Raw genomic sequence first — 144179 nt, forward strand, 5'->3', positions numbered from 1 at the left:
GCCAGAGGTTGACATGGGGGCCACAGAAAGGGCCAGAAACACAGGGCGAGTGAGAGCAAAGCCCATTTAGCAGAACAGAGTTTGAATGAGTGATGTGAGAGATGTTTGGATAGACATCTGACTGGAGGGGATGCAGGAAAGAGCTGGGGCTAAAGGGCACACTCCAGTGCAGGAATGAAGAGAGAGAGAGATTGGACAGTGGCTGGTCAGAAGGAGAGGGACCAGGGATGCCTTCTGCATGGGGGGGAGAACATAGGACAGGGTGTGCATGTTGACTTCACAAGTCCCCTTGACCCAGCAGGCCATAAGATGTTGCTGACCTGTCTGTGGGAGCTGGAAGGAGGGGGAAGGTCTGGTCAAGTGATTCCTTGGTTCAATTCCTTCCCCTGTGAGAACTCTCAGAGGGCTCTGTTGGGTGGCCGCACATCCCCCCCGAAGTGACTCACAAGCAAGATCAGATGGCGGTGAGGATCCTTCCCTCTGGTTCAGTGTGTTTAGAGATGTTGGGACTGGACTGCCAGTGGTTCGCTGAGGACATTCAGCCGTATGCCTCCTTCTCATCAGGGACAGGTGGCATAGTTCCCATCGTCCTCCCCACACCCAGTGAGATCAGGATCTGAATGAAAGCGAACTGACTGACTTTGTGTGTGGAAAACTCTGAGGTTGGTGAGGGAAGCAACTAGAGTAACTCACAGCAGCTGCTGTTACCGTGACAGCTCCATCTGTTATAAAGTATGCCCACCCCTGCCACAGATGTTCACAGTCTTGGGTTGCTTTAGAACCACGGACTCTGGGATTCCCATGTGACACATGCTGCAGTTCATCTGCTAACAACTAGGAGTTTACAGCATTTCCTGGCTCATTTGGATTTTGCCCGGAGTTATCCATGCCTGTCACCTACAGCTTGACCTGATGTAATACAAGCTACTTGGGCCATCCTCATAGACCACTCAGAAGCTTCATCTTGGTGCATGAGGTGGCAACCCACTTGCCTAGTAGAATGGGCCTGTGTGAGCACACCCTGCCTCTGCTCCATGAACAGCCCTGGCTCAAGGGCGAGTTCTAATCTCTAAAGCTCTACGTGGTCTTTTCTCCTATGCCCTCGAAGCCAGCTGAGATCACCAGTTCATTGTGTGCTTACAGGCCCAAGCTATGCACTCGGAGTCAGGCGGTTTCCAGTTGAAAGTCCCCAGCTATGAGACATGCTGCCACTTGCAGTCACCCTTAGAGCTCAGGTTAACTGACCTTCAAGGCACAGTGTAAAGCACAGCTTTTAAATCAGTTGCTTTCTTGACTATGGACAATCAGTAGTTCATGTCACAATCCAGTTCAAGTTGCTAAGTGACAACAAGTGTTGCCTGTCACTTCCTTTCCAACAGCCAAACACTTGAGAGCAAGGCAGTGATAATTAAGGACATCATAAATCCTACACTGCTCACATAATTGACACATACATGTGCTTGTAGTCAAGGTGCTGCACTATGCACTAGGAGCTCTGGATTCGGCTTGTGGCTCTGCAAGTCACTTGAGCGCTCCGTACCCATCTGTAAAATAAGGACAATACACCTTTCTTACGGGGGCCAGGGGTGGGGGATAGATCCACAAGAACTTGGAAGGTGCTCAGCTAGGATGACGATGTGGTGAGGAAGCAGACTGATTTGTTGCAGAGACACAAGGGGATATTTGAATGGACTTGTTGCTACATAGGATCCTGAATTGATTTGTGGCCAAATACACCTCCGTCCCCGTCCCCCATACACACACAAACCTAAAAATCACACATCAGAGCACATAAATGGGGTGTATAGAAAATCTGACAGCCATCAAGGGGATATGCGCTCTACTTAGAATATAGCAGCCACACAGCTCTTGCTATTTCTACCACAGGAGAAATACCACTGCTTCAGCTGGGGTGGTTGAAGGTGGAGGTTTGGCTGGATACAAGAGGCCAAAAATCTAGTATTTTTATAGGACACTCTCTCCCTCCTCACTGTGAATTCTGCCAGCTCTTGCAGGACACCAGGGGTCTGACACAAAGTCCATATACAGTCTCTCATTGGCTTCAGTGAGCTTTGACTCAAGCCCCAGTGGACTCATTTTAGGTTTATCTCTCCTTTGCTTCAGATCTTGATGCTTCTAGGGCTCTTTGGTAAGCTCTGTAATTATGGAATCTCATAACAGTTTCTCTGGCGTCTCTCATTCATCCACAGGGGTGCTGGCTCGATTCTGTGTTTTCCCACGTCCAATTTAAAGGCAGCAGCAATCCATTGCTGGAAGCAGGACACTGTTCCAGGCCTTACGACAGCCCACTCGCTGCTAGACTTCTCTTTCTCCTGGCTCTCAACAGCTTCCTTTTGGTCAGCGGTGGCGTTATTTGCAGCCTATTGATTAGTCTTCTGTGTTGATCTAATTTCCAGGACAGTGATCTGTTCTTCAGACAGAGATGAGCTTCTTATACTTCTCCTACTGTACTGCTCATCTTTTCTAGTATTCCCATAAGAACAGCCATACTGGGTCAGACCAAAGGTCCATCTAGCCCAGTATCTTGTCTTCTGACAGTGGCCAATGCCAGGTGTTTCAGAGGAAATGAACAGAACAGGTAATCATCAACTGATCCATCCCCTGTCAGACTCTGGCAGTGAGAAGCTTAGGGACATCCAGAGCATGACGTTCCATCTCTGACCATTACAGATTTTTAAGGCTGGCCTCCTGCATAGCACAGGCCAGAGAATTTCACCCAGCAATTCCTACATCAAGACTACATCTTGTGGTTAAACAAGACTGTGTATTTACTAAAGAGACATCCAATCCTGATTTAACTTACCTCCCAATCCTGCAACTAGATTCCCCCAAGGTGAACCCCTGCGCTGTCTATTTCAGTTCCCAGTTTAGCAAACTTTGAGTTCCCAATAATTATAAGGTTAATGGTCACTCCTGCAACAAGTTTTCCTTGGCATCTGTGACTATCTCAGTACTGGGGAAATGCAATAGAAGACTCCCCCAATCTGGTGTAAGAATTGCTGAAAACAGACAGATAATGAGAGAACAGGCTCAGCACTTCTGTTCACACTGCTGCTGTGCCAGGGGCAATTGTGGGTAACCTCACCCAAACAACATGCAAGGGGGACAAGCATCAGAGAACTACTAGTAGCTCTCACAGTGTAAATGGACACAGAGGGGTGAACAGTGCTGGGTGGCCTGAAGTGACAGACAGTACAAGTATCACTGCCCACAGTTTCCAGCACAAGGAAGAGCCCTGGCTAGATGAATCAGTATTTGGCTGTGATTCGCACAGAGTTGTGCATCTTGGCATAGCCCGTGGGCATCTCTCTCCCTAACACCACACGTTGATCTAGCCAGGCACATTGAGGGAGCAGCCCCCTGACAATGGGAACCAGATTTTGGGAGGCTGCTGACAGAGCAAGACAACATGTGGCCTCCTGTGCCTAGTACTTCGATGGGGAAAACACCCTATGTGTCCGGAAGGCATTTGAGAGGGACTGTAACAAAACTCTTTCCTAGCTAGGACTGGGGCGAGAGTTCAAAGGCAGGAGCAGATCTAGGCAGCACAGCAGGCCTCACCACCCTCAGCCAACGTCTGCAAAATCCAAGTTTCTAGCCCATTTTCTTGCAGAAACAGCATTTGCAAAGTGCACCCCTTTAGCTAACATTCACCAGCCGGCCTGCAGACCCCTGCAGTGACCACTGGCCTAGCAGACACCAGTCTCACCTAGAGAGCTGCCTCTTGAAAAGCTTTTCTAAATGTTGGACATGCTAAATTGTTGACAGCAAGGGTATTTAACCATTAGAACACACTACCACGGGAAGTAAGAGAATCTCCATCCCCTGGGGTCTTCCAACCCAGACTGGTTGCCCTTCCGGAAGATTTGCTTTAGTCAGACTAGTTCCTGGGCTCAACAACAGAGGTGACAGTATGAAGTTATCTGGCCTGTACTGTTCAGGAAGTCAGACTAAGTGATCTCACGGTCCGCTCTGTCTTAAACTCTATGCCTAAGCCTCAGCACAAACTGCACAGCTGGTCTCCACTTGCCTCCAGCCTAGAGAGAGCATGGAGATTTCCCATGTATGATCACTTTGAGAATACATCAAAGAAGAGCTCCCTGGCCCTTTCTCAAACTCCTCTCTTAACTATATGGTTTGCCATCATAGGTTCCACTAAAAGAGGTAAATCCTTTGTTGCCAGAACATTTTTCCTCAATTGAAAATTTGGTTGATCCTAAGCTAGGTGCTTGTATAACACTGACAGACCCCACTCATCAGTGGGCAGGATCCAACCGGAGACCTCTGCAGCTTCGTGCATGAGCCTGTACTGCATGAACTAAAAGCCACATGGCTTGGCTATGGCTGTAAAGCAGACTCATTAATCTCTCTCTAAGTGGCCTCGGTGCCACTAGATGGGACAGAGCACCACACCCAGGTGGTGTGTGGGTTACACTTGCTTGTTTTGCAAATGGCAATCTGATACCATGTGGGTCAGTCTTTCATAAAGAAGCAATTAATTTGTACAAGTTTGCATACAATTCTGCATGATTCCACCTCCCCTTTGCAATTCTTGCCTCAGCAGCTGCTGCTAAATGTTGACAACACTGAAGGAGTGTTAGTACACAACCAGTATTGCCAACTCCAAGTGTTGAAAATCATGAGATTAAAAAAAATAATAATCCAGTGACCTCACATTTATTATCTACCTTTTGAGCTTCTAGAGATCATATTGTCCAGTTTCTCCTCCCCTGCCCCCAGCCATTAGGGCTGAAAACTTACTTTTGTTCTAAAATGAAAGCTGAGTGTCTAAGACACATGATTCCTGGAGCTGGGGCTTTCACATAAATGTTGTACATTGCAGGAGCTGACAATGCTGCAACTGATCTATTAATTGAGAGTCACTGACAAGCCCAGACATTCAAAGCCATTTTCTGAGTACAGCCCATGTTAGCAGCAACTAGGATTACTTGTATTCTCTAGTGCCTGGGAGGCCTAGTCATTGACCAGGACTCTCAGTGCTAAGGTGCTGTGCAAACACACAGTAAGGAAAGATTTTGCAGCTCACTTCCAGACCTGTAGACCACGCACGACTAGGCCTCACTTACTCTTGCTCTCCCCTCCCCCAGTATTGGATTTTCAGATTCATTCCATCGAACTCTGTTAATTTCTAACAAACGTGGCTGGCTGGCTCTAATTACAAAGGAAACCGAGTTCCAGAAAAACATTCAAGTCTCATGATAAATGGAGGTAAAGGGAGAGGTTTGTAACAGTAACACATCCTAGGAGGGCTGTGGCAGGCATGTAGCATTGGCTAGCAGTGACTGATGCAGAAGCAAGGCATGAGGAGGCCCATGAATCAGTACAGGAGTCAGATTAACTCCTGGCAGAAAGTCAGGTACAGGGGCCTGAGGGTGGAAACTCTGCCCAGGAAGGTGGAGGGGATGTAGCAGCCCCTGGCACATATAACCCCTCTCTGCTACAGGGCTCAGCGCTGATCAGTGCTGCTCCAGAAGTGGGCATCAGTGTATGGATTGGGGGCATGACCAGGGCACTTGGGACATATGTTGATTCAGTACTTCCCCCAGGCAACCTCCTCCAGCAGGTCTCCTATGAAGCCCCCGCTAAAGCCATCCTCCCTGGGGTCAAAGCAAACACCACTGCTTTCCTCTGGACCACAGCTGCCCCTGCTGGGTTAGGGCTGTACTAACTGCACCCCTTGTGCAACGGGTGAAGGGTTGGCTTAGAGGACTCTTGTAGCCCAGCATCCAGGACAGCTGGGATCTTCCCTGGTGGTTCATATTGTGAAAAACAAGTCAGATGAGTAAAAGCCACTGCGAAGTTCAGCAGTTTCACATTGTGCAAGGGAAATTTCCACACAGACTGAGCATCTTCTAGTTGCCAGTAACAGAACCAGACAAACTGGGGGCCAACACTAGCTGCTAACTCATAGTCCCCAGCTACCTACCAATGCACAGATGTGCTCCTGTTGGGGATTCAACACAGACCAGTATGGGGCTGTGTCACCACCTGCCCTGCAACTCTGTCTCCCTTAAATGCTATGCTGCTGCGGCTCACAGCCCTGACACCAACAGCCAGTGGGTCACCCCTGGCTTCAACCACCCAGTCACCGTTTGCAGAGTGACCTGCCCCCCCAACTCTTCCTCCCGTCCAGTCCCAAACTTCCCCCAAATGGTCTCCCTGCAGAGCCCAGCCCAGCCCAGCCCTCTCCTGGGACACTCATTGAAGTAGTTACATTTGCTGCCCCTTTAAGAGACAGAAATTGCAGCTTGGTGTCTTGAATGGAGCGAACAATCATTTAAATCCAATCAAAGCACTAGGCTGGTTTAGATACAAAGTCAAACAAGTTTATTTGATTAAAAAGTCATTGGCTTAAGTTATACCACATACAGGGAGTAAGGACAGAAAGGGTTACAAGCAAACCAAAGTAAGAAAGACTAAAACTTAACTTCAGCAAGTTGCAATCTTTGCCTCAGCCGGTTTCACGCCTATATTCAGATACCAGAGACTTCACCTCCCCTTAGCTGAAGGATCCTTTTTTCTCTAGCCTCTTGCATCTCCCCAATAACAGATGCCAAAATGGCTTTCTGTCCTCATTATCTTCCAAAGTTCAGTGACGTCTCTTCAGCAGTCAGGAAGCCCTCCTGAGGCCCGGCTTGATAGCTCCACCAGGGAGATTCATTTTGGCAGTCTCCCCCTCATACACTATGTTGATGGCTTTGTTTCCTTTTACGTAATTGTGCCTTCATTGTCTCTGCCAGGCTGGTCAGACAAGCAACTGCCCATTCCTTTGTCTAGGGCAGTCTAGGCTGTAAGAAGGTAACTCTAGCACATTCACATGCCATACAGTGATTTTCAGGACCAGCATGTTAGTGTAACCCACACACGATCTGGGTGCGGTGTTCTGTCCCATCTAATGGCACCGAGACCACTTAGAGAGAGGTCACTGACTCTGCTCTGCAGCCTTAGCCAACAGCCATATGGCTTTTAGCTCATGCAGTACAGGCTCATGCACTCAGCTCCAGAAGCCCCAGGTTCAATCCTACCCACTGACAGCCAGAGTCTGTCAGTGTTACATTAGCAGTTTGTATATGATCCCTTACAGAACCCCTTTTAGACATAGATCATGACAACGGTGTCAAGTGCAGGGGGCACACCAGACCTGACAAGAGACGAGAGGAACAGAAGGGGACAAGAGTTGCCAACACAGAGAACGGAACTTCTGTGTCACAGCTCCCCAAAGTGTTTTCTGGTCCTGTTAATGACATAAGCAATACAGCTTCCCCAGTGCCGGGCTGAGACCAGGACTCCCCCTTTCTTGGCTGGTTTATTAACTCTGGTAGCAGTACAAATGCAGTAGCTCCTCAACTCCACCCTTCTTCTGGGAGCTGATCACGGGTGTCCTACATTCCAGAGTCCCACAGCCTCCCCCTGCGCCAGGGTAATAATTCAGGTAGGCTTACGCTCCTTGTATTCCTGAGTAGCACAGCTCTCATCCTGGGTCTGATTGGTGAACAGCCAGGCTCTTCCTTGGACCAGGAGTCCCCAGCTCTCCTCCTGGAGGGTGTCTGTAACTCAGGCCAGCTGCAGGCTTCAGCTAGCTTCTCGCCAGCAGGCCCCTTGTCCCTAGGCAATCCTCTATCCCCTCCGCCCATGTTTGGAGAGATTATCAGAGCCAGGTGCTTATTACTAACTTAGCTGCTCACCAGTCACTTAAATACTCACTTACACAGGGCTGAGATGGGCTTCTTCTCCTTACAGAAGTCTGTTTTGGGTAAACAGGACCCCGACTCCTCTTAAAGGGACCCCTGACAAACCCACTCCCTTTTTGATATTGACACCCCTTATCTTAGCTTCTCTTTGGGCCTGAGCCAAAGCCCAATGAAGTCAATGTGAGTCTTTCCATTGATTTCAGTGGATTTTGGATCTGGTTCTTAAGCCATCCCTGAGCCAAGCTATACCTATTTTGCTTTTTGAATAGTTTATCCTAAATCAAATCCTCCAGCTCTTGAGTCATTTTGGCTCCTATTGGCTGACTTTCCAGCACTGGGTCTGTATCTTTCTTGTACAGGTGCCCAGAACTGGAGGCAGCACCAGAGCTGTACTGCAGGAATAACAGCCACTGTTCTGTGCTTTGTCTAACAGGGCCAATATCAGCTTGGCAGTCTGCTATCACCCCTCTCCCACGCTCTGCACTACTGCTTCCAGAGAATGCCTTCCCGTTGGGCAGCTGTGATTAGATTATCTTTTCCCCACACAAATTAGCTCATACGTGCCCAGGAGGAATCTCCTTTTGGTGTTTCCTGCCCACATGTCTAATCACTCCATGTTCACGCAGTGTCTTCCGTCCTCTGCACAGGTACTCTCCATCCAGTATCATTTGTGAATGTCATGAATATGCTGTTTGCTCTCTGCTCCTGGTCGTTAATGAAGATGTTAAGAGAAACCAGACCAAATCCCACTGCATATGCTGGCTAGGCTGCCATTGGAACATCTCCCTCCCTCTACTTCAGTTTCACCCACTCGAGGCAGGCCAGATCAGTCGGCTGTATGCATGGCTCCATCAATCAGTAGCCATGCCCCATCCCTTTGAAGGGGGCTGCTATCCCCCAGGTGTGTTGATTAAGGGCCTGAGGCGAAGCAGAGGGTGGGAAATGTGCCATGGCACTGGTTATTTACATGGAGTAGGATGTCTCTGGGCCACACTTTGCAGCAACATGCTCATGCATCATCCTCTGCCATCCCAGCATGAACACTGGTCAAGGCAGCACTGTCCATAGAATGATACAGAACCAGGCTTATGTTTCTTGTGGCATCTGCGGGTGTTGGTGGAGAGGGCCTTGGGGTTTGTGTGCACACACACTCCATTCCCTCATCAGCTGGAGCTGAGAGTCCAGCAATGGAGAAAGGCAGAAACCAAGCGAATCTGTGACTGAAGGGGCCTGAGGAGCTGAATGCTCCAGGGGAGGTAGAATACAAATCACCCCTATGAAACACCAGGAGCTTAATATTCTGCAAGCTGGCTCATTTGGAGCAGGGGGTAGTTAGGAGACCCAGTAAAGAGGGCTCACTGCAGGCAGGAAGAGAAGAGGTATGCTGCATCTATAGTGATTAGCTGGGAGACCCAGTGGGGGTATGGGGACGTACAAACAGGCCCTAGGACAAGTGACTCAAGCCCTCAGGGCATGCCTAAATCCCTAAGATTTAAAGGTCTGCTGTCAGGTCATGTTAGCTGGCTCTGTCTGACACTTTCTAACACTACAGTCTGGACAAGACAAGTTGTACTTTAGCATCCGCTAAACAGGCTGAGTTACACCTAGAGGGAGGTCACACTTCACTTGGCCACTTGAGCAGGAGTCAATCCGTAATCTGTTGTGTCTACACAGAGTCCTATGTGTAGTCTAGGCACAGCAAAGGAGCAGGGGTCAGGACAGGCTCAGCTACCAGCGACCTGCTAACCCTGCTCTCTTTCCTAGTCTGGACAAAGCCTTAGAAGGTGTTAGTTCAGCTGAACCCTTAAATCCTAGTCAAGACAAGGGCAGCTTCACTGCACTAGGGTCTGACTCGGGGACAGAGCAATTCAGGGATTAAACAGGCATCAGAGAGGCACAGGCAAACAGTACAGCTCTCTTCAGCTCCTGGCATGGCATTCGTGAAGCACTGTCCCTCGAGAGAGACTCTCACAGCAGCACAGCCACTCCCAGCGCTGGAAGGAAAGAGTCAGTTTGTCTCTTTCCAGGGAATAATTTGGTTCCCAAGTGAAATGCTCCCTCAGACCCGCCTTGCTCTGGCAATGTGTGGGATAACACAGCCTCTTCCCTTGCCGAGCCCAGCTGCATGTTAGCTGGAGCTGGCAGGTCAATGAGTCCCAGCTGCATCTGCTCCATTAGTCCCTTCCTGCCTGGTTCCAAGTCTGCGTGCCTGAAAGGAAAAGGAGGTCTGGGGCCTTGTCTCTAGCTGCAGTCACAGCTTAACTGTCCCGGGCCACCCTTGCTCTAAAACCATTATCCTTGTGATGGGGCATGCTACCCTCCAAGCAGAGGGCGAGGAGGGTGGTGGTCATGCCTCCTGCCAAGGGCCCTGCAGGGAGCAGGCCATGCTGTCTGTAGCTATGGATTGTGGAGACTGCATGTGTGTGCTGCTGTCTTGTGTTCTCACGTGGATTCTAGCATGGGGTGGGGCGAACTGGAGTCTGGTTTGGAGGGTGCCCTAGAGCTGTGCACACACCTCACATAGGAGACGCAGCTCCCAGACAAGGTCAAGCAGCTTGTGGTGGGGGGACAAAACTGAACTGGGACTTATTAAGTGTTATGGTTATTTAGATAGCTGGACTGTTGTTTTGGCAGAGGCTAGGGCAGATTAGGATGACATGTAACAGAACTGCCACGTTGGCAGAAATATTGACATTGCAGCTGGGGCCCCGAGTGTGAGAGACAGCTGCTACTGGATAAATGACAATTATTTGGGGGCCGTTTGCTTTTGATCACCGGTCACAGTGCATTTCCCTAGGCAATGTCAAATTCAAAACCTCTGCAGCTGGCACAGTGCATGAAGTGATGCCTCACTTGTGAAACAGGCACTGAATGGGAGGGATTTCTGCCCTTCTTATTGCACCATTGGATGGCACTGGGACTCACCCCACTGAAAACCTTATACCCTTGGAAGTATTTAGGCACCTAACTCCCATTGACTTCATTGGAAGCTCAGAGCCTAAATACCTCTGAGGATCTGGGTCTTAGTGTCCTTCCTTCCTACCCAGGTCCCTGTAGGTGAGCTACCCTGTCCCTCTGCAGCCCCCCAACCCACATGGCAACACTCGGGTTTTCCTAACCTAACAGGTTGCTAAAGCTTCTCTTTGGACGTTGGCACTGACCAGGAGTGTAAGTGGCATTAGAGAGCCCTTGGGCAAAGCAGTGTTCATGGGAAGCCCAGTACAGCCCAGCCACCATTCATCCCAGTCTCACGGCTTCACGCTGATCCACTGACATCTGGGTATCACTCGCTTTGCCTTTGTGGCCCATGTCACTCCGTTAAGGGGCCATGACCCTCCTCGGATTGAACCCACCTTAAAAGATACCCATACGTCAGAGCCAGCGCAATACAAATCAGTGATGGTTTTGATGATAAATAAATAAATAAGTGGGTTTTTTAGAAAATAATCGTAAGTTTTTCTTTTTAAAAATAGCCTTGTTCAAATGAAAGCTGAATTTAATACAAAATATGTTAAGGCGTAAACTTATTATAATCTTGCAAGATTTAAATAAAAAATAAATACACCCAATCCATAAGCCTCATCAAAAACTTTAGAAAGGCTGCTTTTTATATAAAGGAAATCAGGGGGGAACATCTAACTTTGAAGATCAAGCATTATAAATATGGCACAACAGGTCATGCGCTGTATTAAGGACTTGATCCTGTGGGGACCCAGGAGCTGTGCTACTGGGTGCAAGAGAGTTGCAAAGTTGTCATGGGTATTGGGACCCAGCCTCTGACTCCAGGAGATACCGTCATCCATTGAGCCCACCTGGGTGGTCTATACTCCTATTTTATAGCTTCTCCCTACCAGAGCGCTGATTGGCTCAGTTCTCAAATTATGAATATCTATAACTTCACCCATCAGTCACCATTTTCTAACATACTAAAAATAAACAAATAAAAGAAATCTGTAAATACTAAGCTATATAATTGCTTAAATATCATTATGCCATACCCTCCTAGGTAGCAAAAAGATGTACCAAATTGAGTGTCCGGGCTCCATTTAGTTCTAAATCAACATATTTTCATGTTCACATCTACACTGAGAATGCACCGTTCTTTAGAAACTAAATGAAGTACAAATGGAAAAGTCAATTAAAATCCATGATTTAAATCAAGGATTTCTACTTGGCATTTTAAATTATGATGTAAATCACTGCTTTAAATTGCTTTGATTTAACTCAATCTGCCCTGCTCAGAACAAGCCTGGCTACTGGAAGAAAACCCCTCCAGCCTTTGAAGTTTTGGCTGCAGTGCCTAGTGAGCATTGCAGAGCCTCACCCTAGACATGACTGTGGATGTGCACACACAGTCTAGCATATTCTACCCTCAACTGTGCTCCTGGGAGATGGTTGCCCCCATCTTGCTAACCCTGGGCCCCTTCAGTCTTCAGGCTGGCACTTTTCCATTTGTACTTCATTTAGTTTCTGAAGAACGGTACATTCTGTGGTGGGCTGAAAGTGACTGTAGCATGGAGGGGAACACAGCTTACTACTAAGAGACAGAGCCAGCTCCCATCCTGGCCATGTTTCTGTTACAGAAACAAGATGGCAGCTGATTCCTGGGACCGTCTGAGCACGGCACTGATTTGATCTATTTTTGTTTTACAGTTTCTCCCCAATAAAACTGTCAATGGAAAAAGTAAAAAAACCCAGTATCTGAAAGTCTCCATCTGGGAGTAATCAGCCAGCCTGAGCCGGGGGAGGCTCCTTTTTCCACTTTCTTAAGTGCTGTTTAACTTTAACCAGAGCTGGCATGCATCTGTGCCAACTAGCAGCTGGGGCTACCGCCCAGGATGGCAGATAAACATTGACAGGAGGAGGGCTTAGTGTGTTTGCACTTTCCGGTCACCGTAGCAACATAACACAAGAGTTCGGGCAAGGTGTGGCACTGCAGATGGCAGTAACAGAGCCTGCACTTCCAGGGCAGGCCAAGCCCTGTGCAAGAGGCCCAGCATGGACCAACTGGGGCCTGCAGAAATTGGCTGAAGACAGCACAAGACGCTTTCCATGGGGCTTTGATCCTCACTACAAAATGGCTCAACACCCCCAATGGGCAGGAGGCCATGCTCTGCCAATACTCCTGCCTCAGGATGGGCTGATCTAGGATTTGGGTCTTTTCCTCTGCTCCCTGTAGCCATCTTAATTTCCTGCCACTCAGTGAACTCCCCCAGCCCCAGTACCTGCTCAAGCTCACTCCACAGCCGCAGCAAAGAATCAGGCCCCGCTGCAGAGTGTGTGCCTCGCTCTGTGGAACAGCTGGTGCCTGGCTCCCAGCTTCGAGAAGTCACAGCTGGGCTGCCTCAGCGAGGGGTTCTGTAGCTCTCCTCACGCTACCCTCAGGCCTGGAGAGATGCGGGAGGCTGGGAAGAAATAGGAGAGAAGAAACGAAGAGGGAGTGCCAGCCTTAGAGATCAGAGAAGGAAAGGAGCCAAGACCCCACAGCAATCCCCCTCAGGCCTCTGACTGACAGCTTTGTATTTCATCTGGACTCCACCCTCCTGCTGCAGCGCCACTGGCCACTTTCTCTCTACACTGGGCCCCCTCCTCTTGCTTACTCTGAACGGGTCAGCGGTCCCTGCAGTCTGCCCCTGACAGTGGACAATGGCAGGGATATCAGAGGAAGGTGAATATCCCCCCTCTCCCGCACAATACACCTAGCTGCACACTATTTGCCATGCAGAGGCACGTACTCTTGACTCCACCTGTGATCAGCTGAAGTCCTGAACCCTGGAGCTGGAAGCCCTTGTCATTTCACCCTGGCCTTGCACATCTCACCTCTTGTGCAATGCCAGAGCTGTTACCAGCACCATCTATTGGTGGAAAGGAAAGTTGCAGGCTTTACAGTGCTATGACAATGTTAGTAACCATTATACTTGGTGACTATTTAGTATGGGATGCAGGCCACTTAACACTAGCCAATTGGGCAGTGCCCTGGCCCCCCTCACTGGGAATTAGACCTAGCCTCATATATGTCTCTCAGGGCTGGTCTATGAACACTTCTTTCACTGCAAGCTGGGGTGTAAATCTTACCCACCCTAGCGTGCCGGGGATCCTGCTGCTGCACACTTAAAGCTCCATAGTGCACTTTGATCAACCTCGCTTTGAAAGGGGAGCAGATTAAAGCGCACTAGAGAGATTATAGTGTACAGTAGATATATACTCCAGCATGCCAAGAACTACATGTTCGGACAGACAAGCCCTCAATCATCAGTACAAGCAGGGTGCTGGGACACAGCTGAGAATCTGAATGCAAGGAGAGATCCACTAGAGGGGACCCTCCTGCGGACAGGCGCCTAATCCCCTTCCCTGACCTTGAGCAGTAGTTGGGACCTTGGAGCCTATAGGCTGCACAGGTCAGTCACACACTGCACACCTGTGTGACTTCACTCCACTCCAAGCATGTGTAAAATATCTTGGTAAGAGTGTGTGCTTGGGTCAGGCCCACATAGTATTGTGCTCTGGCAGAGAACATGCTGCTTTTCTGATGCAGCTCTCCAGTGCTGTTCACACATATCATAAGTGCCGCTCATAATAGTTACCTCTGCTCCCTCCAGTCGTCAGAGCCAGGGACGGCTCCAACTTTTTTGCTGCCCCAAGCAGCGGGGGAAAAACAAAAAAAGAGAGGAAAAAGAAAAACCGATTGAGCTGCCACCGAAAGCGGAGCAACTGACCTGCCGACGAAGTGCCACCGAGGACTAGAAATGGAGCGATTGAGTTGCTGCCACAGTGCCGTCAAAGAAGAGAGGGACCAAAGGATCTGCCACTGAATTGCCACCGCATACCGGGATGTGCCACCCCAGCAATGTACGGAGTGCCACCCCTTTCTATTGGCCGCCCCAGGAACCTGCTTCCTTCACTGGTGCCTGGAGCAGGCCCTGATCAGAACTGATCAGGGCCAATTTAGTTCTTTGCCTTTCTCCTCTCAAGTCGTCCCTCCAGCCCCTTCATAATTTGTGTTGCTTTTCCCTGGCCCATCTTTGTGCTATGGGGCTGCCCAGAGTCATACAGAAAGAGGCTGTAACCATGCATGGCTGCACCCAGAAATGTGTGGTATACAGGAGCTCAGACAAGCTGATCTAATGGTTCCTTCTGGCCTTAAACTCTGCAGAATCACATGGGCTTTTTTCCTGTCTTACGGGCCATACTGGGTCAGATAACGCACTCAGCGTCTGACTGAGCCTTGAAGGAGAGATGGTTGAGGCTCACTCTGCATAAGATGGAAGCGATGAAGAAGGGATAGAGGAAAGCAAACAGAAGGCATGGCAGAAAATAGATTACCCTCTTTGCTGATGCAGTGCCCGTGAATCACTATTTAGCACCAAGGAGCATAGTTTAGAGCAGAGGTCTCCAATGTGGTGCCCGCGGGTGCCGTGGTGCCCGCGAGGGCATCTAAATACGCCCCCATCCTGGCTGGCAGTGGAGCATCTGCCGAAATGCCACAGAATTTCTGCAGCATTTCGGTGGCGACACCTCTCGATGACATCACTTGTCAGCGACAAGTGACATCATTGAGAGGTGTCACCACCGAAACGCTGCAGAAATTTGGCGGCGACGCTTCTCAATGATGTCACTTGCTGCCTACAAGCGACATCATTGAGAGGCGTCGCCGCAGAAATGCCACAGAAATTCGTCAGCATTTCGGCGGGTGCTCCACCGCCGCCACGGTCGTTTGTCTGGCACCCGCGAGACAAAAAGGTTGGGGATCACTGGTTTAGAGAGTGCCATAGGGTTTTGGTCACAGCTGTAGCCAAGACTGATGCTTTCCCTTCCCCTTGGCATGAGAAGGGAGCAATCTGTTCTGCTAGGTGCTGACCTCACCCCAATTAGTCACACCTCTGTCACCTCGAGACTTCGCAGCTGGGTGTGCTCCAGGTATTTCACTACAAACACCCCTGAATTTCCTCAACCCTCCCCGACCCCCAGTGGTTAACCAGTTGCATGCAGTGTGGCCAATTTAGTCATTGGTTGGAAATTAGAAATTGAAACAATACACGTTAAAAGCATATACAGTATATGAGAAAATACTTGTACCTGAGAAAGCATAATGGGTTTGAAACATGTGAACAAAGACTAGCTTCATCATACAGCTGTTATTTATGACAATGACGATACATTTGTTTCGACTACATTGACCAGCCTAATAATTTCAAATTATGATTTGAAGACAAGATATGAATGAGCTCTCTCCTGACAGCTAGTGATGAGCCAGGGTGGAGGGAAGGCTTCAGAACCAGACTGTATTTATATGAACACACCTACTCTGCCAGCAGACAGAACTGTGCTGCCCAAGTGATCAATTTTGGCTGGTGGTGTGTTACAAATCACTTTAGTAGAATGTGGGGGTCATGGAACGTTATTTTTATTATATGAATAAAGGGCAGCAGAACTGTGCTTGACCTGTCTGAATGAGGAGGTCTCCCTCAGTGCTTAATTTGTGCTAGGGCTTGCCAGGGCTGAGCCCCAGCACCTCTAGGCTTGGCAGTTCCTAGCCCTGGGACCTCTGGGCTTGCCACATCAGTTATGAAAGTAACAAATTTGCTTCAGCACTGGTCACTCTCAACTGAACTGCACTCCCTACACAGGAGGTTTGATGCCATATCCTAGTGAAAAGAGAGAGAGAGAAGGGCACAAGTGTTTTGCTTGGTGGTGTGGGCTCTGCCTAAGAGGCATAGGCACTGTTTGACCTGCCCCTCTCTCCTGTTTAGAGATAAAGGTGATTAGGCTTCACAGAGAGTCTTTCGGTTTGCTAGGTAACCACTAGAGCTGAAATCACTGATAAGCAGGTCTAAGTGATAGACCTGCTGTGGGACAGTGTTTCTGTGGAAGAGACAGCCCAGCCTGCACTACCAGCAAGATCCCCCCCACTGAGAGCTGAAATCATTGAGAGCTGAGCGGAACCTCAAGAGCCCAACTCTCAGAGGTTACTGTGGCAGGTGATAGCAGAATGTGACTGTGCAGGGCCAATGGGGACGGAGCAGTGGAGTGACACTGGCATGACGAACAACAGCAGCCGGAGAATTTGTTTGTTGGGCTATGTTTTAGTGACTGCTCCAGAATGCTAGATTTGTGACTGGGAAACATATATAAATGTATGTTTCCTAGTAGGCCACGACTTTTAAAATGCATTATTTGCCTAGGTTGTTATTTCACATCATCGCTATCTCAAGGCGTTTCTGTACTAAACCTTTTTATTATTGTAATTAATTTTTATGTAAGAACAGCCATACTGGGTCAGCCCAATGGTCCATCTACCCCAGTATCCTGTCTTCCGACAGTGGCCAATGCCAGGTACTTCAAAGGGAATGAACAGAACAGGGAATCAGCGGGTGATCCATCCCCTGTCATCCACGCCCAGCTTCTGGCAAACAGAGGCTAGGGACACTCAGAGTATGGTGTTGCATCCCTGTCCCTCCTGGCTAATAGCCATTGCTGGACCTAACCTCTATGAACTTATCTAGTTCTTTTTTGACCCCTGTTATAATTTTGGCCTTCACAGCATCCTCTGGCAAAAAGTTCCATAGATAGGTTGACCAGCCATCCCATTTTTAATGGGACATTACCGTATTTACAACCTCTTGCAGGTGTCCCACCTTTTTTTTTAAAACGGGCAAATTGTCGAGTATTTTCCATTCCCCTGCTGGCCAGTCAGTGCAGCCCCAGCTGCATCTTTTTTGTGGCTGGTGGGTGAGTGTGGGCAGGCGGTGGCCAGTCAGTGAGAGCACATGGTGGCCTCAGGCTGGGTGGAGAGACAGGAAGAGGTGATGTCAGGTAGGAGAAGAGGCAGCCCTGTGTGTGAGGAGGTCACTCTTCCCCATGTGAAACCTAAAGCAGGGGTTCTCAAGCGAAGTCCACAAGCCCTTTCAGTGGGGCCACTGGGCGCCAATGCTGAAAGCCAGAGCTTCAGCCCCAGTGCTCTCCATGGAGCTGAAAACTCAATCCCTGGCATCCTCTGCAGGGCTGAAGCTGGGAGCCCTGATGTGCCCTGCTCCCCCAGCTGAAGCTAGGAGCTGTGGGGCTGAATGCCCAGGCCCTGGTGACCCCTGCGGGGCTGAAGGCAGGAGCTGCAGGGCTGAAGCCTCAATCCTCAGTGCACCCGCCCACCCCTCCCTGAGGCTGAAACTGGACCCATGGGGCTGAAGGCCTGATCACCAGTGCTCCTCCACTGGGTTGAAGCCCCAATCCCCGGCACCATCCCCCGCCCTGGGTCTGAAGCCCCAATCTCTGGTGTCCCCATTCCCCACTGCCCCCACTGAAACCAGGAGTGGCAGGGCTGAGTCCCGGATCCCCGGTGCTCCCCATGGGCAGCATTGGGGGGCATCAAAGATGTTGCCCCTCTAAACTGCAGTGGAAGTTCAGGGCAGTCCAGGGACAGCTCCACATACCCCGACACCTTCTCTCCCCACCCCCTGGCCAGTTCAGATGGGAATCTGGAGCCAGACAGTGCGGAGCTGGTGACATGGAGGAGACAGCTGTGATGTTCTCTCCTCTCCTGCTGGGCCAAGGGGTTGAAACTACTTTTCAGTTCCCAACCCCATTTTTTCATGCAGCCAGTAAGAGCAATGGCTGGCAGAGCCCTCAAGGAACAGGGACCATCCTGACCACACACAGACCCTAGCGACCCCTTCCCTGCACCCTGACCTACCCCCCCTGACCTCATACAGCCCCTAGCTACCCCTTCCCTGCACCCTGACCTAACACCCCTGCCCGCACACAGCCCCTAGCTACCCCTTCCCTTCCCTGCCCCCTGAACTACCACTCCTGCCCACACACTTCCCCTAGGTAACCCTTCCCTTACCCGCCCCCTGAGCTACCCCATCTGCCCGCACACAACATCTAGCTACCTCTCTTTCTGCACCCGGAGCTGTTTTCAAACTTTTTGAGCTGAACCCCCCACCTTTGTGTTATAATTTTTGGTTGTGTCTCCCCCCAGCCACAACCAAGACAGGTTGAGTGCCCTGCTGAGAAGAATCCTTCCCTGGCCCCTCCATATGGAGCTGGCTTGAGACCCGCTGGCCCCTGCCCCCCAAATAGAAGGCATATGCTTATGCCCGAAGCCCTCCTTGCCCCCTTGGCTTGGAGTTTTTATAGCATGTTGGGGTGGGGTGAGGGGGCTACTGCATAGGTCTCATTGATTGCCATTGATCTCACTTGAATTTGAACAATTTTACCAACGTTCCCGTATTCAGCTAGGGAAATATGATCACCCTATCCATAGGTGACTGTGCATTGTATAAAAAGCACTTCCCTTTGTTAATTTTAAACTTGCTGCCTATTAATTTCATTGGGTGACCCCTGGTCCTTGTGTTAAGTGAAGAGGTAAATAACACTTCCTTATTCATTTTCTCTACACCATTCACACTTTTATAGGCCTCTGTCATATACCATCTCAGTCATCTCTTTTCCAAGCTGAAAAGTCCCAGTCTTTTTAATATCGTCTCTTATGGCAGCTGTTCCATACCCCCAAGCATTTTTGTTGCCTTTCTCTGAACCTTTAACATTTCCAATCTATCTTTTTTTGAGATGGGGGGTGACTAGAACTGCACGCAGTATTCAAGCTGTGGGCATAGCATGGATTTATATAGTAAAAGTGGAAGAGCTTGGTTTGCCAGGCTGATTACATGGCTAGTGAATGCACCAGTGCAAATAGGCATCAAGCATTAAGTCACTGTGTACATTATCGTGATGTCCATGGTAGGCCAGTGGATTCATTCCAGCTGTTCAGGTTATAGAAGACACATCAGCTGCATCTGTGACATCTTAGAAGAGTTAAATGCCTGTAAAGTGAACCCCAGACAGATGGCTGTTTGTGCATTTGATGGAGCTACAAACTTCTCTGGAAGACATAGTGGAGTACAAGCTTTGTTCAGAGAAAAGTCTAACCCTAATTTCTCCTATACACACTGCAAAGGCCATCTACTTCAGCGAGTGCTAGTATAAACTGCAGAATCTTCAAAAGACAGTTAAAAGCCATACATTTAATGGCTTTGTTATATTCTTTTTTCAGCAAGAGTCCAAAAGAAATGAATGTCTTGGAAACTAATAGAAGATACACTGGGACTGAATAGAATTCTGTGTTCTGAAAGAAGTCACCTTCTGCCTGATCGTGAGCATATCATGAAGGACTGGAAGCAACAGACACACAAAAAGACACCAAAGACTTGTGCAAAATTACAAGAAGAAACCAAGAAGGATGTAGATATCGTCCTTCATAGTAGGCATGAGGAGCCAACTTTAATTTCTGTGATGATTTTAAAACATGAGTTAAATCTAATAAAATAATTGTGAAATGTTTTTCAGTTTTTACTATGGTACCATATAGCCCATCACAGTCTCAACCCTTGTCAGCCCTCACCACCCGTATATTCAAACACCCCTCTAATTTCAATTCCTGGGAAAACACTGTGCTCTGAACTGGTTACACCTGAAAATCACAAGGAGACTTCAGTTAGTGCAGAACTTGCCTGCACATAGATTATTTCACAGACCCAAGATCAGAAAGGAATATTGTGATCATACAGTCTGACCGCCTGTATGATTATCAAGGCTGATTCCCCACTCTGGCACTTTCCTTTCTGCCTCTGTTGGAACTTGGCCTGAGCTAAGGACATCCCTCCATCCTGGAACCGGGATCTCAGTTGGGGGAGGGCTGACCCTTCCCTCCTGGGAAGTCCCCATTCCCCTATCCACTCCCTTCATTTCCATCATGGAGCTGGATATCTGCGCTTGCTCTGGGTCAGTCTTCTCTGTGGCGTACTGCTGCAGGAAGACTTGTTTTTCTAAGGTTTCGGTGCCTGACCTCAACCTCATGCGCAGGTTGCCCTTCGCTAGCCTAAATATTTCATTGCCATGAAGCTAGAAAAAACTAAATAAACTGCTTTTTGGACTCCCTGGCTTTGCAGGCTCAACCCTTTGTGTGCCTGATGTCTCTCAGGCAAAAAAGAAAAGAAAAGAAAAGAAAAGAAAAGAAAAGAAAAGGAACAAAACCCTCCCCGGCTTGTAGGCTGCCAAAAGGAAAAATGTGTCCTTTTAAAATCCTGAAGTTTGTGCTTCTGGTTCAAAATGATCCCACCTCTCTGCCATCATGTCAAGGCTGATTCCCCACTCTGGCACTTCGATTGCAGAAGGTGGAGGCCCACAAGGATTCTAAAGATTAACGCTGGCCACTCCAGGCTGGTATTAAACTCCCAAGGTCACAGCTTCTCTCTGACCTTGGATGGGTAGATGCTGCCACCACCCAAGTGCAAAACCCCTTTGAGAACCCAGGAAGGAGCACTTGGGAATTCCTTCCTGTGGGGTACCCTCAAGCCCTTTCACGCCCCCCTCCGGGAAAGAGCTGAGAAAGGAACAAAGGAAATCAGCTGTTGCCACCAGCTAATTAAACAACACGTACACAAAACCTCTTAGGGACATAAATAGCTAATCCTGATCTTAAAAAAGGTAAATTTTATTAACCCCCCCCCAAAAAAAAAAAGGAAATACATTTGGAACTTGGGCTTTTTGCTAGATCTTAAAAGAACAATTGCAAAAATCTTAAGCGTCAAGATAGCTTTCTTGAGGTTCAGCTTAACAGTTACAGGCAAAACAAAAGCATCTGAGGTTAGCACAGAGGAGTCCACAAACCAATAAAAAATTAAAGAAATAACCCTATGTGCGTCTTCCTAGACATTCCCTAGTTTACTTACATTTCTGGGGTTTCAGATAATCAATCTTTGGGTATGATCTGATTTTTTTTCATACCTGGCTTAAAGCTTCTCACAGCATAACTGTTCCCTGTTCCCCTCTTTCCCAGAGACCACCACCACACAAAGGGAAGTTGGGGGTTGGTACTGCTTTGAGCAGCGGGTTGGACTAGATGACCTCCTGGGGTACCTTCCAACCCTAATATTCTATGATTCTATGAGTCTAAGTTTTTTCCCCAATTGGCTCTTTTGATCAGGTGCCCACTTGTTTCCTTTTACCTATGGGCTTGTTAACCCATTACAGGCAGGGTGGGTGCAAGGATGTTTTGCTCCCTACGCGAAACTTCCACCTTGCACCCACCCACCCCCGGCCCCGAGACCTGTGACAGCTCTCCGTCCCCCGCTCTACCCTGAGGTGCCCCCCACGGCAGCTCCCCACTTCCACCCTGAGCCCCCCCCACCCCACCCCGCGGCAGCTCTCCCTGGCCCGGGAAGCTGTGCGGTAGCTCCCCAGCTCACCTCTGCTCCTCCTCCTCCCCGAGCATGCCATCGCCGCTCCACTTCTCCTGCCTCCCAGGCTTGCAGAGCCAATCAGCTGTTCGACGCCGCAAGCCTGGGAGGGAGAGAAGCAGAGCGGGGCAGCGTGCTCAGGGGAGAAGGCGGAGCAGAGGTGAGCTGGGGTGGGGAGCGGTTCCCCTGCGTGCCGCATCCCCCCTTACTTGCTGCAGGCGGCCCTTCCCTCGCCCCCCTGCCCCAGGTCCCTCTGCCTAAATGCCAACGACGACTGGGACAGCCGAAGATCCAGCTGCCATGGTCACTGCCGAAGGACCCGAAATGCCGCTCCCCAAATGCTAGTGGTCTAGGCAACCGCCTAGGTCTCCTAATGTGTTGCACCGGCCCTGGTTGCAGGTAAAGCAAGTAGAGAACAACCACCAAGAAGGATTCCATAGCCAACTGGCTGACTGGGTGTCCACAAAAGGAAGCTTCCCACCCTCTCATTTATCACAATGACAGGTCAGAGAACTGCCCAAAATAATTCCTAGAGCAGAGCTTTTAGTAAAACATCCAGTCTTGATGGAGAATCCACCATGACCCTTAGTAAATTGTTCCAATGATTAGTTACTCTCACTGTTAAAAATGTCCATCTTATTTCCAGTCTGAATGTGTTTAGCTTCAACTTCCAGACAATGGATCATGTTAGACCTCTCTCTGCTAGATTGAAAAGCCCATTATTAAATATTTATTTATTCTGCACATAGTTGTTAATATTAAGCATTGTTCCATACCAAGAGCCTGGCACAGTCTGCTCTGGCTTTGTTAGTTCTGAGCTGGAATTTAAGCTGTTGGTTTTGACCTATGAAGGCCTCAACAGTTTGGCATTTGGCTACCCATGGACCAGTTCTCTCCTGGGATACAGCTGCAGTTGTGGTCTGTGGAGCCAAGTAAACAGCCTGTTGGTTTAAAAGGGAGGGAGCTGATGGCAGAGCATCACCACTCTGGAACTAGATCCACACAACCTAGGTTTCTAGACCTTCAGAGGATGCTGTGGGACTGGTTTTCTCCTGCAGGAGGTGGGTGAGGGTTATGGGATAGCATGGCTGCAGGCTGGTATTATTTTAGGATGAGTCAACCACATGGGTGGTCTGAATTTCAGAGGTGAGTGGGTTGGAGGGAGGATTGGTTCAGTCTTTGTAGACATTGATCCTTGTGTTGGAGCCTAATCCAAACACCATGGAAACACAAGCCCCTAGTGGCTAGAAAAATCTCCACCCCTTCCTCACAAGGATTGGGACTACAGCTAGGTTGGGTGTCAATATTCACTAGCCTTGTGTGAGGAGCAAGAGTAGCTGCTCAGCTGAGATAGTTCAGTAATACTAAAACAGGCCATATACCATCCATCAGCCTGGGCAAGTAGGTCTCATTTCATAGTGTGGAGCCGCTCACAGGCTGAGCCTTATGAATCTAGAGGAGACAGGGCTCATTAGTGCCTGGAACGCTGCCTTGGATGACAAACTCAATCAGTTACCTTCCTTGAGTGACAGTCACTCTGCACTGAAACACTTGCACTCTCGGAACAATGAGTTTATACAGACAGTACAACCTAATCCAGGAGTGCAGGAGAATCATTTCAGAGACCCAGCGCTGGCTAATGACCACATCAGTGCAAGTAAAGGCCACACTGGTGTGACATCTGCACAGAGCTTGTGGCTGGAATGTATTTACTCAATATGGCAGACTTTGCTTTCTGGCTTGACTGGGACTCCTGCATGATATAATGAAGCCAACTGGAATGTGTGTGATTTCTCATTCTCTATAGCACATGGTGGGCTAGAAACTGGACTCGCCTGCTGCTGGTGCCCAACAGATCCATCTTGGAGACTGGAAACTGTGTCACTTACCCCTGTATTCCCTCTGCCTCACCGCTAAACTGGGGGTATTTTCTTACTTCCAAGTACATACAGTGGGGAAAATGTATATATATCTAACTCCACAAAGACATGTAGGAATGGATGGTCCAGTGGTTTAGGCAATAGCCTAGGATTTGGGAGATCATGGGTCAAATCCCTGCTCTACTACAGACTTCCTATATGACCCTTGGCAAGTCACTTAGTGTCTCTATGCCTCAGTTTCCCATCTGTACAATAAGGGTAATAGCACAACCCTGCCTGGCAGGGGGGTTGTGAGGATAAATACTTTACAGACTCTGAGGTGTTCAGAGATGGTGATAGGAGCTATATAATAATACCTAAGACAGACAGTGGATCAGACTCAAGGTCCATCCGGTCTGGCGTCTCATCCCTGACAGGGGTCAGTAAGAGTTGCTTCAGAGAAGGGTATAAAACTCTCCAGAGCAAACAGGTATGGGGCTAAGTTCCCGCTGAGCTGGCCACTCAGGTGAGGAAAGGCGCCTTTCCCCTGACCCCAGAGCTGCTATGGCAACAGAGGGCATGGGGAGGAGGCCTCTCTTCCCTCTGCAGCCTTGGGACAGCCTAAGCCCCCTTGGCCCCACCCCACCACACATCACTTCCATATTGGTGCACACAACAAAATTCATTCCGCACATGGACATAAAAAATTAGAGGGAACATTGGCTATAGTGTAACCTGCCACGGGCCAAATCCATCCTGCCAGCCATTTTAAGCTGGCCCCTGAGCTCTCACTAGGGAGTGGGGTCTGGGGCTTGCCCCGCTCCGGTGCTCCAGCCAGGGAGTAGGGTCGGGGGCTGCTCCGCGTGGCTCCCAGAAGCAGCAGCATGGGAACCACAGCCAATGGGAGCTGCAGGGGCAGTGCCTACAGATGGGGCAGCATGCAGCAGGGACATGCCTCTGCTTCCGGGAGCCGCTTGAGGTAAGCACCACCTGGAGCCTACACCCCTGACCCTCCCCCCAGTGCCCCAACCGCCCACTCCAGCCTTGATCCCCCTCCCTGCAAACCCCTCAATCCCAGCCCAGAGCACTCTCCTGCACCCCAAACCTCTCATCCCCAGCCCTACCCCAGAGCCTGCACCCCCAGCTGGAGCCCTCACCCCTACCCCAGTGCCCCAACCCCCTGCCCCAGCCCTAATACCCCTCCCACCCTCCAAACCCCTCAGTCCCAGCCCAGAGGATCTTCCTGCACCCCAAACCTCTCATCCCCAGCCCCACCCCAGAGCCTGCACCCCCAGCTGGAGCCCTCACCCCCACCCCAGTGCCCCAACCTCCTGCCTCAGCCCTAATACCCCTCCCACCCTCCAAACCCCTCAGTCCCAGCCCAGAGGATCTTCCTGCACCCCAAACCTCTCATCCCCAGCCCCACTCTAGTGTCGGCACCCCCAGCCAGACCCCACACTCTCAATCCTCCTGCCACAGCCCAGAGCCCCCTCCCACACCCTGAACTCCTCATTTCTGGCCCCACCTCGGAGCCCGCATCCCCAACCAGAGGCCTCACCCCCTCCCACACCCCAATCCCAATTTCATGAGCGTTCATGGCCCATCATACAATTTTTATACCCAGATATGGCCCTCGGGCCAAAAAGTTTGCCCACACCTGGTTTAGCTAGTCTGGCTTCAGGCCCTGACACTGACTCAGTTTCCCTTCCTCTCAGATGGTTCTTCTGCCGCTTGCAGCATGGGTAGGTCACTGAGGTGACAGCCTGCAGCTGAGCTATGAAAGCCCCCACTTCCAGCACTAATCAAAGCCAACACAAAGCCTCCTGCCCTATGCTCTTGCCAGACTCTGCCCTTCAGTTCAGGGGCTGGCCTCAGGCCCTCGGGGCAGTGTGGGCTCTTTTGCTCCATGCCGGGGCTACACACCAGCTCAGGCTCCAGAGAGCTGTCATACTTTGGCCTAATTCTGTTGTTTGGCTTGGCATGTGGGTGGGCTGTGATACTCAGGTCATCAAAGTAGATGATCTGGTGCTGCCTTCTGCCCTTAATCTCTCTGACCTCCTGCACACAACAGTCTGCATCCCTTCTGCCAGGCTGCACTTAAGTCCTTTCATTCCCCCTTTGTTGGCTGTCAAACCTCACAAGGTGGCACTATAGGGGGGAAATCTCAGCCCTGGGACTCTAAGCAATTAGACTAGCCACCCCATAACCCTACCTAGCCTGGCTTTCCTTCCCAGGGCCTCCTTCTGTAGGCCCAGTCCAAGCTCCTCACTGGCCTTTTCCTGGATGCTCACCTGCCTTTCAATGCAGCATCCCCTTCCTACATTTCCTGAATGAAAGCAGGCTGTGCTTTTATTTCCCAGCAGGCCTGGGTCACATGCTCCTCCTTGGCACACGACCCTTGTACTCTCATTCCCTTCACCTGGGGAAGTGGGCTAAACATGGCAAAGGTGAGGCTAAGTCCCTCCTCACCCCAAAGGGTCAGCTTGCCCTATGATAGAATCCTACTAAGCTCTTTTCTTTCAAGCATATCTTGTGGCAGTGAGTTCCACAGATCAATTGTGTGTTGAGTAGAAAAACATTTCCTTTGATCATTTTTAAATTTCTTGTCTTTTATATTTACTGAAGACCCTGGAGAAGGGAAATGAGTCTAGTTAGATGCCCAGATGGGGATGGTTTATTTGGAGAGACTACAAATGCTAGGATTGTTTAATCCTGGAAAGAATAGTGAGGGCTCAGTGGAATTAATCAAAATTATGAAGGGTATAGTGACAATTGAGCAATCTCTTCAATTACTCCACCCCATAATCTGAGACCAAGGTAAAATACTGTGAAGTTGATGGGTGGTATATTTGGGACCAATAAAAGGAAACAGCATACCGTCAGTCTGTGAAATTCACTGCCCTCCTGGGTCCTCAAAGACTCCGGTTGGAATATGAGCAGGGTTTGCTGAGTTAACTGTTGTAAATAAAATTTGTAGTAAGACAAGTCACAGCTCACAGCTCAGGGCATCACCTAATCGGTACAGGCAAGGTCAAGAGGAAATTCAACCCCCTCTCCTCCTCTCCATGCACAGCACTGCACAACGGGCCAGCTGCACCAATGTGAGTTCTCAAATGCCCCAAGTTTTTGTAGAATCAGGGCTTTGCAACTAGAACTGCCGCTAAATGGAACGTTGATCTGACCCAGTTCATCCTCCTCTCCATATCTCTCTGCCCCTTCAGAGCGCAGTTTCAGATCATTCTCTACAGTACATTCTCCATGTCTGTGTCCACGCAGTGTGGATGACACACACTGGGCTGTACCCCACTTCCCTGGGAGCCCGTGACATGTATAGCATAGCTCTTGCTATGGGGATCTTTGCCTTGGTTTCATTTCATCCCCTTGGTCCTACAGTCATTACTGGTGCTGCACCCTGGGGGTTGCACACACCCTTCAGCTACTCGCAGCCTTTGCTAACATCCCCTCCTACCCATCACACACCCTAGCTGTGCACATTCAACGCCTTCAATCATACCGCCACCACCTGCTCATCCTACCTGCTCCTCCACGGGCCCAGACCCATTCCTATTGCTGTCAATGGCAAATCTCCAACTGCTTTCTGTTACAGCAGGATTTCCAATGGCCCGATTCCCTCCTCGGTATGATCATTGCAGTGAGCATCTGAAGCATGGCCCCAGGCTGCTGTCTTCACCATGTCAGTCACAGAGGGGGATTCCATTGCACATGGCAAGGGGAAGCCGCTCAAGGCTGCTACAGACTAAGATACACTAATACCATGCTGAGCTGCTTGGGAGATGATCATGATCATACTATCAGAGCCAGAAGTTAATGGCCTTGAGCTGCTGGCTCACAGCAACATAAGGTCTCAAACAGCAGCCAGAGCCAGTGCACCATAGAGGCACCGGTGCCATTTTCTGCAGCCTGCCCCTGCAGCGAACCTCCTAGGGCACAGGGGTCCTTGGGGACCTCTTTGCACTGTGGCAATGGGTGAGCATCCCAGTGCCAGTTCCATTGGGTTTATGGAAAGGATCCACCAGTAGCGTGGCACAGCACAAATCAGGAACGCCACGCTAGCGGGGCTGGCACATCATTTCCTGGCACCACTGGATGATCTACACAGCAGCTGGGCTGTTCTGACCCATTTTCAAAATACCTGCAATCTGGCTGAGTCCAGGCAACTTTGCACATACAGTCACATGCACACAGCTGTAGGGCATTCAGCTGCACATAGAAATGTTTGCATCTCCACGCACAGAGCCATTTGTGCATGTGTGTGAGCAAATGGCATTTACACACGTCCATCCAATACATGTGTGCACAAGTGACAGTAACCACAACATTGCATCATCACAAAGACTGAGCACGTGCCAGGAGAGCCCAGCTGCTGCAAATTCAGCCCAGCGTGAGCCACCTGGTAGAGGAGGATAATTTAATAGGGAGGCTGGCCCTGGAGCACCAGTCCTGAGTTCTGACGCATCGGGAACAGAGAGTGGCTGTGACATGCAGCTGGAAGATGTGCGCAGAGAAAGCTTGTATGCCTGCTGCTGGGGGTAGCTTGTGGGCAGCCATCTCCAACACATCACCTTTCACTAGCAAGTCAGGGTAGGTTTACAAAGCAATTAGCCACCCACTGCTGGCCCATGCCAGCCAACTTGGGCACACAGGGGTTGCAGGGCTGTTTCTTTGCTGCGAAGGCTTCCAGGCTCGGACCTGAGTCCAGGTTCTGGGACCTTGTGGAGTGGGAGGGTCCCAGAGCTCAGGCTGCAGCCCGAGCCACAACCACAAGTAAACAACCCCACAGCCCAAGCTCTGCGAGCCCAAGTCGGCGGTGGGTGTCTACTTGCTGTGCAGACATACCCCAAATGGGAAGCACAGGATGGAACACAGAACTTGTTCGATGTCCCCTCTCATTCTCATAGTATGTACGAGAAGGGAACGTGTCTGGGCTGTGTTTGCGCAGTGATGGGATTTCGTCTCAGCATCATGGTAACGTTTTCCTCTTTGGTCCATCACAGCAGCTGCCCAGGTGTGGCTCTGATTAGCTTTAGAAGAAAGGCCAGAGCTCCCTATTCCATGCTGCAGCTACCGTTCACTCTGCCCATCTCCCCATTGCCCTGGGAAGAATGAAAGTGCCCGGGCCAGGCTGGAGGTGACTGGTGTGCCCCGGTCAGTTACCACATTATGGTCAGGAGAAAAGTAGCGGGGTTGGGGCGAGCCGGGTCAGGATACCAGCAAGGCAGAGTCAGACAGGCAGGAGGCAAGTAGCAGAGTCGGGGACAAACCAGGGTCAGAAGCCAGACTGGTCCCCAGCAAGGCAAGGTCTGAAGCAGCAGCAGGCAGGCTATATCAAAGTTCAGACAGCTCCCTAGAATGGCTTCCTGGTTTATATACTGGCATGAGCCAAGCACTCAGCTGCAGGGATCCGCAACTCAGGACCTCCAGCGATGTACTTTTTGCAATACCTAGCTTCACAGGACCCTCCAGTCTAAGCTTCCAGGGGTGATGCAGAAGCGTCAGTAGCCCCAAACTGCCCGTTGTCCCAAGTTCTAGTCCTGCGGGCTCTTACAGAAACAAAGGCAGGATTTGGGAAGCCGCAGCATGACAGCCAGTGTGTCTAAATCCTAGAGGATTAGATTGGAGTCCAGCGTCAATGACTCGCTAGGCTGAGCATGAGAGATCCTGACTGACAGCATCCCATTGTCTGACTCTTCGCTGGGGAAAACAATTATCTCACTCAGCTCTGCGCTCAGTGAGAGCCTTTGCCGGGAAGCTGTCTGGCCAGCACTGATGCAGTCTGACAAGCTTTACAGGAAAACACTGGTATCCCAAATGGGGATCAGTATGAAAATTGAAAGGTGGATATGGAACTGGTTAAAAGGGAGCCTACAATGGGTTGTACTGAAAGGTGAATGGTCAGACTGGAAGGAGGTTACTAGTGGAGTTCCTCAGGGATCGGTTTTGGGACCAATCTTATTTAATCTTTTTATTACTGACCTTGGCACAAAAAGTGGGAATGTGCTAATAAAGTTTGCGGATGACACAAAGCTGGGAGGTATTGCTAATACAGAGAAGGACGGGGATATCCTGCAGGAAGATCTGGATGACCTTGTAAACTGGAATAATAGTAAAGGGCACTTTCATTCTTCCCAGGGCAATGGGGAGATGGGCAGAGTGAACGGTAGCTGGAGCATGGAATAGGGAGCTCTGGTCTTTCTTCTAAAGCTAATCAGGCCAGGGCTTTATAAAGCTGCGCACAAGCGACAAAGGAGCTTAGCGACCAGGAGCTGCTAACAGGGAGTTTTGCAAGGGGAGTAAGAAGGGATTGGGGGTCCCTTGTCGGTCTTATCTGTGACCCATTGGTCCCCTGAACCTATAAACCAAGCCACATCCTAAGCCCTTCTGTTTAAAGCAGAGCGGACAGGGAGCTGCAGACGGGAATTTGAGCGAGTTTGACAGAGGGAGGCTTACCATGGTGAGGAGGACCCACAACACCTGTGGCAGCACTGCTTCTGTCTCCTCCACCTGAGCCTGTAGCCAGACAGAGCACCAAAGCATGGATGCTTTGTCATAAACAGATAGCTAAGGGTTAATGTCTCTTTCACCTGAAGCACCTGACCAGAGGACCAATCAGGAAACCGGATTTTTTCAACTCTGGGTGGAGGGAAGTTTGTGTCTGAGTCTTTGTTTTCTGTCTGCCTGCTTTCTCTGAGCTTTGGAGAAGTAGTTTCTGCTTTCTAATCTTCTGTTTCTAAGTGTAAGGACAAAGAGATCAGATAGTAAGTTATATGGTTTCTTTTCTTTGGTATTTGCATGAATATAAGTGCTGGAGTGCTTTGATTTGTATTCTTTTTGAATAAGGCTATTTGTTCAATATTCTTTTAAGCAATTGACCCTGTATTTTGTCACCTTAATACAGAGAGACCATTTGTATGTATTTTTCTTTCTTTTTTATATAAAGCTTTCTTTTAAGACCTGTTGGAGTTTTTCTTTACTTCAGGAAAATTGAGTCTGTACTCACCAGGGAATTGGTGGGAGGAAGAAATCAGGGGGAGATCTGTGTGTGTTGGATTTGCTAGCCTGATTTTGCATTCCCTCTGGGTGAAGAGGAAAGTGCTTTTGTTTCCAGGACTGGGAACGGAGAGGAGGAGTCACTCTGTTTGGATTCACAGAGCTTGTGTCTGTGGATCTCTCCAGGAGCACCTGGAGGGGGGAAGGGAAAAAGGATTATTTCCCTTTGTTGTGAGACTCAAGGGATTTGGGTCTTGGGGTCCACAGGGAAGGTTTTTCAGGGGGACCAGAGTGCCCCAAAACACTCTAATTTTTTGGGTGGTGGCAGCAAGTACCAGGTCCAAGCTGGTAACCAAGCTTGGAGGTTTTCATGCTAACCCCCATAGTTTGGACGCTAAGGTCCAAATCTGGGATAAGGTTTATGATATGCTTCTACCCAGATTCTGGTGTGGGCTTGCAAAGATTGTAACTTGCAATTTCCACTTACTGATATCCAGGCTGGGGGTGGCATCCAATGTGAAAGGTGCCTACTGGTGGAATCTCTCAGGCAGCAGGTGGGAGAGCTACAGGAGCAGGTGGCTAGGCTGAGGAACATCCTTATCCATGAGCAATTCCTGGACAGTATCCATGTGGAGACAGCTGACGTAGCTATCCCAGATCACAGGACTACTGACACACCAGTGGAGGAGGAGATGGCTCAGGGTGGACACTGGCAGCTGGTTACTTCTGGCAGAAGGCAGTGCTCCACCCCTGCTGCAAACCCTCCTGCTGTGGAAATAGATAACCGTTATGCTCTTCTTGATACAGGAGAGAAGGAATCACCCCCAACAGTTAAGGAGGCAAAGCCTCGTATCCCTAAGGCTGGGAGGTCTGCTGCCACCACTGATAATAAGAAACGTAGGGTAGTGGTGGTTGGAGACTCTGTGCTGAGGGGGACGGAGACACCCATCTGTCGCCCTGACCGTTCATCCCGGGAGGTATGCTGCCTGCCAGGGGCCCGTATCCGAGATGTTACAGAGGCATTGTTGAGGATTATCCGGCCTTCTGACTACTACCCCATGCTACTCATCCATGTGGGCACAAATGATACTGTGAGGTGTGACACTGAGCAGATCAAGAGTGACTACAGGGCTCTGGGAGTACGGGTTAAGGAGTTTGGAGCACAGGTGGTATTCTCTTTGATTCTTCCTGTCAAAGGTAGGGGCCCGGGCAGAGACAGATGCATCGTGGAGGTGAATGCCTGGCTGCGAAGATGATGTCACCAGGAGGGCTTTGGCTTCCTCGACCACGGGATGCTATTCGAGGAAGGACTGCTAGGCACAGATGGAGTTCACCTTTTGAGGAGGGGAAAGGCCTTATTTGCGCACAGACTGGCTAACCTAGTAAGGAGGGCTTTAAACTAGGTTCGACGGGGACAGGTGAGCAAACCTCACAGGGTAGTGGGGAACAAGACCTGGGAGATGGGTTGGAAACAGGAGGGAGCACGGGCTATAATGGCAGAGAGAAAGGAGGGTCAGGGCAAAGCTGGGAGGCAAGATCAAACCAGTATCTTAGATGCCTATATACAAATGCAAGAAGTATGGGTAATAAGCAGGAAGAACTGGAAGTGCTAATAAATAAATACAACTATGACATTGTTGGCATTACTGAAACTTGGTGGGATAATACATACGACTGGAATGTTGGTGTGGATGGGTATAGTTTGCTCAGGAAGGATAGACGGGGAAAAAGGGAGGAGGTGTTGCCTTATATATTAAAAATGTACACACGTGGACTGAGGTGGAGATGGACATAGGAGATGGAAGTGTTGAGAGTCTCTGGGTTAGGCTAAAAGGGCTACAAAACACGGGTGATGTCGTGCTCGGAGTCTACTACTGGCCACCTAATCAGGTGGAAGAGGTGGATGAGGCTTTTTTCAAACAACTAACAAAATCATCCAAAGCCCAAGATTTGGTGGTGATGGGGGACTTCAACTATCCAGATATATGTTGGGAAAATAACACCGCGGGGCACAGACTATCCAATAAGTTCCTGGACTGCATTGCAAACAACTTTTTATTTCAGAGAATTGAAAAAGCTACTGGGGGGAAGCTGTTCTAGACTTGATTTTAACAAATAGGGAGGAACTTGTTGAGAATTTGAAAGTAGAAGGAAGCTTGGGTGAAAGTGATCATGAAATCAGAGTTTGCAATTCTAAGGAAGGGTAGAAGGGAGTACAGCAAAATAGAGACAATGGATTTCAGGAAGGCGGATTTTGGTAAGCTCAGAGAGCTGATAGGTAAGGTCTCATGGGAATCAAGACTGAGGGGAAAAACAACTGAGGAGAGTTGGCAGTTTTTCAAAGGGACGCTATTAAGGGCCCAAAAGCAAGCTATTCCGATGGTTAGGAAAGATAGAAAATGTGGCAAAAGACCACCTTGGCTTAACCACGAGATCCTGCGTGACCTACAAAATAAAAAGGCGTCATATAAAAAATGGAAACTAGGTCAGATTACAAAGGACGAATATAGGCAAATAACACAGGAATGCAGAGGCAAGATTAGAAAGGCAAAGGCACAAAATGAGCTCAAACTAGCTATGGGAATAAAGGGAAACAAGAAGACTTTTTATCAATACATTAGAAGCAAGAGGAAGACCAAGGACAGGGTAGGCCCACTGCTCAGTGAGGAGGGGGAAACAGTAACGGGAGACTTGGAAATGGCAGAGATGCTTAATGACTTCTTTGTTTCGGTCTTCACTGAGAAGTCTGAAGGAATGCTTACGGGAAGAGGGTAGGTTTAGAAGATAAAATAAAAAAAGAGCAAGTAAAAAATCACTTAGAAAAGTTAGATGCCTGCAAGTCACCAGGGCCTGATGAAATGCATCCTAGAATACTCAAGGAGTTAATAGAGGAGGTATCTGAGCCTCTAGCTATTATCTTTGGGAAATCATGGGAGACGGGGGAGATTCCAGAAGACTGGAAGGGGGCAAATATAGTGCCCATCTATAAAAAGGGAAATAAAAACAACCCAGGAAACTACAGACCAGTTAGTTTAACTTCTATGCCAGGGAAGATAATGGAGCAGGTAATTAAAGAAATCATCTGTAAACACTTGGACTGTGGTAAGGTGATAGGGAATAGCCAGCATGGATTTGTAAAGAACAAATCATGTCAAACTAATCTGATAGCATTCTTTGATAGGATAACGAGCCTTGTGGATAAAGGAGAAGCGGTGGATGTGATATACCTAGACTTTAGTAAGGCATTTGATAAGGTCTCGCATGATATTCTTATAGATAAACTAGGAAAGTACAATTTAGATGGGGCTACTATAAGGTGGGTGCACAACTGGCTGGATAACCGTACTCAGAGAGTAGTTATTAATGGCTCCCAATCCTGCTGGAAAGGTATAACAAGTGGGGTTCCGCAGGGGTCTGTTTTGGGACTGGCTCTGTTCAATATCTTCATCAACGATTTAGATGTTGGCATAGAAAGTACACTTATTAAGTTTGCAGACGATACCAAACTGGGAGGGATTGCAACTGCTTTGGAGGACAGGGTCAAAATTCAAAATGATCTGGACAAATTGGAGAAATGGTCTGAGGTAAACAGGATGAAGTTCAATAAAGATAAATGCAAAGTGCTCCACTTAGGAAGGAACAATCAGTTTCACACATACAGAATGGGAAGAGACTGTTTAGGAAGGAGTATGGCAGAAAGAGATCTAGGGGTCATAGTAGACCACAAACTTAATATGAGTCAACAGTGTGATACTGTTGCAAAAAAAGCAAACGTGATTCTGGGATTCATTAACAGGTGTGTTGTAAACAAGACACGAGAAGTCATTCTTCCGCTTTACTCTGCGCTGGTTAGGCCTCAGCTGGAGTATTGTGTCCAGTTCTGGGCACCGCATTTCAAGAAAGATGTGGAGAAATTGGAGAGGGTCCAGAGAAGAGCAACAAGAATGATTAAAGGTCTTGAGAACATGACCTATGAAGGAAGGCTGAAGGAATTGGGTTTGTTTAGTTTGGAAAGGAGAAGACTGAGAGGGGACATGATAGCAGTTTTCAGGTATCTAAAAGGGTGTCATCAGGAGGAGGGAGAAAAGTTGTTCACCTTAGCCTCCAATGATAGAACAAGAAGCAATGGGCTTAAACTGCAGCAAGGGAGATTTAGGTTGGACATTAGGAAAAAGTTCCTAACTGTCAGGGTAGTTAAACACTGGAATAGATTGCCTAGGGAAGTTGTGGAATCTCCATCTCTGGAGATATTTAAGAGTAGGTTAGATAAATGTCTATTAGGGATGGTCTAGACAGTATTTGGTCCTGCCATGAGGGCAGGGGACTGAACTCGATGACCTTTCGAGGTCCCTTCCAGTCCTAGAGTCTATGAGTCTATAATGAGATGAAATTTAATAGTGAAAAGTGCAAGGTCATGCACTTAGGGATTAATAATAAGAATTTTAGTTATAAATTGGGGACACATCAGTTGGAAGTAACAGAGGAGAAGAAGGACCTCGGTGTATTGGTTGATCACAGGATGACTATGAGCTGCCAATGTGATATGGCGGTTAAAAAAGCTAATGTGGTTTTAGGATGCATCAGGCGAGATAGTTCCAGCAAAGATAAGGAGGTGTTAGTACCTTTATACAAGGCACTAGTGAGACCTCATCTGGAATATTGTGTGCAGTTCTGGTCTCCCATGTTTAAGAAGGATGAAGTCAAACTGAAACAGGTACAGAGAAGGGCTACTAGGATGATCTGAAGAATGGAAAACCTATCTTATGAAAGGAAACTCAAAGAGCTTGGCTTGTTTAGCCTAACCAAAAGAAGGCTGAGGGGAGATATGATTGTTCTTTATAAATATATCAGAGGGATTAATATTAGGGAGGGAGAGGAATTATTTAAGCTTAGTACCAGTGTGGACACAAGAACAAATGAATATAAACTGGACACTAGGAACAGGTCCGGCTTTAGGAAATGCAGGGCCCAATTTGAACAGTTTTGACAGGGCCCCAGCAGGGATGACTTAAAAAAAAAAAGAAACACGTGGGGCTTGTCATCCAGGTCTTCGGCGGCACTGAAGGACCCGCCGCTGAAGTGCCACCGAAGACCCAGAGCAAGCAAAGGACCCGCCGCGTAAGTGTCACCAAAGACCCAGAGGGAGCAAAGGACCTGCCGCTGAAGTGCCACCGAAGACCCAGAGCAAGCAAAGGACCCGCCACGTAAGTGTCACCAAAGACCCAGAGCGAGCAAAGGACCTGCCGCCAAAGTGCCGCTGAAGACCCAGAGTGCTGCCAGGTGAGTAAAAATTAAAAAGGCGCCTCTAGCCAGGGAAAGGATTCTCACTGGGCGCGGGACCCGATTCGGGGGAATTGGTGGAATAGGCCTAAAGCCAGCCCTGACTAGGAAGTTTAGACTTGAAATTAGAGGAAGGTTTCTAACCATTAGAGGAGTGAAGTTCTGGAACAGCCTTCCAAGGGGAGTAGTGGGGGCAAAAGACATATCTGGCTTTAAGACTAAGCTTCATAAGTTTATGGAGGGGATGGTATGATGAGATAGCCTAATTTTGGCAATTAATTTGGCAATTGATCTTTGATTATCAAGAGGTAAGTATGCCCAGTGGTCTGTGATGGGATGTTAGATGGGGTGTGATCTGAGTTACTATAGAGAATTCTTTCCTGGGTGCTGGCTGGTGAGTCTTGCCCACATGCTCAGGGTTTAACTGATCGCCATATTTGGGGTTGGGAAGGATTTTCTTCCAGGGCCGATTGGCAGAGGCCCTGGAGGTTTTTCGCCTTCCTCTGCAGCATGGGGCACAGGTCACTTGCTGGAGGATTCTCTGCAGCTTGAGGTCTTCAAACCACAATTTGAGGACTTCAATAACTCAAACATAGGTTAGGGGTTTGTTACAGGAGTGGGTGGGTGAGATTGTGTGGCCTGCATTGTGCAGGAGGTCAGACTAGATAATCATAATAGTCCCTTCTGACCTTAAAGTCTATGAGTCTATGCTCAGCTTACTTTGCTCCTTTTCAGACTCCCATGAGGGAGCGCTCAGAAGAATCACATGAGAGACAATCTCATGGGAAATGCTGCCAGGATTTTCAAAAGTGACTGGTGATGCTAGGTGCCCAACTTGACACAGCTTTGCGGGCCTGGATTGCCAGTGCAGGGTTGCCTGGTGCTGTCTGGCAAACTGTAAGTTGAGCACCCAAAAACAGAGGTGCTTGAGTCACTAGTCACTTCTGAAACTCCTGGCCGTGAGTCTTCAAAGGGTGTCATTTGATAATGAGGTGTGCGGGGCAGTCCATGCATTGGAGCATCAGCCTTTTTGTTAAATTAACATTATCACCCATAATGCACTGCCCTTTTTAGCATTAGTATCCCAGAATCCACCTTTCTGAGTGCTGAATGCTGCCGGCCATGTCCCTGACAATTCTTGCTCAAGCAAGCCACACTAGAAACGCAGCTGCTCTCTTTTCTGGGTTTGCCATGGCTGTGGTGCCCACAGGCCCATTGTGCCAATGGGGGGTCATTGTGCCATGGGGGTCATTGTGCCGTGCTAAACATGACAGGGCCGCAGCTTTGCAGGACCTCATGAGGAAACTTGCACAGCTCCGGGCTCTTGGGAACCCATCAGCCTCACCTAAGCGATGCTTTTAGATGCAATTCCAGTAACCTGCGGAATCAGCATGATGGGGATTAATGCAAAGCAGCGCATTGTTCTGCTGATGCCTGGAGCTGCTAGTTCTGGCAGGCTATTAATTCAGAGAACCCTCAGATGACTCATAACATCAAGGATGTCTACACAGCTTCACTGGCTTTGACTGAGGAGCTCAGACCACCCAAAGGAAATGTCTGTAGAGTCCCCTGTATGGCTTTGCAACTGCCTTGGGCTTGTTATGTGAGACTTTAGGGGAAATTTTCCTGAGAGTGAAGCAAAATTGATGCTGCTGTGAGAGTCCAACTAAAAGCAGGATTAAGTGGAAATTAGAACCAGCCTTCAGAAGACCACTAGTCACCCAAAGTCCTGAGGCGGGAGGGATAGCTCAGTGGTTTGAGCATTGACCTGCTAAACCCAGGGCTGTGAGTTCAATCGTTGAGAGGACCATTTAGGGAACAGGGGTAAAAATCTGTCTGGGGATTGGTTCTGCTTTGAACAGGAGGTTGGACTAGATGAGGTCCCTTCCAACCCTGATATTCTATGACTCTTGCTAACCATCAGCTCAGATTTCGCACATGCTTTCACCACGTTGTGCCAAGTTATCACTCCAGTCACAGGCTGGAGCCACAGCCCTGTCATCTGTGCTCACCCTCCCTTCTAAAGGGCGTTCCTGGGGCTAGATTGAGGCCTAGCGAGGAGCAAGCCTGTCAAAGATGGTTCATATTGCATGCATAGTCATAAATTAACAACAGGATATTACAGCTACAGAGCCAGCTTCTCCATAAAGCCACTGAAATCACTCTGGATTAACAATTGTGGTGGCAGTGAGTGCAGACTTTGGCATGAAGAAAAATGTAACAACTGTGTCTCTAAACTGCAGTGCTAGACAGATAGTGCAGTGGGCATTACTACTCAGAAGGATGTTGTTAATACACAGCAGTGGCTTTATTGAAAGCAAACACAATGTGCCCTGGGGACCTGTGTCTGAGAGCATGGCATTTTGGTTTCTCCCTGTCTGTCGTAGCCCACAGTCTGCCACAGGTTATGCTCCCTGCAGGTGGTTTAGTAAGGTCACACCTCATCTCGTGGGATGGAGACTGCCATGTGGGCACCTCCAACATCAGTCTCAGCTGAGACAGCCCCATCCCTAGGCTGAAGAGTAAAGGAGACCGGAGACTGCGCTTGCTGAAGAAGCTGTGCATGCACACACATACAAACACCCCCATCACTGGGTGCTAGTCTCCATGGAGACCCCTTTGAAACATAAACACATCCATCAGATTTCCCCTGGCAAAAGAAACGGCTTTTTGATGAGATTTCATAGTGTCTGGGAAGTTGGCCCAGACTCAGGAAATCTGTTTGTTATTTCAATCCCTCCAACCAGCTGCTGGGAAAAAACAGCTTTTGTGCCTGTTATTTTGTCACTGAATTCCTCCTAGTTCCCTTTATGACCATTACATATCGCTTAAGCCCTGCAGATTTAGATTTCACGGCTATGGACTTTGCTGCAAATGCAACAGCTTGAGTTCTGCACTCCAGCATGTTCTTTTCATTAAGAAATGGCTTCTGAATGGCCTCCTTGAGAAAAAAAAAAAAGCTTTAGAAAGGAGAGGCTAGTGGAAGCAGTGCAAAGTTGATCAAGAAAGGAAACACCACTTTCACAACAAGTTTCAAAATAGTTTCCAGGGTGCAGGTTGGAAAATGGATAATTGGAGCAGATTACAAAATATCCACTCAATGTTCAGCGGCAGTCAAAAAAGCGAACAGAATGTTGGGAGTCATTAAGGAAGGGATAGACAGACAGAAAATATCATATTGCTTCTATATAAATCCATGATACGCCCACATCTTGAATACTGCTTGCAGATGTGGTCAGCCCATCTCAAAAAAGATATATTGGAATTGGAAAAAATTCAGAAAAGGGCAACAAAAATTATTAGGGCTATGGAACAGCTTCCATATGAGGAGCAATTAATAAGACTGGGACTTTTCAGCTTGGAAAAGAAATGACTAAGGGGGATAGGATAGAGGTCTATAAAATCATGATTGGTGTGGAGAAAGTAAATAAGGAAGTGTTGTTTACTCTTTCTCATAACACAAGAACTAGGGATCACCAAAAGAAATTAATAGGCAACAGATTTAAAATAAAGAAAAGGAAGTATTTCTTCACACCACGCAGAGTCAACCTGTGGAACTCCTTGCCAGAGGATGTTGTGAAGGCCAAGACTATAACAGGTTTCAAAAAAGAGCTAGATACATTCATGGCTATTAGCAGGATGGGCAGGGATGGTGCCCCTAGCCCCTAGAAGCTGGGAATGGATGACAGGGATCACTTGATGATTACCTGTTCTGTTCATTCCCCCTGGGGCATGTGGCATTGGCCACTGTTGGAAGACAGGATACTGGGCTAGATGGACCTTTGGTCTGACCCAGTATGGCTGCTTTTATGTTCTTATGAGGTTGGGGAAGAGGGACCTTATGCTGCTGGGAAGCCCAGAGGGGTGGAGCCTTTTTCCCCACCCCCAGCACCCCCAACTGACAATAGCTACTGAGCAATAGCCATGTTCCTAGGGTCTCACCCATCCTGTTGCACCAATGTCGAATAGAGGGGAACGATCACATCCCTTGATCTGTTGGCAATGCCCCTACTTATACAGCCCAAAATGCCATTAGCCATCTTGGCAACAAGGGCACACTGTCAATCATATCCAGCTTCTCGTCCACTGTAACTCCTAGGCCCTTTTCTGCAGAACTGCTTCCTAGCCATTTGGTCCCTAGTCTGTAGCAATGCATGAGATTCTTCCTTCCTAAGTGCAGTACTCTGCGCTTGTCTTTGTTGAACCTCATCAGATTTCTTTTGGCCCAATCCTCTAATTTATTTAGGTTCCTCTGTATCCTATCCCTACCATCCAGCATATCTACCACTCCTCCCAGATTAGTGTCATCTGCAAACTTGCTGAGAGTGCAGTCCACGCCATTCTCCAGATCATTAATGCAGATATTGAACAAAACCAGCCCCAGGACTGACACTTGGGGCACTCGGCTTGATGTTGGCTCCCAACTAGACATCGACCCATTGATCACTACCCATTGAGCCCAATGATCTAGCCAGCTTTCTATCCACCTTATAGTCCATTCATCCAGCCCATACTTCTTTAACTTGCCGGCAAGAATACTGTGGGAGACTGTATCAAAAGCTTTGCTAAAGTCAAGGAGTAACATATCCACTGCTTTCCCCTAATCCACAGGGCCAGTTATCTCATCATAGAAGGCAATTAGGTTAGTCAAGCATGACTTGCCCTTGGTGAATCCATGCTGACTGTTCCTGATCACTTTCCTCTCCTCTATGTGCTTCAAAATTGATTCCTTGAGGACCTGCTTCATGATTTTTCCAGGGACTGAGGTGAGGATGACTGGCGTATAGTTCCCTGGATCCTCCTCCTTCCCTTTTTTCCCTTTTGGATAGGCCCAACAGAGGTAAGATAAGACAATTCATCTGCTCCTTGATGCCCACAGAGGGCAGAGGTGGCCTTCAGCTCTGGTAAATGCTAAGCAAACGCCTGCCGTACAGAGGATGTAACATGCACTGGTGCTTTAGCTGGTCCAGAGGTTCCCCCTAGCTGAGGTGAGCTCCCTCCAGTCTAAGCCACACCATGCCCAACTCTCTCCTGCCGTGCTGCTTGGGTGACCATTTGCCCCTGGGCAAAGTGCTGTGGCACCCTGCCACACCACGATGGCAGAGTTTCACACCCACTTGGCACTGGGGCAGACAACAAACATACTGTGGGGCAGAGACGTTGGGGGCCCATGCATGAAAGTGGCGCTATGGGTCCCTAGTGTGGGCTGAAGATGAAGTGGCAGCAGTTGCGCAGAGGTGCAGTCCCACATGCTGCAGTCTGTCTGGCCAATTCTCCTCATCACACCATTTGATGCTGATGTTAAGCCATTGATCACAGTGAATGCTAATGGCCCTGGGAGCACAGGCATGGCAAATATCAGGTGCTCGGTGTGCAGAACAGCCGCAGAGTCCTCCGCTGCATGACCAGTCCACTACATATCTTTGGATCTCTCCATAGCGTGGATAAATAAGGTATGATTGGTGGTACTGACACACGCTCACTTCACTGAACCCGCTGGGCCAATCCAAGCATGAGCACAGTCTCTTCCAAGAAGCAGCAGGTGCGACTGACCCTAGCAGAAGTTCCCATAGTCACTGCTCGGCTTGGCAGCATTAGAGTTTGCTAATTAGCAGCACCGCATAGTTCCCAGAGTCCAAGCTCCTCCGGGGAATAGTGTTGATGTCTCAAGCTGGGTATTGGCAGTAGCTGTTGTATCTCAGCAGTAAAAATGCAGCTGCGAGGGGTTAGCAGCTGGCCAGCAAGCTCTGCTCCTCCTGCACTTCACTCTAGCACTGCTGTGTCCAGTCTCCATTTCATGCCGGATTCTAGAACAGCAGTTTCTATTTGGTCTGCCTGTGCAACTGTCCTCTAAGGAGGACTTGTTTTTGTGTTGCGGCTAATAGAACAGAAAAAAGTGGGAATACATGAATTTGCTGTACATGCAGGTAGGGCCTCACCATTCCAGCGTCCCATTGCCAGAGAGCGGGCTGCTGCTGGAGTGCCTGAGCCATCACGTTACCACATTCACTAAGCAGTGGCCCTTGCTAATGTGATGTCATCCACCATGCACAGGTCAGTGTCCCACAGGAGCCGAACAACCACACCACAGCGCTCCAAGTCTTGCTCAGGAGGCTGATGTAGTAGTGGGGAATCTGTGCCTTTAAGGGCTGAGCGGCCCCGCCAGAGCGGCTGGATGAAGCAGCGTTAAAGCTCTTGTTGAGCACAACCAGTTAGACCCAAACACAGAGTAAAACAAAGCTCTGGCAAGCAAGGAGTGAGCTCTGAACACCATAGCCCAGACCGTGCTGGCACTGGCCTAGGAACTTCACAGAGCAGAGTGGCTGAGCCAGGAACCCTCATTGCCTGCCTGGCCCCAGTCTAAAGAGATGGTGCCAGGGAGAGGAGCAATGGGGCGAAAACTCAGACCTGAGAGGGAACGACGGGGAGGTGCAGCCACCAGGAACTTGTCCAGCAGCAGCAGAGACTTTTAGCTGAAACAAAGCAATGGGCCCCGGCAGTCCCTTCCCACTGAAAAGCCCCAGGGGATGATGGGAAGCATGGATTCCTACCACAGCAGCAGCCACAGCCATTCTCCCTTTATTGTATTTGTTTAAGCTGCACTCAGTCCACAATTATTGGAGCACAGGGACTACTCCTTGTGCTCCAGTAAAGCCCTTCAGCTAAGAATTCAGCCTGGAATGGCCCTGGCACGCCCTTGGCCATTCCTGACCCTCCTGAGGAGGCCCAGGCTGCTGTAACATTGGGCTCATCCTTGCAGCAGTTCCAAGGGGAGGCTGGACCCCAGAGCCAGCCATGTCCTCTTAGGTTTGCCCCAGCTCATGTCCCAGTTCCTGGGCATCCAGCAGAGGTGCTCTCACAGCCAGCTCTGCAGCTTCATGGTGGGCTACACCAAAGCTAGGCTATCTTCATCCACACTCATGCGGGCTGGGGGAAACAGCAGCAATGAAAGGCAGGTGCAGGGCATCCAAAGAGACTGGAGCCACCCCTGAGCCAGATGCTGAGGCCTGTCCCATTGCAGGAACCCACTCATCACACACCATTTGGCAGCAGTAAGCTGGTTCCCAGAGCCAGGCATAGCCAGAAGCAGCGACTGGGACTTAGTAGCTCTACACAGGGCAAGAACATGATTGCCAAGAGTTACAGGTGCAATATGTCCCAGAGCATGCCCAAGCAGGCACACAGCCATCGCCATAACACAGACACAGCCAGTGCCGGAGGGCTCTCCCCTGACATCCATCAGGCTCCAGCACTGCCCTCGGCACTCACCGCCCACCACCATGAATCCAGTGGGCCCTGGAGAGTGCCCTTCCGTTCCAGCTTCTCCAATACAGCAATGCTATACCATCCAGCTGTGTAGTGCCCTGATCCCCTAGCTGGCTACCTGGCCAATAGCATGGAGAGAACTACAGGACAGAGAAGGGCTATGAGGACGACTGGAGGAATGGAGAACCTACCTTACGAGAGGCCGAGGGGACTCAGAGCTTGGCTAATCAAATGAAGGCTGAGGGGAGATAGGCTTGCTCTCTATAACTACAGCAGAGGGATAAATAACTTCTCTCCCTCCCTGATGTTACGTTAAGGGCCAGTGTTGGCACAAGAACAGATGGCCATAACCTGGCCCTCAAGAAGTGTTGGTTTGAAATTAGATGACAGTTTCTAATCATCAGAGGAGTGAAGTTCTGGAACAGCCTCCTAAGGGGAGTAGTGGGGGCAAAACTAACTTGTTTTAAGACTCAGCTTGATAAGTTTATGGAGAGGATGGTGTGATGAGATTGCCAACAATGGCATGTGGCCCACCTATGTCTGCTAAAGGCAACTATCTCCATTGGCTGGGGCGGGACACTAGATGGGGAGGGCTTTGAGCTACTACACAGAATTCTAGTGTCGGGCTCGTGGGTGTTGCCCACATGCTCAGGGTCTAACTGATCGCTATATTTGGGGTGAGGAAGGAATTTTCCCAAGGTCAGACTGGCAGAGACCTTGGGGGGGGTTCACCTTCCTCTGCAGCATGAGGCATAGGTCACTTGCTGATTTGAACTCAAGTATAATGGTTGAGTGTCATCAACTTGAAGTCTTTAAATCAAAATTTGAGGCCATCACTAACTCAGCCAGAGGCTCGGGGCCTAATACAGGAGGGGGTGGACAAGGTTCTGTGGCCTGGAATGTGCAGGTCAGACTAGATGATCACGATGGTCCCTTCTGGCCTATGAGCCATGGGTGCTGGGTGACTGCTGGTTCATGTTCAAGGAGCTGTCTTCAGGCCCGCACACCAACAGCAAACCCACTGCTCGCTCCGCCGGTGCTACTTAGCGCCCATTTCCACACACATTCTGTTGCTGGGCACTCCATTCGGGGGCAGGAGGGGGCGGTTTTGGCTCAGCCCACATTGCCCTTTCAGCCGTGAGTTGACTGAGTGGCCTGTGGTGGCGAAGCTCTAGGTCAGCTAGCTAGAGTCTGGCCTACTCAGCACTTTTCCATTAACTCCTGCACCTCCAAGGACTTGACTGCCCAGAGTAGTGCAGGGACAGAGAGGTGAGCAAGAAGCTCTCTCACCCCAGCTGCACAGGGGTCGCTTGCCAAGTCCCTACCTGCACCTGCCTCTCCCCAGGAATCCTGGCTCCACAGAGTGAGACAGCGGCTGGGCCATGAGCAAAGCATGTCCCACCCTCCGTACCAGACACAAGCAGCAATGCTAGGCCACTCCACATCACCCTCAGCTGCAGGGCTGAGGCTTAGCCACCATACTCCAGCCCCAAGCCCCAGCCAGGCTATTTGGGCCAGGGGGTTAACGTTGGGGTGTGGCTCGGTTCTGGGTCCAGTTTTCTTTACAAAGCTATGTCAGGCCAGTAACGTTAGCTCTGCTCATACTCCCTGGAGCCAACTCTCAGCACTTTTTCCATTCACGCTGGGCTCCATGCTCCTTACACCGAGAGCTTACAGAAGGCTGGGGAAGTTCTTCTCAGCAAGAGACTGCTTCCATTGCAGAGCTGCCACCCCCATCCCCACAATGCCCCCCGGGGCATTTATGTGCGCCCGCCTAGTGCCCAGCAGGGGAGAGAAGCCGCGGCCATGCACCTGACAGGGACAGAGAACTCAGGCTGTGGGCACGGTGTTCTCTGTTCCCAGCAGGCACAGGGCCCACCTAATGCCAAACAGGGGAGAGAAGCCGCGGCCCTGCTGCAGGAGCCAACGTTCTCTGTCCTCATGGCTTCTCTCCAGCTTCTCCCTGCGCTGCCCAGAACTGCTGCCAAAAAACAAAAACAAAAAAACGCTCTGACTCTGCCGTCCCAAGAATGGAGGGAATGTCACCCCATAGCACGTGCTGCCCCAGGCCTGTGCTTGCTCCACTGGTGCCTGGAGCTGGCTCTGTACGTGAGTATTCTTCCACTGCACTGATACTGCTGTTTTCTTGTGCTTTGTGATTTATTATTTTTTTAACATTTTGCCCCAAAATGAGTGGTTCAAATAAAAGACAACGTACGTATTATTTCAATGCCGAGTGGGAAGAATCCTATTGTTTTATTAAAAATAAAGGGAAATGTGTTTGCTTATTGTGTGGGGGTGCTGTTGCAGTGCCAAAAAGACAACGTTGAATGCCATTTCCAAACTAATGACGGCTCTTTTGACATTAGCCATCCACTTAAATCTGAGTTGAGAGAGAAGAAAATCAATCAACTCAAATCAAACCTATCTGCCCAGCAATCTGTTTTCACTAGACAAGTGGTAAAGTCTAAAGGTGCTACTATTGCTTCCTTTAAAATTGCTCATCTGCTCGCAAAGAAGAAAAAAACTTTTCAAGATGGTGAATTGTTGAAGGAAGCATTTTTGACTGGTGCTGATTGCCTGTTTCAAGGATTTCCTAACAAGGGTGAGATTTTGTCGGCAATACAAGACTTGCCATTATCAGACAACACAGTTACGAGGAGGATACATGCAATTGCAAGCGACATGCAAACTCAGCTAAAGGATGACTGGGAAATACTTGACTGGTTTTCACTGCAATTCAATGAGTCGACAGATATATCGGATACAGTGCAGTTGGCAGTTATGGCGAGGATGGTATTTAGTGACTTCACTGTAAAAGAAGAGTTATTAAAAAGTATTGCCTATGAAAGGGCAAACAAAGGGTGAGGACATCTAAAATTTATTCAAATCATACGCAACATCAATTAGTATGCCACTACACAAGCTGTCTGCGATCACCACTGATGGGGCACCAGCAATGATGGGCAGCACCAATAGATTCATTCCACTCTGCAAGAAGAATGAATCCTTTCCGAACTGTCTTATCATTGCATTGTCCACCAAGAAGCTTTGTGCATCAAAGTTCTTTTTTTTTCAACACATCATGAATGTCGTTTTTAAAATAATTAACTCTATTCGAGCAAAACCTTTGCAACACTGACTTTTTAAGGCCTTGTTGGAAGATGTGGATGATAAACAATCTGATCTTATCTTGCACACAGAAGTACGATGGCTGAGCAAAGGTAAAGTTCTTGCACGTTTTTTAAGCCTAATTGAAGAGATCAAAGAATTTCTGAAGTCCACAAATCAGAACTTCGAGCAACTAGAAGACTCCAGCTGGTTAATGGACTTGGCTTTTCTTGCCGACATCACTGACAAATTGAACATTTTAAATCTTGAGCTGCAGGGAAAAGACAAACGTGGCTCAAATGATAGGATCTGTAAAATCATTCAAAGCAAACTGATCTTGTGGATGTCACATATGAAGACAAAGTCTCTCGCACATTTCCCAAGTATGAAGGAAATGGTATGTGACAGTGATTTTAACCCATCACCATTTGTTATCCACATTCAAACACTTCTGGAACAATTTGAAAAGAGATTTCAACAGTTCACCATCATTGAGCCTGTAGTTGCCTTTCTCGTGAATCCTTTTACTTGCCAAATAGAGGTAACAGAAATGGCTACATCAATTGCAAGTCTCATTCAAATAAGAACAGAAGACGTGGAACTGGAGATTTTGGACCTTCAAAATGATATTGTTCTAAAATCCTGCACAACAGATGAAAACTTTTGTAATCTGGCTGACTGAAAACAGTTTCCTGCCTTAAAAAATGTAGCACACAAAATAAAATCTTATTTTGGTTTCACTTATCTATGCAAAGTTCTGTTTTCAACAATGAACATCATAAAATCAAAATACACATCTCAGCTTACAGATGCCCATCTTGACGATTTCTTATGAACAGGAATATCATCCTACTCTCCCAACTATGAAAAATTGGCTGAAGAAATGCAGTGCCAAAAGATCACAGTGACTTTATTAGAAAAAACATGTGAATTAATTATACCTGTTTTCCATTAAGTGCTGATAAGCGCGTATGATTAACTTGTGTTTAACTTTTTTTCATATTTGTTTGTTTGTTTGTTGAAATCCAGATACAAATAACAATACAAAGAATATTTTTAATTAACCATAACTGGCTATCTATGTTAAAGTAAGAAAAAAAAATATTTGGACCAGCAGTTCAACAATGTTTTACTTTTTAAAAATAAATAAGATGAAAACTGTTTATGATATTTATTTTGCAAAAACTCCTTAATTTTTCTTACAGGTAGATAAAAAAGAGCAAATTCACATGGTAAGTAATTGCCGAATAATTTAATTAATACCTTTCACATGTAAAATTACCTTTTTTATCTTATGGATTCATATATTATGCAATATTAAATATGATGTTTTTTCGTACAAAATAAGCCTTGAAAAATTGTTGACACCCACCACAGTCTTCTGAAAACATGAGTGTGCTACTGGCCACAAAAAGGTTGAGGACCACTGCTGTAGAGAGAGAACTTTATGGGACTGCTTCTCTGCATCCATGGCAAACAAGGGAAGGACAATGAAGCTGCCACAGTGAAATCTGCAGGCTCGTGAACAGGCAAGGCTCCCGCAGGCCCTAGGGAGAAGAGCATGTCTATGCCCTGGCCTGCCAGATCCACTCAGGGGAATGAATTTCAAAGGGCCTCCGTAGAGGATTTGGGATGCCCCTTTGGAGAGCTCAGGAAATAAGTGAAGGCAACTTAGCAGCGTGTGGGCAGGGCATTTGCTCCAGGGAGCCTCTCCCTGACCAGGATACAGAAGGGGGAAATGCCCATAGCCAGGTGCTGGGCACTCAGGCAGGGGGGTTTCAGACCTCACTGCTTAGCTGGTACAGCGCCTGGCACTGCTCTGCTCCAGGTGTCAGTCACACTGCATCCATTCCCTAGCATCTCCCAGGATGCTTCTTTGATCTGAAGCCCCATGTACCCTACTGGGGCAGCATCTGAGTAGACAGTAAAGCCTCACAGCGACAGAAATGCGGGGGCTGGAGGTAGACAGGCCAGCATGACAGAGTAATTTTAAGACTGTTTCCCATGTACTGAGCTGAAATGTTGCAGAAAATGAGAAGCAGCTAAAGGGACGATTCTTGCATATTCCACCTCCAAATGGACACTTCCAGCAGAAACCCCACTGTACAACACGAGCCCTTCATGTATCACCCCCATCCAGACAGCAGTGTGCTGAGACAGCCGGCTCCACTGAGCTTCTGCTGACGGCCAGATACCAAGGAGAGCAGGATCTATGAAGGGGATAGAACTCCAGTACTCCAGATTTTAAAAAAATCACACCCCCTGACCTGTGTGATGCCAGAAACTCTCCAGAACCCAGGGTAGAGCAGGCCAGGCTCTCTCACGTAACTTGTCAGGCCTCCTTTGCATTATGCTAGCATCATGGGTCCAACTGAAATCAACAACCCATTGTGCTAGGCGTTGCACAGACACCGTGTGACAGTCCCTGTCCTCAAGAGCATTTCTAAACAGACATGAGAAAGGGTGGGAACGGGAAACTGAGGCACGAGGTCTTGCACAAGGTCACCCAGCTGGGAAGTGGCAGAGCCAGGAATAACCCCCCAGTCCGACATGCTGCCTCTCCATCACAAAGCAGCTGAGACAGGTACAGTGCCACTACTTGTCTGCTTTTCCAGGTCACCTCAGAGGAGCAAAGGGTTCTAACTCAGAGCTGAATATGTGATAAACCTAGGTGACAGACAGCAAGGACCACATACCCCACATAATCAGACCACGCCGCTTGTTGTTCAAAACTTTTATTGTCAGCAATAACAACAGGACATCAGTTTTGCTGGCTTGCTTCAGGTGCGTTCTGGTTGGCCTGTACCTGGTGGGAGCATGGCAGCTAGCCCTGCAGGTTACGTTAGTCTAGGGCGACAGGCCAGGCTGGAGGCAGAGCACAAGCTCTGTAGATTTGCTCCCAATTCCGTCTTAGTGGGTCAGCGTGAATGGCCAGTGCGGTGATCTGGGGGGTGACCTGGGGAGTGCACACCATTCTCCGAAGCAGAAAGCACATTTCTATCCACTTATAAATAGACTAAAAAACACACACACACCACAAACAGAATCCTCCGAGAGGGCGAAGGTGGGAACCCTGCACACTTCACACCACTCAGCCGACTTCCAGCCATTGTCCCAACACCCCTGACTCTCCCACCAGCCCCTCCCAACCTATTCCCTTACCAGGGCCATAGTGTGCTGTATGGCACAGACATGGGACCTACGCTCCCTCCTCCTACACAGGCTAGGGCCATGGACTCAGACCCTAGCATTTATTTCCCTCCTCTGCAGGGCCCATGTCACAGGGACCCTCCTATGGTCCTGGATGCAGCACACTGCGAAGTTCAGTGTTACTGGGGGAGCAGGCTGGGGTACATGTGCACCCACAGCAGCACCCTCAGCTCCCAGGCCAAACTCAGCGCCACAGTGAACACATTTGGGATCACACGGATTGACCGTTCCTTGCAGCACAGTGCAGAGAAGCAGCTGTTTAGACAGCTCCGAGAGTGCACTAAGTTGCTCCCAGCTGTTGGGAATGGGCATGCAGTCTACATACCAGGGGCTGGCATCACACATGTACATCTCAGCTGTTCCCAGAGTCCAAGCTCCCAATTCTGCCACCTGCTGCAGAGAACAAGGCGGGCAGGTGGGATTCAGGGCCATGGAGATGCTAGCCCTGAACAACACAGCAGAGCACGCGGATGCCAGAAATGAGAGGCCCATGCCCATCAGCACCAGGCTGGCATGGTCACCTACAGCAGGACTGAAAGGAACATAGGCCATATGGCCTTGTAACCCACCAGTAGCTAGGACGCTGCACCCGGGCTCTGCCCATTGCTCCAGGCAAGGACACGAGCAGGCGAGCAACTACATGGTGCGAGCACAGAGCTCACAGACTGAGGACACAATGGAGCCCAAAGCAATCTCCCTGGGCTTGAAGAGAACACCTGCTTAAGGAATGACTCCCACACTTAACACAACCGTTTCTGAGGTGCAAGACTGCCATCCTACACAGCCAGTGGGCCATCTGTTCCTGACTGGCCTCCCCAGAATGCCAGCAGCCACTGGGCAGACCCAGCGGGAGGGCTGGAAGCCCACGGGACCATTTATTTGCTCAAGGCTGGGCGACTCATGGGAGGGACACAAAGGGGAGCACCAGCAGAAGGGGGCACTTGATCTCCCCATGTGACATCCCCCCACGTGGTTCCTGCTCGCCTCCACCCCATCCCATGTTACCGAGGGGAGTGGGCTCTGTCCTCCTGATTGTGACTGGAACTGCAGCAGTGAAAGGAGCTGCTGTTAGATACGGATGATCTGGGACAGAGCTTGCCCCAGCCTGCAGTGCAGCATGAGCCTGTACTGGCTGCACACCATCCAGGGCTGGCCAACAGGCTCGCTTGGAGAGGCTACCATGAACTGCGATGCCAGGTGCATACCACTCATGCCCAGGAAGCCTCCATCCCATGGCTGGCAGGGGGCTGAGGGCCTGAGGGACAAGGAACTCCATGGGAGAGCTCAGGAGAGTCAGGTACATTGGGAGCAACCAGAGACACTTTCTACTTCTGTCTTTAACATCAAAGCTTATATTATATTATAAAATCCCGAGGGCGGGACAGCCCCGCCCAGAATACAAACAGCAGGGAGCACAGCTCTGTGGCCAGCCAGGCTCAGGGCTGCTCCAGTGCACGGCATGGCCGTCCTGGAGCTAAGCTATTTCTACAGAAGGGAGCTGAGGAAAGAGGGAGCAGTGTGAGTGGCCTGTGTTGGGCGGGCGGGCAGGAGGGAGGCAGCAAGGTCTTTAGGGCTGGTCCTTTGCTTCGGGGTCTTTATCGTAGATGTAACTTCCAACAGCTCCAGTGTTCACTCCTGCAACAGAGAAAGAGCCCCATGTAAGGGCAGGGCCAGGATAGCCAGGCAGGGTGCTGATTGCAGATACCTCCCCTTAGCCTGGGGGCTGCGCAGAGCCCCAGCCAAAACAGCCGTGGAGGCTGGGGACAAATGGATGGGAAAGGTCAGAAAAGGGAAAGAGGGTGAGTGGAAGGCCAAGAACCTGGCCATCCCTGCCTGGGATCCAGTAGTGCAAGCAGCCTGTCCTCCCACGTTAGGGAACCATGCCCCATTGCCGAGGTCTCACCGCTCCACAGGCTGGGAGCGTAGGGGAGCAGATAGTCAGGAAGGGCCAATGGAAAAGTGGGGGCTGAGCAGTAGGGGAAATATTTGCATAAGGGCCCTCACCAAGGAGCCAGAGGATCCTTGCCCAGCTGAGCCCCATGCACCCCCTGGCCCTGGCCCCTAGAAGGAGGAAGGGGACTGTGCTCAATCTGTGTTCTGCTGGCTGGGTTCCAAAACACAGCAAGCCTCGGGTTTCATCCGTGGACCCCCCAACACTTCCCCTGTCCTGGGCAAAGGCTGTAGTGCAGTTAGCAAAGGGCTGCCCTCCCTCCTAGAGCCTCTGGGTGTACTGGATGTGCCAGGGCACCCTGATGTACCCCCCCTGGGCTATCTGCTCCGGGGCCCTACAAACCAAAACGCGGCACAGCCAGACGGGGGGATGGGAGAATATCCTGCAGAGGCAGTGTGCCCAGTCATTGCTGACAGGTGCCTCATGCCCCCGTCCCTCTCCCCACACTCCCACCTACCCCTCTCCTTAGGGATTCATTGAGGAAAACCCATTCCCCCACCCTCCATTTAGCCTCTGCACACTTCCTGCCCTTCCTCCAGCAGCTCCGGTTCCGTGCAGCATACTCACCCTTTGGCCCAAAGAGGATCCCATAGCAGGGCTTGTGGCAGTACGGCTGCTCATCGTGCTGTGAGGGGGCAAAGCAAGACACACGTCAGTGCCACCCAACCCAAGAGGTGCAGAAGAACATGATGCAGATGGCCACTCACCCTGCCCTTTCCCAGGGCACAGCCCTGCCATGGCAGTACATTGGAGGGGGGCTCCTCAGCATCCCACCCCAACTGCACGAGGCTCCTGGAGAGACATCACTCAATTTGCATTGCCCTGAAGCTCCCCATGGGGCTGGTTTGCTACTACAACCCTGGCCCCCTGACAGCTCCGCCAATGCCTCCAGGCCTGGGCTGCTGTCTCCCTGCTAGCACTACACTTGCTCTGCCCGCCTGCCCCTGGAACCCGCCCTCCATGGCAGACAGTCCCTCATGCCTGGAGCACCGAGCACAGACTCCATCTCACTGATGTCCTGCGTCACTTGGCTCCACAGAGCCCTTTGTCCTGCGAGCGGTCCAGCAGCGCTGAGCAATGGGAACCTCCCCCGCGTGTCCGCATTCACTTTCCATCAGCCAGGGCTGCCCCTAGCCAACAGCCCCAGCTTTCTATTTAAATCCAGTCTGTCCTCTGGTGGGCACGCCTGGAATCGCTGGAGCACGCAATGGCAGGAGAGGTGCTCAGCTCACAAATGTGGAGAGTGCTCCCCAGCCCTGGGATGAGATTACGGGGTGCAGCTATTCCTGTGAGACCATCCCTGGTGGGGATCAGAATGTCACAGGGCTGTGTCTTGCCCCTGCTGCAGCCACTGCCACATGGCCATGCAGGCCATGAGCACTGTCTACCCACTGCACACAGGTGTCTGTCCAACATAGGCCATGCCCTTTGTGCAGCCCTCCCCTCCAATGCTGCAGGGCCAGAAGAGAGGCCAAGGCCCTGGACCTGTCAGAGCAGGAGCAGTCAGGGGTGGAAGGGGCCTGCAGCGGTGGCTGGAGTCTGGATGCAGGCAGTGATTGGAGTCTGAAGATCCCCATCTTGTCCAGCAACAATGGGGAGGCAGAGGTAAAAGCCTTCCAGCCACCAGAGGCCCAGGACTGCTCCCAGTAGCCCTGCACTCCACTATCAACACACCCAGCGCATGGGACACACCGTGACAGATCAGCTTTGGGGGAACGGACCCACTACAGTACAGCTTTTATCCCTTTACATTGCACGAGCTCAGGCCTGGCTGCTAGCATACAGGATTCTGGCTACTGGCCTGGGTCTGCCACCTGGAATCCCCAAACCACCAGACAATTAGACAGCCAGCATGCGTTCAGATGACTGACTCTGTCTTAGGGGTCCGTGGCCACTGCAGTCCCTGGGGATACCCAGGAACGGGCAGTGAGCACCAAGGACTGGGGAGAAGTCACAGGCGGAAAAGCCATTGGCCAAGCTGGGAGAGAAGCAGGGGGCTGTGCCCAGCTGAGGTGGGAGGGTCAGATGGGATGCTAGCCAGGGGCGCAAGGATTCTGCTCCAGAGCTGAGACCAGCTCCCGCAACATATCCCTTCCTCTTGTCTGGGTGATCAGCTTTATCATGTGGGTCACACCAGGATCACAGCTGGGTGCAGCCCAACTCCAGACACTGCCCCTGTCATAAACAGATAGCTAAGGGTTAATGTCTCTTTCACCTGAACCACCTGACCAGAGGACCAATCAGGAAACAGGATTTTTTTCAACTCTGGGTGGAGGGAATTTTGTGTCTGAGGTCTTTGTCTGCCTGCCTGCTTTTCTCTCAGCTTTGAGAAGTGATTTCTGTTTTCTAATCTTCTGTTTCCAAGTGTAAGTACCAAACATGGTTTTGTTGTTTTAGTATTTACATGTCTATAGTGGCTGGAGTGCTTTGATTTGTATTCTTTTTGAATAAGGCTGTTTATTCAATATTCTTTTAAGCAATTGACCCTGTATTTGTCACCTTAATACAGAGAGACCATTTTTTATGTATTTTTCTTTCTTTTTTATATAAAGCTTTCTTTTAAGACCTGTTGGAGTTTTTCTTTACTTCAGGGAAATTGAGTCTGTACTCACCAGGGAATTGGTGGGAGGAAGAAATCAGGGGGAGATCTGGGTGTGTTGGATTTGCTAGCCTGATTTTGCATTCCCTCTGGGTGAAGAGGAAAGTGCTTTTGTTTCCAGGACTGGAATTACAGAGGGTGGACTCCCTCTGTTTAGATTCACAGAGCTTGTGTCTCTGTATCTCTCCAGGAGCCCCTGGAGGGGGTAGGGAAAAAGGATTATTTCCCTTTGTTGTGAGACTCAAGGGATTTGGGTCTTGGGGTCCCCAGGGAAGGTTTTTCAGGGGGACCAGAGTGCCCCAAAACACTCTAATTTTTTGGGTGGTGGCAGCATTACCAGGTCCAAGCTGGTAACGAAGCTTGGAGGTTTTCATGCTAACCCCCATATTTTGGACGCTAAGGTCCAAATCTGGGACTAATGTTATAACAGCCCCCCAGGGTATGGGCCATCACTGCTGCAAAGGCAGCAATCGGGAGAGGGGCAGGAGAATGAAATATTCAGTCCAGAGGTCTAACCTCATCCCTCGCTAGCCTGAACGTGCACATGCACCAGTAAGAGTCTCCTGAGCAGGTGTGAGGGGAGGGAGGTGGTGGCAGCGAAAGCCTGCACCAGAGCACACATGGGGCAAACAGATCACAGCATGTGCTCAGTCCTTACCTCTGCGTGGCCGCCAGGGGTCAAAGTCTTGCCGCAGCGCTCACAGCGCAGGCAGGGGCGGTGCCAGTCCTTCCCCAGTGAAGTCACCTTCTCAGCTGGAGCAGAGACAAGAAGGGACATATTCCAGTGGGAGCTCTTCGTTCCCTGCCTTGGCATGAACATGTCCGAGCCAGGGCTTCCACAGCATGAGCTCGCCCCCTGGCAGCAACCCAGACAGCTACAGGCAGGCTGAGACCACCCCGATGTGGCGCCCAAGGGATTGTGGGTAATCTTGCAGATGTCCCAGTTGGCCACACTAGGGGAGCATTCACCTGAGAACTGCCCCCTTCTTAGCCATGGTGCAAGAGAGCCTCAGTGCTCACACACAGCTCCCACAGCTGCCAGGCTCTTACCCCCTAGCCCTGCTGCCCAAATAGCCCGTGTCTAGGTCAAGCCAAGAGCACAGGCACCAACTTTTTTCGGTGCCAGTGGGTGCTTGTGCCCCTGCCCTCTCGGGCCAACCCCCACCCCGACTCCACTCCTGCCCCAAAGTCTCCCCCCAACTCCGCCTCCTCCCTCAAGCGCACCACGTTCCCCCTCCTCCCCGTTCCCTCCAGGCTTGCTGTGCAAAACAGCTATTCCGTGGCGCAAGTGCTGGGAGGGAGGGGGGAGAAGCAGGACCCAGCGGTGCACTCAAGGGAGGAGGCGGAGGCGAGTTGGGGAGGGGCAGGGCAAGGAGCTTCCGGGGGGTGCAGAGCACCCACCAATTTTTCCCCCGTGGATGCTCCAGCCCCAGAGCACCCACGGAGTCGGCGCCTATGGCCAAGAGGGAAACCTGCTGGCAGTCGTGTGACGGCTGGGCCAGACTGCTCCTGAACCAGGCCTCCAGCAGCAAGAGGCTGCACAACACCCACTCCATGGGCAGGCTTTGCTCTTGGAGAGCTGAGGTGTTGCCAGCATCCCATGAAACCTTTGCAAAGAACAGCTTAGGCCTTTACTGAAGAGTCTTTTCCTTCTCCCTTGAAAGAGTCAGCTGCACCTATACCCTGACATGCTGCTGAGCATGTTACTGAGCCTTAATGAAAGCTGCCTCCTACTCAACCACAGGAGCAGCAAAGGAGTAAAATCAGCCTCCCCCAGTACTCTGTTCAGCCCTCGGAGGTGACAGCTCCCGCGCCTCCCAGGGACCATGTAAATATTCACCTAGGTAACAAAAGAGCCAAATTCCCTGTTGGCAGAATGTCACTGACTTCAGAGAATGTGGCCCAAACCTTTGTAACATTAGTGGGAGTCATGAGATGACACTGTTACAAACAGCCTTACTAATTCTGCATGGGTGACTGTATGAGCACGTGTGTTGGAGACATGCCTATTGTTAGTTGTGGTGCAATTCCATTTAGAAGGTAAACATGTTACTACCTGTACAGTCTGTTCCTCTACCTAGAGCGCTGCATCGATTTAGCTAAAAATGTGATTTTAAACCAATTTAGACTCACCCACACCTAGCCTCCCAGATACCTTCTCCCCAAAGGCCCCCTCCACTGAAGCAGTCACATCCTCCAGGCCCCCCATATCAGCAGCTGAAACCCTCCTGCAGAGGAAGGACTGCCTTATGGTTAAGGATCCCAAGTCTCAGTCCAGTGACCTGGGTTCTACTGCTGGAATGCGACCTTGGGCAGGTCACACAATCTCTCTGGACCTCAGCTTCCCAGCAGTAAAACAGGGCTAGTAATCCTTTGTCAGCTATTTCCACAGACTCTAAGTGCTGTGGAGCAAGGCCTCTCTCTTCCTATGTGTATGTGCAGCACCTAGCCCTGATCTCTGATAGGAATGTCTCACAGTACAAACAAGTGACCCTGGGACATAAGCAGGGAACACTAAGGGAGCCGGCCTGCCCCAGTCCTTACCGAAGTAGACTTTTTTGCCACAGCGCGGGCACATGTTGGGCTCCCCGGTGAAGGTGGTGACACTGGAGGCTGAAAGACAAGAGAAGAGTTTCTTTAGCATCCTAAAGAAATCTGCTATGTGGACCCCCTACACATCCGAGTGCTACTGCACCATTCATGGGCCCTCTCTCCAGCTAAATTCAGAGCTCATCATCTCCAGCTGGCAATCAACAATGAACCATGCCTTTGAAAGGAGGCTTTCATTCGCTGCAGAATCAACAGGCTAAAGCTACCATTAAAGATCAGAGCCAGACCAGATCTACACTATAAATGTACACAGGTGTAACTACGTCGCTCAGAGTTGTGAAAAATCCATACTCCAGGAGTGCTGCAATTATACCGACCTAACACCTGGTGTAGACAGTGCTATGTCAACTGCAGAGTTTCTCCCGTTGACAGAGCTATCGCCTCTGACGGAGGTGGATTAACTACGCTGATGGAAGACGTGCTCCCAATGTTGTAATAGCACCTTCACTGCAGTGTTTTAAGTGTAGATCTGTCCCCAGTCTCTTTAATGAGTGTAGGGCCTGCATTAAACAGTGCCCTCCCTTCTGCCCTGCATCCTCCACCAGAGGAGATCACAGCCCACTGGCACATGTCATTATTTGCTTTTGAAGGGGGGCTGGGAGAGGTAGCTCATCGATGACTGAGGGCTTGGCTACACTCGAAACTCCAAAGCGCTGCCGCAGGAGCGCTCCCGCAGGAGCGCTCCCGCAGCAGTGCTTTGGAGTGCAAGTGTGGTCGCAGCGCCAGCGCTGGGAGAGAGCTCTCCCAGAGCTGCAGATACTCCACCTTCCCGTGGAGATTAGCTTGCAGCCCTGAGAGCCGTCTCCCAGCGCTGGGGCAGTGTTTACACTGGCGTTTTGCAGCACTGTAATTTGCTGCGCTCAGGGGTGTGTTTTTTCACACCTCTGAGCGAGAAAGTTGCAGCGCTGTAAAGCGCCAGTGTAGCCAAGGCCTGAGTGATGGCTCTGTTGCAAAGAAAATAGCATACGGTCATGGTCATTTCTGTTAAGCAGATTAGGTTGGGTGGAAGATGAATATGGAGATAACACCCTCAGGGCTAACAAGGCGGGGTTGCAGCATGGGAGATACACAGCTAGCCTCTGTGTCTCTCCCCAGCATCCCTAGCTGTGCATCTCAGCAGCAGCCAGAGCAGACGAGCTCTCACCAGGTCTATGAGCCAGCTCACTCTAAGGGGTTTCACTCTGAACTGGTTTGATGCCAGTCTGGACCTGGACAAGCTGATATAGTTCTGACAGCCCTGCTGTTACTATCCCATAGCGCCTTCTGAGCTACCCCTGAACACACTGCTTTTGGGAGCTTTGCCAGGAACTGTGGGGTAGGTACCTAAAGGGCACCGCTTCGGAAACAGCTTCCAACAGGGCAAGCACGGATGCAGGGCAGTCCTGCAAGGGCTCTTTCAGCAGCTCAGCAAGGCAGCGAGGACACACATGCTCCATGGGCTCAAGCCTGCTCAACCCCCTGCTATAGCACTGACCCAACCCTGGGGGTTGTGTCAGCGGGAACATATGGGCTAGTCTTTGGAAAGACCACCACCAGAGAGCAATCAGGCCCACCGTACTATTATCCAGGCCATGGTGTGGACCCACATCTACCTGAATGCAGGCTGTAGCAGCTCCTATCTGGAGTAACACGGTCCTTCTGGAGAGTCCCACAGTGACATGTGTACTGTGTGCTATGGACGCCCCCTAGTGGTCATTCCAATCAATACACGCAAAGCAGAGGGAGCACCCAGAATCACTTCAGTACCTTCATTCCACTCACAGCCGAGCTTCGCTGCCACTGCACTAAGTCCCTGGCCATGCAGCAGCTAGTGACACCAAGCGCAGGTCTGAACAAGGGCCATGAAGTCTTAACTACCGCCCCTAACCAGCCCTCCCTTGCCTCATCTGTCCCCCTTGCCGGAGTTCCCCGGTCAGCTGGCAGGGTTCTCACAGCAGAGCGCAGAGCCATGCTGGCTTTCCAGCCTCTTGCCCCCTTCGGCACTCACCTCTGCTGGGCCCTTTCGGTGGGCCACTCACTTTCTTTTCTTCTACCTTCGAAATATGCTCAATGGGCCCAGGAGCCGGCTGCTCTTCCATCTGAGGCTTCTCATAGATATAAGAGCCAGCTCCACCAATATTCACACCTGCAACAGGAGCATCAGCATTTGTGGCTGTTGGATCCAAGACGTCCTTCTGGGCTTTCCTCCTCTCCCAGGACACACCGGTCTCTCCAGCTCTCCTGCTCTGGTGGCCCAGAGACACGTCCTCTCATTGCACCTTCCCGAGATGTGCAGCTGGGAAGGGGGCATGTCTGCAGCACACTACAAATGGCTTCCTGGCCCCTCTCCCATCCAGTAGTTGGAGCTAGTCACCCACCACAGCTCTGCCCCACGTGGCTCTCTCCTGGGACTATTCTACCTCCTGGGAGGCAATGCTGACTGAGTGACCAGCCCTTCCTGTGGTTTGCAGGGGAGCTGTCATGACTTCTCCCCTGAAACATCTAACCTCCAGTTCTGTGAAGAGCAAGTTCCACTGAACTCACTGCCAATCTGGAGCCGCTCAGTGTGGGGTTTGGTGCTGTGAAGTGCTGAGATGGTGGCTCTTTGGATTCCCCTGGAAGAATCCCTCACACAGCTTTGGCCTGTGCTGCTCTGAGTCTGGGGCAGTTATCAGGGCCCGAAACTCTCCTGTTAAAACCTAGGATAGGACAAGTGCTCTGAATAGCTGCGTGAATCACTGCAGCCCTGAAAATAGGCAGCATTCATCTTTCTGCCTCTGGGCGTTCATTTCTCATATGAAGGGGAGGCTGGTCAGGAGGAATACGTACCTTTTGGTCCGAACAATGTTGCATAGCATGGCTTGTGGCAGAAGGGCTTCCCGTCATGCTGAGGGAGAGAGAGAAGGAGCATTAGGAATGGAGGTTAGCAGGGGCTTTTCCCCTGGCATCTCTAGTGCCAGACACCAAACCCTGGGACATACTAGCTGCCATACCAGGCATTACTGAGAGGAAGGAGCTTACATTCTTTAAGTGTCTGTAAAATATGCACGAAGAGACAAAAAGGGAATGAATTTGTAGACCAACATTGAGGAAGTCCTGTTGCACATTGTGACGAACTGGGAAAGTTCTTAATGTTTTCTCTGAGTACTGTGTTGGTGCCTCAGTGTCCCCATGGCAGTTCTTAAGTATCTGGCAGAGCAAAGGGCCAGTGCACCTAAATGCCTGACACTCTGTCTCCTAGCAACTGATGGCCTGGGCCCCTCCTCTGCAAAGGTGCCAACTGAAGGTGTTGGAGACAAAGGGATCAGGTGACCTCCTGGCCCGGGAAAGGGGCTGAGGAGAGAGGAGGGGCTGGGAGGGGTTGCAAGTCTGGAGCTGGCTGAGGGCAGACGTGGGGGTCTGGCTCACTGACCCCCAGAATGGACCCGGCTGAGGGGTCCGGTTCTCTGTACCTACAAGCTCTGTTTTAGACCCTGTTCCTGTCATCGAATAAACCTCTGTGTTACTGGCTGGCTGAGAGTCATGTCTGACTGTGATGTGGGGGTGCAGGACCCGGTGGCTTCCCCAGGACCCCGCTGGGGTGGACTCGCTGTGAGAAGCGCACGGAGAGGCAGAGGATGCTGAATGCTCCAAGGAGAGACCCAGGAGGTGAAGCTGTGTGAACTTCTTGCCCTGAACAAGTCTGCTCCAAGGGAGAGGAGGCTCCCCAAAGTCCTGACTGGCTTTGTGGGGAGCTGTTCCGGAGCATCGCCCGGTGACTCCGTGACACACATACTAGTCAAACAGTTTATAGAGGGAGGAAGAGCATTCTGGGTAAGGGGAGGGAACTTCACAGCAAGAGTATTGCACTCTCTCTCTTATGTACAACGTTCCTCACAAAAGACCCCCAGCCCTGCCCAAGAACGCCTCCCATTGCCCACCATTAGCTTCAGCTAGAGCAGGGGTGGGCAAACTACGGCCCATGGGCCACATCCTGCCTGCCAGTTGATTTAATCCAGCCCTCGAGCTCCTGCTGGGGAGCAGGGTCTGGGGCTCCTCCCGTGCACCAGCCGAGGAGCGGGGTTGGCAGCCACTCCACCCATGCCTGCCTCAGCTCTGCACAGCTCCCAGAAACAGTGGCATGTCCATTCCCCAGCTCCTATGTTCAGAGGCAGCCAGGGGAGCTCCAAGTGCTGCCCCCACCCAAAGTGCTGCCCCCCACAATCCACTGACCGGGAACTGTGGCCAATGGGAGCTGCAGGGGCGGCACCTGTGGATAGGGCAGTGCGCCGAGTCACCGGGCCGCACCTCCATGTAGGACCTGGAGGAGGGACATGCCACTGCTTCCAGGAGCTGCTTAAGGTAAGCGCCAAGAGGAGCCTGCACTCGAGTGCCCCCTCCAATGTCCCAACCTACTGCCCCAGCCCTGATCCCCCTCCCACCCTCCGAACCCTTTGATCTCAGACTGGAGCACCCTCCTGCACCCCAAACTGCTCAGCCCCACTGCAGAGCCTGCACCCCCAGCCAGAGCCCTCACCCCCTGCACCCCAGCACCTTGCCCTAGCCCAGAGCCCCCTCCTGCACCCTGAACTCCTCATTTCTGGCCCCACCCCAGAGTCCGCATCACCAGCCAGAGCCCTCACTCCCTCCTGCACCCCAAACCCAACTTCGTGAGCATTCATGGGCCGCCATACTGTAACTCCTCACTTAACATTGTAGTTCTGTTCCTGAAAAATGTGACTTTAAGCGAAACGATGTTAAGCAAATGCAATTTCCCCATAAGAATTAATGTAAATGAGGGGGTTAGGTTCCAGGAAAAAAATTTTCACCAGACAAAAGATTACATATATTCACACACACACACACACACACACACAGAGTATAAGTTTTAAACAATTTAATACTAGTACACAATGATGATGATTGTGAAGCTTGGTTGAGGTGGAGGAGTCAGAGGGTGGGATATTTCCTTTACTGCTAAATGATGAACTAGCAATTGTCTGAGCCCTCAAGGGTTAAATCTCTCACTCTACAAGACAGCAGGAATGGAGGGAGGGGAGACATCACAGACAGACACACTGCTGCAAGCTTCCTCCAGCCTGAGCCCTGGTGTGTCCCCCCTGCTCTATGGAAGATTGGATAAGCAGGGTGCACAAGCAGGGGGGAGGAGACACCCTGACATTAGCCCCCCTCTTCTTCACCCCTACCCCCCACAGCAATCAGGAGTCTCAGGGAGCAGCTCCAAGGCAGAGGACAAGAGCAGCACATCGCAGTAGGGGAGGGACAGCTGCAATTGCTAGCCTCCTAGGCAGCTGCTGCACAGGGAACTTAGGGGAGCAGGGAGATGATAGGGGGGCTGCCGGTCCACCCTGGTTCCAAGCCCCCACCAGCTAGCTGCAATGGGCTGCTTTTCCTGCAAGCAACAGACAAAGCAGGCGGCTGCCAAACGACATTAGAAGGGAGCATTGCACAACTTTAAACAAGCATGTTCCCTAACTGATCAGCAATGTAACAACAAAACAATGTTAACCGAGATGACTTTAAGTGAGGAGTTGCTGTACAATTTCCATACCCAGATGTGGCCCTCTAGCCAAAAAGTTTGCCCACTCCTGATCTAGAGTAACACCAATAGCCTGCCGGCTTTCCTTACAGCACTATCCTGGGACTCAAGACACCCAGGTTCAGTTCCTGCCCTGTCCCAGACCCCCTGCATTACCTTGGGCTAGTCACTTTGTGCCTTAGTTTCCCACCTGTACAATGGGATAACAGCACTGCCCTGCCCTGACCCACCGGGTGGTAGTGAGGTCTAACACATTGAAGACTGAGGTGCTCAGATACTGTGATGATGGAGGGGACCTTGCATGGCCCTAGATAGATTATCAGGTTTACATCCCCCTGTCTGCGGTGAGCACGTGATGGTCATCACACCAGGGGACCGAACCATAAAAATCCAGAGCCTGGAAGCATGAATGGCTACAGCGGGAGCTCAAGAACCAAGCTCCTGTCACTGAGGGCTGTTACAGACTAATATCCTGTGTGGATCAACATTGAGAGGGACCCATAACACAAACTCACAGCTGGTAACCCATACAGACCCATAGATGGCTCAGCCCACCCCGCCCAGGTCCCAGTGCTGGAATTGTGGAGTCTCCCTCCAGTGAATCAGAGACCTGCCACAAAGCACTAACTGAACTAAATGTAAGCGGGTTGTCACTGGCACCATGTGCCCTCCTTCAGGTACCTCAGGGCTACATGAAACTGAATCCAGAGCCGAGCAGAGTACCCATTTCAATAACTAACACTCTAAATACACAGCCCCGGGCATTCACTTCAGTGAATATTCTGGGGGTTTCATATTTACATATCTCCCAAACGAATTCAATTACACCATAAAATAACCACATGAAAGAGAAGGCACACCAGAACCCATGGGCAGGTCAGCTCAACAGGCTCTCAGAGCTGAAACTCTGCAACCTGACACATGGATCCGGTGACATACGATTTTGCTTTTTAACGTATTCTGCAGGTTGGACTTCTCTTGTTTATACGCTTATTTTGGGGAATTATTTAATGTCTTGGGAGCCAAACTGCGTCATCCTGGCGAGACTGGACCATTTATTTTAAGTGATTTCCATCTACTGTGGAGTTCAGATTGTATTATTACTACAATACTTTTAGACTTGGAGATGAGGAGTTTGTATATATAAACAGAGGTCAGATTTTCAAGCTTTGGTGCTTAAAGAGAGACACCTAAATCCATATACAGACCCCTAACTAATTGGCCTGATTATCAGCAGACAGAATGTCCATAGCTCCAGCTCTCTGTTTTGAATTTGGTCACTGTTTGCTGTGCAGCCTGTGGAGCCGCAACATAGCTTCATTTTTTGGTGCTTATCTGTCTTAATTGATTTTGGGGTATTTTAATTTCCGATTCCGATTGGTCAGTTTAGTCACACCATGGGATATTTTCCAAATGCATTTCTTTTGAAACAAACATAAAGAAAACCAATAGAAGATTCAGCTGAAAATTTCAAAAGGTTAAAAAAAAAAGTCCTGTTTGAAAACGTATGGAATGAAAACCCCTTCCAAAATCTCAGCAATTCTCAGTGATCTTGAAGGCAGAGTGGGGCCAGTCCATTTAAAACAAACAAAAATATACTCCAAGTTTCTAAATAGCTTTTCTGCAACATAGCGGCATGTGCAGGGGTAAGGACTGGGATAAGGTATTATTAGCCTGCATTTGAGACCATGCATAACTCATTCATGCACAACACATCCATCCCGAATCATAGCAATCATGCCACTCTCCCTCTGCTGCCCTAATTCCCCTCACCTCCATGCTGCACCCCAGTCTCACTAGCAAGGCAAAGAGAGAACATCCCCAGGAGGCCATGATACCTTTCCCTCCTAGGGTCCCTCCCCTGCCACGGTTGCTATGGTGCTTGCCTCCTCAGAGCTGTTATCTGCTCACATTATCAAACAGGGGCTGATTGCTTAGAGGAAAAGCAGTCTTCTCTCTGGACAGAGTGATAAGGAGCGAGTTTTCCCCCCTTATGTCACGCCCTTATCACGAGGACTGGGCCATGTGTGCTGCCATTGATGGAGGGGGGGGCTGAGGGGGGACGTACAGGGGCTGGGACAGCCAGCAGGCAGAAGATAATGTTATTCCAGCTCCTAGCAGCAGTTTCCCACCAGAAAGTGGGAAGCGAGTCAAAGAAAAGAAAAAGTATCTGTGGGCTCTGGCAGCTGGGTTCTGCAAGGGCTGGGATGCTGAGCACAAACAGCTCTGCACAGAACCAAAAAGGAAGTCAATTGGCCATGTGTCTGTCTCCTTGGTAAATGTGGAATTCACTGCCTCCCATGCAGCACACTGGAAGGCCTGGGCCCATCCAGATGGGACACTGGAGAACCAAAGCACATGCCTCTGGAGTGAGTCACCAACAGAAGCGTTCTGCTCCTCCTAGGCACTGGGCACTCTCAGCCTTCTTGGCACGGGCAGAGGAGCAAGACACTTTGCGTGTCATGTTGCTTTGCTGGTTTAAACACACTGAGATTTTGCACACATTTCACACCCCAAAAATTGTTCTATTTGCTGCAGCATGTTCATTATTCGGTTTCAGGACAAGTCTGACTAGAAGTCAACGCAGCACCACAGCTCTGCTAGCACTGCTCCGCACTCCCAACACACCTGCCTTTGACCTGCAACACCCCTTGCTGTTCCATTCTGCTCTTTACCATCCCCTCTGTACTTCACTATCCCATTTCTAAGCCCCTCTTTCTCCCCTCCCTCCCTCCCACCCACATCTTCTCACCAACACATCTCATACTGAACTGCATCACTCCCTGCCATTCCAGACTTGGGCCCCACTAACAGCTCTGCTAGTCATCCTCAAGCCTCAGCTACCACACCCTCTCCTGCAGTCATGCAAGGAGCTGTGATCGACCCCACCCAGCCCCAGGTGGCAGTGCAGGCATGACGGCCCCAGAAATGGGCAGAGTCTGCGCTAGGGAGGGGGATGAAGAGCATGTCTGGACTGGAGCATTCTTCCTCCAATTCCAGGACCAGAAACTGAGATACAGATCAAGGACTTCACAGCCCCAAGCTCTGGTCACGGTGTATATAAGAGCAAAGACTAAAGTAACATAAAAAGACAGCCACAAACATCCCCTGGGCTCTCTGTACCCCCCCCCAAGCACTCCCCACCATCAACCAAATGTCATTGCTGACAGGACCTATGTCCCCATCCTCCCATTTCAGTGTTTGGATCAAGCTCCAAACAGCCAGGAACTTCCCCCAGAAACCAGGATTCCTAGGTCAGCCCGAGAGCAGGAGCGGCTGCTCTTGGGTCCCTCACTGCTTGGGGACTGTTATTCACTGGGCTCAGGCTGTCCTGCTTGAGGTCTGGCAGGGTCCTGGGTTTCTAAACAGAGGAGCACTCAGCAAAAGAGCAAGCAAGAGCAAAAGCAAGTGAGCAAGAGGTGGGCAGGAAGGACTTGTGCCAGCACACCACGCTTTGGAACAATGCAAGCCACGCACAGGTCCCAGCACCACACCCCTGACAATGCGAGAGGGAAAAGCCTGAGCTAGCCCAGGATCCTCCCTGATGTTGAGGGCATCCAATGATTACACCTCAGGTCACAACAGCAAAGCCCTGTCCGCCCTCCCCACAGGAGCCCCAGCCCACGACAGCCCTGTCCGTCTTCCCCACGGGAGCCCCGGTCCACAACTGGGATCAAGGACTCTCCTCTATGGGGCCTGCCTGGACAGCCTGCCTGGACAGCCCCACCTGTCGCTCCTCATTTCTATTCCACAGTGTTGTCACAGCCGGGATCCCCTCACCCCCGAGTGTAAGCAGGTGTGCCTCGGAGCCACCTTCTCCAGCGCTGCACGGGGTGCTCCAGGCTCAGAACTGAGTGAAAGACTCTCCAGTGTCCCCATAATCACTTGCTTCCGGCTTCACTCTCGTGGCTGGGCAGGATGGGCCGGTTCCCAGAGAGCATTTTTCAGTTCAGAGCCCCTGAGGCCATGGCCTGTTCTGTCTGCACCCCCGCCACCTGCACTGGAGGGGCAAGGGGGGGACGACAGAGCTTCACACCTCCTCCCCACCCTGCAGGAGCCACAGCCACCCCAGCATTTGTCTACAGTGCTCAGTCCTGAAGACCCAGCAGGCTGCGCAGCAGCTGTCACATGCCAGGTTTCAGGCTCCCATTCCCCAATGCCTGCTGCCCTGCACCATCAGGAAGAGACAGCGTTTCCCCATGGACGCTCCTCCCATCTAGCGTGACCATACATCCTGGTTTGGCCAGGACAATCCCGTTTTAAGCCCTGTCCTGGCCGTCCCGACTTTTTTGGCAAACGTGGGCATTTGTCCCCTTTGCTCTTGCCAACTTGATCAAAAAGTTTTTTGTCAAAAATTAGGGTGCGGAGGAACATGTGGGGTGGCAAGCAGCGATGCCAGCCTTGTGCAGGGTCCAGGGAGGCAAGGCTCGGGCGGGCAGGCAGGGCTTGAGCAAGCAGCGACACCAGTCCAGCATGGGGAGGGGGGCTCGGGTGAGCAGCATGGGCCAGCCTTGTGCGGGGAGGGGGGCGCGTTCGGGTTAGCCACATGTGGTGTTCAGTTTTCCCTTTGGGAAATATGGTCAGATATGGTCACCCTACCCCCATCTGCAGCCTGAGGAAGCAATGCCACACAGCAGCGGCCTTTGCGTACAAGGGACTATGATAGCTCACTGCTGCCCGGGGGGGCCTGGAAGTCCAGGGGTCAGCAACCTTTCAGCAGTGGTGTGCCGAGTCTTCATTTAGTCACTCTGATTTAAGGTTTTGCATGCCGTGCCAGTAATACATTTTAATTTTTAGAAGGTCTCTTTCTATAAGTCTATAATATATATCTAAACTATTGCGTACATAAAGTAAATAAGGTTTTTAAAATGTTTAAGAAACTTCATTTAAAATTAAATTAAAATGCAGAGCCCCCGGAGCAGTGATCAGGACCCGGTGTGAGTGCCACTGAAAATCAGCTCAGGTGTAACCTTCAGCATGCGTGCCACAGGTTGCCTACCCCTGCCCTAGTCCAAGGAATATTAACTATGGAGTTATTGCACCTTCCTCTGTGGTATCTAGTGCTGGCCTCTGCCAGAGACAGGAGCCTGGGTTGGATTGACCTCGAGTCTGACCCAGTCTGGCCATTCCTACTGTTCCTATAGCCAGGGCTCGCACATGGCAGTGGGAGAGGAGAAGTGGGCTTATCAGGCCTCAGGATGGGCCAATGCAGCTTGACAGCCTACCATAACTGATACTATCTTGGCTGGCGAGAAAGCCCTTTAGGTGGCCCATCAGCTGCAGCATACATAGCCCAGGACAGGACACCGTTTGCAGTAACACCAAGAGGGACAGCCCTGAGAGCAGAGACCAGACCAGCTTCCACGGACAGAGATCCCCAATTTATACAAAACAGTCTATTCTCATGCAGACCATGGCTGGATTCTCAGCACTCTGGTAAAGTCCTGGCAAATTAGTCCCTGGATCAAGGACACCTGCAGCTCAGCCGCTGTGTGCTTTGGCCATACTTCACTGACTGTGTAAGCCCAAGCACAAAGCTATACCTGGCCTTGGAGAGAGAAAGACCTCCTCCACTTTGAGCAAGATGGCACAAACTATCCCCTTTCCTCCCCTCCGGGTGAAGACTGGAGGGCATTGGGAAAAAGAAGCCTTCCTGTTCCAGGCATGCCGTCTCTGCCATTGTCGTGGGCTGAGGCAGCAGTTTGCGGTTCATGGAAGCAGCTAAAGCCTCCTCCTTCCATTTTTATTCTGACACTGGCTTCAGCTGGATTTAGCAGACACATTTAAGAAGGCTGCTTTCTGCTAAGCTCTGCCAGGTCCCCATCAGGGACTCCTCAGGCTTCCATGTGCACCTCTGGACATGGACACGGCACACTCTGTTCCCAGCAGCTCCCCACACACCAGCTTTCCAGGATGGGAATACAGGCCAAGAGGAACCGCTTTCCGACACAGGCTCTGCTACTCGAGCAGCAGAGCATGGAAATCTGACAGATCTTAAAACAGCTACAAACAGGTAAAGTGTCATGTAAATTCAGTCTTAATAGAAAACAGAATGCCAAAAATCTGTCTCCAAGACATAGAACAGCTTGACATAGACCCACGCGCCACTCTTCTCACATCTGCCTGCAGTAGTTGCCACTGCAGCATAAGGACTGTAACAACAGCAGATGCTGAAGCATAGAGGCAGAAGCAATAATCACAGTACAGTTCTCTTGGCCTGGGTTCTGTTAAAAACACAAGGAAGAAGCCTATGAGCCAAACCCACTGAGACAGAAATGGGATTGTCAGCCATCGGGGAGGGGCTCGCAGGCTGCAAGAAAGGAAAACTGAGCAGAAAGACACAAGCTTTGCAACAAACCACTGGCCCTTTACTCTAGTACAAGATCATAGGAAAATAGAGAGGAAAACCGGCACCTTCCTGAACTCAGAGACTTCTCTTAGATAGTTCATTGCAAAGCATCTCTGTGCTGCTTGGTTAACAAACAAATGGGACCAGATGGGAAAGCATGTGAGCAGAGCAGTCGGAGTAAGAGTGATCCTGACAACAGACAGCTCCCAGTGGCAGAGCTCAGCCTAGTTTGTTACTCAGAGGTCCAGCTCCTCAAGGGCAGAAGGCTACGCTAGAGCTACAAAGGTCCAGTGTCTAGCACCAGTTATGTGCACTGCATGGTGGATTTTCAGATGTGCCTCACTGACTTGCAATAGGGTTCGTGCTGCTAAGCCACTTCTGAAGATTCTTCCATACACCCGCATCTCCCATGACAAGCAGGGGCAAGATCAAGCAAACCTCGCCTAAAAATGAGGAGGCAGCTTTGGGTCCATGAGCAAGGAAGAGGGCATAATGCAGCAGAAAAGGCCTGGCAGAACCACTGAGCCTCACATGGGTTCCCTACCCTAACCAGCTGCTGCCTCCAACAGAAATCACACAGCACACGCTAAAAGGGCACTAGGACTACAGGAGCTTAAGGGAACACCAGGCTGAGTGGGAACAGGCTTAAGGGAACACCAGGTGGCTGGCTGAGAGCACACCACTGGAAAGGCTTGTGTGTGATAAACTTCAGTGTGCTTTGTATTAACAAATCAGAGAGCAGAGTAAGCATTCAGCTGTCTCCCTGGGTCACCTTTATTGCCCTGAACAGAGGAACAGACTTCTGAGAAGCTAACAGAGGCCCAGTCCTAACTCCCACTGCAATTACTGGGAGTTTGGCTGTTTACTCTGCGGAAGCAGCACCAAAGGACATACCAAAGGCTGAGGATCTAGCCCAAGGGTCCACAGCGACAGGCTAAGGCCGTCCTACACAGATGTATTGCACAGATGGGCAGTTTTCTATTCCAGTTGTCTTGTTAAATGTGTAACTTATTGCTACTTAAATTCTTAAATACATACCAGAGATACACAGGAAGTGAAAGTGGCCCAGCCAATGTTACCATGACAACCTTTATTCTTTTAATTGCCTGCTTTTTGGCAATTTCAACAACAAAAAAAGAAAAAAAAGAGAAAAGGAAAACTGGTTTTAATTTCCCTTCTGTTTTTGCTTTTTAAAAAAGACCTAAACAGAAATTGCCTCTGCTTAGTAGCTTCAGTTCATATGGGATTGTCTATGCTCTTAGAACTTGTTCAGTTTTAAGTCTCCCCTCAATCTTAGGAAAGATGCCAAGCCTCAGGACAAAGTATGACGAGCTTCAACTCTTCACCGTTTAAGTTATCTGCAGGAGAAATACCTAGTGGTCAGGCTAAAGGAGACCAGATTTCAGGGGTGCTGGAACAATTTGTATAGGGAGATGCTGAGAGTCATTGAACCAAACTGTAAACCACTTTAGCCAAAGAGTGCAGCAGCACCCCCAGCACCCTTAGTTCCAGCACCTATGCCAGATTTATCACTCTGTTATAGCAACTGCAATGGCTGACTGAACTATGCTCCCGTTTCCCAACGGAGTTCTCTTTTCGGCTGAGATCAAGCATGGGAAGGAGGGGGAAAATGGGGGTTACAACAGAAATGGTTCTGTTCTGCAACTCTAACTGGAGTGTTCGCTACTGTATCAGCAGCATCACGGTCCAGAAACCTCACAACAGAGTTCACTTTTACCAGACATCCAGCCCAGGTTCCAGAACCAAGAGATTCAGACAAGCAGTACAAAACCACCAAGCCTTCTCGGGAGTGCCATCTCTGCAGCTACCCAGCACAGGTAGGCTGTATGTCCCTAGAGGGGAGAATCTGCAGCATGGCATATAGAAACACATCTGCTCCTCTAGGGCCTCCAGTCGACCCCTCCCCATTATGTCATGCCTATGGGTAACCACCCACTCACAGCCCCACTTACCCAACGTCTCTATTCAGACCTTCATCCCCCAACAGCCCTCAGAACTATATTCCATAAATTCCCCTGCTCACTGCGGTTCCTAAACGGCTTCTGAAGGGAGTGGAGTCCAAGTGAGAGTTAAACAAGACCATCCTAGCACTGCGCAAGGTCCTTTCCCAAAGTTCAGCAGGGCCTCGGTTCTTACGTTTCTCCAAATATTTACATTTGAAAATGAATTCAGATTTTTGTATCCATTAATAGCTGTATGGAGCTGCATCTCCAACTCCTGCCTCGCCTGCACCCATCTCCAAGAGCTTGGGTAACCCACTCCTTTTCATTTTAACTGGATGAGGACTCTGCAGACAGGGTTTTCTTTATCATGGCTAGGTGGAGTGCTTTGGAAAGGCTGCGTTTGCACCTGCCTAGCTCAGAGCCAGCACTGCTTGTCTTAGATTTGCCCGGGGCATCCTCCCAAATGCTGATTTGAGTTTGGTGATTGTGCTATCTTCCTTTCCCTCCCCAGCACCTCTCTCACCTTGCACACATGGCAGAACTGGCATCATTTAGCCTAGTGAAAACCCCTGGGTGATGACTCAGCTAGCACTAGGAGCACCCTGTGTGATGGAAAAGTAAAGGGCTACAAGGGCTTCCCACTTTCTCAAACATCCCGAGATCCAGGACCCTCTGAATTAGCAGAGCACCGTGAGGCCTTTACACTCAACTCAATGGCATTTCTCTGCCTGTCTGCAACACGATAAATTTTTGAAAATCTCATCCAGGCTGTTCCAAAATTTCAGGGAATGGTTGAGGTATTAGTGGGTAGAATCCTACCAATTTTCACCAAACTATAAAACCGGAAGAACCTGTTTTCCACCAATCTAACTTATGATTCTACAGGTTGAGATACAGGGGCGAGGCAGTAACCTCCAGGTCAGGGCACCAGAGAGCCATCTCCGCCCGCAGCACCACACGGGTACTTTGTGGGCCTGGTTTGAGTGAAGATGAAGCTGCTACAAGCCCCTCACTCCCTACCCCGCCACCACAAACCAGGCCTCCTAGCTGGGCAGTGCACCCACGGGGGGTGGGGTGGGGGAGGAGATGGCTGAGTGTCCAGCTCTGCCTACATAATCAATAAAGCATGCAACCCTCTAGTATATTATTACATTCAGTTCTTGGCTACTGGGATGAGACCCAGTTATTGGGGTAATAGCCCCACCCTGGCGGGCTCCCTAGCCATCCCAGCAGAAGCAACAGCATCTGGTGACTCCCCATCATCTCTACCTTGAGACATGCTCACGTGCTACTGAGACGTTTTCCCCCTGACCCACAGTGGGGCAAATGCATAACTGATGCTCTAATGTTGCTCTTACCTCAGCATGGCCCCCGGGGGTCAGGGTCTTGTTGCAGCGCTCGCACTTCAAACAGAACTTGTGCCAGTCCTTGCCTAAAGAGGTCACTTTCTCGGCTGCATGAAAGACAAGAGAAAAAGCAGGGTGAGCCAGCTTGGCTGGAGAGAGAAGGCAAAAAGCGAACATCTGCAGAACAGGGCCCGACAGCCTCACTCCAAACTAAAGGGCCAGGATTCAGGTAAGGTGGAGTCTGCATCTAATGGCAACTACTGCTCTTAGCAAATATTACTAAACATACTAATTTTGTCTGCAGCACAAATTAATCACCTTGCTTCTCTTCTCTCCTGTAATATGACCTATTAGGGAAGCCTCACCTATCAGGGAAAGTTAAAGGACGAGATTGTGGAGGAAAAATTCATTGTTTGACTTTCACTCCAAAAGACTCCACCTCTCTCTACCAACTAGACAGAAGCACAGGAATCACTTGGCTCACTAATGAAATGCAGCCACCTCCAAGGTGGAAGACAGCAGTGGTTAAACTGCTCAGAGTGACACTTCCCCATACCGTAAGGTCAGGAAGTGCAGAAGAATCCCCTGTTTGATGGAAAACTGCAGGGGCAAATTTAGGTCAGCAGAATTGCTATTCTGCAAGTATAAATGGTGCTTTACAAAAAAACACACAAAAACAAAAGCTCTGCCGAATGAAGTCTACACTCTAAGGCCTTGGCTACACTGGCGAGTTGCAGCGCTGGTGGTGGCTTTACAGCGCTGTAACTTACTCACCGTCCACACTTGCAAGGCACATACAGCGCTGCATCTCCCTGGATACAGCGCTGGCTGTACTCCTCCTCTGCCTGGGGAATAACGACTGCAGCGCTGGTGATGCAGCGCTGCTCTGCCAGTGTGGCCACCAAAAGCGTTGTTATTGGCCTCCAGAGGTATTCGGAGGTATCCCAGAATGCCTGCTCAGCCACTCTGCTCATCAGTTCAAACTCTACTGCCCTGGCCTCAGGTGACCCGCCCTTTAAATGCCCTGGGAATTTTAAAAATCCCCTTCCTGTTTGCTCAGCCAGGTGTGAGTGCAATCAGTGAATCTTTCCAGGTGATCATGCCTCCACGCGCCAAATGAGCCCCAGCATGGAGCAATGGCGAGTTGCTGGACCTCATCAGTATTTGGGGTGAGGAAGCTGTGCAGTCACAGCTGCGCTCCAGCCATAGGAATTATGATATCTATGGGCAGATATCAAGGGCCATGCTGGAAAGGGGCCATGACCGGGACGCGGTGCAGTGCAGGATTAAAGTGAAGGAGCTGCGGAGTGCCTATTGCAAAGCCCGTGAGGGAAACTGCCGCTATGGTGCTGCCCCCATGACCTGCCGTTTTTACAATGAGCTGGACACGATACTTGGGGGTGACCCCACTGCCAATCCGAGGACCACGATGGATACTTCAGAGCAGCGGGGGGGAGGTAGAGGCGGAGGAGGGTGGGGGAGGAGGAAACCGAGAGTAAGGGTACTGGGGTGGGGGGAGACACCCCGGAGTCCCAGGAGGCTTGCATCCAGGAGCTATTGTCAAGCCAGGAGGAAGGCAGCCAGTCGCGGCAGCCAGTACTTGGTGAAGGACAAGCAGAGGAGCAGGTTACCGGTAAGCGGCTTTTATTTTCAGGATGGAAATGTTTCAGGAGAGGAGGGGGGCTTAGGGCTGCATGCATGCATGCCTAGATGTGGAATAGCCCATTGATGTGGTCTATCACGTCGCGGTAATCGGCCTCGGTAATCTCTTCAAAAGTTTCAGCCAGAGCATGGGCAATGCACTTCCACAAGTTTATAGGGAGAGCCACTGTGGTCCTTGTCCCAGTCAGGCTTACGCATCCGCGCAACTGTGCCGCAAGGGGTGGGGGGACCATTGCTGCACACAGGCAAGCTGCATAGGGGCCAGGGTGGAATCCGCATTGCTGTAGAAGACCCTCCTGCTCTTCCCAGGTGACCCATAGCAGCGAGATAGCTTCCAGGATTAACTCCTGTGGAAAATGTTGGGAGAGTGTTCAGTGTAGGTACCCCCTGCAGCTGTTTGCTTTCCCTATACACAGAAACCCCAGCACAGTTTCCTGAGCCCCAAAGCAGCGTTCCACGGTGCTGAGCATTTCCGTGAAAGCCACAAGCAATGTCGTGTCATACGCATCAGGCGACTCGCAATCATCGTCGGACTCCTCATCACTTCGGAGCTGAAGGAATAGCTCAACTGCCAAACGTGATGTGCTGGCGAGACTCGTCAGCAAAGTCCTCAGCAGTTCGGGCTCCATTTCCCACAGAAATCGCACTGCACAGAAACCGTTGGGAGAGTCACAATGGCGCCAAATGTGGACAGAAAAACAGGGACTGCTGGATGCAAAGCGATGCATCATAGGGCGTTGGGACAGGAAGCAGAATGACCCGCACCCTTCCGTTCCCTTCCCACAACCCACGGCACCAAAATGGGACAAGGTGCTCTGTGGGATAGCTGCCCATAATGCACCACTCCCAACAAGGCTGCAAATGCTGCAAATGTGGCCACACTCCAGCGCTTTCCCTACACAGCTGTACGAAGACAGCTGTAACTCCCAGCGCTGCAGAACTCCAAGTGTAGCCAAGGCCTAAGCAGACTACAGTTCCCTGGAGCTAGATCAGCCAAGACTCTGGGGTCAATGGCTGACCAGGCCCGCTCCAGGCACCAGCGAAGGAAGCAGGTGCCTGGGGTGGCACTCCATCTGTTATTGGGGCAACACATCAGGGACTTCAGCGGCAGGTCCTTCACTCTCTCTCTTCCTCTTCAGTGGCACTTCAGTGGCAGCTCAATCAGGTTTTTCTTTCTTTTTGTTCTTTTTTTTTCTTCACCGCTTGGGGTGGCAAAAAAGCTGGAGCTGGCCCTGCGGCTGACTCTTGTGAAAAGCACGATGGGATCATCAATAACCACAAATGGTCAAGGCTTTGATTTTAAGCCTCATCTGTCAGCCTGCCCTTCCTGCATAACAACCCCGAGCACCATTGTACGTCCTGGTGAAAGGAGCATCTCCTTACTCAATTGCTGAGTCCTGTGGCATTTCAGTGTGGCTCAGGGCTCCACCACAACACTTAGCAGACCAGACCATGACCTAAGGTGACAATTTGCCCCTTTTCCTCCCATCAGCCCAATTCCCAGAGGGACATTCTCTCTGGTGAGAGCCTGACATGCATAACTGACTGAGATCTGTGGACAAAGCCCTTTGAGATAGCTGGAGCTGGGAGGGTCCAAGGGCATTACCAGAGGGCACTGCCAGCCATCCCTCCTGCCTCAGAAGTCAGGAGTGGGGCCAGTGCCTCCTACCCCCTGCAGCACTGCCAGACTGCGGGGAGCTCAGAATCTCCTCCTACATAGGGTAGGTCTGGGGATCAGTCCTGACTGCCTGCTAGTCCCAGCGGATTTTTAAGATGTCTTCAGGAATGCAGCCTCCTGGGAGCCTCCAACAATTCCAGATTTTCAAGAGAGCTCAGCACCTCGTGTTAAAATCGGGCAGAGCACTGCTAAAGGCCTGGCCCTTCTTTAGTTGCTTAAACAGAGCTGGACTCTTTGGAAAAAACTGGCCCCAGCTGTGGGAGGGGGTCCCTTGGGAATCTGGGCCTTGGCGACTATTCCAACCATTTCATAATCTCACTGGCAGGAAAACACAGGCTGAACATCAGGGATGTTCCCTTTTATTTGTCGCTTCTCTTTATACCTCTTTGTACCACCCTAAAGAATATGCTGCTAGTCAAATGTTTGTAGACTGTTTGCACTTCCGCTCCAACTCAGCCCCTTTAGTTATTTCTTAGGCTTTGTCAACACTACACAGGTTTTAGCGACAGGGCCATGTCACTAATAAAGGTATGTCTACACTGCAAAGTCGTTGACAAAACTTTTGTCTTTCACTGGTACTTTCACACACACACACACACACCCCGCGAAAGACAAAAGTTTTGCGACACAAGTGGCAGTGTGAACACGGCAAGAGTCCTCTTTTGTTTTGTCATTCAGTTGGCACTGTAGACAAAGCCTTAGCCAAGCTACATACATTTAGCTCTTTTAGGCCTTGGCTACACTGGCACTTTACAGCGCTGCAACTTTCATGCTCAGGGGTGTGAAAAAAACGCCCCCCCAAGCGCTGCAAGATACAGCGCTGTAAAGCCACATTGTAATCAGTGCCGCAGCGCTGGGAGCTCCGACCACACTCACACTCCAACCACACTCACACTTCAAAGCTCCGACCACACTCACACTTCAAAGCGCTGCCAATTTCAAGTGTAGCCATACCCTGAGTCTCTCCCATATCAATCCATCCCTAAAGGCCCTGGGTCGTCAGCATTCTTGGAGAAGGAGCTCAGAAAGGAACACAGTCACCTAGGTGTGGTCACATCAGAGCCATATATAGTAAGGGACTATTAACCCCACACTTTGGAAAGCATCCATGTATTCAGCCTAAAAAAAAAAAAAAGTCACATTTGCTTGTGCAGTGCAGTCAAATTAAAAGTTCATCTTTCTGACGCTATGTTGGTCTCTCTATCACTGCTCCCCAGACTTCTCCCACCTACTGAATAGGAATGGTTTTGTTTATCTCAGATGCATTAGCTTAACTGGGACAAGTGAAATCTCATTTTGTGTTTCCTGCCCATATATCTAGTATCTCTCCTCTCCCATTCAGCACACTAAACAAAGATGTTATGTGAGACCAGATCCAGCAGCAACACCGATCCTGTCTAGGGCTTTGCAAGGTCACCCTTTGCTGTGCCTTCCACAAAGACTAAAAATTACAAACTCTCTTCCCCTAGCCCTGCTGTCTAGAATGAGCAGAGCTTGCTAGAATTTTTCATTATCTGAAGCAAGGATGCTTCTGTGCCTCCAGGAATCATGAGGGGAAAGCCACACAGAAGAGATGGGCTCTGCATTTAGTTTGCATGTGGCAAGGGTGCTGGTTTCTGAGTCCAGGTTCTGGGAAAGTTCTGTCTCTTTTGGAAACCAGGCTCCTCTTGCTTGTTGACTACTTTTTCCTCCCAAGGGAGCAAGCTGCTGTGTGAGGTCATCACCATATGGAAGAGAAGGAATTCATAGATCCCAAGGCCAGAAGGGACTGTTGTGATCACCTAGTCTGACCTCCTGTACAACCCAGGCCAGAGACCTGCCCCCAAATAATTCCTAGAGCAGATCTTTTAGAAAAACATCCCATCTTGATTTTAAAATTGCCATGATGGAGAAAATTATCCCAATGGTTCATAACCCTCACTATTCAAATGTACAGCCTATTTCCAATCTGAATTTGTCTAGCTTCAACATCCAGCCACTGGATCGTGCTAGGCCTTATCTCTGCTAGACTGAAGAGCCTATTATTAATGTCAGTCCCCCATTAACCTTCTCTTTGTTAAACTAAATAAACCAGGCTTCTTGAGTCTCTTGCTATAAGGCATGGTTTCTACCCCTTAACTCATTCCCACTGTTCTTCTCTGAACCCTCTCCAATTTATCAACATCCTTCTGAGACCACTACTATGCCAGGCTTCGAAAGCCAGAGCAGCAACCTTGAACTGGACTCTGGTTTCAATGGGAAGACCACGCAGCGATTGGTGATCACATCAACCCATGTTAGTGAGCAACCATGTTGCTGTGTTCTGGGCCACAGGTAGCTTCCCCAGAACCCGAGGCTCAATTCCCAGGTGTAACAGATGGCAGGAGCTGAGTCTTGAGGCTACAGTGTGCATCAGGTCCATGTCTAAAAGGACCAGGGTCATCCCCTGGCCAGGTGCAGAAGGAAGTGGGTGTTCCTCACCACTGTGGCTATCTGTGTGTTCAGGCACAGACAGGACAGAGCCAAGGAGCCCCCATGGCTGCAGACAGATCCAACAGGTGCTGTCTGTGGCAAGGTCCCTCCTCTTCCACCATCACCTCAGATGCATCAGGGTTCAGTCCCAACAGCTGCAATCCCTTCTTTGGACTATGCTGTGAACATGCGCTGTCCAGGTACTCCTGGCACTGCGGCTCTGGTTCTCTGCTGGCTCTCTCTACAGCTCCAAGCATATTGGACAGGAGGGAAAAGAGGACTGAACCTTGAGACAACAGCCAATGAGGGCCCAGGGAGCTGAAGAATAATTGCCCATAACGACTCTTGCTGTACCCTGCTCCACACCTGCCTCCTGCCATCTCTAATGCTGTATGTCGCTATTTAGTATTACTCCCAGCACCCTTGGGCAGCTAGCAGGCGATGTCACTGCATTCACACTCACTCTGAGAAAGATGTGCTAAGACCCCAGGCCCCAAATGCCTTCCCTAGAAGACCATCTTCCGCCCTCTCATCAGCCATTAGCTTTCTAAATTCACCGTGTTTACCTGGGATGATTAGCAGTCTGATTCCCCCTTGCCTTACACCAGGTTAACACAACTGGAACCAGCACATTATACTAGCACTCAACTGGAGCAATGCAGCAGGCAGGCTGGCTTTGTGTACCAGGCCCACTTCTCACTCAGGATTCTAGCACTCTCTTGCCGCTTAGATCTCTCCCCTGATGGTTGTCCACTTCCTTCAGCAGGGACTCAAGCTAGATTTACCAGACAGAAACAGGTTGGGCCATGCTGCCTTTCTTTAGGACTGGTGTCTCATTGGCTTCTTTCAAACTCTTTGCTATCTCTTGGTTCTCTCCTTAGCGTGTGATGGATCATTTTCCGTGGCTCTGTAAACCCGTAAGTCAGTTCCCACAGCACTATAACCTTAAGCACTCGTCACCCACACCTGTAGACATGTATTAAACATTCCCCCTGACCCTCCATAAGGGTTACTTCATGGGGGTTTTATCCACAGCTACCAACATATTGACAAAACCCTCCTTATTCCCTCTTTGCCCAGGCATCTGTGCTTTATATTGTTATTAAAAAGGAATCTAAATAAACATTGTATCTCTGCCGTTTCTGAACCAGTTCCACCGCACTCCACCCTCTGTCTCTCTTTTCCGCCCAAGATATTTATATGAATGTGCTTTTTGTTCTATCCCAAACCCCTTCTGGCAGCATTAATTCATTTTGCTACCCTTATCTTTTCCTTGCATGCCTAACCAAGTATATTCCTTACACTGCCTCCCACCTCTTTCCCATTTCCTCTTCAGTGCTGGGATCTGTTTTTGTTCTTCACATCCACTAATTCCCCGTTGGTTTCTCTCTCTCTCTCTGACACACACAGACTAGGGTGACCAGACACCAAGTGCAAAAAATGGGGACACGGGTGTGGGGGTAACAGGAGCCTATATAAGAAAGACTAAAAAATCGGGACTGTCCTTATAAAATTGGGACATCTGGTCACCCTAACACAGACATGCATGCACATACTCTGGCCACTGCACAAACAGCTGGAATATGGTAAAATTCAATTAAAGTTGCCATAAAACAAAGTCATAAAAAGCCAAATGAAATATTTAACAGGCAAGTAAAAGCAGGAGGATTCAAGTGCACTTCTACTCTGAATGCGACTGAAAATGGCATTATGGGTTTTTTTGTTTATTTATTCTCATTGGCTTCAATGGGGGGGTGGATGTCAAATTTGTTTTGTGTACATGTTGTTATGCTGGAACTTAGGAAAAACCTCACTGGAGGTGGTGGGTGTAACAGCTGCCTTCCATTCAGACTAAATGAGGGAACAATTAAATGACTCCTTTGTTTAGAGATAGCCAAAAAAACAGGAGCCACCACTCAAAAGAACAGGTGGCTCAGGGGTCTGAACTATATGGGAGGAGGGGTTTCTCTGTGGGATGAATGTAAGTATCAGGATAGGAAACTGATTTTGATTCCAGCTGTGCATGTGGGAGAGAAGGGGCTGGAACACCACAGCACATAGAGGAGCCCCAGACACAGTGAGACTTGAGAAGCCCTGGTAGCATGACGCTGGGAAAAAGCTAAGAAAGAGTTTTTGAGCAAAGTGCTGGCTGGAAAGAAGCTTGGAACTGCAAGCAAAGAAACTCCCTCCTGCTGTTTAATTCCTACTGTGTTCAGGACTTTATGTAACTTCTTTGTAAACAAACAGAATTACCTTCAAGAAATACCTGAATCTATCACCAATGTCTCCTCCTAATGGAAACAAACTGGTAGCCCTAAACTGTGGCGAACTCCTTGGGTCACAAGGGGGCAAGACAAAAGAGGTTTTGTCTACCTGTCACACCTGCGCTATCTGGAATCAAAGCTGAGCTGGGTCCTTTGTTGTTCACTCAAAGTCCCCAGTAACAAGGACTTTGCAAACCACATTCTGCTCTCCATTGTACTTTCACATCTTCATTGACTCCACTGGAGCTGCACAGGTGAAACATAAGAATTTGGCCCAGGAGCTAGAACAGTGGTCCCCAAACTTTTCAGGATTGCACCCCCCTTACTCCTGTCCATGCCTCCCCCCGGAACCAGGCCACGGCTCTGAAGGGCGGAGGGGGACACAGATGGGGTAAGGGGCCCAAGGCTGGGGCCACAGCTGGGGCCAGGAACAGAGCCACAGCCATGGGCCGAGGCCAAGGGCAAGGCCAGGGTGTGGTTGGGGCTAGGAGCAGAGCTAGGAGCGGGGCAGGGTTCAGTGGCATGGCTGTACTGCCCCCAGCCCCTCCCACTTCACTAGCACAACCAGGTACAGCTGCCAGTGAGCTTTGGTGCCTGTCCCAGTAGACTGGGCTGGGGGCAGTACATCCACCCCTGAGGAGAAGCCGATGCAGGGTGCTGGCTCCTGGGAGCGGTGGCCCGAGAGGCTGCTGCTTTCGCCGCTGAGGTTCCCAGTAGAGCCCCGCAGCTCCATGGATATTAATTTATATCTGCGGATATCAATTCTGTATCCACGCAGGGCTCTATCCGTCCGAGGATGGATTAGGGCTCCAGCCCACGGCTCCCACTTCCCAACAGAGCAGCCATTGTGATAGTGACGTGGGGAGCAGGAGGCAGCCAATACTAGGCAGGGAACCTCTAAGAGAACAATGGCTCTCACCCCTCAGAAAGGGGAATCCAGAGGAACCCGCACACACACCAAGCCCCAGCAACTTTGGACTGAGGGGGCCCCCCCACTGGCCATTTTCAGCATCTTCCTCTTTGTGCTTCAACTAAGAACTTGTACTCACTCATCTATTTGCACCAACCTGTTGTCTGTTGTCTATTTAGATTGTAAACTTCTTTTTCGTTCTGTGTCTGCCCAGTGCCCAGTACAATGGGGTCCTGGCCACGACCAGGGCAACTGCAATACAAATAACAGAAGGCTAAGAGCTTGACATTCTGGATAACTACCTTTGTTCCACCTCTTCAGAGTAGGCCCAATACAGGGACTTGGGGTCAGGCTATACTCCTAGCTCCAGATCAGGCTCCCTAACTAAGAGCATTTGCCTCCTGCCCAGAATTCTCTGGCAAACCAGTTGGCTCCCTGGGCACAGGTGAGGAGCAGAGGAGGGCATGCTGTGCTTAGATCCAGCAGTCCTCAGCTCACATAGGAAAAAGCTAGCAGCAGGACCATGCACTAAGGGGATGGAGTATGCTAAAGTGTCTACACCATGGAGAGGAAGTCAGTGATCCCTACACTCCCACACACCTTCCTTGGATCTGCTCCACAGGGCACTAAAAAGCAGACATTCACTTCTCCACGGCATCCCAGGAATCCTTCCCACTGCCAAGCAGAGACCTATGGCAAGCTGCCTGACTCTCAGCTCCTCGCAAGCCACAGGAGGGCAGAGCATGGCAGCCTCCAGACTGTGGGAAGCGACACTACTGCTACCGTGCCCAGCAACTCAGCCCAAGCCAGGCATCCCAACAGGCCCTGGCCACTGGCCCTAACAAAGATAGCCAGCCATATGCCAGACACACAGACCCACGCAGTGCAGTCTCTACAAGCTAGTGAGGCTCCCCAGGTCAGGCTTGCTCTGAGACTCTAGACTGGAGAGAATCACCAACCCGATACGGATTGCACATGCACTCAGGGACTTCCTGGCTCTGCTGAGTGGGGCCTGTCCAGATGCATCAGGCATTCCCCCTCGCCTCTCTGTTAGGAAATCAGGCCATGGGTAGTCTCGCCTCGTGGTCAGGCCGGGAGGCTGGCACAGAGGTGACCAGGCCTAGCAGCCAGATCCTGAATCGAGAGCCAAGTTACCAAGACAAAGGAGTCAGCCAGAGCAGAGAGACAGAAATCAGGAGTTGAGGGCTGGAGGGCACATCTACACTATAATTCTTGAAACATTCAAAAACCAGTAAGAGAACACTTCAATCTCCCTGGACACTAAATAACAGACTTAAAAGTGGTAATTCTTCAACAAAAAAACTTCAAAAAGAGACTTCAAGGAGAAACTGCAGAACTGGAATTAATTTGTAAACTTGACACCATCAAATTAGGCCTGAACAAAGACTGGGAGTGGCTAGGTCACTACAAAAAATAATTTTCCCTCTGTTGATACTAACGCCTTCTTGTTAACTGTTGGGAATGGGCCACATCTACCCTGACTGAATTGGCCTCATTAACACTGACCCCCCACTTGGTAAGGCAACTCCCATCTTTTCATGGGCTGTATATTTATATCTGCTCCTGTATTTTCCACTCCATGCATCTGATGAAGTGGGTTATAGCCCACAAAAGTTTATACCCAAGTAAATTTGTTAGTCTCTAAGGTGCCACAAGGACTCCTTGTTGGTTTTGCTTATTGTCTAGATTTTGGCTTGTAGCTTGTTGCTTCATTTTTTTGATCAGCTCCCAGCAAGCAGAGGCAAGGGGGGGACAGAGTCAGGGATGCTCGGCAGCCCCAGCACAGTCCCAGACTGCAGGCCAGGAGGATCTAGTCACACAGAGTGTTAGGGATCTTAGTAATTGGCTTGTTTTGGCCTTGTTTTGAAATGGGATTAGCTTAATTTTGGCATATTGTGAAAGTCGGGGTGCTTATTTGCTGCATGAAATTGGCAACTGTGGTTCTGAGGCCCTATGTACAGGGAGGGTTTCAGAGCCCAGGCTTCACCCTGAACCCGAATGTCTACAAAGTATTTAGCCCCACAGCCCAAGGCCTGTGAGCCCGAGTCAGCTGACTTGGGACAGCCATAGCTGTGCTGCGGGTCTTTTACTGCAGGGTGGATGTACCCAGTGCTGTGGTTAGACATCAAATAACAAGTCCAGGCAGAGAGATGAAGCTGAGGGTCAGAGCCGAAGTATCAGCCAGAGCAGGAGTAGCAGCCAAGGGGAGGAAACTAGGAGCCAGGAACAAGGAGTGAGAGCCAGGAGCAGGAACAGAACACAGCTGTGGGCATGGACCGCTATTGAGGGTGGCTGCAGGGTTTAAGAATGGCTGAAGACACGAGCAGGCACAAAAAGGAGGCCAGGTTCATTAGCTAAATCAGCTGAGGGCAATGAGCAGGGTCTGGGTTCAGATGTGGGTCCCTAACACTTTCCCTCAACACAAACAGCCCATTGCCCCTGACCCATATAATCCAGGGAAGGGGCCAGGTCCCACCCCAATGCAATGTCAGTGAAACCAGGGAAAAGACATGGAGCCATTCCCTGCTCCTGAGGAGCAGGCTACAAGGATGCAGCACTGCAGTGACACTCCACATCACAGCCCTGCGGGCATTTGCTCCACAGCCCAGTGTGCAACAAGGGCCTGTGCTGAGCAAGGCTCAGAGTGTGCCCTCCCCCACAGCTCGCAGATGCCACAGCAGATGGAGCCTGCAGTGCCTGTAGACAACTGAAGCTACATCACAAATAAACCATTCTTAGCCATACACAGATTCATGGCTCTCCAAGCACTTTCCAAAAGCATGCATGACTCCTAAGCACCTGCTTCCCCCTGCCCTGGCTCACAGCTGGAGGCACTTTGCTACGCCACAGGGAGGCACATAGAACCTGCCTGGCATTACTGAGCCCCCCACAGACCTCCTGGGAGGGGAAATGGAGCATGAAAGCTGTAAGCGGAGCCTGGTGTTGGAGCACAAATGGCGTGAGCAGCATTGTCGTGGCAGAGAGAAGGTCAGGCTAACCCCTGGCTTGAATTTCAGCAGCGTCAATCAGGAACTCTCCTCTCCCCACTGCTCTGAACGTCAACAATACCCATCGCCCTCTTACAGCAGTGAACCGCAGCAGAAAATGGCCAGAGACCACAACAAAGAGGCTGTCTCCATTACAGCCCTGCCACGGGCCAAGTGTGCTCCACCCCCACGCCCAAGCCTCGCTGTGAGCCTGGCAGCATTGGACAGCTGCTTTTTAGTATTTCAGGCTGGTTGTTCACAAGGCGGAGCAGGTACAGCTCAGCTACCAGCCATGACCACACCTTAACCAGATCCTTAGGGAAGGAATCTGGACTGTGAAGGGTCTCCAAGCCCATGCTCACAAAGATGGCGGGCTAACACCACAGAAGTGAGACATGTGGCACCCTCTGACACAGGAAGGCCTGGGACCCAGGGGGAGGCAGGTAAATGCTTTGTCTCACTCTGCAGTGACCCCTGAGAGTCTAGCGGGAGCCACATCCAGAGCATCTCAGCAACAGGCAATTCTCCATGAAGCCAGGCCTGACGATGGGAGGTGAAAAACATGGGGGGTGGAGGGAGAGGAGATCTTTAGAGCTCAAACTCCATCCCCCACCTACCCACCGACACCACACAAATAGCAGGGCCCGGAAGGAAATCCCCTGAGATCATAACCTGCCATAAACTCAGGCTGCTCAAGGGTAAGAACTCCTCCTTGGCACTAGGGAGTGGAAGAGACTAACAGGACCTTGCAATCCCTGTTAAGGGATCACTGGGGAGTGGGAGACCTGCTAAGACGTCATCTCCCACATGATAGGGGTAGGGCATTCCACCCAGCCCAGATCCCTCCATTGGAGACCAAAGCTCTCATCCAGACATCCTGCTGCGCCACAGTGCAGTCAACCCCGGCTGAGCTCTCTGATTCCATGTGGCAGATGTTTGCAGACAGTTATCCTGCGCTATACAATGGCCTCACACTCCCCAGGGAGTGCAAACAAGCCACCTCTTAGCCAGGCTGTCAGCCAGTGGATTAGCAAGAGTTTTCCAGGCTGCATTGTTTATTCTCAGCAGAGGAAACAGCTTGGAGACACCCAACCCACTTCCAGGGCACTGACATTCCATTTGTGTTCAGAGTACTATAAATCACCACACAGAGAGAGAAAACAAGAGTTCTGATTTCCTGCTGCTTCGCCTTATCTGCTCCATAAATACACAATTGCCATCCCCTTCCAGGGTACAGCCTCAGGCACAGCACAGAGTCGAGACTGCAGCCCACTCACCATGACCTTCCTGGGACCAAGCAACATGCTGAGATTTCAGCCAGCTCAATATTTGCTGTGAGTCTCTTCAAGGATGGTCTTGGGCAAATCAGATCCCAAATCCAGCCAGTCTTCTTTGGGGACAGCAACAGTGCAGGCTTCACATAAGTTAATCAAGGATTGGATGTGCAGTGAGACACCCATCCACCCAACAAAATGGACACTCATCTACATCCACTGCTGCTGCGGCCAGGGTCTCGACTACAGCTGTATGCCTGAAACAGTGAGGCTAGTCTACCATGCTGTCTGCGTTGGTCCCTTTGCTATTGCACCATTGCACATGTGCTCCATTCTACCTCCCTTCCTCAGATTCCAGGCCGAGGAGGTCAGCCTGCAGCAAGGTCCCTGATTCCCCTGCATTGTGACATACATGGAAAACGGCACCAGAGAGACTTATGGCCATTAGAAGTGAGGGAATCAGTAAGGCATCAGGTATGTTACCACAGCAGAGAAATAGCAAGGTATTAGGTTTGAGAAATAGCAGGCCATTTGTCATTTAAACTCTGCATCATAATATGACCTTCCCATGGGGCAGAGTTAAGGTTACACAGGAACATGAAATTTGGTATTTCTTGACTCAAGCACTTCACTCTGCATACTCACAGTTCCCCCAACATAGTTCTTCATATGGGGCCTTCTATTGCAGGGAAGATACACCTGGATCCTCAGTCAACCTAGCTCTCCTTTAGCCTCTCTGTGCATCTATTCCCTGTGCAATGAGTCCCCTTGGAGAGCACCTGCTTTCACACCTGGGAGGGCAGGCACCCTGCCCAGCACCCTCTCCACTTGTGTTCTTGTTCCTTGTTACTTAAGCTGGCATCATCATCCCAGAAACAGCTCAGCAAGCACCAGGGTCCTGGCTCCTATGACATGCACTTAGGTACAGATCATCTTGCCCAGGCCACAAAGAGAGGATGGAACTGGATCAACAGCAAAGCTCCCATCACAGAGGATGGTGGGGAATGATCCCAAAGCTCTTTATAGCCATGGCTGCATGGGTTCCATGCCAGCCCAATGCTGCAACAGACACATGGCATTGGAAATGATCCAGGAGAAAGATCAAGGGCCTGCAGCACAGAAGAGTTAGCAAGAAGCAGCTCCCTCAGAGACCTTCTATCTGCCAATCGGGGTCAGTACTAGCCAGAGCACATACCAAAGTCTCCAGTACGCTGTTTATTACACTGACATGCTGCTCTTGGAAGAGTTACTTTGCAATCAGGACAGAGAAAGGAGGGGCTGCCTTATACAAGACACAACATTGCGACCCAGCTGTACTCTGGGCCACTGGATTCCTCTGTGTTCCATCTGCAATTACTGAAGATCCAACAGGACCTCACTCACTCCCATCCACACACAGCAGCCATCTCCTCCCCTCTATTGGTAAAGAACAGAGATGCGCTGGAGCGAGTGCTCACATTACCAAGACTTCAGTACTGCTCCCAGTCACACTCAAGAGTGCTCATTAGCAGGCTAAAGATGGTCATAAATAATTAAACACAACTGCAGTGGGTAAGATGAACAACTGCAGGGCTCTCCAAGACAGCAGCCCTGCTCCAGGATTGGGTTTGTTCTCGGAATCCAATTTTGTTACTAATTTGCCTGGGTCTCCCATCATTAGGGCCAATTAGCAGGGCTCTGCTCAGTGTGCCAGCCCAGAGCTCCCTGACACCCAGCCCCAGCCTTTTGCTTCTTTCCAACTCCTAGCCCTCCAACCGTTGGATCCCAGCAGGAAGAAAAGTGATGTCACGACACATTGCCATGGAAGTGTGTGAGATGTGGCCACAGTATGGCACAGCAAGTTCACGGATAACACTACACTGGGGGGAGAGGTAGATAAGCTGGAGGGCAGGGATAGGGTCCAAAGTGACCTAGACAAATTGGAGGATTGGGCCAAAAGAAATCTGATGAGGTTCAACAAGGACAAGTGCAGAGTCCTGCACTTAGGAAGGAAGAATCCGATTCACTGCAACAGGCTGGGGACCAACTGGCTAAGCAGCAGTTCTGCAGAAAAGGACCTGGGCATTACACTGGACGAGAAGTTGGATATGAGTTAGCAGTGTGCCCTTGTTGCCAAGAAGGCTAACGGCAAACTGGGCTGCATTAGTAGGAGCACTGCCAGCAGATCGAGGGAAGTGATTATTCCCCTCTATTTAGCACTGGTGAGGCCACATCTGGAATACTGCATCCAGTTTGGACCCCCCACTACAGAAAGGATGTGGACAAATTGGAGAGAGTCCGGCCGAGAGCAACAATTATGATCAGGGGGCTGAAGCACATGACTTATGAGAGACTGAGGGAACTGGGGTTATTTAGTCTGCAAAAAAGAGTGAGGGGGGATTTGATAGCAGCCTTCAACTACCTGAAGGGGGGTTCCAAAGAGGATGGAGCTCGGCTGTTCTCAGTGGTAGCAGATGACAGAACAAGGATCAGTGGTCTCAAGTTGCAGTGGGGGAGGTCCAGGTTGGATATTAGGAAACACTATTTCACTAGGAGAGTGGTGAAGCACTGGGATGGGTTACCTCAGGTGGTGGTGGAATCTCCATCCTTAGAGGTTTTTAAGGCCTGGCTTGACAAAGCCCTGGGTGGGATGATTTAGTTGGTCTTGGTCTTGCTTTGAGCAGGTGGTTGGACTAGATGACCTCCTGAGGTGTCTTCCAACTCTAATCTTCTATGATTCTATGACTGGGATGAAGGCTAAAAATGGCCCTTACCTTCAGAGGAGACATTTTCTTGTTTCCTTTCCAGTCCCATTTGCTTTCTCCACACTGGCTCAGAAACACCTGGAATCACACGCCCAGGTGCTCCAACAGCTCTAGAACAATCACAGATCAACCTAGGAGCACAGCTCCAGCCCTGGCCAGCTTCATGCGCCCACCCAGCACCTGCTCTACTCGCAGCTGGACAGTTGCAGACGGCTGTTTCTGAACATCCCTTCCAGAAGGGGCGACTCAGGATTAGCAGCGGGCCGATTTTCTGATGACATTCCTAGGTATACCACCAGCACCAGAGTCAACATCCAGGATGGCGACAGTCATGCTGCTGATTCAGAGGAAATGGGATCTGAGCACACACCCACGTGCATCTCAGAAGCACCTGCCAGGCTCATTTTTGGAAAACTCAGGACCTCTGAGGCACCTGCCGCAGTAAAGAGACTCGACCCACAGCACTCAAGAGTGCTGAGACTTCAGGGCTCCCATGCCAGGCCATACTAGTTTGTCCCATTGCAAATCACAACTGATTTAATAGCCAGGTTGCAAAGACCAAGGGATAAAATATCTTGGGGAGTTGCACAGCAACGACTTGCAGGGCACAGCAGAGATAGATTTACTAACTTGCTGCAGGTTGAGCATAACTTCTGCAGCTGTCCTCTTCACTCGCCCCCTATTTTTTGGGTGATGGGGGTTTGACATCTGAAATCAGCCAAGCACCCACTTAACTCTTGTCCTGCTTCCCATCTTTAAGAGATATGCACACTGCAATTTTATTGCTTGAAATGCATTAAATTCCTAAAGCCAGATCCTGGCCCCAGGGGCTGCTCTCAGCTATAACAGCCCCAGAGGGGATCACCAGAGTGCAGCATAGCCAGGCCACAGTCTTTTCCCTTCATGGCACATCCCTTTTGCTGGGACTGGGGAGGAGCCAGAACCAGGTACGGAATCAGGGAGGGCAGTTTAAGCCAGCTTCTGTCCCCTTTGCACCACTGATGGAGCAAAATGTAAAACTTAGCACTTGAATCTTACATCTTCCTTTATGCCAAAGATTTTCCATGGCTGATTCAGCCCCTGCTACAACTATAGCTGCTTTCAGAGTCTGGTAAAGAGATAGCCTTTGTACTGTACAGACATTGCTCTAGCTACGAGTTAGCAGGGAATTCCATGCATTCTGACTGCTACCAGCAGGGAATAGGGCTGTAAACAGCATCGAGTGGCCTCTGGCATCCAGGAGGTCAGACTGATAATCAAGTCCTCCCTTCTGGCCTTAAGCTCCATGGCTCAGGGCTAGGGAATGCCAGGGGAGTGAGTTTTCCAGGTATATCACTCACTCAGAGGAGGAGAAACAGCCTTCTCAGCCCAGCAGGAGCTGTCTGTACTCCAGGGCCCACCCCAACCAGCAGACATAAGACCTTTGCTGCACTAGCCACCTCTCATCAGCCTGCGAAAAGTGACCAATGAAAGAACAGAAAGTGGGCTTTGTGCCCTTTGTTGTGATTTCTTCCCGCTGATGCAAAGACTCTGGCAAATAAGTAGGTTCCCATTTGGAAGTGGTCTATATGGTAACAGATCTGCACACACCTTAAGCAGGGTTGAAGTGGTACTGAGCCTTTGGGCTGACCCTTGCGCCAGGTGCCTGTCTCTCCACCTGAAACACGCTCCTGGCCACCCATGCAGGTGGGAATCAGATCCACTGCCCCTTCCCCTCAGGTTCAGGGAGGTGAGTCAGCAAGGGGTCCCCAGGTCTCCAGCAGGGAGGTCAGACAGACTCTAACAGTATTCAGGAACAGGTTTTGTTGTGTCTGGGGCTCCATAACTTGCACGAGAACCGCCCTTCAGCATCCAAACGCCCGGAGAAGAGGAAGAATTTTAAAACAACCAACTCCAAACCAGAAAACAGATTTCTGTATTTAGCAGCCAGATTTCCAGCACAGGATGCCACAATGATGTAATGTTCCACTTCCAGAATCCAGCGACACTCTGCCAGCTGCCTGCACAGAAGCTCAGTGTTCCCTCCAAAAGGGGAAATGAAGACACTCAGAAAACACTACAATGTGTTTTTTATTGCACAGAGCGCAGCAGTAAAGAACTCCATGTTCCTTCCCCTTAGCCAGACTCAGAACCACCAGCACAGACAAGATACGTGAGAGATAGCTGATGGAGTTGGCCACAGCAATACCTGTCCAAGGTGCAGTGAATCTCGCAAAAGGTAAACCTCGCGATCCATGTAAACCCTCTGATTGGCAATGATGGGCAAAGCGGAGGAAGCACCTTACTCCCTGCAGTCTGCACGTGCAACATCATTGGATGTCACGCGCTGCAAGCAATCAACGGGTAAAGGCTGTGGCTCAGGGATGGACGTGCTCAACTTCCAAATTAACCTTCTGCAACATCTCTGCTCAGCACAGCCCCTGCCGGCCAGCAGAGAGACCATTTTAGGGGGTGATGCACAGGGAATGGAAGAGCTGGACATCACAGCAGCCAAACCTTGACCTAAGAGGCTGCACTTCAGGCTTGGTGGAGAGAGAGTTTCCTTCAGGAAACTCCTGAAGTGATACTTGAATCCTCTTCATCTACAACATTTCTTGCTGAGTCCCACCAGCAGGGGGAGGCTGTCCGGCTTCCTGGGTCCAATTCCCCAGCCAACTCTTGTGGCAGCAGTAGGGTGACCAGATGTCCTAATTTTATAGGGATAGTCCCGATATTTGGGGCTTTGTCTTACATAGGCGCCTATTACCCCCCAACTCCTGTCCCAATTTTTCACACTTGCTGTCTGGTCACCCTAGGCAGCTGCTCTGTTCAGGCTGGGGAATCCCTAGAGCAACACAACACCTAGCCTGGAAATGTAAAAGGGAAGGTCTCCAAAGCCCAGCCACCTACCAATGATCTGTTACAACATGATCAGAAAGGGAGGGACCCCAGGTATCCGTTCCTAAGCTGGGGTAGTGACAGCAAGGGCAGATCAGCAACATACATAGTACCAGCTCCTCTGTAAGGGAGGCATTATCCCTATATTACCTATGAGGAATCCAAGGCACAAAGCACTTGCCCACTGTCAGAGAGCTGGGGCAGAAAGTCTAGATCTCTTAACTCCTAGCTCCTTCCTGTAAACCCCAGCATACTCCCTGCCAGAAGTAATGGCTCCAAGTCCCCTGTGCCAATCGCTGACATGCTTCCAGCTGGCACAGGCTGTAGTAGCCCTTCCCCAGCCCCACTGCCAAGCCCTGTTCCATTCCGGACAGAGATGTGTTCCCCAAGGCCTCTCTGCCCTGCCAACACCTTGGATGAGCAGTCACAGAATGACAGACAGCTTCACCCAGCTGAATGAATCAGGCCTTTGTCTGGAGTCTTGGCTCCCTGGAAGCTCAGCTCCCTGAGTCACTGCTCCCTCTCCTCCCACAGCAGGTGGATCCTTACCAGGAGAGCTATGGCCGTCCTGCTGAAGGAGAGGGTGGGGGACACAGGGCAGTGCTAGCATTTCTGCAGTACCATGGGAGAGCCAGGAAAACCCTCCGGGGCTGCCCCAGAACTGAGACCCAGCCCGAAACAGCACAGGCTGGACTGACGAGCAGGCACAGCACTGTCTCTGCTGGGCTCAGAGACCAGTGAGTATGCTCTGGACAGCAGCCTGGCACCCCCACATGCCAGCCTTTGACACTTCAGCTTAGAGAGCACAGGACAGCAGGGAGGTGCTTTCACCTGCCTCCCAGCCCAGCCTGGACCAGTCCACACTTGTCATTCTCCACCCACTGAAGACAGTGGCCCATCCCTCCCTGAGCCTCATATTAGGGTGACCATATTTTCCCAAACAGAAAACAGGGTACCCCATGGGTGGGCCTGAACAGGGCCGTCCTTAGCCATAGGCAGAATAGGCAGCCGCCTAGGGCACTACTAGGTCTGGGGGCACCACTCTGCTGGGATCCCGGACAGTCGGAAGCAGCGGAGCATGTAAGAGCAGGGCTGCTGGGTCCTAGAAAGAGCCGAACGCAGCACAGTCTGAGGGAGGGGATTGGCTGCTGTGGTCTCTGGGAAGGGGTGGGGAAAGGAACTCATCTGTAGGGTGACCAGATGTCCTGATTTTATAGGGACAGTCCTGATTTTTGAGTTTTTTTCTTATATAGGCTTCTATTCCCCCCACCCTCATCCCGATTTTTCACACTTGCTGTCTGGTCACCCTAGCTGGGGGTAATTGGTACCTATATGAGACAAAGCCCCAAATATCAGGACTGGCCCTATAAAATCAGGGTATCTGGATCTGGTCACCCTAGCTAGGGAGCGCGTCTCTCCTCCAGGCTGGCAGCGATAAATCTCATCCGGGGGGAGCTGCACAGGGCAGGATGAGCTGCTGTTGCTCCATGGGTGCCCCCTCTCCGAGATCAGATGCTGTGCTAACTTCACCATGGTCTGTTGGGCTGGTGGTGGTGCCCATTGGCATGTGATCAGACCTGAGGGTTTGCCGCTGCTACTTTGCACCCAAAGAGGTGGATGTTGGGGTCCTGCAGTTTTCCACCTATCTCTTCCTCTACTGCAGCTGTTGGACCAGCAGGCTGGGGGGTGAGCCAAGCATGAAAGCAGTACTGTGTTGCCATTTAGATTGTCATTTAACAGATTTGTTCGCCAAAAATGCTTGCTAACAATCCTGAATTCAATTTCAATATTTTTTTTTTAAAAAATCAATATCTTAGCCAAAAACAGAAAATTAAGTTGTTGACAATTATGTGTGACAACTTTTGTGTTTGGTATGCAGAAGGGAGTGGGCCAGTTTTCATCAGAGAAACAAAAAGTGTTGACTGACTTTCCTATAGCCCTGTTACTCCTAAATAGAGCCCTCCAACAACTGTAATATGCTCATCTCCTTACCAGTGTATAGAGCAGGGATCAGCAACCTACGGCACATGGGCCAAAGGTGGCACGCGAACTGATTTTTGGTGCATGCAGCGTGGGCCGCCACTGCTCTGGTGTTCTGGCTGCTGCCCCATTGCCACCCGGAGTCCTGGCCCCACTCAGCAGCCACTGCTGTCCTGGAGACCCCCAAGGAACCCCAGGCTGGCAGTGGGCTGAGCAGGCTGGCGGCTGATCCCTGGCTGAGCCACTCAACCCGCTATCGGCCTGGGGTTTCATTCACTCAGCTGGTAGGTGGGCTGAACAGGACTAAATTCAACAAAATAGGAAAACAAGAGCAACTAATGACAAAGTGCAAGAACCTAGAGCAGTGGTCCGCAACCTTTTTCGTCTGGCGGGCGCCAGATGAAGGACCGTGGGGGTGGATGAGCATCTGCCGAAATGCCGCCAAAATTCAGTGGCATTTCAGTGGCGATGCCTCTGGATGACGCTGCTTGTTGGCAGCAAGTGGCGTCATCCAGAGGCGTTGCTGCCGAAATGCCACCAAATTTTGTTGGCATTTCGGCGGATGCTTGTCCGCCGGCAAGTACGCGGGTGCACTGAGAGGCCCCAGCGGGCGCCATGTCACCCTCAGGCACCGCGTTGGGGACCCCTGACCTAGAGAGCCTCCTGAAGCACGGTGATCGTTTTGATTTAAATGGACTTGAACTGTATGAAGAATTAGTACACTGTCATCAATAGTGCCACATGCAAAATCGATGATGGACATTGCACAGTTTACTCATACCAGCAAACTTGTTGACATATATCCTAATGTGTACATTGCCACTCGTATTCTACTGACAATTCCTGTAACAGCAGCATCAGGAGAACGGAGTTTCTCAAAACTAAAGCTCATTAAAAACTATCTCCGCTCTACAAGGAGTCAGAAACACTTGACTGGTCTTGCTGTTCTTGCAATCAAACAAGACATCACTTTGTCTTTGTCATACAATGACATTATTCCTGATTTTGCAGCCAAAAAAGCCAGAAAGATTGCTTTTAATTAAAAACAAATCCTTGTATCAATACCTCTTCATATCAATTTCCAATAAAATGTTGACAAATTTAAAAAATTATATTATTTGCATCATTCTGTCAAATCAGAGTTTTTTCTATAGTGCTACCTCTTTAGTGCTAGTCCATCAGCATTACAGTGTGCTTCATTAAGTTAAACTGGTTTTAATAACATGCATGTGGCAAGTTTTCCAATAGTGTAAGCTTATGTTTGTGTTGCTAAGAGCAAGACAGGCACAGGGGCACGAGCTTAATAATCCTGCCTAGGGCACCATAAATCCTAAGGACAGCCCTGGGCCTGAAGCCCACCTCGCCCCTCACCTGTTTATGGGTCTAGCCTGAGCTCTCCCTGCCTCCCGCCTGCGGCTGGCCTGAGGTCCCCCTACCCCCACCAGTGTGTGACCAGCCCGAGGCCCCCTGCTGCCCACCTGCATGCAGGGCCCCCCTCTCCCTAGCTCTCCCAGCCTCCCACCTGCACGGGGCAAGTCCAAGGTCCCCATCCTTCCCAGCACACAGGGCCAGCCCAAGGCCCACTACTGCCCGCCCACGGTCCAGCTCCCCTTGGCGGCCTCCCTTCCCCCACCCATTCAGGACTGGTCCTAGACCCCTGCCTCCTGCCTGCGTACAGGGCCAGCTGGCCCAAGCCACTCTCCCTAGCCTCTCCTCCAGCACAGCTGGCGTTGCTGCCCGCCCCCATCTCGCATGTTCCTCCGCGCCCCACCAGAGGTCACACCCCACTTTTTTTGGCAAAACTGGACATTTGTCCTGTTTGCTCTCGCCAACTGATCATCAGTTGGAGAGAGCAAAATGCCCATTTTTGTCAAAAAAGTTGGTTTGGCTGGGACAGGGCCAAAATGGGACATACGATTACCCTCCTTCACGTGCAGTTGCCAGCAGGCTGGGCAGGTGGGCAAGCAAGCCCCAGAGGTAGCCACCAGCCCACTGAGTGGACATGCAGAGTTCAGCTCCCTGCAGTCCACTCATGCCAACAGGTACACGCCAGGCCCAAGAGCTTTAGAATCCTTTTAATCTTATTAAAGATGGGCTTACAGGCAGCTGAGAGAACACTGCAACCCGGCACCCAAGCACTCTCCCCTGTGGGGTTGGCAATTCAATGGGCTATAGGTGCCTCTGCCTGTTTCTGGTCCAAAAGGGAATTATCTGGAAACGGTGCCCACCCTGCCTCCCCCAGCCTCAGAGACCCACACTGCTGCTGCTCTACAAATCAGCCAGCAAGATTAGTGCCTCCCAGCCTCTCCGATCTTCAAACCAAGAGTTGTGAGTATACACTACCCCGAGGGCCTCTCTGCAGGGGCACAAACAGCTGCATGCCTCCCAGCAAGCTAGCAAGTCGGAGTCTTAGCACAAGCACGTTGGTCTCTCGGCTCACCCAGTCCGTGCCACACCTAATGGTCCACCATGCACAGTGGGCACCGTCAAGTCTCTGCTTGCACGAGTCTGAGGCTCTTTGGGAGCGCGTCTATGGCCAGGACAGGGTAGTCTCTGCACAAGAGCTGCTCAGCGCCTCAGCTCTCAAGAGCTCCCTAGAACTCCTGGAGTGGGGCTCTCACATGTGCTACCCATCAGGGATTGAGGGAGCAGCCTGATCCAGTGAGCACACACAGGAGATCAGACTGTATTTCCCTCTCTGCCCCAGGCACAGCACCTCCCGGCGGTGTCCATGACTGCAGAGGCAATCCACTCACTGCTCAGTCCTGCACTTTGACTGAACGTGCTGCTTGTGGTGGCTGCATTGAGAGCACCTCACCTGCTGCAAGCTTCACTCCCACCTCTTCCAGGTGTCTCTCCACTTCAAAAACCCGGCTTCAAGCACTGCCTGTGGACTAGAGTCAGGGCAGAAACATGGGAGCAGCTGCCAAAACCTCCTGCAAACCAGCTCAGAAAAAAGATGTAAAAGCCTGGGCCACGCTGCACTGCTCAGGGCAGCAGGGTAAAGTCCCTCCCCCAGCTTCTTCACTGGGAGATTCCTTCTGCCCAAGTGGGAATGCTGCACATGCAGAGTGTGTTTCCCATGTCCCCTTCTGTCCTGAACACTGGCAAAGAGAGCACAGCTTTGTGGCCAAGAGCTACTTGCTCATCTGAGCATCACGCAAGGAGGATCTGCTTGGATTGGCTCCTGCTCTAATGAGCAGGCCTAGGTCAGCCAGCGAGGGACAAGAAACACAACAAAAACCAGGCCATCTCCTGCCGACACTGCCTGCCCCTGTCTTCTTGCTGCTGAGAAACAGTAGCACATCTGTGCCTGGCTGCAGCTGTGGGAAGCTGCTGGTACGGGTCAGATATGCTCCCCCCGAGCTCGGGCATGAGGCTCCAGGCCCATCATGGGAATTATTTCACAGAGCAACACACACACATTGCAACCATTCTGAGTGCATCCCTCTGCAGCACCGGGCTTGGAAGAGACCATCTCCCATAACTAACAATGTCATTACGAGGCTACAAGTCTGTGAGCAGTGACTGACAGAGTAGCTGCCCAGCCAGCAGAACACAGAGCAGGGAAAACAACAGGAAGAGCTACACAGAATGGGTCTGAAGCTACACTGAGAGGAGCAGGTGGCAGGTGCTTACTCATAGCACCATGCATGTGTGGTCTGGTCCATCCCTACCAGTCCTCCCCTCACTGAAGGATGGGGGCATGCATCTGGGGCTGGGCCTGGAGCGCACAGCGCGGCGCTGGGCACACAGCTCAAGTAGTCCCCAGCCACACACAGCATGCAGCATGGCAGGGATGTGGCAGAGCATCTCAAGTAACACACAAGGAACAAGGACCATGGAGGAATGGGTATTGAACCCACCAGCACAGCGCAGTTCTCTGCCATTCGGAAGCAGAGTGGCTGGCGATGTAGCACCCCAGGAACACTCAGCTAAGAGGCAGTGTCTAGTTTCCTGCGAGGCTCCAGGTGCTAATCCAATTTTCCAGCTGGTTTCACAGAGCTGCTTAGGGTAGCAGGCCTTGCCCGGGAAGGGGAGGGGAGGGCTAACCTCAGCCACCACCCTGCACTATGCCAGTCTGTCACTGCAGTCCCACAGACTGCGAGCAGGAGAGCTGGGTTTCCTTCTGATCAGCTGGCACGGCACATGGAGGCACTGTCTGACTGGACACACACAAACACGAAGGCTCATGTGACTCCCCTGCCTTTGCTCACCAGGGCTCTCAGTCTCACAGATGGGGAGCCCATCCAATTCGCTCCCTCACGGATGTACCATGGGACATATCATCCTGGGGCTCCTGAGAAAGCCTTTTGGTTCAGCATGCACACACTCCATCCCAACCAACGGCCGCATCCAGCGCCCTCTGGCATATGCGAGCCCAGCTAGGAGTAAGCCCCACACATCTGTGCTGCTCAAGTGCTCAGACAGATCCACTCCACAGCTCTCCACAGTGAGGCGAAGCAGGAGTTGCCTGGCAGAACATCGCAGACCTCTTCCAGACACTCAGAAACTCATGCTATACATAGGCCTGTCTTGGCTTCAGCCAGCATCCAGTCTGATCCCATCAGTTAGCCTAGCAAAAGGCTTGGGAGCCCCTTCTTTTCTCCAGTTTTATCTCCCATAGCTTGGTTCAGCCACACTTCTCCCATGTCCACACTGAGGACGGTTTCACCTTCAGCATGTGGCCAGGTCCCCTCTCCTCCACCTCACCATCCTCTCAAGTGCTAGGGTCCTGCCCAGCTCTCCACTCAACGGGCCTCTTGGCCAGTCCTTTCCTGGCCCTCTCGCCACAGCCTTTTGTGCCCCAACCCTTGGAATGCTATTGTGGCCCACAGCACAAGGACCAGATACAGAAAGTAATAACGCACTCAGGCCACAGCCAGCAATCCAGAAATGGGGAAATTCTGAAGAACTGGGCAAAGACAACCGTTTTAAATTGGAAGGGGGAGTAAGGGGGGAAACGGAGGTCCAGCCCCAGGGAATTCTGCCATGCCACAGAAGGTTTCAAAGGCTCTTTCCACCTCCATCACCGCCTCACACAGGCTCTCTTCCTTTCCAGGCAGGTTCTCCCACACAGCGTCAAACCCCACCCTCTTTACTCCCATGACCAAGGCAGTCAACAAGTCAATTACCTTATGAGGCCAGGTTCCTAGCTGCTATTCAAAAGCAAGTCATGCAAAGGCACAGCAAGTAGTTGGCATGGGAATTCAAGTCCGAGTTGGGGTGTGACAGGTGTGACTAACTGAAGTGTGTTACCCATCATGGACCGCACTTCAGGAAGCAGTGTGCCATGCAGGGATATTGATGGCTGAGGACTGCTAAGAGGAAAAACGCAGACTACAGGATTATGAGATGAAATTCATGTTAGTGAAGGAAACCTGTCTGCCGAGAGATTGTTCCAAGCCCTACCCCAAGAGATGAAGAGACTCATTCCTTCATTAGCCTGTCAACCCTCAGGCCAGGCAGCCGCCCTGCTCATAAAGCAGAAAAGCAGGAGACTAGAGCGGATGGGCCAGAAAAGGAGGGTAGTGTCAGGGCATGCAGATCCTCAGGATGGGAAGTGGAAGGGATTAGTTAGTCCTCCCAGTTTCACGACAGACAGGCAGCTGTCTTCACCTGGGCACTGATTTCCCTACACTCCCCCTGACTTTCTCCAACCCCTTCCCCCCCCCAGGTTTGTGAGCTAGTTACATACCAATTCAGTGACTGTTTGGAAATCTGAATTTAAACTGAAACATTAATACTCACTTTAAAAGCTTATACAGTGTATGATAAAATATGTGTATCTGAAAAAGTATAACAGATTTGAAAAGTATGAACATAGACTAGCTTCCTTGCTTCCTATACAGCTGTTATTTTTTATGATGTCAATGCATTCATTTCGGTGATGTTGGCCAACCTAATAATTTCAAATGATGATTTGTAAGCAAAGTCTAAATGAGCTCTCCCTGACAGCTAGTGATGAGTTGGGGCTGCGGGGAAAGGCTTCAGGGCCAGATTATATTTACATTCCCACCTAATCTACCTAGGTATACAGCAAACAGAGCTGTGTTGTCCAAGTGATAGATTTTGGCTGGGGTTGGGTTACAAACCACTTGAATGTGGGGGGAATGGGGGATGAAATGTTGTTCTTATTGTATGAGTAAAGTGCAGTAGAACTGTAGCCTGTGATGATTTGAAGACATCAAGAGAGAGGGTGGGGACCTGTCCCTCTTCACTGTTTAAAGACAGAGCTAATTAGGCTCCATAGTCTTTTGTTCTGTTAAATGACGACTGCAGCTGAAATCACTGACAATCAGGTCTAAGTGCTTAGTCCTGTTGTGGGGACAGTGTTCCTGTGGGGACAGTGTTTTTGTGTAAGAGAGAACCCAGACTCCACTAGCAGCCAGTGAGGTTCCCGCACTGAGAGCTCAGCTGAAATCACTGAGAGCTGGTGGAACCTCAAGAGACCAACTTGCAGAGGTCACAGTGGCAGGTGGCAGCCGAAGGTGACTGTGCAGGGCCATTGGCAACAGAGCGGTGGAGTGAACGGTGGCACAACGAACAGACGTGGCCAGAGCGAACAGTGAGCAGCTGGAGGAACAAGCAAAGTGCCTTCTTGTCCCCCACCTGGAAGGTGTACTCACATGAAAGCACCTCTGAACTCTGAGTCTCCACTGACCAAGGACAACACCAGTGAGTGGAGTGCGGTGGAGGGAAAAGTGAGGGGCATGTTAAATAAACATATGTTTGTTGGACTATATTTTAGTCACTTCGCTCCAGAATGCTAGATTTATGACTGGTAATGGAAACTTATATAAATATGTTTCCTAGTAGGCCAAGATTTTTTAAATGCATTATTTGCCAAGGTTGTTATCTCACATTGTTGCTATCTTGGGAGGTCATTATATTGGGTAGTTTCTGTACTAAACATTTTTATTATTATAATTAATTTTTACATAAGAATGGTCAAACTGGGTCAGACCAAAGGTCCATCTAGCCCAGTACCCTGTCTTACAACAGTGGTCAAGGCCAGGTGCTTCAGAGGGAATGAACAGAACAGATAATCATCAAGTGACCATCCCCTGTTGCCCATTCCCAGCTTCTGGCAAACAGGCTAGGGACACTCAGAGCATGGTACTGCATCCCTCCCCCTCCTGGCTAATAGCCACAGATGGACCTGTTCTCCAGGAATTTATCTAGTTCTTTTTATAATCCTGTTATAGTTTTGGTCTTCACAGCATCCCCTGGCAAAGAGTTCCCTGGGTTGACTCTATATTGTGTGAAGAAGTACTTCCTTTTGTTTTTTTAAAACCTGCTGCCTATTAATTTCATTGGGTGACTGCTAGTTCTTCTGTTATGTGAAGGATTAAATAAAATTTCCTTATTCACTTTCTTCGCACCAGTCAAGATTTTGTAGACCTCTATCATATCTCCATTAGTCATCTCTTTTCTAAGCTGAAAATTCCCAGTCATTTTAATCTCTCCTCCTGTTTCATACCCCCTGATCATTTCAGTTGCCCATCTCTGTACCTTTTCCAATTCCAATACATATATTTTTAGGATGAGTGACCAGATCTGCACACACTATTCAAGGTGTGGGCGTACCATGGATTTATATAGAGGCAATGTGATATTTTCTGTCTTATTATCTGTCCCTTTCTTAATGATTCCCAACATTGTTTGCTTTTGTGACTGCTGCTGCACATTGAGTGGATGTTTTCAGAGAACTATCCACAATGACTCCAAGATCTCTTTCATGAGTGTTAACAGCTAATTCAGATGCCATCATTTTGTATGTACAGCTGAGATTGCTTTCCCATGTGCATTACTTTGCATTTATCAACACTGAATTTAATTTGCCATTTTGTTGCCCAGTCACCCAGTTTTGTGAGATCCCTTTGGAGCTCTTCGCAGTCTGCCTGGGACTTAACTATCTTGAACAGTTTTGTATCATCTGCAAATTTTGCCACCTCACTGTTTACCCATTTTTCCATATGAATATGTTGAACAGTACTGGTCCCAGTACTGACCCCTCAAGGATACCACTATTTATCTCTCTCCATTCTGAAAACTGATAATTTATTCCTACCCTTTGTTTCCCATCTTTTAACCAGTTACTGGTCCATGAGAGGACTGCTCCCTTATCCCATGATGGCTTACTTTTCAAAAGTCAATTTAAATTAAATACATTTTTTTAATTTTTTTTTTTTTTAAGAAATCTAGATCTGTTATGTGTTTTGGTGTAACTTGCATTTTCCCTATGTTACATTTGCATAATCCTAACAAAAATTTACTTTATTCATATCTCTTGTATATATCTCATTGGACCTGACATCCCCCTGTAAATTTGAACACCCCCCCCCTAATTTCAATTCCTGGGGAAACCACTGCACCTGAGTCCGTGGAAAGTTTGATTTCCTCTGTGCATTTCCACCACTGGACTCTGCTCTGTGCTAAATAACACTCTTGGTGACATACTGAAGGGGACTGTCACCCTGAGAGGGTTTCCATTGGATGCTGGAGTTGGTCCCCACTAAGGAAAAGAAACTTAGGTGTATGCGCCCATCTTCTTACAATTATAGAACCAGAGGGTTAGAAGGGACCACCAGGGTCAGCTAGTCTAACCTCCTACTAAGATGCAGGATTTGTTGTGTCTAATTCATCCAAAACGGGTGAGCTGGGTGAAGGAGCTTCCACAACCTCTCTGGGATTCAGTGGATTCATTTTGTCTAGCTAGTCTTTAGACTAAAAAAGAAAATCCTCCTACCTATGCCTGTCACCTTGACATGGCTCAAATGTGGGAAGCAACAGGTGAGACCCAAAACAAGGGCCACACAAAAATTAGCAATTGCCAGAACTGGATAGAGCTGTGGGATTCCTTCCTTTAGTGTAAAGGACTGTCTGTAACCTTGGCCCCACACCTCTCCATTCCTGATGTAAACAGCAGCATCCAACAGCAGAAAGGGAAAGGGATGTCAGATCTGTATGGCACATAAGGACGAAGATGAGCAACAACCCTGAAAGAGAGGGAAGCCTTTGAAGTGTGTCTGGTGATAATTCGAAGAGTTCTAGGCCCAGAGGAGATGAAGATAATACTGGGAAAAGGGACCCGTAACAGGCTGCGTTGAAAACAAAGCCAACAGAAACACCAGGCAGCCGAGAACCTTATCTGCTACTTCCATTCACAGCAGAACATCCAACAAAGCCACTGCACATGCAAGATTACAAGCCCCTAGTCCACTGCCAATACCCGTATCCCATTGGTCATAGCCTCCAGCATGATCTATGGACCCATGACTTCTTCAATACTTTGTTGGGAAATTCAAGAGTGCTCCATATTTGTAGGTCTCCCTGACCCACCCTCTGATGTCTCAGAATGGCTGGGCTTTCGTCCCCCTTCTCCTTTCGGAAACCACAGAAATGGGAGATGGAAGAGATTTATTACATCAAGTTCCCTCTCCTGTGGACAGGGGGCGCTGTCCTACAGAATATCCTCCAGGGCTCCAGTATTAGGAGAACTACATTATTGGCCTCCATCCCGTGCCCTCAGATTGCTCAGTGGCCTAACAGACCCTCAATTAGGATATCTTTCTTGACATTTAGCTGCCTCCTACCACACTCCTACCTCCTTGGACTTTTCTAAACAATTCTTCTCCCTCCTCCTTATCTCCAGCCTTCACATATTTGTTGGCTGTTATGTCTCCCACTTCTCCCACTTCTTTATGCAGCCAAGACATACAAACATAGTTCTTTAGCAGTAATTCAATCCCTCCAGCCCTAGAGTCACTGTTGTTGCTCTCTCTCTGAAGTCCCTCCAAGACCTGCACAAAGCATTCTTAGTGCAGTTTCACCCACGGAGAGAACTGTCACCTACATGGGGATCAATCAGGAATGGTTCCAAGTGAGTCCTCCCAGTCTACCAGAACACCACTGTGAGTGGAATCAGAATCAGGATCTAGCTATGCAGCCTAAAATTGCTCTGGCCTTTTTTGGCAGCCATGCTGCTTGTCTGATTTACGCTCCATTATTACCCTAATGTCTCTATATCATTGCTGTCCAGATTTCCCACTCCTATTGAATAGCTGTCTTCCAGATTATTTTGCCCCAGATGTTTTAGCTAGCATTTCATTTTATTTCTTGTCCAATAACACTAGTAGTCTGCATTATGCATTCTTCTTTTTTGCTACCCTTGTCAATTCTCTTCAATCCTTAATTAACTTTGTGCCCTCTTCTTCCAGCTCATCTGGGAATTCTTCACCCATTTTCCTCCTGTCCTGGGGAGTCTGTTGCAGTTGCCCACTGCAACTTCTCTATTATTTGTCACTTGGCTGCCATAACCTCTTTATTAAATTGTATCACACTGGTTCTGAAACTTGGACACTTCTTGTTCTAATGTGTTGTGTAGCGCTACTGTGAGCTGTTAAGCATTTGACTCACTTCACCCCAGAAGTAGGTGCATTTCAGTAATGGATTCACTTGATAGGTATGCTACTGTGCTGTAAATTCTGTGATGTGTTGTGAGATTCTTTGGGATGAAAAAGCAGCAAAGAATCCTGTGGCACCTTATAGACTAACAGACGTTTTGGAGCATGAGCTTTCGTGGGTGAATACCCACTTCATCAGATGAATGTAGTGGAAATTTCCAGGGGCAGGTATATATATGCTAGCAAGCAAGCTAGAGATAACGAGAGGTCAGTTCAATCAGGGAGGATGAGGCCCTGTTCTAGCAGTTGAGGTGTGAAAACCAAGAGAGGAGAAACTGGTTCTGTAGTTGGCAAGCCATTCACAGTCTTTGTTCAATCCTGAGCTGATGGTGTCAAATTTACAGATGAACTGAAGCTCAGCAGTTTCTCTTTGAAGTCTGGTCCTGAAGTTTTTTTGCTGCAGGATGGCCACCTTAAGGTCTGCTATAGTGTGGCCAGGGAGGTTGAAGTGCTCTCCTACAGGTTTTTGTATATGGCCATTCCTAATGTCTGATTTGTGTCCATTTACTCTTTTCCGTAGAGACTGTCTAGTTTGACCGATGTACATAGCAATGGACACAAATCAGACATTAGGAATGGCCATATATCTCTAGCTTGCTTGCTAGCATATATATACCTGCCCCTGGAAATTTCCACTACATGCATCTGAGGAAGTGGGTATTCACCCACGAAAGCTCATGCTCCAAAACGTCTGTTAGTCTATAAGGTGCCACAGGATTCTTTGCTGCTTTTACAGATCCAGACTAACACAGCTACCCCCCTGATACTTTGGGATGAAAGGTGTTGCACGATACAAAAATATACTCCATTTAATGTTAAAGGCTAGTGATATACAGCACCAGCCTTCTCTCACTGCACCCACATACACTAGCATTCCAGTTCAAATAACTAGCCCAGCAGGTTTCAGCTATGTACACTAGGACAAACTCCATCAGCTACCAACACTTCCAGATACTACAGGAGAAAATTGCTGCTAGCTCCTCTGGTGTACAGCACCTTCCATCTGCTGTGTGATTTGCAAGCAGGAGGCCCGTGCCAGGCTTTGAGCCTCGGAGAGGAAGCTCCAGCTTTATACCCTTCCAATCAACCTCACAAACTGCCAACTCTAAGCCCTGCCTGCCTTCTTGAGTTAGGGCAGACCATGTGATACAATGAACTGCCCTCCATCATGACATACTGATGTCTGTGCTGCCTCCCTATCAAGCTCTCCCGAGCCAAATCCAGCCCCCAGGACCCAGCCAGCATCCCCAGAATACTGGGTACAGCCCAGAAAAGGAGCCGTCACTGTAACAGTATTAAAAATAAAATCCTTTCCCAGTGAGGCCATTTCCTTTTGCCCTCCAGCTGTGAAGAGAAAGGGGCATTCAAACAGCTGGGAGCCTCTCAGCAGCACACCAGGAAAGCGCCTGATAAAAACCTGATGGAAGACTCCCCCGATTGCTGCACCAGGCAGAGGACACACAGAGCCTGGTGCTTTAGTTTGCTACTGTGGACTGTGCTCACAGACACTGACTTGGAGGGGAACCCCCCCAGATACCCAGTTCCTGAGCCTCTACAAACACACTTCCACGCAGGGCCCCCTAAGGACTCCTGAGACAGAATCTTTTGTAGATTTCTAGTCTTCTTTGCAGTGGCTTTGGGTGGGGCAGTTGCAGTCTGCTTCACTGAGCCGATCAGCGCATGTCACCCACAGGTCTGTCTGAGGCAATCATAGGAGATTCTGCAGTACAAAGCCAGCACCACTTTTCAGGATTGAGGCCTAACACGACACAGGGGAAACAGCAGAACTGAGCGTACAGAGTACTGTCAATCACACAAAGGAGCAAACAATAGAAGAAAATGTTTTCCCCACCTACTCCCTTGCAGCAACAGTGATCTCAGGCTCCCCAACACAATACAGGCAAGAAACATTCACATTGAGATGTGATTCTTTTAAACTGCCGCGGCACCCTGTATCTAAGCATCTACACACAAGGGAGAGGGCTACAGAGGCACAGCCATTCTGAACCTGGGCATTTCCTGATGCTCGGAGCCTTGGCAGTGCAGTATTAGCATTCGGTCCACGGCACTTTCTGTGTTTCATGGAGTATTTCCCAGCACACGGGGAATGGTGAAGGGTTCCCCATTCTGCCTACAAGCTCAGGACCCATTCCAGTTTATTTGATAATCTGTGCGAGTGTCCAAACAAGAACATCCCGACCCCGGGCACAGCTCCTCTCCCACTCTTGCTGCTGACAGGACCCAGATTAGCCAAGCTAAAAATACATAAAACTAGTTCAGAGGAAACAATGACAGGCAAAGGCGGAGAGCTCAGAGTCAGGCTGTGATATGGCCTTTCCTAACAGTAGCATGAGCTTTCGTGGGTGAATACCCACTTCGTCGGATGCATGTACGTCATGCATCCAACGAAGTGGGTATTCACCCACGAAAGCTCATGCTCCAAAACGTCTGTTAGTCTATAAGGTGCCACAGGATTCTTTGCTACTTTTGCAGATCCAGACTAACACGGCTACCCCTCTGATACTTTCCTAACAGTGTGTCTGGACTAGGATGAGAGGAGTGGGATTTTAGATCATGTTGCTGGCACCTTCTAACACAACTTCACGTCTAACCCAGGCTCATCCCACAGGTCAGCTCAACCAGCTAGCGTGTGTGAGGGCAGAGCTTGCCTTGTCTACCTTCATGTGTTAGAATGTGGTCACTAACATGCTCTAGAAATCTATCTTTCCCCTTCACCAGGACAAACCCTAAATCTCTCACTTGGATACTCAGGGGCTTCCTTCCTGCAGGCAACAGCTCATCCTTCAAAGAGAAGCCAGCCATGTTCTTCCTGCCTGACCAGCGGATGCCAAAATTATCAACCTGCACTTCTATTGTCCATGCTTCAGTGGGGCTTGATCCCACATCCAGGGAGTCCATGGAGAACTTCCCACAGATGTCTGTGAAAGCTGAACCAAGCCATCGAGGAGACAGTGGCTTCTTCAGGCAGCTGGGGCCCAATTCTCCATTGCCCTGGCACCTGGCACCGGTTTGCACTGGAATGAATGTCAAATGTAAATAGTTACCACTCCAGCTGAGTAGCATTTTGCACCCACTGTGTACCTGCCTTCAGCTCAGTGTCTGAATGTCTGGCAACATCAGTTATATTTAAAAGAAACTGATTAGTTTAAAAGTAACAGGTCATGCTGGTAGCCTTAAAAATGGCGGAGAAGGACAACTGAGCAATGAACCTACATGCTTGCTAACTATTAGACCCTGAAGCTGAGGCTCTGTGCTGCTCTACTAGCCAGGAGATTTCCTCTAATACGCAAAAACAGAGAAGCTCCCTGTAACAGCAGCAAGACTTGCAGGGAAAACACACAGCCCTGAAAGGTAATGGAGGAAGGAAATCATTCCGACTAGCTGGGTTACATGCATTTGTAACTCACCCACTCAGAATCATTTAGACTGTCCCCTCTGTCCCCACCCTGATGTATATCTATCCACTGCCATTCACATTTTTTATTTTTTCTCCAATTCGGAGCCCAGGCAGTGTCGATAGGATCACTACCATTGTCAAGCCCACTCCACCACAAGCCTGCCGAAGCTGCAAACCAAAGTCAATCACTTAGGGTACGTCTTCACTACCCACTGTATCAGCGGGTAGCAATCGATTGCTCAGGGATCGATATATCACATCTCATCTAGATGCGATATATCGATCCCCGAACGCGCTTATATCGATTCCGTAACTCCACCAACCCAAACGGAGTTGCGGAATCGACAGGGGGAGCCGCGGACATCGATCCCGCGCCGTGAGGACGGTGAGTAATTCGATCTTAGATACTTCGACTTCAGCTACGTTATTCATGTAGCTGAAGTTGCGTATCTAAGATTGATTTTCCCCCGTAGTGTAGACCAGCCCTCAGTCTTCTGGCTGATGTTCTCTGCGCACCAGACACGCTGCAGGGCCACAGGGATGGGATCGTAGCTGCTGCTGACAGCTTGTTGCCATGGTTTGTTTTATTAAAAAAGAAAGCACTGAAGCATCTGCCTGCCAACACGAGTCCATAGAAAGTTACATAAATTTTGTGACCAAACATAGTAAAAGAAACAAGGCTAGTCCAGTCAGTGACCCACTCCAATCCAGCATGCACGTCTTGAATTGGGTAATTCGGCCTGTGCTCTCCTCAGGCCTGGGAGAAACTGCACTGATCCTCATAACATCCTGTTCTATGGCAGGGAACACAAGGATCTAGATGATAACACTTGTGGCTAGGGCCATGCTCTCTCTGAAACCCACCCCAATTTGCTCATGACCGGGGCCTGCTTTCTGGAGCCCGCTGGTTCAGTGAGGCAGAGAGGTGCTTCATCTCCTCATCACCTTCCAACCCCCAGAAGGAAGTTCTACACTCTTCATTCTTGCCCTTTCCCATGGAGAGGCACCAGGTTTCCAGTATGCCCCATAGCTGCCGGAGACAAGGACCAACACCCATTTTATAAGGGAGGAAGCAGGAGCAGAGAGGGGTCTGAAGGCACAATCTGACTAGCTTGCCTGTGACGAGGAGAGCCCAGCACCACACAGGACACTGGGAATTCACTGGCCAAAGTGTTAATACAAACATGGAGTCCACACGGCGTCACATGCTGTGTGTACTCCTCTTCTGCTGGAGGCCCTCCATAGCCTTGGATCTCTTGCTTCATGATGTATCCGAGCCTTGAAAACTGCACATCCTGGCTGCCCCCTCCACTCATGTATTCCTACAAACCTGTAGTGCAGGGTCCCAGAGAGCTTCAAGCTACCCACAGATAATTCCATGCGTTCACTCAGGAAACACCAGATCTGCCAATTCCCCTTCATCACCCTTTGGATGGGTGGAAGTAACTGTAAGACGGGGCCTGCTGGTGCAAAGTCACCTGCCAACACAGCATATAGTGCAGCACAGCCAGGCTTCCTGCTGAGAGCCCAGGCAGACAAGAGGTCTCATTCCTTCCAAGGCTAGGAAGAGACTCATGCCACAATGCATTGCAGGCACTCTCCTTTTTGTGCAGGATGTCACTCGCTCTTCAGAATTATCCATGCTAAAGTTAATCAAAAGAAAGCCCACTGAACCAAAGAGTCAGTTGTCAAATGCCATGTGGGCTCGATTGCTAGGAAGGGAAGTCAGAGACATTTTCCCCTCCTGCCCTGCACCACTCATTCAATAGCTTCCCAGCCCAGAAAGGCATCGGCCCCTCTCAGGCCTGCATGGAAAGGTGAGCATGAACAGGGTGGATGACAACAGGCTGAAAACCCTCCATCCACAATTTCGTAAGGACAAATTTAACCAAACCCACTTGGCCTGTCAGCAGCGTTTGAACCCAGGCCATTCACTGCTATAAGCCTTTATTGCTGGAGGACGAAGTCCTTAGTAGACTCAAACTTTGTATAAGAACCAGCCACTGGAGGGGGACAAAGAACCCCCTCGCCTTACGTGGGTTACACAAGCACAGAAGAGATCAGCATGGAGCGATGTCTGGGAGTGCCCAAGGACATCTGTAGGTTGTCCAATGTAATTTCCTGCATTTTACAAGATTTAAGACATTTCAGGTTGGTTGGTTTGTTTTTAAATCTACTTGCCCCCCAGGAGTTCAGCGTTAGACCAATGCTCCTTCCTGGTAGAAAGCCAACAAAACTACATTCTGACCCAGCTTCCTTTGGGTCTTGGCTGGTATGACCCATCAGGCATACACAAAACCAGGAAGAAGGCCATGCAGAAAGCCAACATTAATATTAGAGGGGAAAGCAAAACCAGAGCAGGTTCTCTACTGACCCGCACTGGGCATCTGGGACCCACCTCCCATTCTCAGCAAGGTCTCCCAACCCTTGTCCTCAGTACTGCTTATATAGCACCTTCAGCATGCACGGTACTGTACAGTAAAAGCAGGATGACTTTTAGTCTAAAGGCAGCAAAGGTAATATATATTGGGTACTGGGTATAGAGCTGACCCTGCATACATAAAGCAGACCCACATGTGATGTAACAGAGGCTATTCATTCTTTGTGTTTTATTGTAACATTTTCTTAATAATTGTATGGAAAATTTGTTTTGCCTACTTATTTTTGTTTCTCTCTCTCTCCCTCCTTTATCTACCTCTTTCCAGTTGTGCCTCTAACTTTCCCTTCCCCTCCATTCAATTTCCTTTCCCTCTCTTTATTTCCCCTTTCTCATTTTCTCTCCCCCTCCCTATGCTCTTTCCAGGACAGTGATGAATAAATGAAGCTCCCTTCTAACTGCTCACTTGCAACCAAAAAACTAAGCTCCTGTTCCTGAAAACAATTGCACAGCACATGGGAGCATTCCCCAGATCAGGACCTAGGCTCTCACCACACCTGCTGTCAATCTGTGGTTCAGTGAGAAATGGAAGCACCACTCACTCCCTGCTGACCTAATGAGTGGTATGGAAAAAACTTAGGTAGGCCAGACACTAGCTGGCTTGCAGGGGAGTCTCCTGCCAGTCCCAGGCACACCCAATCTGCCTCTCAGCTGTTCTGCAAGAAGAAGCCATGAGCTGGCTCCCAATGAACAGCAGAGGAGGAGGGGAGCCACTGAGAATTGCAAGTATGAAACATTGCAGCATAATAGGCGCTCTCACCTCCTGCGGGGGTTTCTGCAAGGCAGTGTCTATGCTAAATGTCGGATGGAACACAGGTAGGAACAAGTGGTTAATTAACCAGGCATGTTAATTAACCTGTCCAGATCTGCTCTAGGAATCATTTCAGGAAAGTTCTCTGGCCTGGGTTACACAGGTCAGACTAGACCAGGGGTCAGCAACCTTTCAGAAGCAGTGTGCTGAGTCTTCATTTATTCACTTTAATTTAAGGTTTCGTGTGCCAGTAATACATCTTCACATTTTTTAGAAGGTCTCTCTCCATAAGTCTATATATTACATAACTAAACTATTGTCATATGTAAAGTAAACAAGGTTTTCAAAATGTTTAAGAAGCGTCATTTAAAATTAAATTAAAATGCTGATCTTATATTGCTGGCCCGCTCAGCTCGCTGCCAGCCTGGGGTCCCATTCACCTAGGCCGGCAGCGGGCTGAGCGGGTCCTGCAGCAGAGACCCCGGCTGGCAAGAGGCCGGCAGCCAGAACCCCAGACTGGCAGGTGGCTGAGCGGGGCCAGCGGTCGGGACCTCAGACCAGCAGTGGGCTGATGGGCTGAGCGGATCAGCCCACTGCCGGTCTGGGGTTCCGTCCATTGGCTTCTGCCAGCCAGGGTCCCTGCTGCCGGCCCTGCTCAGCCCACCGCCGATCTGGGGTCCCAGCCCTGCCCACATAGAGTGGGTACCTACCTTCTCCCTGGTTTTAGTCCATTCTCTTCCACTCTCTCCGCACTGAGCTGAGGGTGGGAGTGCACTGAGCACAGGGCTGGGGGTGAAGGAGCAGCCTGGGGATTGGGGTGTAGGGTCTGGCCAGGAGCTAAAATGAGAGAAGGGGCTCAGGGTTGGGGCAGGAGGTTTGGATGTGGAGCACTTACCCTGGCAGCTCCCATTTGGTGTGAGGGGTACAGGTGGGAATCTGGGGGGAGGGGTGCAGGAGCTTCCATTTGGTGCTCAAGGTGGGGATCCAAGAGTCATGGCTTGGGATGTGGGGGGGGCTGGGTACGTGTGGCGGGTAGAGGAGTCAGGACAGAGGGCTGGGGTGTGTGTGACGGGGGTGCAGGAATCACGGCTGGGGTCGCGGGGGGTGCAGGGCTCAGGGCAGAGGGCTGGGGGGATGTGGTGGGTTCAGGAGTCAGGGCAGGAGGCTGGGGGTGTGGGGTGGAGTAGTGGGGATGCTCCCAGCCCCCTGCCCTGAGCAGCTCACGGCAGGAGGGGATATGCCCTGATTCCACTCTCCTTCCCCAAGGCTCCGTCCCCACCTCTTCTCCAGAGCAGGAGCACGCTGAGGCTGTGGTTCCTGCTCTGCTTCTCCCCCTCCCTCTCCAGGGCCATCAGCTGTTCGGTGGAAGGGAAGGAGAGGAGGAGGGGCAGGAACCCAGTGCTGGGGGAAGAGGCAGGAGAAGAGAAGAGCAAGCTGGACCGGGCAGGATTTTTAATGGCTCGCTGCTGCCTGCTAGGGTCCCGGCAGCGAGCTGAGCGGGGCCGGCAGCCAGGATCCCAGCAGGCAGCAGTGTGCCATAGGTTGCCAACCCCTGGACTAGATGACTACAGTGATCCTTTCAGGCCTTGGAATCTATGAAACACAGTTAGCAACTGGCATCTTGTCTTTCAGGCCACAAGCTCTTTGGGAGCAGAACTTGCATTTACATCTGCATTGCACTGAACGCAGTGGGGCACACGCTGGTGTGGCCCTTAGCCATTACTGCTATAGAAATGTTTGCTAATAAGCAGCAGACATACCACCAGCGAAAAGGCAGGAAGGAAGGTTATGAGCTGCTACTGCAGGAAGGCCTGTGCAATTTTCTGTCATTTGCAATATTTGTCCAAGTAGACTACAACTGTGCCAGTTACCCCACTCCGCAGTTTTGGGCCGTTTCCTGCTCTCTAGGACTTTCACAGCTAAATCCCCATCAGCTGCTTGTATTCTGATACCCGAGTCAGGCAGCAATTTGCTAGAAACCCTGGCTCCTGAGATGGACACGCCCAGAGAGCAGCCTCTCAGACATCAAAATAGGAGATTATATAAGAGCCAGCTTCCAGGCCATCAGCATTATCCCTGGCAAGCAGCTGTGCTTAAGTCACCCATATAGTCACTGCCATACAGGCTGTGCTGAAGAGAAGGCTGGCGTTTTCTCAATATTTTAAGAAAATCTATAATACATATACAGACAAAATCCTCACACTCAGCCATGCAGAGCCGGCCTGGGCAGGAGATTTTCAGGCTACGGGCACTGGAAAACAGCAAGCATCTATTTCCAAGGACAGTGGTTACTTATTAATTGCAGAGCTGCTTCTGCTCTTCTAGCTTGAATTTCTCCAGAGCAAACAAGCCTGTGCAGAGCTCTGCAAAGCACAGAAGGAAGCAGTACTGGCCAGGATATTGTATTCCTAAATACAGCGGCAGCAGGAAGCTGATACACAGGTGACTGGTGTAGCAGTGATGGGCATTGGGCATTTCAAAACCATCCAACGGGCCCCTTTACAGAGCCCAGACCCAGCTGCAGAGACCATGGATCAGATTCCCCTTCACTGCACTCGGGGATCTGCTCACCTCTTGCTAACACTTGTTCCCCTTTCCAGTGATGCTGGACTATTGCTTGCCAAGGGTTCCCTATGGGGAGCTTGGGCTGCTCCCCCAGGGTATCAGTGAGAGGCAGCTTGCCTCCATTTTTCTCCTATGATGATGGTTACTGCTGGCCCAAGCTACAGAGGCTGATGCTGGTCTCTCCAGATAACAGCTGGATGAGCCTTATAATAATAAATATAATATTATAACAGCTGGATGAGCCTTACAACCCCCACTCCGCAACTCAGCAGCACTCTCCAACCTCAGATGCTGGCCAACACTGGCAATCAAACGATCCCAAGCTAAAAGCCTCTCTCGCTGCTGCCCCCAGACAGCAAGCTCCTCAGTCCACACATACAAGATTTCCCCCCCAGTACCTCAGCACTCGCTGCTGCTGCCAGTTGCACAAAAATGCTAAATTCTGGGGCTATTTGGCCACTTCCTCCTCATGCCTGTGGGTACATGCCAGCCCATGCCATTCTCTGCACAAAGAAAGTCACCCGCTTGCAACAAAGCTCCCTGACTCTGTAATCGCATGCGCGCTCACAGACACTCCACCAGATGAGGTCCTTTAGAACAATGCAGTCAAGAACAAAAAGAGCCTGTTTGTTATCTGCCTGCCTGGATTCCAGCAGAATAAGCAGATGGACAATAAATCGCATTTATCTGTTACATATTTTGTCTTTTTAACTTTGTATTCAGCTCAGAATTCTGTGATAAACATTGCACAGAGGAAGCAGAAGGATGCTAGCTACTGCAGTCCGCTCTCTGCAGTTCACTAGTCTGAAAACAAAGGCGAGTAGAGAGGGGCAATTCAGAATTTTCCCCCAGGCACAAGTCACAAAGGCAGTGACCCTGTAAAACTCACTTGGAGACCTCTCTTTTGTATTGGTAGCTTAAGAAATACTCAGTTGTTTTGCTTCAGGCTGGCTGTGACCACCAACTCTTCCTGGTGAAAGAGACCAAAACATGGGCTACTTGCAGTTAGAGCTCTAGGAGTCAGCTACAGAGCATTAGCATCAAGCAGTTACTTTTTCACTTAAATAGTCCCAACAGGTATTCACTGGATCTTTCAAACTGCATTAAAAAAAAAAAAAAGGTAGACTAACCAAATGGCCCAGCTGCTACTGGGAAAAAATTTCCCATGCCACAATGTGCTTTTTCAAAAAATCTATTTTTATGTTTTCCTGCACTTTAACTTCATTCTGTAATTCAGGAAACACCCACATCCCTTTCATTACAGAGGAAGGGTCTGCCAGATTTTTCTGTGGAGTAAAAGGCAACAGGAAGACAAAGTTAATTTTCCATAAATAAAATTACCGTTATTTCTGGACAGCTGCCCATTTCAGTACATGAGTAACTCAATAAAGTCGGGGGTAGGGCAGAGGGAAGAGAAAAAGAATGTGATTACATTTTCATGAGATTCAGAATCACAACTCCTGTCATCTAAAAAAATTATAATCAAGGGTCATTCCTCACAAGAAAGTAACACTTCCAAACAAGCAGGACTTTATTAATCAGTCTCCGCTAATTTAAGGGGCAATAAAAGAATTCATGCGCGCACACAACCTGTGGAAGATAATTCCACTATTGCTTTCCCACTAGGTTATGTGATTTATTAGTCAATTGAAGTGGAAGTTCAAAATAAAAACTGGCCTTGGAAACAAGAAGCAGGAAAACACCTCTTCTCCTGCCACTTTCCTGATATGTTTGGACTAGATATGGTCAGGAAGTGATTTCCCCAACTTGCAAAAAAAGTGTTCAATTTTTTTCATACCGAAAGAAATGATCATGTTTTGATATTTGGGTTGGGGGTGGGGTTATATGCATATTTCAACAAAAGGGTACCGTTTTTGCAACATTTTCCATCAAAAAAGTGTTTCAACAGAAAATTTTGGACCAGCTCTGACTCTTCTCTCGCCACTCCCTTGAATACAGACCACTTGGCTTGCATAGAACCAGCACTGGCTCTGTGGCACAGTCTCCCCTACACTCCCTTCCTTGGACCCTACAGAGCCCGCCCACCCCCGCACCCTCCCAATAAAGCCAGGTCTCCATGGGAGTCAGGCAGCAGAGGCTGAGCTGGGGCCTGGGAGGAGCCAGGGAGCAGCTACAGCCCATGGCATGCAAAGATGGCTTCTATCCAAGCAGACTTCTGCATGCAGTTGCTGCAAAGTAGGGAGAGTGGGGTGTCTCTCTTCTCTCTCTAGGTTATCACCTACTCTGTGCATCTAGGCAGCTCATTTACGTAGCTGTGGGTGGATGGTCACTCGGAGGCAGCATAGCACCTGTATAAACCCATCTTCCCCGAGACCATGGAGCAAGAGGGCGGGGGAAGTAAAAGCGCCCATAGCTTCTGCAGGACTGATGCTTCCACTCATCACAAATCCTGGGAATGCTGACCTGATCCCTCCCTAGACGGGGAAGATTGGAAGTGAACTCTGTGAGGTCATGACTTCTCTGGCTCACTCCCATCGGTACTTCTGCTCGGGCACAATATGGCCCCTTCTCCCTGCACGTGGGGCGGTCAGGAGAGGACAGTCTTCTCCACTACCAACAGCAACCAGTGATTCCACGAGAACAGTCACCCAGACAGCAGGGAGAAAGAAACTAACGTCAGACTGGGGCCTCCAGGAAAACAGACGCAGTATTTTCAGCTTAAAAGGGAAAGATTCACACAAGAGATGAAATCCATCAGGCTGAGTTATTCCCGCCCCCACAAAAAGATTTACTTAGAAGGGGAGAAAAAGCAAATTCCTATTTCTGAGTGTTTACTTGGAGATGGCTGGGGCGGAATGAAAGTGCACAACCCTTCCCAAAGCTTTGAACGCTCAGATGCTATCATAACCCCATGGTATTTCTCTATCAAAATAAACAACCAGGAGAAGCAAGAACTGGGCAAGATGGATACTTGAGCTGTCACACACTTCGCTACATGGCAGTATATCATAAGAGGGAGATGGGAACTATCCTCCAGGGTGGGAATAACCTGCAAGCAGCACTAGCCAAAACTAAGCCAGAATGCAAAGCTAACTAATTCAATCAGAAAGTGATCTGGGTAATGGAGATTAATTCCCCGTGCCTTTAAAATGATCCTAATCTTCAGCAGTAATTCCCAGTACTCTAAGACCATGACAGGTTGGAGAAGGGAGCAAGTCAAAGCTATGTTCTAGTTGGTGCCAAGCCACATTCTGGACCATGTACTTTTCACATAATAAAAGCAGTATTGGAAGAGGTACGTTTTCAAATGGCAGCAAGGCACAGGAAGGGGTCAGAAGACCTCGACTCTAGTCCCAGCTTGGCCACGACCAGCTCTATAAGTTGGGGAAAGTCACTAAAACCAGGATGTTCCACTGGAGATGCCCTGGGTCTGATTTTTATGGGGGAGGGGGAAAGCAGCCATCTCTTCAACTGCAGTCAACAGTAACTGTGGGTACTTGGAGCTTCTGAGAATGGGGTCCAAGGTGCCATCCCCAAATTCAGAAGCCATTTTTTAAAATATTATTGTCTTTGTGCCTCAGTTTCCCCATATGTAAAATGAAACTAATACTGCTTTACCTACCTTTGTAAAGTGCTGTGAGCTCCATTAGTGAAAAGTGCACCATAAGTAGAGTATTTTACATACATTTACAGTAAAGGAGAACAAAGCAGTTCAGAGACTTTGGAAATGGCTTGGATGAGACATGCTCTGTATTTCAACATGCAGAGTTGGGGGGAGGGGACACATGTAGTTAACCTTTGCATTCTAGTTCTTTGCTGTCTGTAGATGCTGCTGGAATTCATTTCTGATTTTGACCTCCCATTCTTCCCACTACTGCCAAGTTCTCCTGTCTTTCTAAAAACAATTTTGCCCATCCTCTGAAAAGTCAATGTGTCCCAACTCAGGCAGGTCTCAGGGCACCGCCATCCTGGCAATACTGGTCAGATCAAAGCCACTCAGCCCCCACAATCAGGGTGAGATTTGCAGATGATTATAGACCAGTCAGCCTAACTTCATTATCTGAAAAGATATTGAAACAACTTATTAAACAATTAAATTTGTAAGCACCTAGTGAATAACAGGGTTATAAGTAACAGCCAGTATGGATCTGTCACAAACAAACCATGCCAAACCAAACTAATTTCCTTCTTTGACAGGGTTACTGGGCTAATGGACAGGGAGAAGCAGATGTGATGCACCTTGATTTTAGTAAGACTTTTGACACAGCGCCACAGGACATTTTCATAAGCAAACTAGAGAAATGTGGTCTAGATGAAATTACTGTAAGGTTGGTGCAAAAGTGGTTGAAAGACTGTAATCAAAGAGTAGCTATCAATGGGTTGCTGTCAAACTAGGAGAGTAAATCCAGTGGGGTCCCACAAGGGTCAGTCCTAGGTCTGGTACTAGTCCAATATTTTCATTAATGATTAGGATAATGGAGTGGAGAGTATGCTTAAATGCTTTGCGGGGGACACCAAGCTGGGAGGGGTTGCAAGCACTCTGGAGGACAGGATTAGAATTCACAACTTTGACAAATTGGAGAATTGGTTTCAATTCATCAAGGTGAAATTTAATAAAGACAAGCACAAAGTACATCACTTGGGAAGGAAAAACTAAATGTACAACAACAAAATGGGGACTAACTGGCTAGGTAGTGGTACTGCTGAAAAGGATCTGGGGTTTATAGTGGATCTCAGATTGAATCAGAATCAACAATGTGATGCAAAAAAGGCTAATACCTTGGAGTGTATGAACAGAAGTGTTGTATGTAAGACATAGGAGGTAATTGTCCTGCTCTACTTGGCACTGCTGAGGCCCCAGCTGGAGTATTATGTCCAGTTCTAGGCATCACACTTTAGAAAAAATGTGGATAAACTGGAGGGAGTCCAGAGAAGAGCAACAAAAAAGATAAAACGGTTTAGAAAATCTGACCTGTGAGGAAAGGTTAAAAAACCTGGGCATGTTCAGTCTGGAGAAAAGATGACAGAGAGAGGACCTGATAACAGACGTCAAACATGCTAACAGTGGTTATAAAGAGGATAGGGATCATTTGTTCTCCATGGCCTCTGAAGACAGGACAAGAAGTAATGGGATAAATCTGCAGCAAGGGAGATTTAAGTTAGACATTAGGAAAACGTTTCCACCATAAGGGTAGTTAAACTCTGGAATAGGCTTCAAAGGGAGGTTGTAGAATCTCTGTCACTGCAGTTTTTTTTTAAGAACAGGTTGGACAGACACCTGCCAGGGATGATTTAGGTTGATTTGGCCCTGTACAGCCCAGGGGGCTGGACTTGATGGATTCTCAAGGTCCCTTCCAGCCCTACCTTTCTATGAATCTATGATCTCAGCACACTGGGTGCATGACAGACACTGAGCGGTTTTGAAAAATCTGGTCCCAGCTGCAGAACCGAGCATTTGATAGATTGGCCCCCCTCCTCTTCACCTGGGTCAGCCATACACACCCATCTGGGCAGGGGATCAGACAACTCAGCAGAGATCCCAATCACCCTGTCCCAGCAAGCGCAAACAGGGACTCTCCCAGGGAGCCAATACCAGAGGACGAGATCAAGTGGAGCCCTCACAACTTTACGAATACAAACAATGCAGGTGTTTCCCCCTAACCAACCAAAGCAACAGAGGTTTAGCTGTAACCCTTTCCCTACCACGCCCTATCCCTGTAGACTCTACTCATCATGTTAACTCCGAGCAGAGAGCCATAGACCAAGGGTTCAGTATATATAAAAAACAGTTATAACACGCTCAGCTGCCCTCTGCTCCCAGAGAGGGGGAGCCTGCAAACTGGAAAGCGGGGGCACCCAGGTTGGGGATGGGCTCACCCCCCTTATTCCCAGGTAGGGGTGCACACAAGGTGGGGAGGAGAGACAACAGCTGTCCTCCCCGCCCCGCCCCCGGGAAGAACGCACAGACTGGGGATGAGCTCAGTTCTCGGGAAGGGAGGAGTGGAGTTGCAAGGCAAGGGAGCACCCAAGTGGGTAGCACGGGGGGGGGGTTGGCAGCCCCTACTGCCGGATTGAGGCTGCACCCGGGATGGAGGGAGAGTAGCAGTCCCTTTTCCCAGGCTGCGGGGACTGTGTGAAAGGGAGACACTAGTCCCTCCTGGGAGAGGGGAGGAGAGCTGCGGCTAGGCTGGGGAGCGCAAGGGGGTAGCCCCTGTTCCCGGGCGAGAGTGCCCCAGACTGGAGAGCGAGGAGGGCACCGGTCCGTGCCCGGGGGGGGTGCCCCAGACTGGGGAGCGAGGGGGGGACCGGTCCGTGCCCGGGGGGGGGTGCCCCAGACTGGAGAGCGAGGAGGGCACCGGTCCGTGCCCGGGGGGGTGCCCCAGACTGGGGAGCGAGGGGGGGACCGGTCCGCGCCCGGGGGGGTGCCCCAGACTGGGGAGCGAGGGGGGGACCGGTCCGCGCCCGGGGGGGTGCCCCAGACTGGGGAGCGAGGGGGGGACCGGTCCGCGCCCGGGGGGGTGCCCCAGACTGGGGAGCGAGGGGGGGACCGGTCCGCGCCCGGGGGATGCCCCAGACTGGGGAGCGAGGGGGGGACCGGTCCGCGCCCGGGGGATGCCCCAGACTGGGGAGCGAGGGGGGGACCGGTCCGTGCCCCGGGGGGTGCATCAGACTGGAGAGCGAGAAGGGCACCGATCCGCGCCCGGGAGATGCCCCTGACTGGGGAGCGAGGAGGGGACCGGTCCGTGCCCGGGGGATGCCCCAGACTGGGGAGCGAGGGGGGGACCGGTCCGTGCCCGGGGGGGTGCACCAGACTGGGGAGCGAGGGGGGGGACCGGTCCGTGCCCGGGGGGGTGCACCAGACTGGGGAGCGAGGGGGGGACCGATCCGCGCCCGGGGGATGCACCAGACTGGGGAGCGAGGGGGCACCGGTCCGTGCCCGGGGGGATGCCCCAGACTGGGGAGCGAGGGGGGGGACTGGTCTGTGCGGAGGGCTCCGGGCACTCACCGAAGTAGACGGCCTTGGCGCACCGGGGGCACTTGGCTGCCATGCCGCGGATCGCGCAGCCGGCGAGACGCGCTGCTGTGTGCGGGTCTCTCAGCTCCGCCCGGCCCAAGCTCCGCTCCGCACCGCCCACAGCCCGGCCCGCCCGCCAGCCCATTGGCCGCGCTGCCGAGCTGGGGGCGACTCCCTCCCCGCGCGGCGCCTCTGAGAGCCACGCGCGGGCCGGATCTGCCAGCAGGTGCAGGGTGCAGCCCCTCGCCACCCAGGGCCCCACCATCACACCGGGCTGCGCTGTCTGCACCCCCCGAGCGTGGGGCCGGAACCGGGGCTGGCTGGAGACCTGGGCCAGCACGAGCTGGGAGTTGACCCTGCTGCTGCGCATCTCTAATCCCTGCCAGGACTGGAGGCTGGGAGCCGCAGGGCTCCTCGGACCCTGGCCCAAAGCGAACTGCACCCCGTCCGGAGCTGTCCACTTCCAAACACCTGGGCAGAGCAGGAGAGGGGCCCCCAGGTGTCCACTTCGCACCCTCCCCCCAGCCCAGCCACGCTGGCCCCACCTGAGTAGGGAAGGTCAGTGCCCCTGGATGTGTAGACAGGCCAGCCCCAAAGGCTGCAGGGAGTTACAGACGTAAAACGGATGGCGAAGTAAAAGGCCAGAGTCCAGGCATGTGTGATGGGAAGGCACTGACAGGGAGTCAGGGGGCACAGCACTCCTGGCCAGCTGCGGAGGTGACAGTTCCCACCCCTGGGTGGCAGGTGGCAGTGAAAGAGCAAAGAGGAGGATGGGGATAGGGGACATGAGCAGGATTAGGTCCATACCTCTTTTCAAAATCAAAGGAAACAGGATTGTGCTCAAAGCTACCTACAACAAATCTCATTGATCAGTTTGCTTAATTGCAACCTCTTCCCTCCCAGCAGAGCTGGGGCATGAGAGCTGAAGGCGATCTAACTACATGGATCATTCCAAAGGGAACTAACCATCCATTTTCAAACCAGGAGAAGGAGACAAGACACAGGATGGGATTTTCCTGCTCCTGTTCACATAAACGGGAGTTGAATACCCATGGAGAGCAGGATCAGGCTCCGTGTGTATGCACATAATTGCTCGTAAAGTTTCTGCAATAGCCAATGCCTAAAATAGATCCGTTCTATATACATTCTTATGCCATACTCAGCACTATAGTAGCTGAGTGCCTTTCTGTAGTCACCTTACTAGCATCTGTCATGGGTTTGTTCTCTCATCCTTGCTCCCCAGGGAGAAAGGTGTGCAGGGGAGTTTTGATTTGGGAAAAAAAATTAATACACACACACACGGCTCTGTGTCCATTGGTGATGGCATGTCAAAGAAACATACCTTGCCCTTGGAGCTCTGACGGTGGTGAAGTTTGGGATGATCCTTAGTTTCTGAGGGAATTCATTCCACAGTCTGGTACCAGCCCCCACAAAAGGTTTGGCACCTGCACAGACAAGCCTTCCCCTTGGGCTAGAGTGTTCCACTGTGCCAGAGGGGTGAAGTTCTCGGCCATGGACCTCAGCCCGGGCTTTAGGCCCTTTCACATACCTTGAGTCCAGGCCATGGAGCTCCTTGAAGGACCAAGACCTTGAACCTGACTTGATAAATATGGGAACCCAGTGTAGGGAGTGGAGGGCAGGTTTGATGTGGTGGTGGTTACTGAGCCTGCGTTGCTGAGGATACACACTGCAGTGTTCTGTACTAGTTGGAAAGTCTCAAGGGCTGAAGGCTTGGTGACCAGCTGTATCACACTGCTGTCATCCAGACAAGAGGTGACAAAGGCAAGAAGAACTTAAGCCAAGTCTCCATCCACCAGAATGGAACGAAGGCTCCGAGCCAGAGATGGTAGAAAACGTTACTCACAGATGAATTCCTACACTAGGGAAGTTTTTCTGAACATAATGAATTGTCTGAGTAAGGATGCCTGTTAACTTAAAAGCTTATAAATAAATGGTGCCATTCAGTAGTGTTTACAAAGGGTCTACCACACCATATGAGACAGGTAGGTTTGAACACTGCTTCAGGCCAGAGGCAGTTTTCAACAGCAGGAATAGCAAAGCGTTTTGGAAAAGGTCCTTCTTTGAAAACTGGACCAGGTTCTCTGACAATAAAGCTGAGAGACGCAAAAAGTGGCTTTGATGGATAACGTCTTTGTCATCAGCCTGCTCCTTTTGAAAGGTCAAGGCAAATGTCATAACTGCTGGAATCGGTCCTTCCCATCAGTTCCCCCTTGGCCTAGGATGAAAAGGTCCAGTCCTCAAAGGTTGTTAGGCTCCTAACTTAAATGAAAATCAAAGGGACTTTGTGCCTAAATACCTTTGAGGATCTGGGTGAAAATGCCCAGCTCTGTTTTCCAGAGGGGGTAACAGAATGCCTGATTGTCCTCAACATTGATCCTAGTGCAGTTATTTCTACCCGAGCACAGTCGTACCCAGTCCAAATGATAGCGTTTTACTCAGATGTAGGTGACAAGGCGGAAGTCATACAGACTGCCTAGAGGATTTAAGCAATTTGCAAAGGTTACATAGGTCGCTTATGGCAGAATTGGGGAAAGAACACTGAACTGGGAAGTGATGGACGCACGTCTGAGCCATCAGGTCACAGTGCCTCTGATGCAAACACCTTAATGCCTCCATACTTACTTAGGCTACCTGTAAAAATAGGGCTACCTCCACCCACCTTTTTGACCTCTACAATGGGATAAAAGCACTGTGTATATGCAATGTATTATTATTAGCCACATTTTCCAGAAACAGGATAATTTAAAATACCCCTAAGATTAAGTAGCCTGGACACCAGGCCTGGTATTGCAGTGGGTAAGACATTGGCTGTGGAAACTTGAGCACATTGATGGGTGTGCTGTCACACTGACTAGCCAGCTTGTTAGGAGTTTGGGGGAGTATTGAAGGTGCTGCTCACCCTGCAAGGCTAGAGTAGCTCTGTAATGGTGTCAGGTGTAAAATGAAGGATATAGTGCTCCACAGAAGCCATTTTCTCCTTGTCCAGTGACTGTCACTCCTTAACCTAGGACTCTGATGACGCTTCCAGCTGATTTATTTAACATTTAGATATGGTGGCTGTGATGATATGTCATGATACTGCCTGCAGTACAAGTGTGTGTTTCTCATGGGCAGATTGATGATGTCTTTACTGAGACATTTCCTGACTTTGAAGCAGGTGGATTTAGTATGTGCAGGAAGAGCTCAGAGCACTGTTATCACTGATTTTTTGATGGAATTCTGTGAAGCTCAGAAGTGTTGGTTGTCACAGAATTAGCTCGCCCCAAAGTAACCAGGCCACCTCCTCACTGTGACCAAACCAGCGGCTCTCTCCAGCAGTCAGCACAGCCCCATCCTCCATTGTGTATGATGCAACAGGGCCTGGTGGCAAATGAGCGTCCCCTGCCATGACCTTTCAGGCCCTTTCCTGCCTGCTTCTGACTCCTGCCAACAAACCCAGGAAAGGGAGGAATTCCTGCATCTCTTGAACTCCAGATGGGTAGCAAACTCTATCACACTCATTGCTCAACTGTGGGTACTCAGTCACATCCCATGTGTGGGCTGCTGGGAGATATATGAACCCACAGGTGCTCCAGGCCTCCATGTCTTGTGGAGATCTGGGGAACACAGCTGCTTCACCATCCTTTGTTTCCAAGAGTGAAGGGTCTGACCCCATGCCGCTCCTCACTCCTGTGTGTCCAGACTCTGCACAGAGCTGGGAGATACAGATATGTGCCCTATTCCCCTTCCAGGCCCACAGAAGCCTCAGCAGCATCAAGGCCTTGCAAAAATAAATTAAAAGGATTATTCCTCATTTATTGCCAGACCATCGAACAGTTAGCAGTGCCCAGGGACTTGCAGCACAATTTTGCTTGGTTACCATGGTAACCCAGCATCAAAATTCCTTCAGCAGTTTATTAAACAGAGAGAAGACTCAAGATGAAATCCTGGAGATCTGACAGAGACATTCTTTGTTCGGAAGGGTCAGGCTAGGGTTTTTAACAAAGGTATCGGGCAGATGGCTCCTTGCCGATATTAAAAGGGACAGCGGGAGAGAATAGGTTAGGCTGGAAGCTGGATTTCAGTCCAACAGTTCAGCTGGCTGATTTATTTTAGCAAATAGTAAATTTTTGGATAAATGCATTTTTCAGGGCACCAAACTATTTGTGAATTTAAGTCTAATTCAGTGAACAGTTTCAGTCAAAAAAAACCCTGAAAACAAAAATTCCATCCATGTCTAAATAGATTCCTAGATTCTAAGGCCAGAAGGGACCATTGTGGACATCTAGTCTGACCTGCATAGCACAGGCCAGAGACCTGCCCCTAAATAATTCCTAGAGCAGATCTTTCAGAAAAACGTCCAATCTCGATGTAAAAATTAACAGTGATGGAGAATCCACCACAACCCTTGGTAAGTTGTTCCATCCCCACTCCAGCGGGTGCTGTAGGGCATCTTTCTAGCTGGCTAGCACCCACCATACAGCCAGGGCCTCTCGACTGTCTCCTCCCCACTCTGCGTCCCTGGCGATGCCACCAAACAGCCTGTATTCAGCAAAAGGGGTTACACCAACAGAATGGAAAAGAAGAACCTGTAGGCAGCTTCCTCCAGGCTATGGGCCCCTCTTACTTCAGAGGCAATATCACTGTCCACGTCAGAGGTCACTGGGCTCCAGTACAAGTCTCAGCTCTTTTCTTCTTCAGCTCAGGGGATCTGCACCTCTTTCTTCCAGGGCAGGTGCTCTGCAGGCTGTCAGCCCTCTCTCCAGGGCCAGAGAAGCTCAGCCTGTTCCCTTCCTAGGGCAGCCCCCATCTGCATGGACTTCCCTCTTTAACACCTCCACCAGTCCTGAAGTGATCTGCAGGTGTGGAAGGGCTGGACCACTCCAGCCCAAAGCAGCTCCTTAACCCCTTCCATCCACTGTGGGGTTTATGCACCCCATCGCAATGCCACATTAATTTTATTTCATTCCATTTTTTTAATCAAAATCTTGTGTGGTACCAAACCAAACACCTTACAGAAGTCTCAGTATATTATGGCAACACTATTACCTTTATCAACAAATTTGTAATCTCATCATAAAAAGCAAGCAAGTTAGTGTGACAATCAATTTTTCCATAAGCCCATGCTGATTGGCATGAATTACATTACCCTCCTTTACAAAACAAAATGTCTCCTTTTGAAAATCTCACCATAAAGCATTTCGACAGTTCATTTCAAATCAATGTTTTCAACACTTTTCCTTTGACCCAAACAAAACTTTTCGCTTTGGTGAGAATAAACAGTAAAAAAAAAAAATCAGTTTGGGTTCAAACCAATTTTTTTTCTTTTTAGGTTTAGCCACTGAACAGAAAAAATCAACTATTCACTCAGCTCTACTCAACAGTGGTCAGCAATTATTCCTGCTCTTAAGACAGAGATCACATATGCAGAAGAAGATGGGGGGCTGTGGCTGTCAGTCCGAGGAGGTCCCAGAAGCTCTATATGAAAAACATCCCCAAACAGATGTAGCTCTAGGCCCATCTCCCCAGTCTGGGCTGACATCTCGCTGGTCTTTGGCCTATCCCTTTGCACACTTGGACAGGGCTGATAGGGCAGCTCATCCTGCCATGCTGCGTTCTGTGGTTCAGAGTTAACTGGACAAGCTGAGGAGGATAAAGGGGGCATGCACAGGAGAGGATGACAGCAGGAATTAAGCCTTTCATCCCACAAGCAGTTCACCTAGGGAGGGCGCAATGTCTTCAGCAACAGCCAAGACCCTCCATGCCTCTTTGTTCCAGGTATGAAAGGAGCCAGGCAGGAGTGCTGCAGGAGCAGCAGCTGGGGGTGAGAAGAGCACAAGGTGCGTCTTTGCACACACAGTTTTATAGTAAGCGTTAGTCCTGGCTAAATAATTATTTGTATTACAATAGCATGGTGAGGGCCCAGGGCCCCATCGTGCCAGGCACTGTGCAGACATGTCAACAGAGAAACTCTCTGGCCCCAAAAGCTTACTTACAATCTAGATAGACAAAACAGACCCAGGGCGGTACCTATGGCAGGAAGGGTATTAACCTGAAAGCTGCTGCAGGGCTGGTTAGTCACCTGTTCCAGCCAGAAGGCTCCTGGTTTAGCTGCTATGCCTTATGCTTAGAATCCTCCAGCAGGTTCCATAGCAAATGATACTAGAACTCCCGAGTTTCTTGCTGACAGCCCATGCACAGTCCATTCAACCATGCTGCCTGCCAACAGTAACCTGATCTTACCTAATGTATGAAAGGATTTTGGGGTAGGCTCCAGGGATTCATTGAGCTACTGGATATGAAATTTACCACCTCCATTAGTTCAGCTGCAAGACTCCAGGTATCACTAACCCAGGACCTTGAGGTCCCGTTGCAGTTTCTGTAATGCCTGCAATGCATTTGCAATAAAAAGCTTTAAGTGGCAATAGATAGAAACCACACAATGCAAGTGCTGAAACCTCAGCAGCTGCTGGAACAACAGTACCCACTTCAACACTACAGTACAGCAATTATGTTTGGTACCATGACATTCTTGCTGCATTTGTGTTTTGATTTAATTTGGTTATTTTAGTATGCCTGGGAGTGCATGGTGTAGTCAAGTTTCTCTGTGGCTGTTGATCTTTGGTATTTCTATTGTTGCAAAACAGTTTTGTTTCTCATCATGGCCTGCCATAAGAAGGGAATACAGTCAGAGGGGAATTTAAAGATAAAATCTGATGTCATCAAACAATCTCTTTGGCTTGTGTAATTTCTCAGGACTAATATCAGTCTCCCTGATCTTGCTAGGACACATTAACATTAGAATTCTTCCTTCCCTAACCTACTCACAGTTTCTTGGAGTTATAGGCTGGCTCTTTAAAGGGGGCCTGAGGGAGCTGGACACTGATGACTTTCAGTGTGAGCTAGGTAGCTAAATCCATTAGGCTGTGTTGCAAATCCCAGCAATAATGAGAAAAGTGAGAGCAAAAACTGTTTTTTCTGAAATCTAACAAGAATGAGACTGGATGAGTTTTCAGTTTAGTTTCCAGGTGTGAATATGGATGGAACAGGGGATCAAACCCTGCTGGCAACCTGTGCTGGAACTCATGGCTTATACAGGGTGAATTTTCTTCTTCCCCATTTAAAAAAAAGATTTAAATGTACAGAGTGAGAAAAAGTACCTGTGAGAAAGAGGTTTCATAGTTAAGCAGTTACATTATGGCCATCCCTCAAACTTCAAAAACTCCGAACTCAGGCTCCCCCCACCAAAATCACGAGGGTTTTTTTAATATTATGACAGGTTTCTGTTGGTATGCATACTTCCACCTTTTCATGTTCTCTGTATGTATAAATATCTCCTGTCTGTGTGTTCCATTCTATGCATCCGAAGAAGTGAGCTGCAGCTCACGAAAGCTCATGCTGAAATAAATTTGTTAGTCTCTAAGGTTCCACAAGTACTCCTGTTCTTTTTTTAATATTATGTTGTCCAACTTTAGTCTGTCTTTTGATTTGATTCCCTATCCCACCTCACTGTCTGTGTGAGTGCACGCCTGCCTCAGAGTGCACATCCATCTCAGTGTATGAATGCATGTGCCTGCCTCAGTTTGTGTGTGTGTGAGACAAACAATTGGTGTCACCTCAGGTATTGAGAGAGGTGATTCTGGCTCTGCTGCAGCAGCTTTCAGCTTCTCTCCAACCCCAGCATTCTCCTGGGTGTCCCCCCAACATCTGACCAGCCCCCAGATCCCGCATGAGTTCTTCCTGCCGTCCTTGGGGCTCTTCACCCCCGCCATCCTAGGCCTTGGAAGCAGCTGCAGCAGGATCCTGTGAGAGATTTCAATCCTCAAACCTGAGCCCAAGTGGCCCCAGGCAGTGTTCAGATGACAGCCACAACCCAGCAGCTCACCTCAATCACTGGATGGGGCCACAAAGCTCTAGTTCACAAAGGGCCCCACCCATGAAGCTCCTGATTGGGGAAGACATCCAGCCTCATTGATTGGTTAGGAAGCTGTACTTAAGCCAGAAAGAGGCACAGGAAGTTGTCCAACCAACTAGAGGACTCTCTGGCTGGCTGCTACAGTGGGCCCTATCCATATGTACCTGCCTAATGCCTGAGCCCTGCCTCCCTACCTGTTCCTAGTTCATGCCCTCCTTCTCCCAGATCTCCATCTTGTCCCAGTTCCTGCTCTCCTGCCTCACTCCACGTCCCTGGTCTTATGTCGTACCCCGATACTGATTCCGGATTCAACCACTAGCTTGACTCCTGACTCCATCTGTGGTTCTAAGTCTAATCTTTGGCTTGGTACCCGGCTCTGACCCTGACTTTGTTCCAAGCTCCTGACTCTAACCATTTGGCCTGAACGCCCATGCCCCAGTCCCTACAGCTTGCTCAGACCACTGTCAACTTCTTTGAGTGGGCCCAGCCAAGGACGGACCCAGAGAAGTTCCCCATACCAGAAGGTGCATGAGCAGGTGATCTGCTTCCAGGCAGACAATCGAGCTTTGCAGGAGCAGAACGCGCAGCTGGCCACTGAAAATCAGTCATTGCAGGAGCAAATCCATCAACTCTACACACAAAATGCTGTGCTCCGGGCCCATCCATCTGTGCTGTCACCTCAGCTGGGACCTGCTATCCCTCTGTCTGAGTGTTTTGATGGAAGCCCCTCCAAATTCCAAGGCTTCATGAATCAGTGCTAACTCTTGTTCTGCCTTCGACTGCAGCTACATGCTTCCAGCCATACAAAACAAGGCCTGGCAGTCAGCCTGACCACAGGGGAGGCATTGGACTGGGCCTCTCCTGTGTTGGAAGCCAACAGTCCAGTTCTGTCCAAATGGGTTGCCTTCCAGCGAGCGATATTGACCATCTTTGACAACCCCAACCACATTCGCTTCACTGAGGCTGCCTTGCCGCAACTCCAACAAGGGTCGGGTATGGCCACTTCCTATAGCTGATTTCCACAGTCTCGTATCAGACACAGAATGGAACGAGGTGGCCCAGTTAGGCCAGTTGTGATGGGGCTTGCGGGACAAGTTTAAGGATGAACTGGCCCAAGTCAAGACTGCAGTAGCTCTGGACACTGTCAAAGATCTTATATCTGTACTGAAAACTGCCTGTGAGAGTGACTGGAAGAAAGAAGAGGTGGTCACAACTGTACCCCCCACAATCGGATTCTGCCTCACCAATTGAACTGATGCAGATAGACCTGACCTGCTAACAACTCCCCTCTGAAGAGAAAGCACCGGTGACGCCTTAATCTGTGTTATGATTGTGGTGAGGTGGGTCATGTAGTAGTAGGATTTTATGTTTGTATTTTGTATAATTTAGAATGCAGGATAAAGAATAATAAGGTAGCATGTATGAAATGTATTGATGTATTATTTGATCATATCCTGCCAGCCAACCTTTTTGAATAGCAGACAGGAATGGCCTAATGGGCCATTTGGTAAAGCTGCATCCGCCAGAATCTGTGTCTGGGCTGATTTCAAGGCAGTAACAGACGTTTTAAGGTCACCATTTTGTTGTAGGTTTAGCATTTTAAAATAAGTAAAAAAATGCCATGATTGTTTTCTTGTGCATTGCAATTTGATGTTCTTGTTCAAAATGTTCTGTGTAAATTAATTCTGTTGTGTGTGTGAATGAGGAATGTGTGTGTAAAGAGATAAGTGTGAAGGCCATCGCTGAGCCAGATGTATGAGGGAGAAACCAGAAACAGATGCAAAGGCTCCAGGAGGCTGCAACACGCCCTTATTGAAATGTGAGAGGAGGGCAGATTAACGACTCGAAAGATGAGACAGGCACCTATCAATGGGGACAGGATAGCTGTGATAAAGAATGAGAAGGACAATTTAAGAAAACAAGCTCTCAAACAACAATTGATTACAGCATGATGGTGCAAAACTAATTGGTCCCAATGAAGGAAAATCACTATATGAATAGGGTGCCTTGTCATGAAACTTTGGGTTCGTCCTGCCAAGACTTCCCCAGAGCATCATGTCGCGACCGACGGATCCCTACCTGTGATCAACCTGGCCACTAGGTTGATCCAGACTCTGGACTGGTAACTATAACATCGACTGGCGGGACAGTGTGTGTGTGTGTGTGCGTGTGCACGCATGTGTGTGTGGTGTGATTGAATGCATATGCTAATTGTTGTATCTTCAATAAATGCGGCATATTGCCTTTTCCCTGAAAAAGATCCCATGTGCTTCTTATAAGCATAACAGCCATGCAACCTCCACTTGGCCCATGAGGAACCCAGTTAGGGTGACTAGATAGAAAGTGTGAAAAATCTGGACAGGAGGTGGGGGTTGATAGGTACCCATATAAGAAAAAAGCCCCAAATATCGGGACTGTTCCCATAAAATCGGGACATCTGGTCACCCTAAACCCAGTCCAAAGGAATCCAGAAAACAAGCCAGCCCAGGTTTAGTGAAAGGGGCTAGCCTGAGCGCCCTAACAAAATGTCCCCCTGAAACCCAACCAGAGCTCCTGACAGGAACACACACCGGCCTCTGTCAAGTGGCACCGCATCTACAAGTACAAATCCTGGGTCATCCCCGACCACTTCCTCCACCACAAGCCCTTATTGACTCAGGCGCAGCAGACAACTGTATCGATGCAGAGACAGTTCAGCCACTACAGATTCCCCTGTGGCCCAAACCAGATCTATCTGGATTTGATAGAGATGATCAACAGTTCCCTCTTATCCTCTGACTCAGTGGCTACAGAAATCATTCCTCTCAAAGTCAGTATCCAAGGGCATCCAAGGGCCATCCATTCCTCACATTTCCCTCTGATCCTGGAGTTGAACTTTTCTCAGAATTCTGCCAGCAGCACTGTTTGACCCCAGGAAGTGTCCAATAGTTCCCCAGAGGTCGCATGCCAGGGTAGCTGGCCCTGCAGAGACACTTGCTGAATCTGGTCTTTGACTTCCATCCAAATACAGTGACTACAAAGATGTCTTCCAAAAAACAGAAAGCAGACACTTTGCTGCCACACAAGGACTGTGATTGGCCAATAGAGCTACACCTAGGGGCAGACATTCTGGCCAGCTGTATATACGCTGTATCAGAGCCTGAACTAGCTGCACTACGCACATACCTTCAGGACAACCTAACCAAGGGCTTTATACGTAAATCCACTTTGCCTGTTGGAGCATCAGTCCTTTTTGCTTAAAAAAAGATAGAATCCTCTGATTATGTGTGGACTATCGGGATCCAGGTCATGTCACCATTAGAAACCGATACCCATTACCACTAATCCCTGAGCTAATGGACCTCATGAGCACTGCCCTACTATACACAAAGTTACCCCTTCGAGGTCATACAACCTCATATGTATTAGAACTGGGGACAAATGGCAGGCTACCTTTTGAAGATGTTATGGTCACTTTGACTATCTTGTGATGCCCTTCACTTTGACAACTGCAGCCACAATGTTCCAGAGGTCTATTAATGATGTACTCAGGGACATCCTGGACCAGTATGTGGTAGCATACCTGGGTGACATGCTTATTCCTTTCAGCCAACACCAAACACCACAGGATGCATGTCCGTTCCCTCCCAAAGAGGCTGCACCAACATGGCCTTTATGTGAAGGTAGAAAAATGTGCCTTTGTTAAGTCCTCCCTAGAACTCCTAGGGTTCATACTATCTCCCACTGGTATTTGAGGTTTTCCCAGCTTCAGAAACCTGGCCAACTACCACATCAGGGTGCAATGTGAGGGAGCACGAGGCCCAAGGCAGTACTCAGATCACAGCCACCACCCAGCAGCTCACCTGAACAACTGATGGAGAAGGCCAACAAAGCTCTAGCTCACAAAGGGCCCTTGTGATAGATTTCTGTTACCAATCTACCTGAGGCGTTTGGTGATTAGGCTGAAGCCACAGGATTTTTAAGGGGGGAGATGATGAAACACACCAAGGGTCTAATTTAAAGCTTTATTAATAAAATAATAAAATAACAGTGGAGAGTGAGGGGTGCTCCCCATGTTACGTAGAGGACGGAAGAAAGATTAGTGCCCAAGCCCTAAACCACTTTTATACTTACACATGCTTTACCCTAGGCTGGCTAAGCCTGGGTGTAACCGAAGAAGAAGGGGGGGGGGGAAGGGTGGACAGGAGTTTTGTTTTGGGCATAGGTTGTTTGGAGATCCGCTGCGATTTTCGAATTGCTCCAGCTTTTAAGAGGGTTTTTAAGTTTAGGGTGTCTTTGGGGGTGTTTTGCTTTGTGACCTTTGTGTTTTGTGTTTTTTGTACCAGCTTTTTGTGGTTTTTAAACTAGACTTTGTTGGGTTTTTTTGTTTGTTTTTTTTTTGTGCTGGCCTTTACTTGGTTTGCTTGTTATGGACTGCCTTTGCAGGTTTGCTTACCTACATTTTTTTTTTTAATGGCTGATTGGTGAATTCTGCCCCCCTCCCTTTTTTGGCAGACAGACGAGAGTTAGATGTGTGTTGTGGCCTTGAGAGGGACGGAGTTAGCATTTTATTTTTAGGCCTAGCAGGAGCATGGAGTTAACCCGGTTTTTGCTTTTTTTTTTTTTTTTGGTTTTACGTGACCTGCAAAATAATTTTTATTTTACATTATTTACACATTTGACCCGTCCCAAAATGCCTTGTGATGCTTGCAATAGCCTTAGCAATATACAGTGCTGATTTGCCTTCCCAGGGAACCCCCTTGGGCTATTGGGGTGTGACAGTCCCCCCGTTGGCCCCAAATCAACATTTTGTTGGGAGGGGTTACCATTTAGCTTTTTAATTTTTTTTTTAAACGGTGGCAAGGGTTACTGTTGGTTTTTTACATAAACAGCAATATAAGCATGCACAAAATTATTAGAGCAGCAACACTTGCATACACAAGCCAATAATGATTTTTGGCTTTATTAGTAACATAGCGTAACATATCCCCCCGTTGACATAGATGCCCCCTCCAGATGACTGTTGCAAAGGCAGCTTTTTTTAAATTGAATGTGTGTTGCAACACTGTGAAGGAGGAGGCATTTGTCTGGAATACGGAAAGTTGCTTTTGGGTGTGCGTTAACGGGAGGAACACATTGGGTGTTATTTATGAAAAATTAAACATAACATAATTAGAAACATTGACAGTTTGTTGCATAACAGCAGGCCAATGCACTGAAAAAATTTGTGTTTGTGATTTTTAACAGCAAGTAGAGAGGCACCCTGGGGTTGGTGGTTCTCCAAACACATCCTGAGGTATTGGTAAACAGATATGTTGCAGTGGGGGCATATTTTGATGCCTCCTCTTTTCAACAGATGCACTGACCCACCTTATAAAAGCGGTTTGGCACTGCCTTTTTTTTTTACATACCAGTAGAGGGAGGTTATAGGCCAGAGTTGCCAGGTGTTACCCTTTGCAATTTATATGTGCTGATAGTTCAGGGACGCAGTCAGCACATACCGCTTGGCCGTGTTATTTGGGGAAACCACCACTTTTTACATGTTGTGATGGACTACCCAGTCCCAGAGGCAACCTTCCCAAAGATTTGGTTGCATTTTTATAGCAGGGGCCCATACTTTTTTTATGGGGCTGAAGGCCGTGAAGGAGCAGGCAGAAGTGAGCACCCGCTCTATTTCCTGCTGGGACAAACTATTTACATGTATGATGTTCCAGAGGGAAAGGAACCAGGTAGTGGCCTTTTCCGTTTTGAAAGGGCCAAGCTTGTGAGCCAGCATGGAGATGTCCGCCAAGCCCAGTGGACTCTGAATTCTGGCTGTAACACGCTGAGTCTGGACCCAAGCCCCCTCTTGAAGTTGTTTAGTGGACCTCTCCTTGGTCTTAATGAGGGCCGCTATGGGGGTCCAACAAAATCCACCCACCCTTGAGGATCCTAGCAAAGGGAGAAATCAAAGCCCTCACATGGGTCACCTGAATCATCCCCCGTGAGGCTCGCCACCTGGACTAAATACACGGTCAACTGATGTTTTAGCTGCTCAATTTCCTTTTCATGGCGAGCACATTGGTAGGCTGCTACATTGGCTACTGCCTACTTGCCTGGCTCTGGACCCCTGTCTCCCAGCCTGTTCCTGATTTCTGTCCTCCTTATCCCAGACCCTAGTTTATTCTCAGTTCCTGTCTCACTCCAGGTCCCTGCTCCTACATACTGCTCCCGATGTTGACTCTGTCCCTGACCCTGGCTTGGTACCTTACTGTCTCCAGCTCGGAACTTTGGCTTGGCAATCTACCTCTGACCCAGCTCCATTTCCAAGTGTCTGACCCTAACCATTAGACATGACCACCCATCCCCTGGTCCCTACAGGTCCCTTCCCTCCAGACCTGGTGTTGCAGGGAAGGCGGGGAGGAGGGAGGGCACAGAGCATAGTGAGCCATTGCTTCTGAGAGAGAGGGCCAGGAGGGAGCACAGGGCTGACTGATGCATTGCTCATGGGGGTGGGGGGGGCAGGAGAGAGCACAAAGCAGACTGACCCATTGCTCATGGGGGTGGGAGAAGAGGGAGTGGGCTCTTTCTGCTCTCTCCTTTCCCCTCCCACCCTGTGAGAATGGTATCTGCTTCTCCCCACCACTCCCTGACCCAAAATTTCTCTGGGCTGCCACCCCACGCAGGGCAGGGTTGAAATGCCCAAGAGAGCAGGTGCTCCTGGTGTCACTGCAAGATGGGCAGAATTCCCCCATGTTGGATGCAACACTTTCTGAGTTAGAGAACTGACATTGATAATGGTTAGAAATTCTAAGGATGTTTTACTTCTTCAGCACACGTCGCTCAGTTTGAAGTCCCCCACGATCACAGTTTTTCTCCCTACATGATGTAGATAGAGGCACAAGGAGATGGACATCCTGTTCCTTAGCACAGTGGTTTTCAAACTTTTTTCATTTGCTGACCCCTAAAATATTTCGATGGAAGTGCGAACCCCTTTGGAAATCTTAGGCATAGTGTGAGGACTCCCAGGGGTCAACAGAACCACAGGTTGAAAACCACTGTTCTGTGGTAATGACAACCTTTTGCAGACCCCTTAGACGTAGTCTGGGGCGACCTCAGGAGTCAGCAGAGCACAGGTTGAAAACCATTACCTTAGCATGATTCTGTAGTCTGTAGCAGATACCAATTAATGCCCCATCTTGTGCTTTATCTGCGAGGACACAGATCCATAAGCATTCAAGATAGTTTTCTTCCAAGTTATCAGAGACTCAGAAACAGGTAATGCCATTTTCGACAGAGTGCCACTCCTGCTCCCCTTTTGCACACTCGATCCTTCCTAAATAGGTTATAACCATTGATTTAAACATTCCAGTCATGCAAATCATCCCACCAGGTTTCACTAATACCAGCTAGAGCAAATTTATGCTCATTAATGAGCAATTCAAATTCCTCTCATTTGTTACCCAGGCTCCAAGCATTGGCGTATAGGCTATTCAATAATTTCTTCTCCATATCCTTTGATTTCTCAGCCAAGTTTGCTCTCAACATCTCAATTTTGTGCTGAGTGCTCATATTTTCCCTCTTTTTACCCTTTCCTTTTACTGTTAGTTTAATTGTAAGGTAAAGGGGCACAGATTCTGTGTGAGACATCCAGACTGTGTGGAAAAGAGGGACTGCTAGATTGTCGTGGGAGAAGGGGGATGACCCAAAGAAATGGGGGTTGAGGCTGTATATAATTTCCTAAAGTGAGATCAAGATATACATCCCTTGTGGAGTTTGGGGCTAACACAGACACACATGGCAAGTGATGCCGAAATCATGTGTGTTATGAGCCACTGAGATGTATACATGCAGTGTGAAACCCTCTCTGGTAAGAGGCAAAGGGACCTTGTACAGTAGCTACAGCCAAACAGTCATTAAGGGGATTGTCAGCAGATGCCTCAGATCTTTCTGTGACTCCTTTGTGATTCAGAACAGCTGCATGAAAGTTAATGCCCAGGCTCCTCTGGCCATAGGCGGCAGGTTATATGGGCTCTAGGTGCCCCAGCTCCAGGAATATTCAGGGCTGGGGGCTGTGCTCCACCAATATCTGGAGCTGGATTTCTCCCCTGGCCCTGCCTGGACCGGGCACCGGCCCCTGCCACCATCACTACTCCCCGCCCCGGAGCATCCCTCCTCCCACTCAGTAGCGTAGTGGGGGGGAGGGGGGGAAGCGTCCGCACCCCTCTGAGCACATTTCCAAAATCGACGTCTTTCCAGGCAGCCAGCACTGGGCTCCGGACCCGGAGTCCAGAGCCGGGTTTTGCATGTGGCCACCAGCTGGCTCTCCGCTCGCACCAGCCTCCCGCAGCCTCAGCCCTGCTCACTGTCTCCAGAGCTGCAAGCAGCATGGGCTGGTTGCCGGGCTCCCCGGGGGGTGAGGAGGCGGAGGCGCCTGCCCGCAGCTGTCCGGCTCCCTGAGCTGGGGTGGGCTCTGCCGGGAGGAGAAGGGGCGGCAGTGCAGCCCCCCCCCCAGTGCGGCGGGGGACTGAGGAGCAGCAGCCCCATTGGTCCCAGGCAGCCCCATGCAGAGCAAGGCGGCCACGCGGCAGGGAGGGGGGCTCTGAAGCCCAGCTGGTGCCAGTGGAGAAGGAGGGGCAGGGGGAGGTTTTTTTCTCGTGGTCTCTCTTCAGTGAAGGGGGCTGAGGGAGCAGCAGGACCAGGAGGCAAAGGAGCGACTTTGGGTTATTGCCCCCCCCCCCCCGTCCTTCCCCCACCCCCGCAGTGTTGTGCCCAGGGCTGTGAAACTGTGCTTAGTGCAGCCTGTGAAGGAAGGGGGGTAAAGATGCTTTAAGGTGCCAGTTATGTCTCCTCAGTCTCACTGCTGAATAGCTGCAGACCCAGTGTTTAGAATTCAGCAATGTTCTCAGGGACTGTACAATGCTCTATACGAGTTTTCAGTTGCCTGCTAAATGCTTCAGCAATGCCACCTTTTCACTTAGCTATCTCCTTCTTGTTGCTAACATACCTGAAGAAACTCTTCTTGTTACCCTTAACATCCCTTGCTAGCTGCAACTCCAAGTGTGATTTGGCCTTCCTGATTTCACTCCTGCATGCCTGAGCAATATTTTTATACTCCTCCCTGGTCATTTGTCCAAACTTCCACTTCTTGTAAGCTTCTTTTTTGCATTTAAGATCAGCAAGGATTTCACTGTTAAGCCAAGCTGGTCGCCTGCCATATTTACTATTCTTTCTACACATCGGGATGGTTTTTTCCTGCAACCTCAATAAGGATTCTTTAAAATACAGCCAGCTCTCCTGGACTCCTTTCCCGCTCATGTTATTCTCCCAGGGGATCCTGCCCATCAGTTCGCTGAGGGAGTCAAAGTCTGCTTTTCTGAAGTCTAGGGTCCGTACCCTGCTGCTCTCCTTTCTTCCTTGTGTCGGGATCCTGAACTCGACCATCTCATGGTCACTGCGTCCCAGGTTCCCATCCACTTTTGCTTCCCCTTCTAACTAGTATCATTGTGTTTAGCACAAAACTTTATTATTTTACACCCTTTCAAGTATATAACTAGTTGTATACAGGTGTTACGAAGTGGGAATGTTCTTAATGTTTTCTCTGAATACTGTGTGGGTGCCTGTTTCCCCTATGCATTTCTTAACAATCTAGATGGTGGGATAAGGGGGTGTGATTGTTGTAGAGCCCTAGAGGGCCAGTGTGATGCTGTCTGCACAAAGAATGGTCGAAACCCTGTCTCCAGGCAACTGGTGGCCTGGGATGCTCTCCTGCAAGGTGCCAACTGAAGGTGTTGGAGAACAAAGAGTTCTTGTGGCCTCCTAATGCTTGGAAAAGAGACAAAGGCCAGAGGAGGGAAGTGTTAGTGCCTGTGTGGACTTCCGGGAAGCACATGGTGTGGAAGGGGATGCTGGGATGCTCTGGAACCACTCCTTCAAAGCCAGTCAGGACTCTGGGGGAGCCTCCTCTCTCTGAACATACTGTCTCCAGGGCAAGACGCTTACACCTTCCTGGGTCTGACCTCAGAGCATTCAGCATGCCCTTCCAAACCATGCGCTTTCTGCAGTGAGTCTGCCCAGGCGGAGTCCTGGGGCAGCCAGAGGTCCCTGCACACCAACTATGCAGTCAGTCGTGACTCTCAGCAAGTCAGTAAAACAGAAGGTTTATTAGATGACAGGATCACAGTCTAGAACAGAGCTTGTAAGTACAGAAAACAGGACCCCTCAGTCAGGTCCGTCTTGGGGGGTGGGGAGCCCAGACCTAAGTTCTGGGCATCTCCCCATTTCTCTAGCCAGCTCCAAACTGCACTCCCTCCTCTGGCCTTTGTGTCTCTTCTGGACAAGGAGGCCACCTGATCTCTTTGTCCCCAACACCTTCAGTTGGCACCTTGCAGAGGAAGCTGAGGCACCCACACAGTATTCAGAGAAAACATTAAGAACATTCCCACAAAATATAATACCATATATTGAAGCAGGCAAGTGCTGCTTCTGACTTTCCACTTTTAATTGACGCTTGTAATCTTGTGGCGCTGACGCGTTGTAGATTCATTTTATCCCAGCAACAAATTCTTGATTTGTAGGACCACTAATAATTAACAATGGATTTTTCTGATAGTGATATTGTGCAATAAAGAGAAACTTAAATGCTTACAGCTTCCAGTCCATGTTTACACTATTTAATAAAATATATATATCGGCTTACAGGGTGGGAGTGGCGGGGAGGCATCACCATTTTGGGCACCACCAAAAATTATACAAACCTGCCGCTTATGCCTCTGGCATACCTGGGAGAACAGCTTTGGACTAGGGCTTTCCCAGGTGAGGGGCACTAGCCACAAAGAATGAACAGTGTTTTTAAGCAGACAGGATCAGGAGAGTGGTGACAGCCTGAGGTCTCTGCAAAGGGGACCTGACAATGTTTGTGACCACTTCTGGTCCAGGTAAACAGAGCACGTGTCTATCTGATAAGCAAATATGAAAACATCTTGACTGTGCAACCCATTTCTCCTCCAACAGGAAACTCACCTCCTGCCAGGCCCCCAAATCTGCCACCACTTGGCAACTGGACAGCAATGCATCTCATTGTCTATAGGTGCACTAGAACCACTCAGAAGAACCAACCACTCTAAGACCATAGATAGGTAGAAAAACCTTTCTGCATCCTTAAACAAATGACAGGTACAGCTGCATATTAAAACCAACAGTTGGGCAACTGATTCTGCCTTCTCTTACCTGCCAAGACCTGAGAAAGCAGTCTGGGTTTCCCTAGCAACAACAACTGATGTTACATCACAACCGCTCTTTCGGGCCTTTTTTGCCTTCAAATGCAGAGCAAATTCCAAAACTGGCATCCTAGGCCACAAAGTAAAAAATAGAAAGAGGCGTCTTCAGCAACACTTCAGCCCACCACCCCTGCTCACAGAATTGGGAAGGAAAATACAACACTGTTGAAGGGGCATGGATCTAGCATAGCATTTCTCAAATACAGCCACTAGGGGCCTTTCGTATGATCACAGCCTCCTGGGCAGTGATTGTGGGGGCGGGGAAGCAGTGTTAACAAACATACAAATATCACTTTTCACAGAAACAGACTCACTAGCCAGCAAGTCTTTAAGAAAGAAAGAAAGAAAGAAAGCAAGAAAGAAAGCATCTTATTTGTTTCTAGTACCAGAGGGGTAGCCGTGTTAGTCTGGATCTGTAAAAGCAGCAAAGAATCCTGTGGCACCTTATAGACTAACAGACATTTTGGAGCATGAGCTTTCGTGGGTGAATACCCACTTCGTCAGATGCATGTAGTGAAAATTTCCAGGGGAAGGTATATATATGCAGGCAAGCTAGAGATAATGAGGTAGTTCAATCAGGGAGGATGAGGCCCTGTTCCAACAGTTGAAGTGTGAAAACCAAGGGAGGAGAAACTGGTTTTGTAATTGGCAAGCCATTCAGAGTCTTTGTTTAATCCTGAGCTGATAGTGTCAAATTTGCAGATGAACTGAAGCTCAGCAGTTTCTCTTTGAAGTCTGGTCCTGAAGTTTTTTTGCTGCAGGATAGCCACCTTAAGGTCTGCTATAGTGTGGCCAGGACGGTTGAAGTGTTCTCCTACAGGTTTTTGTATATGGCCATTCCTAATATCTGAATTGCGTCCGTTTATCCTTTTCCGTAGCGACTGTCTAGTTTGGCCGATGTACATAGCAGAGGGGCATTGCTGGCATATGATGGCGTATATTACATTGGTGGACGTGCAGGTGAATGAACCGGTGATGGTGTGGCTGATTGGGTTAGGTCCTGTGATGGTGTCGCTGGTGTAGATATGTGGGCAGAGTTGGCATCGAGGTTTGTTGCATGGATTGGTTCCTGAGCTAGAGTTACTATGGTGCGATGTGCAGTTACTGGTGAGAATATGTTTCAGGTTGGCAGGTTGCCTGTGGGCGAGGACTGGCTTGTCACCTAAGGCCTGTGAAAGTGTGGGATCATTGTCTAGGATGGGTTGTAGATCCCTGATGATGGACTAAAGGTAAAAAATCCACTGCTATCTACATACTACACAGACCACAGTGAGAGATTATGCCATACTCTATCAAAGAAACTGAGGAACCACCTGATCAGCATCCTATACAGCAAACAGGAAAACATCAAAAAAGAGCTCTCCAACCTGGAGACTCTCATTAATAACCAAACTTCCATACAAACGGACTTCACTAAAATAAGACAGGAGATCTACATTACTCATTTCACCTCTCTACAAAGGAAAAAGGACTGTAAGCTGTCTAAACTCCTACCTGCCTCATGGGGCCACAACCGTGGTACCCTCAACCTACCCAGCAATATCGTCAATCTATCCAACTACACACTCAGCCCAGAAGAAAAGTCTGTCCTATCTCGGGGACTCTCTTCCTACCCTGCCACCCCCACCAACATGATACAGTTCTGCAGTGATCTGGAAGCCTACTTTCGCCATCTTCGACTCAAAGAATCCTTTCAGGACAACACTGAACAGCGCACTGATACACAGGTACCCTCCCACCAACAGCACAAGAAGAACTCCACATGGACTCCTCCTGAGGGTCGGAATGACAGTCTGGACCTCTACACTGAATGCTTCCGCCAACGTGCACAGGCAGAAATTGTGGAAAAACAACATCTCTTGCCTCATAACCTAAGTCGTGCAGAATGGAATGCCATCCACAGCCTCAGAAACCACCCAGACATTATCATCAAAGAGGCTGATAAAGGAGGTGCTGTTGTCATCATGAACAGGTCTGACTACCAAAAGGAGGCTGCCAGACAACTCTCCAACACCAAATTCTACAGGCCACTTCCCTCAGATCCCACTGAGGAATACACTAAGAAACTGCAACATCTACTCAGGACACTCCCTACACTAACACCGGAACAAATCAACATACCTTTAGAGCCCCGACCAGGGTTATTCTATCTACTACCCAAGATCCACAAACCCGGAAATCCTGGGCGCCCCATCATCTCGGGCATTGGCACTCTCACTGAAGGACTGTCTGGATATGTGGACTCTCTACTCAGACCCTATGCCACCAGCACTCCCAGCTATCTCCGTGACACCACTGATTTCCTGAGGAAACTACAATGCATTGGTGACCTTCCAGAAAACACCCTCCTAGCCACCATGGATGTAGAGGCTCTCTACACGAACATCCTACACACAGATGGTATACAAGCTGTCAGGAACAGTATCCCTGATGATGCCACAGAACAACTGGCTGCTGAGCTCTGTGCCTTTATCCTCACACACAACTATTTCAAATTTGATGACAATATATATCTCCAGATCAGTGGCACTGCTATGGGCACCCGCATGGCCCCACAATATGCCAATATTTTTATGGCCGACCTGGAATAATGCTTCCTCAGCTCTCGTCCACTCACACCCCTTCTCTACCTACGCTACATTGATGACATCTTCATCATCTGGACCCGTGGGAAGGAGACTCTGGAAAAATTCCACCACGATTTTAACAGCTTCCACCCCACCATCAACCTCAGCCTGGATCAATCTACACAGAAGGTCCACTTCCTAGACACCACGGTGCAAATAAGTGATGGTCACATTACCACCACCCTATACCGAAACCTACCGACCGCTATGCCTACCTTCATGCCTCCAGCTTCCATCCCAGGCACATCACACGATCCATTGTCTACAGCCAAGCACTGAGGTACAACCGCATCTGCTCTAACCCCTCAGACAGAGACCAACACCTACAAAATCTCCATCAAGCATTCTCAAAACTACAATACCCGCACGAGGAAATAAGGAAACAGATCAACAGAGCCAGACATGTACCCAGAAGGCTCCTACTGCAAGACAAACCCAAGAAAGAAACCAACAGGACTCCACTGGCCATCACATACAGTCCCCAGCTAAAACCTCTCCAACGCATCATCAGGGATATACAACCCATCCTGGACAATGATCCCACACTTTCACAGGCCTTGGGTGGCAGGCCAGTCCTCGCCCACAGGCAACCTGCCAACCTGAAACATATTCTCACCAGTAACTGCACACCGCACCATAGTAACTCTAGCTCAGGAACCAATCCATGCAACAAACCTCGATGCCAATTCTGCCCACATATCTACACCAGCGACCCATCACAGGACCTAATCCGATCAGCCACACCATCACCGGTTCATTCACCTGCACGTCCACCAATGTAATATATGCCATCATATGCCAGCAATGTCCCTCTGCTATGTACATCGGCCAAACTAGACAGTCGCTACGGAAAAGGATAAACAGACACAAATCAGATATTAGGAATGGCCATATACAAAAACCTGTAGGAGAACACTTCAACCTCCCTGGACACACCATAGCAGACCTTAAGGTGGCCATCCTGCAGCAAAAAAACTTCAGGGCCAGACTTCAAAGAGAAACTGCTGAGCTTCAGTTCATCTGCAAATTTGACACCATCAGCTCAGGATTAAACAAAGACTCTGAATGGCTTGCCAATTACAAAACCAGTTTCTCCTCCCTTGGTTTTCACACCTCAACTGCTAGAACAGGGCCTCATCCTCCCTGATTGAACTACCTCATTATCTCTAGCTTGCCTGCATATATATACCTGCCCCTGGAAATTTCCACTACATGCATCTGATGAAGTGGGTATTCACCCACGAAAGCTCGTGCTCCAAAACGTCTGTTAGTCTATAAGGTGACACAGGATTCTTTGCTCCTTATTTGTTTCTGTTCTGTTTAGGTCCAGTAAAGAATAGAGACAACTGCACATCATTTTTATTGTTGAGTCTGTAATAAAAACCTACATAAATAAATGACAATGAGTTGCACATGGATCTGTGCATATGTATTTGTTTTTCCTAAAGTTAATTAACTATTTTAGGGAAAACTGTCAGAGTGGCCACCAGCAAGAGTTGGTGGCTGCACTCCGAGGCCACCAAAAATTTTCCCGTGATCCCCCCTAATCTAACACATTCTCCTGGTGCCTCTCCAGCCTACCAGACCTAGCATGAGCTTTTCTAGCACATGTATGCTCTATGGCAAGTCAGTGGGAAAGTGAATTATTCCCCTGATGACCCATTTTCCACCAATCATACAGCAGGATAGCCTGTCAGTTCAGCCAAGAGCCACCATTAACAGCAGCCAGATTTTCTGAGCAGCTTTCACTTTACAGCTTTGCTGGCTGAATAAATATGACAGCATGAGACATTAATATTTGATATTTATTGATTTCTGTATTCCCAGAATTATCCAATTACACGGGTTCACCAAAACAAAGGGGTATTCTTTATGAGCTGCAGCCTGCATAACTTCTGCACAAAGCAGCAGAGTGGGCGAGTTTGCATTGTTTTTCAGGCTGTGTGTTCAACAACATAAATGGTTGCACAAGGATTTTCACATGTTAATTTTAATATTTTAAATACTGAAATATAAAAGACGTCAGGCAGAGTGGAAGCAGAAATGGCAGCCAGGATTGGAGCACAGCCCTGTATTCTAATCTTGGGCAGCTCCTGATTTACTATCAGACCCTTTGGGCAAGTTACCCTGCCTCTGTCTGCCTCAGTTTCCTCACCTGTAATATTTACCGGCTTCATATGCGAAGCTTAATGTTTCCAAGGCACCTTGAAACTCATGGATAAAGAGACTCAATAGACAGAGTATTATTATTAAGAATTGCAAATTAAGTAACAAACCAGCCAGCCCTACTCAGCCAGCCAAATCATAATCAGCCAATAGTCAGCTTTCCTGTATTTGGGAGCACAAATGCCAAAGTACAAATGCCAAGTATCCTTAAGAGCATTGCAGCTGTTATGCTGGCAGCACACAGAGAAGTTAGAACAGTTTGTTTTTATCTTTCTGGAAGGTTACATTAAAATCCAGAACGTTAACACAGAGAAACCAGGCTGCTCCCTAAGGAGTGAGAGACAACTCAGCCCATATTCTCGGCTGGCTCTTTGCAGGCTGTCTGCTGAAAGAGACACAGGCCACACACTTCCCTACAAAGCCCCTTAGTCTGCAAGCTGGACCAGGAAACCCCCTGAGAATTTCAAGTTATAGCTTACAATTTTAACAGAGTTTTCAACACACCGCACTTACCAGTCAGTCACATGACCATCTCAGAGTCACTCTTTGAGTCTTGGCCATTGGGGTACTTGTGGCTAGTATTTCACTGTGTACTTAGAAACACCTAGAGCAGAAGCTAAAACTGCTCTGGAAAGTAACTGTAAAAAATAGCATCTAGGGTTTCATATTTTTTGCCGCTCAGAAACACCAGAGCAAAATGTGCTCAGTTTGCACCTAAAAGATGTTTTTTGC

The 144179-nt window shown here is 49.7% G+C and overlaps 1 protein-coding gene across 2 annotated transcripts; it reads right to left on the reverse strand.

The window, feature by feature from the left end:
- Nucleotides 1-49210: 49210 nt before the first annotated feature.
- On the reverse strand, nt 49211-119647 carry LOC127055874 (cysteine-rich protein 2). 2 transcript variants are annotated; one of them, XM_050963410.1, is made up of 8 exons: nt 119494-119647; nt 72051-72145; nt 59670-59727; nt 58849-58986; nt 56796-56864; nt 54910-55004; nt 52220-52277; nt 49211-51336 (listed from the first exon to the last, which is right to left on the reverse strand). In XM_050963410.1, the coding sequence occupies exons 1-8, from the start codon at nt 119645-119647 to the stop codon at nt 51269-51271; spliced, it is 735 nt and encodes a 244-aa protein (XP_050819367.1). In that variant the 3' UTR covers nt 49211-51268. The 2 variants fall into 2 exon arrangements, with proteins under 2 accessions (XP_050819367.1, XP_050819368.1); XM_050963411.1 differs by lacking the exon at nt 72051-72145 and having other exon boundaries at nt 119494-119581.
- Nucleotides 119648-144179: the final 24532 nt, after the last annotated feature.

The sequence above is a fragment of the Gopherus flavomarginatus genome, chromosome 7, assembly GCF_025201925.1.
Source record: "Gopherus flavomarginatus isolate rGopFla2 chromosome 7, rGopFla2.mat.asm, whole genome shotgun sequence".
Lineage (NCBI taxonomy): Eukaryota > Metazoa > Chordata > Testudines > Testudinidae > Gopherus > Gopherus flavomarginatus.

What these genes read in the sequence shown, in the direction of transcription:
- LOC127055874 (XM_050963410.1), bottom strand. Translation starts at nt 119,647, where the DNA reads ATGGGCTGGCGGGCGGGCCGGGCTGTGGGCGGTGCGGAGCGGAGCTTG. An exon ending in AACATTGTTCGGACCAAAAG is followed by an intron (nt 58,987 to 59,669) that starts GTACGTATTCCT and finishes CTCCTGTTGCAG; the next exon opens with GTGTGAATATTGGTGGAGCT. An exon ending in TGGCAAAAAAGTCTACTTCG is followed by an intron (nt 55,005 to 56,795) that starts GTAAGGACTGGG and finishes TCTCTGCTCCAG; the next exon opens with CTGAGAAGGTGACTTCACTG.